Genomic DNA, 144,179 nt, shown 5'->3' with positions numbered 1-144,179 from the left:
ACAACATTCCCTGTTAGTCACATAGGTCAGAGAAACAGGTAGGCTAACTCCAAGTTTTCGTTCTCCTTCTTCTCCTCCAAATTCAATACCCAAGTCTCACTCTCATCTCTGCAGCAGACCGTCTGTTTCAGCATCTCTCTCCTTTCTGCTCTCATCTCCACTAGACCATCTAGATCTTCTCCTCCAACTGTCTTCCATATTCAGCCCTCTGCATCGGAATGCAACAGACATTTCCTGGGAACTCACAAGTCAAGCCTGTTAGAGAAGCAAATAGGTAACAGGTAAGCAAGCTTAAGGTCTTCATTATCTCTCATGTCCTCCAAACACAGCCCCTCAGTCTCACACCCAGCTCGGTAACACACTACCAGTTGGGGCCTCTCCTTCTTCTCTGTCCCCATTTCCAGGGGACTAAGCAGATCCCGGTGGAATACCCTGCCTTCATCCTTCCTGTGGACACTTTTAGCTTCCCTCTTCCAGCACATCCCCATTATAAAGTGTTAGTTCTCAATACCTAGGAACACATTGCATTCAGAATCCCTAGTGGCTACATCTGGCAGGATCCAGAAGCATGTGCTATCAGGAAACACACAGTCACCACACTCTCCTAAGAATCAAAGAGAGCAACAGAAATCAAGGAACCAATCATCCACTCAACAATCAGCACTTAGAAGTGCAATCATCATCCCAAACCCTGGTAACCAAGATGCCAGTGTAAAAACACAATCAATAACAGTCAGGACAATGTGTCTCCACTAGAGCCCAGCAGCCTACCATAGCAGGCTCTGAGAAAGGCAGCATAGCTAAAGCAAAAGAGAAGGGGCTCACAGAAACGTTTATGAATATAATGGGGGGTCCTTAAAGAGAAAATGAACAAATTCCTTAAAGAAATCTCTGCAAGTGCAAACAAACAGTGGAAGAAAATGAATACAATAGATCAAGGCCTAAAAGAGGGAATAATATTAATAAATAAAATCCAAACTGAAAAAAGCTGAAAAATAAAAATAATTAGAAACTTATACAGAAACTGAGAGTCAAGTCTCACCAATAGAATATAAGAAATGGAAGAGAGAATCACAGTCATTGAAGACAAGACAGAATAAATACATACCTTGATAAAAAAATGTTAAATATAAAAACACTCCTGGCACAAAACTTTTGGGAAATCTGGGACACTATAAAAACACCAATAGATAAACAGTAGGAATAGAAGAAGGAGAAGAAACTCAGTCAAAGGCACAGAAAAAAATATTTTCAACAAAATCATAGAAAAAAATTCCTAACCTAAGGAAGAAGATGCCTAAAAAGGTACAAAAATATCCGGAACACTTTCAAATAGACTGGACCAGAAAAGGAAGTCCCCTGATACATAATAATCAAAACCCTAAATATACACAACAAAGAAAAAATATTAATATTAAAAGCTGCAAAGGGAGAAGACCAAGTAACGTAGGCAGACCTATTGGGATAACAACTCACTTCAGACTCTAAAAGCCAAAAGAACTTGAACAGATGTTTTACAAACTCTAAGTGACAACAGATGCCAGCGGAGACTACTGTCCCAGAAAACTTGAAATCACAATATATGAAAAAAGAAAGCCATTCCATGATAAAAACCAATTTAAGCAGTGTATACCTACAAAACCAGCCCTACAGAAGTTTCTTAAAGGAACACTTCAACTTGAAGATGCTAACCACACCAAAGAAAACACAAGGAAAGAGTAATCCTAGACCAACAAATCAAAAGAAGGAAAAAACTCACACCACCATAACAGCAATAAACAAACACTGCTAGCTGATAACTCTCAACATAAATGGTCTCGATTCCACAATAAAAAGACAGAGACTAATAGAATGAATGTGAAATCAAGTTTCATCCTTGGACTGCATCTAAATAACACATTTTAACACCAAGGGGAAAAGGATTGAAATAGATATTCAAAGCGAATGGGACATAAAAAACAAGCCAGTGCACTTAATTTAGTATCTAACAAAGCATATTTTAGATCAAAAATAATAAGAAGGAAAAAAAATTCATCAAAGGAAAATTCAACCATGAGGACATTGCAATTTTCACATCTATGCATCAAACAAAAGACACCCAAGTTCATAAAGAAACACTACTACAATTAAAAACAAAACAAGGATGTCCACATTCCTCCTATCTACTCAATATAGTACTTGAAGTCTTAGCTAGACCAATAAGATAACTGAAGGAGATCAAGAGGATACAAATTTGAAAAGGAAAAAGACAAAATGCCTTTATTTGTTGATGATATGATTGTATACACAAGGGAATTACCACAAACACTTTCAACAAAGTAGCAGACTATAAAATTCATTCACAATATCAATAGTCTTCCTATGTAAAAATGACATATAGACACAGAAAGAAATGGAAACAACACTCTTCACAAGAGGCTCAAAGAATATAACATATCCTGGGGTGACTCTAACCAAGTACGTGAAAGATTTGTATGATAAAACTTTAAGTGATTGAAGAAAGAAGTTAAAGAAGAAGACATCAGAAAATATGAAGATTGTCATGCTCATGGATTCATAGGGTTAATATAGTGAAGATGACCATCCTACCCAAACCAATAAGGGTTAAATACAATCCTCATCAAAATTCTAACATGACTCTTCACAGAACTTGAAAGGACAAATTTTCAGCTTTTCATGGGAAGAAAAACCTCAGGATAACTAAAATAATTCTGAATAATAAAAGACCTGCTAGGGATAATACCATCCCTAGCTTCAAGTTGTGCTACAGAACAATAGTAATAAAAACAGTGTGGAATGGACACAAAAACAAATAACTGGACCAATGGAATCTAATTGAAGACTCAGGCATAAACCCATACACCTATGAACATTTGAGTTTTTTATGGAGAATACCGAAATACACACTGAAAGACAGCATATTCAACAAATGGTTCTGGTCAAATTAGATGGCTGCATGTAGAAAAATCCAAATAGATCTATACTTATAACTGTGTACAAAATTCAAGTCCAAATGGATCAGAAACCTCAACATAAAACCAGATACACTGAACCTTATAGAAGAGAAAATAGGGACCAGTCTTGAACTCATTTGCCTAGGAAAAGACTTTCTGAACAGAATACCTATAGCACAGGCACTGACAACAACAATTAATAAATGGGACCTCATGAAACTGAAATGCTTCTGTCTGTAAAATGACACCCTTATTCTGAAAAAGTGGCATCCCACAGAATGGGAATCGGCTTTTATCAACTACACATTTAATGGCATGCTAATATCCAAAGTATATGGAGAAGAAAAAAAACCTGGATATCAAGAAAACAAATACTTCAGTTTAAAAATGGGGCCCAGTTCTAAACAGAGAATTCTCAAAAGAAAAAACTCAAATTACTGAGAAACTCTTAAAGAAATGTTCAATATCCTTAGTCATCAGGGAAGCGCATATCAAATTGACTCTCAAATTTCATTTTACACCAGCAGAATGGCCAGATCAATAAAACAAATGACAGCCTATGGTGACAAAGATATGGAGTAAGGGAAATACTCATCCATTGCTGGTGGGAATGCACACATGTACAGTTACTATACAAATCAGTGTGGTGGTTCCTCAGGAAGATGGAAATTGGTCACCTCAAGAGTCAGCTATACCATTATTGGACATAAACCCAAATGATGCTTTATCTTACTACAGAGACATTTGATCCATCATGACCATAGCTGCCCTATTCATAATATCGGAAACTGAAAACTATCTAGATGTCTGTCAACAGGTGAATGAATAAAGAAAATGCATACATTGGTACATTTACACAATGGAGTAGTATTCAACTGTTAAAAATTAAATCATGAAACTCACAGGTAAATGGATGGAATGACAAAAAAAAAAACATCCTGAGCGAGGTAATCCAGACCCCAAAAGACAAATATGGTACATATTCGCTTATGCTTCTTAGTTGTTAAGTCAATCATCAGCTAACTAAACACCGCAGAGGTTAGGTATAGGGTAGGGGACTGGGGAGAGCAGATAGACCGTCCTGGGAAGGGGCAGTAGGATACTTCTAGATGGAAGAGAAGGCATGAAACTGAAATGGGAACATCAAGTGGGGGGGAATAAGGGAAGAGTCTGCTAGGTAGTGTGGATACCTAATATAGTAGAAACTTCTTAAAGTAATAAGTTTCCATGCTACAACTCAAATGACCATTAATTTTAGCTGTTTATCATATTATATGAGCCCTAACTGGACTTCTCTTGTTTCCAAATGAAGTTTCCAGTATTCAATTGAATTGTTGGCCAAAGGGGTCTCATGGAAACCCCAAACAACTCAGGCTTGATGTTGGAGGTCCTTCTGTATACGTGTTGCTTTTATTGGTTGATGAATAAAGCTGTTTCAGCCAAGGGCTTAGCAGAGTGAAGCCAGGCAGGAAATATGAACAGAGATACAGAGAGAGTAGGTGAGTCAGAGAGATGCTATGTAGCTGCCAAAGGAAACAGGCACTGGAACCTTATCTGGTAAGCCACAGCCTCATAACAATACACAGAATAATAGAAATGGGTTAATTTAAGATATGAGACCTAACTAGAAAGACGCCTAAGCTATTGGAAAGCAGTGTTGTAATTAGTATCAGGGCTGAGTGGCCGGAAAACAAACGAGCAGTCTCAACTTTTTATTTGGAGATTTTCTCCAAGGTCATATCAGGACCTCCCTCTGTCTTATTTTTCTTTTCTTACTTTATTAAAAATGTATTTTATTCTTATTTATTTTACCCTCCAGATCCTTTGCACATATATTATGTCTTCTGGCTTTATACTTTTATGGGATTTCTATGTGTGCAAATAAGTGGGTCCATGCATCTATATCGTTCCCCTCTGTTTGTTTGGTTCTACTCTAATTTACTTATTTTATTTTATGTCGTATTATACTATGGTCTGGATGAGAGGGGATCTGGGAACCAAGTGGGAGGAGAATGAGGAGGGGGAAAAATTATCAGGACATATTGCATGGGGGGAAATTATTTTCAATAAAAAAGATAAGAATAAGGGTTAGAAAAGATGCATAACAAACTTAGAAAATTATTGATTTTTAAGAAGAAACCCAGATTAAAATCACAGTTAACTAAAGTTGATTTATAAATGATTTTAGAAGAAAAAGAAAAGACAGCTGGAAACCTGTATAGAATCTGCCACATACAACATTGTTTTGCCCCTTTCCTTTCCTTGTCTTTCCCTACATTGCATGCAAAAATCAAATGCTTATAACATTTTAATATTTCAATATTTTTTTCTAGAGAAAAAGCAATGAAATTCTCCCTTCTGTTTCTCAGTTAAGAGATGTATTTTCCTCTTGGTTTACACATATACCCGGTACCCTCAACTATTTGAAGGCATTTTCTTTTTAATGTAGTAAATCATATTTTTCTTTGACAGAGTTTTTCAAATTTCTACCCTGCTGCCTCCTTTAAAATCTTCACTTATGACTTGAAAACATTTTATTTTTTAAATGTTTTTTTTATTTTTTAGTCTTCCTTAATTTATTGATATTTTCCACTTGGCCTGCTGGATTTCTTTTTGCCACTAAACATGGCATTTAAAAATGTTCATTTTATTTTTAACCGCATGAATGTATATGTTGGTGTGTGGATATGCGCATGGGTGTGCAGACGCTTTGGTTCTTCCTGGAGTTGGAGATGCAGGTGGTTTCCAGGCACCCATCAGGTTCTCTGCACTCTTAAAGGTTGGACCATCTCTTCTGCTCCAACAGTGACACTTAATGACAATATTTCCTAATACACTGCTGTCCTGTGACCCTGGCTTCTTACCTTACGAAGGCCTTGCTTGTATCTCATTTCAAGCACTATATTCCAAAGGTAGACTCTAGGTTTTGCTATTATCAATACCTTGCTTGGCTCTCTGTAGGATCTCCCTGGAGAGCAATATAGTGGCGTATGCTTGTAATCCAAGCACTTTGGAAGCTGAGGCAGAAGGATCGGGAGCTCAAGGTTCCTTTACTTTTAGAACAAATTAGAGATCAGCCTGGAGTACATGATGCCCTGTCAGAACAATAGAGAAACAGACGAAACTCTTCTGTCTCAAACTCCCCGCAGGCCCAAGTTTCCCACTTACACATAGGCACCGCACCTACATCCGTGTATCTCATCAGGTTTCTCATATTCTTGGGGACTCAGCATCCTCTTACTCCATCCTTCCTGTGCTCATTGCAAGAATGGCTTAGTTTCGTGCTCTTGTGGATGATCTCAGCTCCCTGCTCCCTTTCTAACTTCATTGCTGCTCTTAGCAAGATTTTGTGTAGTTGCATTACCAGATCTACCTGCTCGAGGTGTGGCTGTGTGGAAATGGGCAGCTCATTATAGCAGAACAAAGCACCGGAAGCATTCCAGTGGGTTCCATTTTAATTAGTGTCTCCACATCTCAAGTAGAACATTAGTAGACATTCATGACACAACTGCATTTCCCTTTGAGTTGATTTTTCAAATTACCTTGTCCCTTCACTTCATAGAAAATGAAACAGAACTGGAATATTGGCCTCTTGTGGGACGAAGCCAGAGGCAAACTTAATGGAATACTTTAAATAATAGTCTGTTTATTAATAACAATTTCTTTTAAAAATTATAAAGATTCCACAAGTAATTTACAGCCAGCGAGGATGGATTCATATAGCGTCGCTGCCATAGCTTCCGCTTTCAACTTCTATTATTGATTATTTCAACAGGGCCTCAAAATTAAAACAAATAGACATTAATTAAAAATGACTCCATGGTTTAAAAATATATGGCTTGCCATTCCAACTATCTAAAATTAACATCTAGGCCATTACACACGGGGAGCAATTATGGATGTTGGCGTGTGGTGTGCACACAGAGGAGTCAGCATGGATTTATTTTTAAATCAACTTAATTGTTGCCAATAAAACAAAGTGAGGGGTGAAGGTATTTATCTTCCACACGCAGTCATTCTGGTGTTTGGTGCCACTCTTGATAAAACAAACAATTACGGCTTCTTATCAATGTGGGAGAAACTATCCCATGCCCCCGCAGAGCCACACAGTCACACAGCAGGAGGAAAATGGATAGTAGGCCCCGATTTACTATCAACACACACACACACACACACACACACACACACACACATATAGTCTGGGCAAATTTTATCTTTAATAATTGAGAGAAAACAGAAAAACTTCAATAACTAGGAGAAATGCAGTCATAAGAAAATGATGCACTTAAAAACACCAACAGGTCTGTGCAGAACTGCCTCTGCCTTAGGAGTCTGGTTTTCCTCTCCCACCACATTAGTGAGGACCATTGTGGGCCCCTGAACACCAGGAAACTAGTAGTTTAGCTTGCTTAACGCAGAGCAATTCCCCCAAAGGATTATTATATGAAATGACTAACAGCATAGCAATTATAAAATAGAAGGTGGAACTGGAAACAGAGAAGAGAAACAAAAGGGTGGCAGAGATGAAGGGAGATGACAGAGGGAGAAAGGAAAAGAGAGGGAAAGAAAAGGCGACGCAAGGAAAAAACACACAATAATGAAAAACTCAGCGTAACTATGAGTCATCACGTGAATTCATGTGAACACAAGATGTTAAGAGTCTCATTAATATTTCCATGGGGCTTGTCTAATGTCCAGCAATGTGTCAGGTCTTTTTGTGGGTCAACTTTCTGAGTGCTGTCTGTGGCGGGCATCAGTAACGGACTTTAGTATTATCATTGAAAGATAATAAAACGGGAGAATACTCCCGACTGGAAGGGGCACCCTGTCTTTGCAATTGATAGTGAGGGGTAGAACAGATATCGTCGGAAGGAGCTTTGGTCGTTGGCAATGAGAAACTTCAGAATGATTGACCCGCTAATTTCCAGTTAAACGAGCTCTCGTAAGGAGCTTTCCAAAGGATGTAATCTTATATATCAGAAAGGTTCCATAATTGGAAAGGGTTTTAAATTAATACAGCAAAACAGTAAGCCAGAGAGTTGAACAGGCTTAAAAGAACAGCACTCACTTAAGAAAATGTGTGCTGTGTGATAATTGAGAAAATGAGAAATATATAATTATGGGAAATGACAGGGTAGAGAGATGGTAGGGTATCTTGTTCTAGATACTGAGATATGGTGAATATTATATAGCTTGCAGAATTTCCAAAATTCCTACAATTCACAGTGAAAAATTAGGTGCGGGGTGTTTATCTCTGTGGTTCAATTAGTCAACCGGGACTCCTTTGCAGTGGCTTCCTGAAGGGAGGATTGAAGACAGGGAGAAGGAAGGGGACTTGGGGACAGAAAAGGCTATTAAGTCCCTGCTCTGCTTTGTATCCCTTGCTGACTGAATGTCAAGAATTTCAGCAGCAGAAGTGATCAAACCACTGCAGACACAGCCTGTGTAGACACTGTGCTACAAGAGTATTTAAGCCTAGTGAACTATACGAAAGGTCAAACACAGGTCTTAAACACACGTGACCTTTGCCTCTCAGTCTTAGCAGCATCTTTCCTTTTATCCTACACCTATGCAATATACTTCCTAATCACATCCGGTCTCACTTTTAAAAAATTATATAACAAAGATAACAGCTACTACAGATTTTCATTTGATTTTAAAACTTTGATTTTTAAATTCAGAATCATCGATTATATTTTTTGAACACTATAACTTCAAAAGTAACAGAATCACATGTATAGGTATTGTTAAGACAAGTAGAGATGTATCTTTCTTAATGCCCACTTGAGAATATATCTCTTTTGCTAAGCATTTATTTTTTATGTTTATTTATATGTGCATGAGTCTTTGCATGCATGTCTGTGTGCTGATGCCTTTGGCCACCAGAGAGGAAGCCAGATACCCTACGACTGGAGTTACAGACAGTTGTGAGCGGCCCTTGAATGCTGGGAACCAAGCTTGGGTTAAGCAGCTACTCTTAACCCTTCTCTAAACCTTGAGGATCTATCTCTTCCAGTGTAGAGCCCATCCTACTCAATAAATTCCATTTTTGTTTCACATTGACTTACCCCAATCTTCTTTTCTGTAAAAAGGTAAGCTCATGCTGTATAGCTGACAATGTCAAGACAAATCTTCTACCAATGGCATTCCCAAACTGATTCTTGCCTCCTGTGACTTTAGACAACGCAAAAGCAGCAAATTGGCTACAAATAACTTTGAAAAGCAAGCAGGTAAGCAAAAAGAATGCATTTTGCCGTACCTTGCTTATGATCCCCACAAGAATATCCTATGATACAGACATGTGGATGACTCATTCATTCAAGTCGCGACCCTTCTAGATTGTTTAGCTTCTAGCCAGCCAAGACACTGCCTTAAATACATGTGCAAAATCATCAGTCAAGCCTGCTATGAACAAACGGCTCCAGTGTCATCTGCTTAATTCTGGAGGTGTTTTTTATACAGCAGGAGCTAACTTATGTAAGAGATAAATTATATCTCAGAGTTTTATTAAGCAGTAAATCCAGATTTAAATCAGTAATCAAAGAAATACATAAGGAATTCTATGAGGAAATTCTCTAATCCGTCTCCCCATATAGTGTATTGTAAAACAACCTGAGTTTCAGTCTCCTATATACTTAACTGTACACTCTCTTTTTCTAAAATTAGGAATTAGACTGTTTCTCGGGATATATCCTTTATAACCTGGGCTAAGCAATTTCTAAGGAGTCCCACACATCTGCATGGCTCCCCAAACCCCTTACAGTTCCTAAGAAGGCCTGAGCTACCTAACCTTTGCCCTCAGGCTGATGCTTACTTTTCCTCTGAGGAGAAATGAGTCTTTAGCTAGAGAGCCTCTGGTTATCCCATCTTTGTTTGATCCCACAGCCTGTGACCCACCTTCACACTCCAGTGCTTGGGAAGCTGAATCTTGAGCCTAAGACTCAACAATCATACTTGACCCTTCCCCCTCCTCTCACCTATCTGTCTGCCTTCCTCAAGCCTCTCTGGTCCTCAGGCTGCCTCCCAGTTCCTGCTCCAAGTTCTAACTCACCTTTACTTTTACCAGACTTCCCTAGTCATGGTTAGCCACCCAGTCTTGGGCTTTTACCATTCATTGGCACATTTCAGGGTAGTCATATGGTAGGTAGTGTTTCACACGCCTGTTATCTGATGATGAATAGTAAGTATTTCCGAATTCAAAACCAACAACATCAAAGGAACTCCTCTGATTTAAACAGAAACACATATATTATCATGGTTTGGGGGAGCAACGTAGCAGCAGTGGTCAAATCAAAGCCTCTCTGATGTTTCTTTGACTCTGTGCACTTTCTTTCCTGTCCCACCCACTGCCTGGTGGGGGGAGTGCTCTGATGCTGGGGACAGAACTAATTACCATGCTGCCTCTTGCTGTGTGCAAAGCTACACATCTGCCAGCCGAAATAGGGTCATTTCCAAATGGTGGCAGCGGCAGGCTTGCGTCATGATACCAAAATTAATTATGGTCCAGTTGCGAGAGGACCTCACCCAGGTGTTCAGGGGGAGGCACAAGGGTGTGTTTTCAGGAGAGGGGAGGGACTGTGGTTGATGCTTCCAGCTCTGTTACGTCTAACCTAACTGCAGTGTGGGGCTGAATCTATGAGCCTTTGAAATTTTATTTGTTAAAATGAAGTGCTCTGCCTGTACTTGGAGAGACTATTATCCTCCTTAGCTATTGTTCCCCAAGCACGCCCTTCAGAGAAAGCCTAAGAGGCATCCTGCATCGAGGGTGATGGAAGCTCGTGGTGACCTTTCCAAAAGTCACATTCATAATTACACAACAGTATTTCTTACTGCTTTAGCAAGTACTGAATCCCCAAGTGATACAGATTGCACCCCCTTGGATTAGTTAGCTCAAGGGTTTGGATATTGGCGTGTGTTGATATGATCCTACAGCAAATTGATGCAGGTTGGCTTTCTCACACAGAAAATTACTCACTTATGGATAGATGACTGTTCTCCTGTGAATCTATGTGCTTTTATTCCCAGCATTTTGGCAAACGTTGGAAAGCTTCTTCCTACTCAGAAGTAGACCTCGTAGTGTTAACATGGTGTCCAGTTCATAGGCAGCAGTCTGGAGGGCAAGCAGGTAGAATGCTCAGTGTTATCTGAAGGTGGTTGAGGAATCTACCTTGGGATGTATTGAGAGACAGTTTGCCCTTTTTAGATCATAATATTATATTATTATAATCTTACATATTAGATTATAAGAATTTTATTTCTCAGTGTAAGAATGTGGATATAAATTTCTGATGGAGCAATAACCATACAATTCCAGGGCTCTGGATGCTTCGAGATGTCTCTCTCTTAGAAAGCATGACAGAATCTCAAAAATTAGTTATGCAATTATACCATACATAATTTTTGAGATTCTGTTGTGCGTTTTAAGAGGGTGAAATTGAGATAACTGAAACAGTCACAAACATGAATGGTGTGGATTTCCAGGGAAGCCCGATAGGTATTCAGAATCTGTTTACGCCATTCCCCCTAGTCCCTGCAGGTCTAGAAGTCTAGAAGTATTATGAACTGTATTTTCATCGACTCTTGTGTGGTCCACATTGAAGATGCTGACTCCTGAAAGCTGAGTGATGAGGACCTGTTCTATTCAACGTGATTGGGAAGTCACATAAGACTAAGGCAAACGTTCCTCCAGTTTCTAAGCAAATGGAGAACTTGCAATTGACTAAAAGTGTATCAGAAATGAAAGACAATGGAGTCTGGTGAGTTGTTTCGGTAGTTAAGAGCCCTGGCTACATCAGAGTTTGTTTCCCAGAAGCCATATGGTGCTTCCCAGCAATCTGTCACTCCAGTTTCAACAGGTTTGTAGACCTCTTCTGGCCTCCGTAAGCTTCTGCAAGCATATGTAACACAGACATACATGCAGGCAAACACTAATACCATAGAATAAAAATTTTAAAAAAGCCAATTGCCCCCATTTTTATGCCTTTCCTTTTGTAAAATGTCTTTAATAGAAATGGAATTATGTCACCTTCCCCACCCTTTCCTCTCTTTAGGTCCTCCTAGTTACCCTCCCTCAAATTCCTCCCATACCAAGTCCCTCAAGTCGATAGTCTCCTTTTCTTTATTATATTCACTACATATGTACATGTGTATATGCATGAGTGCATATGCATTCATGCATGCAAACACACACACACACATGCACACACTTAAATAGAACCTGTTGAGTATGTTTTTATTGTGAAGACCAGAATCCCACATGGCATGGGAAGGCATCTCCCAGGATCCCACCCGTAGACAAAGAGCTAAAGGCAACTGCTGACTACTGGGAGAGCAAGATTTAGCCTCTCCCAGGTATAAGCTCTCTTGTTGGCTGTCCAGTGCAGAGAAGTCAGTCCTGAAACAACAGATTCACAAACAAAACATAAAATAAATATTTAAATTAAAATAAGTTAGCTCCAATTCCCAGACTCCATACCTGTAATGAAATTGTTTGAATATTTGAAGGTTTGAATGTTTTTTACTCCATAGCTTAATACAAGCTAAAAGTAGTTTTCAAAGATACCTTGGGCCAAGTAGAAATATTTGCATTTGGTTTGCCTGAGTTATTAGAAGCGTGACAATGTATTGATCTTATTTGTGAGAAAGGTATTGCAGACGCAAAGGTGTACTAGGACACAGGTTTGAAAGGGCTCTCATAAAAACATTAAAGTGAGAATAAAATACAGACATATCTGCGAGTTTTAAAAATGATTTTGACGAATCATAGAAGCAATCTCTGGAAGGATACAATTGTCTAACATGATACAATAAAGTGTATGCTTCGCCTGGGGATGGAGCTCAATGGTTGACTATTTGCCTATGTGCACAAGGCCCTAGATTTGTTCCAAGGAAAGAAGGAAGAAAGGGAGGGAGGGAGCGAAGGAGTGAAGGAGGGTGGGAGGAAGGCAGAGGGGGGGAAGAAGAAAGCAGAAAAAGGAAGGAAGAATTCACACTGCTTATGGTTTTAATTTAGGGACATACATAAATAAAAAATCTTATTTCACACATATACTACAAATCAAAGTAATAGTTTTACTGCTCTAGAGATAGTTTGAAAGTGCTGAATTAAAATTTAAGAACAATAAATGTGCCAGCAATATTCATATGCTAAGTTCATTCCTACCATCAGCAATCATTAATATTTGCACATTATTCTGAACTTGGTCTAGCCCTCTTTTCTTCTCTAGGGCAACCACACAGAGTATCTGTTGCAGTCCTGTCTTAACACATGGTAATATTGAAATGTGTAGAAATTAAGTAGCTGCTTCAAAACCTTTTGTCCAATAAGGCGACAGCCAGACTCTGCAATACTTTTCTTAACACCAGACATGTCCTCTAAACATCTTCTGCCACTCTTATGATTTGAAGTTTCCAACTGAAACCTGTGGGGAATGTATTTCTCACACCCATCTTGGATCGCTCACCGGAAATCATTTATTAGTAAGTCACAATCAGAAATCATTATGTGTTGACCCCAATGCAATCCTGGGATCAAGAGCCACTGTTTATATTAAAGCATATATACACATACACACAATCACAGTATAGTTTATTGGATATGAAAGTGATATAGGCAAGGGTGATGAAGAAGAAGCTAAAAAAAAAAAAAGCTGATTTTGAACATTTACTCTGAGAGGTTTCTAGATTCCAAAGAGATAGTGTTGCCTAGAATATAAAGGAAATTATCAGTGAGATGCTGTCATCTTTTTGTTTATGAAGACATTAGTATATTTTGTGTTGCTTAACAAAATACCTGAAGGTGGGTACTTTTTAAGGACAGCAGTTTAGAGTTTGTGGTTTTGGAGGTGGGAAATTCTAATTCATAGAGACTGTCTATTTGGATTCCTGGGATTCTGGCTAGGGCCTCAGGTGGCATCTCCTGACTGAAGAAGCAGGATGTGCACACATGTGCACAAGGAGGGACCACACAGGCCAAGGAGGAAGTGAGAGGGGAGAGACAGCCTCGCTTTATAACATCTGCCTTCTGTCCCTCACCTACTCTCCTTGGGATCCACCAGGATCTGACGACCTCTCTCAGCAATAGTGCTTTGAAGATTGAATTTCCACTTGACTTTGAGGAGAGCAAAAACCACATCTCAGTCACAGCAGGTGCATTAGTTCTATGAGGAGCAACCATATACCGGAAATGAAATCGGACTTGACTATGACACCCAAACCCCTGCCATACCTGGCTCCATTTGCCTCCTTGAGATCCTCCCCAAACCTGTCCCTTGTGCCCACTCAGTTCTCAGGCACTGGGGCTGCTAACACACCTCTCTCGGAGCTCTTGCTCTGCCATGTAGAGCCCTTGACTCGTGTCAGGCCACACTCTTCGCAGCTCACTTTGGAATAGAGGTTAAGATATCTGTGCTGCGGTTTCACAGCAACTGTGAATTAGGCTCTTAACCAGGCAGGCCTGGGCTCTAAACTGAACGAAATAACTTGATTTGAAACTTCTCATCACCCTTAGAAGGTTATAAACAGTCAGAAGGTTCCTTCGTTCTAAGGATGGCTCCAAGGCTCCTCAGGAGAAACTCTGGGAAGGTGGCTCTGAATGTTGTTTTCTAAAGGTCTTCCTCCTCCCTTTTATCTCACTGCCACTATTCCTCCTGCCTCTGGTTCTCTCTCCCCATCTGTCTCTTATTCTCACTTTCAGTGACGCCACCTCTCCATGTTTCCGAGGGAATTCTCTTCTTCCCTCTAAGACGGTCATGGTTAGACTTTGTCTTGTTTCTGTTTAGTGCTTCTCTTTCCACACCCTCCAATTTTTGCAAGTCTCTTGACAGGAACCTGTACCCACTTTCTTTGTGAATCAACTCTTGCAGCTCATCTTTTATTGCAATATTCCAATCATTAACAAAATCCTTCCAGTATAGCTCCTGATGAACTCTTTAAACCTGTCTGCCACCTTCCTTCCCATTGCTGTGGTGTCTCTTCCACTCCCGCCCCTCCTTGATCTACCCTTAACACACTGGGTTTGTGTCATTAAATCCTAATAGATCAAACAGGGGAACATTCGCAAAAACATTTTCATTAAGAGGTGACGGTAGATAGGTTTCCAACAAATACACAGTTATTGCCTCTATAATTTTCTATGAAGTGTAGCAGGACATTTTTTTCTGCCAGGGAAGGCAGAATGGGAGATAAAATGAATCATATATTTCTTAATTAGTCAGTAAAAGGAAGCGTGCCATATTATAAATATAGAGACACTTTTTGATGTTAAATTAATGAATGGCATCAATCCTTACATGAAGATTTTTTTTTCAGCTACACAGTAGATCACATTTTGCACAATAGCTAACACAAAGTCACAAAGCATCCTATCTGGCTGTGTCCTTCATCATCCTTTGGCCTCCTATGATTTTGCCTAAGATAGTTAAATTCCAGTGAACACACATGCTTCTAATATATGTTTGGAAAACCACTTAGAAGCACAAGGTAAGCATTCTCTGGGCTAGGGAGGTGGTTCAGTGGGTTAAGATCAGGTGTCTTGCTCATGCAGATCTGAGTTCAGTTCCCAGAACCCACATTAGACACCCATTATGGCCCTGTAGCTCCAGTTTTGGGGAACCCAACCACTTCTTCACCCTCTGTGGCTCCTGTGCACTCACAAGCATGTGTTGCCACATGAACACACATGCATATAATTTAAAAGAAAATATTTTCAAAAGCATTCTCCATGTACACATATTCCTATCAACTCATATTTGCATATAATAACAGTGGTAGATTGGTAGAATTGAAGATGGAAAACACACACACACACAAGCAATATACAAATGCATGTCTACTGAGAACAGTGGTTTTCAGCCTTTCTAATGCTGCGACCCTTTAACACAGTTCCTCATGCTGTGGTGACCCCCAACTTTAAAACTATTTTCCTTATTACTTCATAACTTTCGTTTTGCTATTCTCATGAATCATAATATAAATATCTGTGTTTTCCAATAATCTTAGGTGATCCCTGGGAAAGGGTTATTAAATCCCAAAAGGGTTCACAAACCACGGGTTGAGAACTGTTGACCTCGAACCTCAGAATGTGACCTTATGTGGCAAAAAAATAAAAAATAAAGCTTTCGTTAAGTTTTGGTTGGGCAGTGGTGGTGCACGCCTTTAATCCCAGCACTCAGGAGGCAGAGGCAGACGAATCTCTGTGAGTTCGAAGCCAGCCTGGTCTACAAGAGCTAGTTCTAAGACAGGCTCCAAAGCAATACAGAGAAACCCTGTCTCGAAAAAGTTTTGAAATTATATCTATGTATTTGTTGGGGGAGGGAGGAGACATACATGTTATGTCATGTAGGTGAAGGTAAGGATATAAGTTCGTGGAATCAGCTTCCTGCTTCTACTATGTGAGTCCTTACACTCAAACTCAGGTGGTGGTCAGATGTTGCTGCAAGTTCCCTTACTGATGGGTCCTCTAACTGGTCTGAAACTACAATCACTTACGATGAAATCAAAGTGCTTGAGGATGGCTCCCAAATTCAATGCAATTGATACTCCAAACAAAGAGGAAAATTGAAGTGTGAACAGAAACACACACACAATATTAGGGACAGTATAGGAAGTTGAAAGAAGATTGAAGTAACAGAGACAAGCAAAACAATACCAAGGATTTTAAACAATCAATTAGCAAGAAGCCAAAAGAGAGCATGAAGCAGCCTCCATTAACCCTTCTAAAGTAAATCAATCTTCTAAGGTCTGGATTTTAGCATTTACCCTGCAGAAGCATGTGCTATGTCTGCTGTTTCAAACCTTACCGTTTATGGTAGTTTATTATGGTATTCCAGAGAAACAAAAACAACCATAAAACAGAAACCATAGAAGACTTATAAAAACCAGTAGCCCCTCCCTTCTCCCAGGTCCCCAGTGGACATACTCTTGTGTTTCTGTTTCTGGTTATCCTGATCACCCTACACATGTGTTTCAGCAGACTTGACGCACAGCTTCTGACCGCCTGCATCCACCCCTCTGCTCCTTTTGTTTTTTCCGTTACGCACTCTCCTGACTTTGTTAGCAATATGAAGCCTATTTGCGACCGCGTTCATCATCTGCGGTTTGTCTATTGGCAGATTCTAACCATTACAAATCAATAAATGCCATTTATGCTATTAGGACTATGCAAATGTTGCTCCAGGCAAGCTAATTAAAATGTTTGCATTTAGTTTTCTCCTCAAAGAATCCAATTTACGACCCTGGCACCACTCACAGTACAGAGATCAAGATCAAAGGCATTGTCTTGTCCACTCATCATTAAAAAAAAAAAAAAAATCTGTTTTGTTGGCTCTGTGTCTGAGCAATGTATTCTCTTCCAGAAATTCGGACTGACCTTTTCTTAAGAAATACAAACGCATGGCTTATTTACCAAGGCACAAAGAATTCCAGTCTTTCATCTCTTGTCTCTACTGAAATCATCCGCCCACCCATCCCCCACCCCAAGGCTCCTTGTTAACATGGTCCTCTGGTTCTTCTTGATTCTATCTAGAAGAATATCTTCTTTTTGCCTATCAGTAAGTTCTGAAACAGATTGTCCTTTCTTATAATAACCAGTATGTGTGTGAATGTGTATGTATGAATACGTGTGTGTATATGCATGGGTATGTGTGCATTTGTATATGTGTGCATGTATATGTATGAACATACATGTGTCCATCTACATGCTTGTATTTGTGTAAGTATGGGTATGTGTTGCATGTGTGTACATGTATGTGTGTATGCAGGAATGTATGCATGTGTATTTTTTTGTCCATATGTACATGTATGTTTTTTGAGTGTGTGTGCATGTGTATGTAAGTGTGTGCATGTATGCAAGTGTGTGAGTTTGTATGAAATTTTTGTCTATGTGCATGTGTGTGTGCATGGGTATATCTATGTGAGCACTTCACTTACGTGTCTGTGTATGTGTGTGCCTATCTATGGGCTCCACACTGTTTCTTAGGATGTGCAGACGGAGATCAATGTTCTACATCCCAAAGCAGATGAAAACATCTTTATTTCACCATACTTGCTGCTATTGGTGTAAAACTTTATGCTTTACATAAATAATTGCTTTTCTTGCAATTATTAAGGAAGCATTTTTGTCTCCTAGCAACTAGTGATGATGATGGTAAGCTGATACCTAGGAGACCTTCAGTCTTTGGGGCCACCTTTCTTTAACTTTGACAACTATTTTTGCATCTTCTCATTATCTGAACTGTGACAAGGCTGTATCAATGAATGACTTTCTCCTGCTTAATAGGCCTGTTCAATCTAACTATTCATGACTCATGTCAGTCTTATAAATTTCCCAACCTTCATTTCCTCATTGTCTTTGTTCTTCTTTCTAGAACTCCCATTAGTGGAAGGATGAGCCATTTGAAACAATTGTCTCTTTTCTTGTCATTTCCCCCACGCAGACTCTCCCTCCTTGTGCTGGGGAGAGTGCTCTTTGCTTTGTGTGGAGTTTTGGTGCTTGCTCTTTTCCAGATGAAGTGTTTAATTTGCGAGTCTTTTTTCTACAGTCATGGTTTCGTTTTCAAAGCATCTTTTATGGATTTGCATATGCAATCTCCTTTCAAACATCCCAGGAAGTAGTGTTCACACAGAACACCATTATTCTCTGAATTTAACTTTGTTAATCAGAGGTCATGTGCTTTCCTCATTTATCTTGGGCTTTGTATATCTGCTCGGTCATTTATGCACTCTGCGGGTGCTCGGTTCTTTCTTGTAGGCACGCGTGCAGTCAGGTAAGAGGCCCCATCTCCTGGCCTCTGTTTTCAGAAGTCTGTTTATTCTCTGCTCACTTTTAGGCATCATTCACTCACCTTGCAGAACAGATTCCAAGGAGCTTTGCTTTGTAATAATTGGGGGAGGTTTTTTACATTTTAAAAATTATTTTTTCCTCTGCACAGTAACTCTTGCATGCTGTGGGCAGGAGCATAAGTGGATCCAGTTGCTCTAGGAAATCAGCCTGAGGTTTCTCAAAAAGTCAAAAACTAAAACTAGCATGAGACACAGATATACACTATTCCTGTGTAAACATACAAAAGACTCCACTCAGCACAAAGCGGAGACGCCGGCACACCCATGTTTGTCGAGGCATTGTTCACAGAAGCCATGTTCTGGAGTTATGTTAATGTTACAGACATATGAACAGATGAACAGATGACAAAATATGATATGTACATAATGCAATTTTATTGAATCATGAGGAAGAATGAAATTATGCCATTATCAGGACTTTGATTCCAAGCCCCTCAACTAATTATCCCAGGAAAAGAAAAATATTCTGGGGAATGACTAAATATGATTTAAAATTTAGCCTGTTTCTTCATTTTAATGCTTTTTGAAGAAGCTAAAGTGTCTTGATTTGAAGATGATATGGTTTTATACATAAAGATCCTTTAAAAAATCCATAAGAAAACTTCTAGAGTTGATAAACACTTTCAGTAAAGCAACAGGATACAAAATTAATTCACAAAACTCAGGGGCCTCCTATATACAATTGACAAATTGACTGAGGAAGAAATCAGGGAAGCAATACCTTTCACAATACCCCCCAAAAGATATTGACATAATCATAAACAAACAAGTAAAAGACTTGCATGATATAACCTTCAATCAGTTGAAGAGTTGAGGACATCCAATTGATAAATCTCCCATGCTCACGAATCAGTAGAATTAGGACAGTGAAAATGGTCATCATACAGAAGGCGGTCTACAGACGCAATGCAATCCCAATCAAAATACCAACACAATTCTTCAAAGAAATTGAAAGGACAATTTTCAGTTTCTTGTGGAAACACAAACAACTCAGGATAGCTAAAGCAATCTTGAATAATAAAAGAATTGCTGGGGAGGTATCACCAACCCTGAATTCTAGTTGTGCTACAGAGCTATAGTGACACAAAACAGTCTAGCATTGGCATAAAAACAGAAACTTTTATCAGTGGAATCAAACTGAAGACGCAGACATAAATCCACACACTTATGGACACACGAGTTTTCATAGAGAAGTCAAAAATACACACTGAGGAAAAAAATGTCATCTTCAGCAAATGATGCTGATCAAATTGAATGACTGCATGTAAAAACCAAATAGATCCATACTTACCCCCCTGCACAAAACCCAATTCCAAACAGACCAAACGGAAGATCAGAAGGTGCCCTGAATCTGATAGGAGAGAAAGTCTGGAGTAATCCTAAACTCACTTGCACAGAAAAAGATGTTCTGAGCAGCACGCTGATAGCACAGGTACCAAGAACAGCAATTGACATACGGGACCCTATGAAAGTGAGAAGCCTCTGCATAGCAAAAGGCACTGTCATTTAGACAAAGTCATAACCTACAGAGTAGAGAAAGAGCTTTGCCAACTTTGCAAGTGATATAGTGTTACTATCTAAAATATATAAATAGCTTTTAAAAAGTCTGACCATCAGGAAAAAAAATAATTTAAAGATGGGGTACAGAGCTAAACAGAGCGTTATCACAAGATGAAACACAAGTGACTAGAAATACTTAAGAAAATGTTCATCATCCTTTGCTATCAGGGGAACACAAACAAAATGACTTTGAGATTTCATCTTCACCAGTTGGAATAGCTAAGATCAATAAAACCCATGACATGAGGACTCGTGCTGGGAAAGATGTGGAGTAAGGGGAACACTCATCCATTGTTGATGGGCAGCTACTGTGGAAATCAGTGTGGTGCTTCCTCAGGAAGCTGTACATAGATTTACCTCAAGATCCAGCGACATAGCTCTTGGGCATGAACTCAAAGGTTCTACATCCTACTGTAGGGACACTTGCTCATCCATGCCAATTGCTGTTCTACTTATAATAGCTGGAAATTAGAAATAGCCTAGATATCCATCAACATATGAATGGATGAAGATGATCTGGTGAATTTACACAGTGGAGTATTAGTCAACTGTTAAAAAATTGAAATCATGAAATTTGCAGGCAAATATATGGGACTAGAAAAAAATCACCCTGAGTGAGCTAACCCAGGCCCCAAAGGACAAATATGGTATGTACCAATTTATATGTGGATGTTAGGTTTTAAACCTTCAATAGGCATACTACAATCCATATAGTCACAGAACTTAGGTATAGTAAGACAGGAGGATCTTCCAAGGAAGGCAAAACAGAACACATAGAATATCAGAACCTTTAAATCGCAGTCAGTCAACATGAGTGATGCAGAGCATGTTCCTCATTCTAAAACTGATTTAAATGAAGAACACCTTTCAAGAAAGCTCTACCTAGCAAGTTTAATAAATTCGCAAATGAAGAAAGATGACCAAGCTCAGAAAGAAATATCATATTGCCACTTAATTATAAATTATATTTATTTTATAGATAGAGACACCATTTGTACACACACACACACACAGAGAGAGAGAGAGAGAGAGAGAGAGAGAGGATGAAAATTAGTGGAGGGAAGGGACTGATAGGAGAAGGTAAGGAGAATATAGAGAAGGTAAGGATGGTGGAAGGGTAAAAAAATCAAAGTCTATGATATCCTTGGAAGAAATTGTCTTCATGAAATCCAGCATCATGTGCAGTGTGTATATATGAATATATACACACATATACATATCTATTATTAAGGAATTTTTCTAAAGAGATTTCTACTACACAAATAACAAAACTATCGTAGGCATGGGGTTGGTAATAGTTAGGTATCAGACTTGATTGAGACATAAGATAAGGCCAGAACTAATATCTTTTTTTCTCCCTGAGCAATTACCTAGTCAACAAAAAGCCCAGGGTTTTAATTTTCTAGTGAATTAACTCAAGTAAATGGCCCAACTGCTCTAGTTAATTAAAACAACCTTCCAGGATTATCGCTAATAACCCATTAAATAATCCCAAAGTGTATACTGCAGAAATCTTGTAAAACTTGTTCATAAGTAAACTCTGGAAAGAGATATGTGTGTCCCCTGTCACTCTTCATGACTTGCTGTGACTTTAAAGATTCTGAAAACCACTGTGAGAGAAACTGGTTAAATTTTAAGCCTCTTTTAATAACTCCCCAGAATATTCTGGGAATATCTGTATAGGGACTTGGGATTCAAGTCCACTAACAGAGTCCTGGGTCAGGAGTATTTTCCTAACATGAAATCAAAACCAGAATCTGGTTTTTGGCCCTATATACCTAACGGGAACTGCGCGAGAGCATTTGGATTCTGTATCCTGGGTCACCGGTGCTTGCAGTTTGATAATGAAGGTAATGGCCTGGTTGGAGTGAACACAGCAGATGGTGGGAGGAGAAGAGGGCAACAAACATAGACGACCTGAAGGAGTTTGTTTGGGGAGAAGACGGTGAAACAGGTGGCACCTATTGGTTGATGTGGTTTCAATAGATAGGTTTTTTTCCCCAATGGGAATTATCATAGCATAATGTGCTCCGACGGGCACAAGCAAAAGACGGACAGGCCCGTCATGCTGGCCAAAGCACAAGGATAGAATATTTAATCCACTCCCCGAAAGGAGAAAGCCAAAGTTCAGGGAGGTGAAGTGGTTTAACTAAAAGCACACAACTGATATGTGTGTGGATCACTATCTACTTTAGGAATATCTCTAAAAATTGGCTGACTCAAATGATTGGGTTGCTGTAACATGAGGGCCGGCTTGTTGGGGTTTCTGTCCCTCTTGGTCCCCCAACAGCTGGCAAGCAACAAAGAAAATCACACACAGGACTCCATAAGGTTATAAACTGATTGGCCCATTTGGTCAGGCTACTTATTAGTTCTTATGACTTATCTTAACCCATTATTCTGATCTATGTTAGCCACACGGGCTCCGTACCTTTTTCAGCTGTCAGCTTACATATTGCCTCTTTGGTGGTCTGCGCAGGAATGGCTGAGAGAGCTTCTGCTTCCAGAATATCCCCGGTCTTTTTGCTCCACCCCTACTTCCTGTCTGGCTTTCCCGCCTATATTGCCTGCCTGGCCAATCAGTGTTTTATTAAAATATAATTGACACAATACAGACAATTCTCCCGCATCAGGTTGCTAGGATCTGGGAAGATGCATCCATAGGATATGATTCAAATAATTCCTTCCCAAGTCATCGGCTCAGCCCTTTCTCTGCACACCGTGCACAAGCTGGCATAGGTCGAACTCAGTGACAGGTGCCTAACATCTTGATTTCATCTCTTATTGATTATTGGGAGCCTTAGAAACCAGAGGAGCCGCTGGCTACACCAACATCCTCCAATTCCCTTCTGAGCTGGAGGAAAAGTCACCCACCTCATTGCAAAGCCGAAGAGAGCGGTGAAGTGTCCACGGGCAAGACCTACCTTTAATCACATTTCAGAAACAGTTTATTCATCGTCTGGGGTAAGCATGCTACTTTATTTTTCTTAATATATACTGTGAGGGCTATAAATTTCTACAGGTTTTGCTGTGATTGCTTTCCTTAAGGTTCTAGAAACAATGTTAACTGGTAAATGTTTTGGATTCACCAAACTGTACAAATTGAAATGCTACAATCTGATAATCCTGAGTTATGGGAATACCCATGAAACTCATTCTGTCATCATAGCAAAGATACACCTATAAGTGTCTGTCTGTGTTTCCATACTCACTTAAAAAAAAAACCCAAGTTCCCACCTAAGTTGCTGATACTCAAGTCCTGATGGGATTTTTCTGATAATAAATTTCAGATGGCAGAATTTTATATATGTGGTATCAAGATGTAGTCGTGTGTGTCTGTGTGTAGAAGGAGGTTCTAGCTTCTATACATGGTATGTTTTCATTAGATTTATTTATTTTTATTTATTTTATGCACATGAGTGCTTTGCCTGCATGTGTGTCTGTGTACCACATGAGTGACTGTGCCTGGTGTTCATGGAGACCAGAAAAAAAAGGGTTAGCTCGTTCTCCTGCAAGTGGAGCCACAGGCATCATGTGAGTTGTGAGAACCAAATTTAGATGCTCTGGAAGAGCAACCAGTTTCCTTAACTGCTGGGCCACCTCTCCAGGGCCTCCCATTTTATAGTACTTTATTAACAATTTCGTTCATGTATATGATGTGTTCTGATTGCCACCCGCAACCTACTTCCCTCATTTCCCTTCGTCCCCATCATCATTCACCCCTGTCCTCTCTAACCCCCTTCCCAGACTCATGATTCCAGATTTTGTCATGTGATCCATTTCGTTTAACTTGGACCAGTGAAATTACTCACTGGAACCTGGTGCAGTTGCCCCTGGGTTCACAGCTGAAGGCAAGGGCTCCCTATCTACTTCAATCCATCAGTAGCAAATGCTTGAGCAGTGAAGGGTGGGGCCCACTCAGCCCCCATTCGTGTCTTACTGCGAATGGGTTCATTCTCGTGCAGAGCCAGCGTGGGCAGCTACAGGTGAGACTCATTTGTGGGATATACATTGCTAGTTCATTTCATGTGTTGCCGAGTTACGGTAAGCCATCGCCTCGCTGCATCGGATGTGTGCCTACACCGACCAATTGATCAACACTCCGGTTGTTTTCTATTCTAGGACCATTTTATCTAAAGCCACCACTGTATGAGTGCTCATGCATAAACATTTTATTCAAATAGGCATTCAATTCTCGATAAACACACAAAAGTGGTATGCCCAGCTATATTTAGATACAAATTTCACTTCTGAAAAATGTTTTATTGATTAGCTTTGTTATTTGACAATTTCATATGTGTACATCATATATTTTTGCCTTTCTCTCCCCCACCCTCCTTTATCTCTATCCCATCACTCCCAACCTCCCCTACCCTGTATCCCTACCAGACCTTTTCCAAGGTTCACAAGGTTAAGGTTTGTTTTGTGACATATTAAGTATAACCAGGGCTATCTGTGTGAACTCTGGGCCGGGAGCACCCAGTCTCACTTGGTGGGAACGTCAGTGCACACACAACTGAAGCCAATGGTTTCCCCACTCCCTGACTGGATCACTAACAGTGACAGTGCACGTAACTGTGACATAAATGGCAGTGAAGGGTGGAGGAGAACTGAAGTTGCTTTTACAGATGGTTCCTCTGTTTCGAATCGGCTGCCCAATTCTGCAGTGGAAACGTCTGAGAACCCCAGGTGTATCTCATCCGCACTGATGCTCAAGCTAGCAAGTCTGCAAATCTAAAGATTATGGGGTCTGGGGAGATGACACAGCATTTAATAGCTTGAACTTTCCTTACAGATGACCCTAGTTCAATTCCTAGCGCCCAGGTTGGACAACTCATAACCATGTATAACTCTAGCTCCATGGGATGCAATGGCCTCTGCTGGTCTCCAAAGGCACAGCACACACACACACACACACACACACACACACACACACACACACGTGTGTGTGTGTGTGTGATACCATTTAAAAATATACATATTCTAATGCAGTATCCAGCAGTTTTACTTCACAGTTATCTGTTAATTACATAGCTTAGTTGTATTCCTAATTACATATTTTGACATCATTGTAAGTGATAGTATTTTTAATTTTAATATTGGTTAGCCTCTGTTGTGTGCAAATGCCACTATTTTTTTTTTTTTTGTATACTGATGTTGCAGTTACTTTACTAAATTTACTTAGAGTTTCAGGAGACATTTTTGTAGTATTTTCTATTCAGATATTTTCTCTTGAGAATAAGAAATTATGCCATATTTGGCACATTTTTTAATAGATGCAATTTGAGTGAAGTTCTCTGTGGATGTCTCCTATGTCCTTCCAAATTTCTGTGTACTTTATCAATTGTTAAAAGAGTGTCTAAATGTTTAAGATATATGGACAGCAAGATGGCCCAGCAGGTGAAGACGCTTGCCGCCTGAAAATCTAAGTTCACAGACTGTTCTCAGATCACCATGCATGCCTTATAGCAAACAAAACACATGCGCATGCAGGCACGCATGAATGTACGAGCAAGCATTCATGCTGAGTAAATAAACATTTTAAAATTTTGGCTGTTTAGTGAGTTTATCCACTTCCCTTGCAGTTCTGTGAGTTTTAGCTTCATGCCTCTTGGAGTTTTGTTATTAGCCGGTTAAAGGGTGAAGGCTCATGGCTACTTTGTGCTGTTTTCATTTTGACAGTTTTGTGTTTAATACATGGCCCTTGGTCTTCAGATAAATTCTCTCCTCATAAATCTACCATGTATGTCGATTCCCAAACTTTCTCTTTCTCTCTAATTATGGTGGATATTCTGTTTCCTTGTCCTGTTGTCAGTCTATCTTCAAATTATTATATTTACATTATTTATTTACATTTGATATGAATACTTTGGCTTTGATTCAAACATTTTTTTCTTCTATGGTAATTGCTCATTTTTCTTCTTTGGGTGAATTCTCTTGAATTCATATGCAATTATTTATTCTAGATTACCTCAATTTTAGGTTTATGGGTTGCAAATTTTTGTTTTGTTACACTGGGTCTTGCTTATGGTGGGGTAAATAACATACACATTTAAATATAGTAATCTACTCAAATGATACACTGTATACCCTTTTCCATATGATGCAGGTGCATTCTAGCTTTGTTTCGTGATTAAAAAATACTCAGAGAAATAAAGCAATTTTATTTTGTCCTGGGCAGAAATCTTAATTAGTGATTTAAGAGGAGTTCACTAGATTCCCACAAAATGTGATGTAAGAACAGACATCAATGTATTGTCTCGGTGCAATACAAAGTCACTGACGCTCCATTATCTATGCACAGTCACCCATGAGAGAACAGTTGAGATCTTTTCCTCGTTTAAGTATGAACATCTAATAAACAGTCCCCCAATTACTCTCCAGATCACTTGGATAGGCATCACACATGAGCATCAATCAGGGTAGCAGTCAGAGACGGATCGGCAAGCCAGCATTTGAGCTGAGACCCTGCAGCAGAATTTGGATTCCTTTGGCTCCTCGCATTAGTCACTCCAGGAGAGCAATTCACATCCTATAAATCACGCTCAGACGGTGACTCACAGGGCTGTCTGAAATTTACTCATCTTAGTCTGTGTGCTAGAATTAAAGGAGATCTGATCCTGTCCCAGTGACGGGTATGTCTGTGTAAACATGGCATGAGAGGGGCAGATTTAATTCTTGCCTTTCTGGCATTATAAGTATACAATTAATCTTTTAATATATTCTGTTGGGGCAGATCAGATTCCTTGTTGCCCGAATCTTTTGGCTGAAAGAAATTAAAGTAGGGGTTCTCAGGCTGACAGGAAGTGTGTTCAGATCTCGAATTAATTACTTCATTCTGTTTACTATTTATTTAGATGCTTCTAGTGTGTGTGAGGGAGGAATGCACCTCAAGAGGTCAGAATGGAGGTGTTAGATTCTTTGGAGCTGCACATACAGACATTTGTGGACACCAGATGTGAGTGCTGAAATTCAGCTTTTCTGAGAGAGGAGCAAGTGTTCTTAACCTCTGAGCCATCTTACAGCCGCTGCGACTTGTTCCTCAAGCATATGAACAGAGCCAGATGGTTTAAGTTCATTTCCTCTATTTAGAAAAACATTATATAAGTGAACTGCAAATTCTGATGGTATTTATATAATCAACAGAATTGTCAGACATAATTGTTAAGACATATAATGATGACCAAAGAATTATCGGTTATAGTCGTTAAGGTATTTGACAACGGCCAATCAATTTTGTCAATGTTTACAATCGATTGAGGGAAAGAAAATTATAACTACTGAACACACACTTTATGTGAAATATATGTATAATATATGTTTATGTATATAATTAATACATGGGGGTTTGAATGAGAATGAACCTGATAGGCTCATATATCTGAATACTTGGTCCCCAGTTGTTGGAACTGTGTGAGAAGGATTAGCAGCTATAACCTTGTTTGGAGAAAGTGTATCACTGAGGGTGGTCTCTGAGGTTTTAAAAGCCTTCTGCCCTCCTCATTGTCCTCTCCCTACCTCCTGACTGTGGTTTGAGACGAATGCTCTCAGCTGTCTGCTGGCAAGCTTTCCCTCCACCATCACCTAAACTTTTGGATCCAGAAGCCCAATGCAACGCTTTCTTTTATAAATTGCCTTGGCCATGGTGTTCTACTATGGCAATAGAAAAGTAGCCAACACAATATATATTATACATTATATTAATATATTCATACACATACACACACACATAGGGACAAGTGATTTTCACAACTTGGATCCACTGGAGACAAGGGCAGGAAGAGTTTTGGTGTTGGGCATATAAGGCAGAGCACAAATACCAACTGCAAATGAGAGGCCTAAGAAACCTGTTCCAGCCTCTCTTGCTATGCAGCTCAGCCTACTTGAGTCTCTCAAGCAGTTCCCATACGGTTTAGCAAAGACAAGGAACTCCTCCAGCAAGCAGCTGTCTTTTGAAATAGATGTTTACCTTGCAGCTTGGCAAACTGATTTCATTTAAAGAGACATATGCTTAGTGGCTTTTGCGTTTCAGTTTCGGGAAATTGCTTATTTCACTGTGGCGGCGGTTCCCCATGCTAGGTCTGATGATGACATGCTATTCCCCTGTGCATCCACTGACAGTAAATGTGATGAATACCATCCTGGGGATGGCTTTGATTTTATTCCCTTGATGGTGATTTAGACAGGATGATCATTTAGGTAAACCATAGCACACAGAAACTCCATAAATCTGTGATTAAATGTTTCCTCAGAAAAGTAACAATGTAGAGGGAACCAGGTATGTTAGAGTCCTCCCATAATTTGTGACACTCTAGTATGCTTGTGACACTATTGTATGCTTTCATACAAGCTTAATCGATCCAGCATTCAATGAACATATTAAAAGGAGGAATTTGATTTTTATTTCATACTGCAGTTATAGATGGCAGGGTCGTGATAGTACGGAGAATAATTCAAATTGGTTGGGCTCTTTTGCAGAGAGTGCAGTCATAATCCCTTAAGTTTGCATTTATTTGGGACTTGATAGGGCCATCCCACCTTGAGGAACCCTGGCACTATTCTGCTAAGTAGAAGAAGTGTCAAGAGCAGAAGTCTGGAGATGCGCAAAGGCTAGTCTCTTTAAGAAATGGAAATGGGGCTGGAGAGGTGGCTCAATAGATGAGTGTCTCTTCTTCTTGCAGAGGACCCTCATTTGGTCCACAACCATCCATGTCGGGTAGTTCACAACTCCCTATAACTCCATCCCCAGGGAATCTGCCACCCCTTTCTGGCCTCCACAGTGCTGTGCTCACATGTACAATGCCAAACACATACACAGTTGGGAATAATGTAAACCTCACATAAAAGAAATGGAAATGGATCAGTGTGCTGAGAGTCAGAAATGAAATTGGTAAAGGCACATTTTGGATTATTCGAGTTCTAGTAAATCTTAACTGAATGTTTGGAATCTGTAAAAACAAAAAATAGACATGGAAATTCCATTTTTCTTTTATGTTATTCAATACAAAATATTGAATAACTATAATGCGTTGCATAAAATATATTTACTATTCAATAAAAATTAATTAATATTTGATTTCATACTGAAGATAGTTTATCTCAGAGCAGCCAATAGGAAATAGCACTCATTGCAGTAGGACAGGCATGCCAAAGGCAGTAGTAATGACTTTGAAATGACATAGGCCAAGATTAAAGAATGGAAATAGATTCGTATCTCAATTCATCTTTAATCTTTAACAAGAATTTGTTGAACTTCAATGGCTCCCAAACTAAACCGTGGATTTATTGATGTCTCATGATGTAATGTGACATTATATGCTCTATAATAAAACAGCATGACAAGCAGAATTCAGAAATGGATAATGTAATGGAGATAAAATAGTTTTCCAATTGTATCTCTATATTTTCATAAGAAAATGGAAATGAGTATGAACAGAAAATATTATGAAATGCATAGAGTGGAACTCATATATGTGTCAAAAGTGTTAAAATTGAGTTTTGTATCTTGACATGATTCTGATTATGGGAAGCATCTGTATGTGCTAAAAATCACTGGGAGAGGAGACACTGAGGTAGGTCAGCATTATAGCAAGCAACTAACCTCAAATGTATGCATTTTGGAATGAGAACCAGATGGTAGAGTGTGGGCAACAACAGCAAAAAATATATAACTCAAACTTTGAAATTGTTAGCAGAAAGCAACTGAGAATATTTTATTATCTAGACATAGGCGATGTTCTTTATTTTTTGTTTTTTGTTATTTTTTGGAATGGCACTCCAACCACTCCAAAAACTACTAGAAAGAATTAATAAGCGGGCACAGCAGCTGTGCCACATCTGGAAGACAGTATTGCACAGCACTTCTCCCCATTCTCCAGATTTACACAGATCTTATATTCTTTTCTTTTTCTTTTTTATTTCTTATTTTTTTTCTCTTGAGACAGGGTTTCTCTGTAGCTTTAGAGTCTGTCCTGGAACTAGCTCCTGTAGACCAGGCTGACCCTGATCTCACAGAGATCCACCTGCATCTGCCTCCCGAGTGCTGGGATTAAAACAATGTGCCGCCACCACCTGGCTCAGATCTTACATTCTTCATGCCACATCTTTGTAATTTTTTCTGAGCCTTGGCTTGGGGTGGTTGTATGTGGCCACTTGGACAGTCCCCTGTCCCGGGGGAGATTGCATATTCATACACATATGGGTAGTTTTAATTGAACTCAGAAGGTTTAAAACAATCAGATATATAAATAGATAGTTTCTAAAAGGATGGCATTGAAAAAGGAGATGTGATAAAAGATTCCTGGAGGAGTTGGAGGGGTGTTATCAGTATATGTTGTAAGCATTTCTTCACATTTCAAAGAATAAATAAAAATTTTAAAAAAAGAATTGACAAATGATTGTACATCAAATTAAAAACATCGTTATACCAAGCAAAACAATTACCAGAGTTGAGACAGAATGGGGCCTATAGAGAATAAAGAAGGATTTCCTGGTTATTCTTTTGACAGAAGATTCATATTTCGAATGCTTAAAGGGAACAAAAATTAAACATCGAAATCACAAATAATCTAATCAATGAATGGAAAAAGGAACTGAGAAGCTGTTTTTCCAAATGAAGAAATACATGAAAAAAGAAAAACGTGAAAAAAAATTGTTCAACATCTTTGGACACCAGAGAAATGCAAATCGAAAATATATTAAGATTTCACGTGACTACAATGAGATTGACCATAATTAAGAATACTAAACAAATGAGGTTGGCAAGGATGCCAGGGAATGAAGCCTCTGCACACTCTCCAGCGCTATCAACTGGTGCAGTCTCTATGGAAGTGAGTGTGGAAGTTTCTCAGAAAACCAATGTGAGGACTGTCATAGTCTACTGCTGTAGGGCTCATGGGCATCCACCCAAAGGAATTAAAGGCAGAGTAAAGTAGAGATACCTGTTTGCTCTTAATTACTGGGAAACTACACATAATAACCGAGTCATAGAACCCAGCTCGTTGCTTGTAAGTGAAGGGATAAGGAAAATAACGTGTGTGTGTGTTTGCGCGCGTGCACACACACACACACACAATTATATAATATACATTATATAATTATATATATTTGAATATCATTCAGCCATTTAAAACAGCTAAAGCATTTCATTTTTAGGAAATGTAATATAACCAGAAATTATATTAAACAAAACAAGCCAGACTCAGAAAAGCCAAGTTCACATGTTTTCTCTTCTATGTGGGATCAAATAAGAAATTCATGGACGCAGAAGAGAGACAATGGGGGATACAGGGAATAAGGAGTGTGCCGGTGGGAGGGAGAGTGACAGGCGTGGGTAACAAGAGGGATGAGTGTGATGAAAGCACTTTATGTGCATAAAGACGTCTTAGTGAGACCCATGACTTTGTTCAATTTAATCTAGTGATTGAAGCATACTCCCACTGTTGAGGAGAGTGTCTATACATGATTTGCTTTGACTTGTACTGGAATCATCCAATTGACTGACTAAGATTCTTTATCTAACTAGACCTTAAAAGACTATGGATGTCATCAGAGAGAAATCCACCCAACAAGAAGAAGATGCATATCCCTGCCTGGCTGGTCCACGCCTGTTTCCCCGTGGCTCACAATCTTTTGCTATCTACTCTCACACTGTCCCAAGGCCGATCTCTGAGATTTACCTAATGTAGAAGGAATGCTACTAGTCACCTCCAAAATGAAGATAACAAACTATATTGCTAGCTTGCTAGTTCGGTCTTTGGCCACATCCTTAAGGGAAAGCCACCTGTGACGTCATAGGTCACCCTATGAAGGGCAGATACATGAAGAAACTATGAACCCTACCCTAGTCATGAGTGACCTGGGAAGCAATCCTAAAACCAAAGCAAGCCTTCAGAAGACTATATCCCTGGACTCACGGGAGATACTGAGCAAAACAAACAAACAATTAAAAAACCCAGCTAAATCCATTCTGAATTCTTGATCTTCACTAACTGTTTTATTGTTCACATTAATTTTTTTTTCTGTTAATTTTTAGACGCGGCCTTATATGCCTCTGGTAGTCATGAGTTCATTCTGTACCTGAATATCTCATTCACCTTTCTCTAACTCCCAAGATCTATGATTTTTAGTATATATAACCACACTACTTTATGCTATTCTGTGGAACTCACTGTGCTCTCAGCGAGTACTCACCACCTGAGCTATATTCCCAGCCCGAGAGTCATATTTTTGAAAGCATCAATCAATACTGTAGTCACCAACACCTACAATAATAGCTAACATAGGGAATATACCTTGAAAAGTTTCCAGTGGCATGTTCTCTGTTTATGTTATTCACCAAGAATTACTTTTCTTCTCTAAGAAAGCTTAGTTCTCCTCTATACAGAACCCAGATGAAATTCAAGCATCTATAAGAGTTAATAAAGCCTTATTTTCTTGAATTATTAAATACTTAGGGTACTTACTTTCCAGATAAGTCCCTGCCCTTCAGATATGGGTGTTGGCTGTGGATAAAGATGGTTCCATCTCATATAGAGAGAAATTGGGTCATCACATCACTCTATTACATGCACACATTTTTAAATAAGGAAGTTAGCAAAAGGGTGCTTATAAAAATTTTGCCTCAAATGCAAAATTCCTGAGTATACATGGAAGTACAAACACAGACCACTTTTGTTTTTAATGTTCTTCTCTTTCTCTTCCAGCAGGTTATGTATTTTAAACACCTAAATATCACGAGAGAGGACAGAGCTGTAGCTCAATGATAGAGCACACACTCACATGGGCACTCATACACAAAGTAACCAAGATAAATACAACTAAAATGAGATGGAGACTTTGAATATTATTTTGCATCTGTCTTGATCCACTCTTTAATTAAAAATGCTGAAATAATGCTGTCAGCATATTTTTATAAATTATCTATATAAATGAGTGTGGTAGACAAACCTAAAAGTGATTCCCAATGAGTCCCACTCCAGATGTTCATACTTGTGTGTATTCTCATTTCCTAAAGGCCAGGAAGGCCCTATAAGGTGCTTTTAACCAATAGAGTATAGCCAACATGCGGGATGTCACCCCCATAATGATGCTGCATCCTGAAAAAACTTTCACACCTGACTGGAGTTTAATGGCCATGTTTGAGATGCCTTCACCGTGTTATGGGATTGTAGGAGACTTCTAGGGCTTGAAGGCAGCCTGTAGACAACAGTCAGAAAACGCCAGGACCTCACACAGCTGTAAGGTGATGAGATCTACCAAAATTCTGCAAGAGCTAGAAAGAAAATTATTCCATGGTGCAGCCACTAGATGAGAATATAGCCCAGGACATTTGACTGTTACTTTAAGAGACCATGAATAGAGAACTATCTTGGTCATACCTGTTATGCTGACCCATGAAAAAACAGGAAGCATATACTCCTGTGATCTTCTAAGGTTTTCTCTCCCAGTACTAAGGACTGATGGTGAGACCTCAGACATACTAAGCAAAAGCTCTGTCACTTAGCTATATGTATGTAATATATGTATATATGTATACATACATAGTCTAGCTCTTTTTCCCTTTCAGTCAGACTCTCACTAAACTACCCAGGCTGGCCAGGACAGCCTCTGTCAGGCAGGTTGACTATGAACTGTGAAATTGTGATCTTCTTGCTTCAGCTTCCCAAGTAGCTAGAATTACAGACCTGAGCTACCATCAACTGAGCTTCTAGATTTTTGATAGCTTAGTCTTGGCTACGGGAGAGTAATGCATTTTGAGATTTATATTTACTGTTGTTTGTGTTCCTAACCTTATACATTTGCTTCTATTTTTGATAATAAAATATTATGTCTTTGTTGTTACTATTCAAAATATATTTCAATTCTTTCAAAAGCAGTAACAAATGTAAGCAAAACAATTTCTTTTGAAAGAAAAACTCTCCTTTGCTTATTTTTATAACACTGTACCAGAAGGTGTCCACATGCATTTTTCTCTCCCGATATTAAGTAACAGTACGTGCTACAATGTGTTGGCACATGCTATTTTGGTTTTATCTACAGATAAACCAAAGGGGAGCAGGAAGCAAAGATCATTTGCTGGTGGCTGTCTTTGAGTTCATGCATTTTATTATAAAAAAGATATGACCATAGGTGTCATGGGACACAGATTAATGGGGGAGTTCATAGCACTCATGAGGTCTCAAGTTCAATCTCCAGCTGCAGCACACCAACACCGACACCCCTGAAGTTGTGGCCCCGGGAGAAAAGGGGTCCTGTGCCCAGCTAATTGCGTTAGTTTCCATGGGGTAGAATAATCTGCTTCCATTCATCAGAAAGGGTTGACAACCAGCTAGCTATTCATGAACTATTTTCGTTATCAATCTGTGGATGTATGATGATGAATGCATTTAAAGAAACAAGTGTGTTTGCATGATTAAGTATGGTTCATGCTTTTATGTGAACCTCATACTTTTATTTGAGTCCATGCCATTTTATCTGCTGATTTGTTGTGGCTAAAGTGACTATGAGATAGCATCTGGGAGGTCTAGGGTGGAGCAATATCTTTGAGACGTGCTGCTCTCAATTCACAGTAGCTGTGGTTGCCTGCATATGATTGGCCCAAGGTCAAGTCAGTTAACTCTCTAACATGGGACATGGATGGTATTACAAGCTCCCATCTCTAGCTGAGAGCTATGACTGCTAATGGCTGCTGGGGTTGGGTCGGTTCTCTTTACATGTGTGGCCCTTAGTAGTTTGACCATCTCCAGTGGTTGGCTCCACACCCAAGCATATATGGGTAGCTGTAATTGGACTTGATGGGTTTTGTTTTTCCTCCCTGGGCCCTCCCTACTTTTTCCTTTCCTCATTAATTATTCAGGTATAGTCAAGTGTAAATTATCTCTATTAGTTTTGATTCCCCGATAACTGTGTGTTCGAGGTAGCATGTTCAATGTAGAGGTGGGGAAACTGAGACTTAATATATTCAGCATTTGAGGCAAGTGATGTCGGTGAGTTGAATGGAACAAATGATAAAAAAAAGAGTATAAATGAAAGGGATTAGAAAAATAAAAAGGTGTCAGTGACACGGCAGTGGGTGTCTGAAGAAGAAACATTCTGTAAGCTTACAATTAGGTCTGCAATCTAGACTCTGGCGAGATTACAGATACATCAGATGTGGTATGTTCATGAGAGAAATGTACATTGAAAGCTAACTATGGCAACTTCTGGGCCTCATGGCAAAGAAAGATCATTTTACAGTTGGATGGGGTACATTAAAAATTTTAAAATTACAGTTATTTATTTAGTTGAGGGGGGTGTATACCCCATGGTATGTGCATGGAGATTAGAGGACACCTTGAGGGAGTGGGTTATCTCATGATTCCATAGAGGCCCAGAGGATCAAACTCAGCCATCTGCTTTGGCAGAATTCACCTTTCACCCACTGAGCCATCTTGACAGCATTGTGTCCTGAGCATTGAGACCTTTGTATATAATGTTATATTATGGTTAGAAGAGACAGAAAATATGAAAAACAATTCTAGTGGCCGGGAGAAATGGTTTAGTGGTCAGGAACATTTGCTGCTTTTCCAGAGAACCTGGTTAAATTCCAAGCACCCACATGGTGTTTCAGAGTTTTTGGTAAATTTAGTTCCAGGAAATTTGACACTCTTTTCTGACCTCTGTGGGTACAAATAAATACATGCAGGTAAAACACCCATATGCATAAAATAAATTTAAAAAACACTTAAAAACTGAAAATAATTATAGACCAGGAAAACTGGATAGGCAAAGGTGGAAATATGAGGAAGCTCATGTGGGGAAGCTGGAAGTTTAAGAATACCAGAGGAGATGAATGCAAAGCTAAGGCAAACCTAGATGATCTTCTCTTGGACACCAGACACCACTTTTACATTAAACATGGTAATCAGCTTAACTAGGTGAGATGACCAAAGAACTGAGCAAATTCCATACTTCCTAATTAAATTTGAAGAACTCTGCAAGGCAGTGTTAGTTCATGCAGGCTACTTTACTTAGAGAGGGATCTATAGAGATTATTTGGCTGGGAAATCTCTGCTACTTGAGAACAGAGGCCACCGGTGCCTACACTGGCATGTCTCAAAGTACTTGCCACAGCTGGGCCCGGTGGCATCGGCCTAGTTACTCAGGAAGCTGAGGTAGAAAGATCACAAGCTGGAGTGTAACCTGGGTTGCGTATGAGATCAAGAACAGCCTGGGCAATTAATAAGAATACTTGTCTCAAAATAGCAAGTGGAAAAAGAGCCAGAAATGAAGTTCTGGAGTTAAGCACTTTCCTGGCATAGCAGATGCCCTGAGTTGAATTCCCAACACTGTGAACAAACACAGAAATCAAAACAGTAAGTGGTATACATTGTTCACAATAACTCCACAGGCAAAATCTTACTAAGGGTTTATTTTATTTTAGTTTTAGTTTTTTTTACATAGTCTTCGGGTTGAGTTGGATCAGAAAGTCGTCAATTAGAATTCGCCATCTGATGGAGGAGTAAGGGGAAGTGTAGAAAACCCAAGTGGAGACCAACCACAGGAAGGCAGGGTTGCATGGGCTTTGCTGTGCAGTCATGAGCAGAAACACACACGCTGTTTTGAGCAGGAGGCTGGTCATGTGTAGAACGGCTCTCTTTGTCAGCTTTGAGCAGGGTCTGAAGGCAGATGGTCTAGTTTGCTGTGTGATAGCACTGAAGGCGGAATCAAGGGCCCATGGCAGGGATAGGAATAAGAAGAAAACAACAACATTGAAACCCAAAACACACAGGCAAAGGACCTTAAATTCAAACTCCTTCTTCGAATAGCTCTCAAGTATGAACATAGAGGGCGTTGCTTCTGTCCCGTTTGGGGGAAGCAGTGTAGAGTTACTGAGGTTTCCGGGATGTCACACCTTTTGGTTATTTTTTTTCCATCTCACAGCCAGGTGGACAGAATACAGCATAAAGGAACTGACATGTTCTAGTTATGGTCAGATGACCTACATTCAAACCCAAACCTTCCCACCTGGGCAAGCTAGACATGGCTACTTACTGTGCTCCATGTCAGAAGACTGAAGATGATTAGAATAGACTGTGAATACAGTGCGTCTCTGTGGCAGACGGGAGGACACGCGTGGTGTTCTGGCACCAGGAAGTACTTACTTAGACACCACTGTGCAAGTTACTGTCAAAGCTTCATCTTTCTGAAATTCGGAACTCCACCTTAAACCAACTGCAGTGGACCATATCCTCACATCCTTCACAGCCTCCTTGTGTGTGTCATGTTCTTAGGAATCACAATTAGCTTCACAAAGAGATCTATTCAGCTTATTGTTTTCAGAACAAAACTGGCCCACGCCTCCCATTTTCTGTGAACAAAATGAAAGATTAATTTTGAAGCTTCTCTTGGATTACAAAAAAAAATGTTCCACACAATGGAATTATAAATTTAAGTGAAGGGATACACTCTGGAATCTGCAATAGGTGGCAGCCTGTGTTCCCAGTCTTCCTAAAGGTGTGAAATTGTAGTTAATTGCTTTGTTCTTGATTTGAAAGAGCAAAGAGTTCATAAATAATACGCTTGAGAGGCGCTTTGCAAAGGCTCTAAAATCCCTCAATGTAGTTTTCATTGCCAAAGATGTAATTCTTCTGGGCGTTGATTATTCCCATGAATTTTAAAATATTTAAAAATACTCAACAGAGACCTAGCTGGAGACAAAAGTTTGCTCTGAGTTTTATTTTGGTGCAACTGTGTGTGCCATTAAAACCTTTGACTTTGTGATTCACAGCCCTATAGCCAGTTACAATATTTCCTTCATATAGGAGTCTATGATAAAATAGGAATAGTGAAGTTACCGCTTCCTAATTATAGGATGAGGAAGAAGTCTTAAAAATTATCAGGGTGACTTACAAATGACTTATGTATATAAAAACAGATGATAGTTCTATTTATTGTGTATGTCTGTATATTATCTGCAGCTATTGTATCGATTATCTATCAATAATTTAGCTGTCATCTATTAGTCATTTATCTATTTATCTACTATCTAGCTAACATCTGTCTGTCTTTCAAAGTTTCTTCTTCTCTTTTTCTGATAAAAATACCCTTTGGAAAAGCAGCTTAAGGTTAAAAGGGTTTATTTGTTTCACGTCCAGGACTCCCAGTGGGACGGAGTCTATTATGGAGGTGAAGAAATGGCAGCAGGCAGACAAGTCATGGTGGCAGGAGCAAGAAGCTGGGTGATCACATTTCATTAGCACTCAGAAAGCAAGAAGTGGTGCCAGGCTCTGAAGCCCAAAGCCTGCAATCGGTGAATTTCTTCTTCCAGCAGCCCCTTAGGTTTTATAACCTCCCCAAATGTACCCAACTGCTAGGAAAAAAGACTTCAAACACATGAGCCTATGGAGGTCATATTATATCCAAACTGCAATAACACCTATCTATCAATTGATCTAGAGACATGGAGTCCATTTCCTTCATAACTGGCATGTATTTGTCTGTGGAAAATATAAATCATTAAGTGGTAACATAAAACCTTTTTATTAAAATCTTTTTATTGAACGCATAAACCATAATAAAATTTTCTGTAAGCATGATGCTTGACATATGATATATATGACTGACACACACATATATGTATGTATGTATGTATGTATGTATATACTATATAAATCAGATTAACCATACCTACTCACCATAACCTATTTTTTTCTGTGTAAAAAATGCTCATTACTATTATCTTAGTTTTTAAGATACATAATGTATAATTGTTATCTATTGTCACCTTACTGACTGTCATCAAAAATGGATTTTAGACTTCATCCAGCAATTTAAAACACTTACAGGTATGTTCAGTATTGTGTTATCTTAATATATTGATACCATAAGGATGCATCGTCTTAGCCTGGCCCTCCCAGAAATGAGCACAAATAACTTCATAGAGAGCTGCAAGCATTTGAAGAGCAGATGATAAATAGAACTGGGGATCCTAGCATGGTTAGACTAACGGAAAATTTTAATACAAGGCTCACTCTGGTGGTTCACACTGTACACCTCATCCAGGAGGCTGGGGGAGGAGGGTTATGAGTTTGAGGTCAACCTGAGCTATATAGTAAGTTGCAAGCTGTCATTGGTAGCATACAGAGAACTTGGCTCAATAAAGAAATAATCAAAAATGTCAAGACAGCAGATGTCCTAAGCAATAATGTATTAGTGTTTATAGTTTATTTCAGTTTTGTTATGTAGGGAGGTTTTGTCTATAGTCGATGGCCACATGCAACCATGTGATCAGAGCCAGTTCTTGAATGGTCACATGTTCAACTGACTCATTAAGAGGAGGAGCACAATAAATATTAGAATAAAGTAGCCATACAGGACATAAGAGTGACAGTTATTTTTACAAACTTGACACTTTGCCTTCTGAGTCTGTCATGGGCATTTCTGGGTCTGGGTTACCTCACTCTATATGATGCTTTCTAGATCCATTCATTTGCCTGCAAATTTCAAAATATTATTTTTTCTGCTGTGTAGTACTCCATTGTGTAAATGTATCACATCTTCTTTTTCCATTCTTCAGTCGAGGGGCATGTAAGTAGTTTCCAGGTTCTGACTATGACAAACAATGCTGCTATGAACATAGTTGAGCACATGTCCCTGTGATATGATTGAGCATCCTTTGGATATATACCAAAGGGTGGTATTGTTGGGTACTGAGGTCGGTTGTTTCCTCATTTTCTGAAAAATCACCATACTGACATCCAAAGTGGCTATGCCAGTTTGTATTCCCACCAGCAATGCAGAAGTGTTCCCTTTACCCCACATCCTCTCCAGCAAAAGCTGTCATTAGTGTTTTTTGATCTTGGGCATTCTTACAGGTATAAGATGGAATCTCAGAGTTGTTTTGATTTTTATTTCTCTGATTACTAATTATGTTGACCATTTCCTTAAGTGTCTTTCACCATTTTAGATTCCTCTGTTGAGAGGTCCCTTTAAGGTGCATACTCCATTTTTTTTTGGATTGGATTATTTGTTCTTTTGATGACCAATTTCTTGAGTTCTTTGTACATTTTGGAGATCAGTCCTCTGTCTGATGTGGTGTTGGTAAAGATCTTTTTTCATTCTGTGGGCTGTCGTTTTGTCTTGTTGACCATGTTCTTTGCTTTACAAAAGCATCTCAATTTCAGGTGGTCCCATTTATTGTTTCTCTCAGTATCTATGCTACTGAAACTGTATTTAGGAATGTACTCACTCATAAGTGGCTTTTAGACATAAAGCAAAGAAAATCCAGCCTACAATTCACCATCTCAGAGAACCTAGACAACAAAGAGGATCCTAAGAGAGACATTCATGGATCTAATCTACATAGGAAATAGAAAAAGATAAGATCTCCTGAGTAAATTGGGAGCAAGGGGCTCATGGGAGAGGGTAGAAGGAGAAGGGAAAGGAAGGGAGAGGAGTAGAGAAAAAATATATAACTCAATTAAAAACAATTTTTAAAAAAGAGCCTATCCTATAACCACTACCAACGCCCTTTCTTTTAGTCCTTCAGTCCCCACAGCCCACCCCTGCACAAACAAGCAGAGGTCAGCAAAGGTGAACAAGCAGGGAGTTCATTACTTGACCTGGTTCTTCCTGAGGAGTAACCCAAGAGGGAGATGTTGGTTTTTCAGCAGAACAAAGCAGTGAGTGGGCTGCCTTGTGAAGAATCTGGGGTTTGCCTGGGAAGTTGCCTGGATTTGGGTTCCGTACATGGGACCCAAATTTCAATTTAGCCATTTAGGACCCTTTGTCAGTGGAATGCACTGTCTATTTTAATAGGGATTCCTTGGTGAGTAAACGACAGAGGAAATGTTTTATAATCTAGGATGCCATGTTAAGAATAACCACTACTTATGTCTCTTTCTTTCTAATTTTATTTTCTTCAAGAACAGTCATATAAGGTTAAAGCAAACATGCTCTCTCTGCATTCATGATTGAAAAATTATTAAGAAGCTAGACCTGTGCTCCAATGTGGGTCTCTGTCTCTATCTCCATCCATTGCCAGATGAAGGTTCTATGATGATATGCAAAATATTCATCAGTATGGCTATGGGAGAAGGCCAGTTCAGGCACCCTCTCCTCTGCTGCCCAGGAAACAATCTGGGGACCTCTCCTTGGACCTAGGTCCAAATGAAGAACAAAAGGAGGGAGAAAGTGAGCAAGGAAGTCAGGATCACGAGGGGTGCGTCCTCCCACTGAGACAGTGGGACTGTTCTAATGGGAGCTCACCAAGGCCAGCTGGACTGGGAGTAATGGAGCATGTGATCAAAATGGACACTCTGAATATGGCTGGTAATGAAGGCTGACTGAGAAGCCAAGGACAATGGCACTGGGTTTTGATTCTACTGCATGTACTGACTTTGTTGGAGCCTGGTTTGTTTGGATGGTCACCTTTATAGACCTGTATGGAGGGAGAAGGACCTTGAACTTCCTATGGGACAGGGAACCCTAACTGCTCTTAAGATTAGAGAGGGAGGGAGAGGTGAGGAGGGGGAGGGAAAAGGGGGGCAGGGAAAAGGTGGAAATTTTTAATAAATAAATTAATTAATTAAAAAAAAGAATGGAAAAAAAGAAGCTAGACCTGGTGGTGCACCTAATTGTTCAAGCAGTTGAGGAGGGGGGCAGCAGTGCAGGCACAAGACCCAGAAGTTCAAGGCTAGCTTTGGCTACATAGAAATTTAGAATCCAGCCTGAGTTACATGAGACCTTACTTCCCAAGGGAGAGACTGTGGAGATCATTGTGATTGGCATCCTTGAACTTGCAAACAGAAAGTTAAAACTAGTACTTTTATGGGGAACCTAGGTTTGTCAAGATTCGTGTTGTAAACACCGAGTAAGGTTTGAGGTGGAGATGATACCTCTGGACTAATAATACTCAATTTCTTGGTCTTTATCATTGCATTTCTAGCTCAGTAAAAATGTCACACACAAAAAAAGAGTTGGGCACAGAGTCTGCAGCAATTATCATTTGTGATTTCCGTGAATATATTGTCACCAAAGTTTTACAAACTATTACCTATGGGTCAAATCCAATCTCAGCCTGCTTTGAAAAGTAATGTTTTACGGGACTACATTCCTTTGTGTGTTATCTACACCTGCTTCTGAGACAGAAAAGCAAAGATATATAGTTGCAACCGGGACTGTACGTATGACCAGCAGAGCCTGGAGTATTTACTGCCCGGCCCTCCACAGAGGACCTGGGGCAGTGCTTGTAATTCATCCAGTGCTAAAGCTTTGGCGTTGCCTTGGAGCTCTGAAGTGAGAGGAAAAGAGCGCGGAAAGTGTGGATCCCTGCGGTCAGCCCCAGAGCTTGTTCCGTAAATCAATGGTCTCTGCACTGTCCTTACAAGGTGAGCATTTGCTTTGCTCGTGGAGCTCCCCATCGCCCATTAGTTATTCTTCAGAAGCTCTGTGGCCAGATGCCTTTTCTTCACACAGCTTTACAGACCAGGGCTCTCCGGGCTCTCTCCTCATCCCTCTCTTGATTCCTGCTGATGCCGCATAAACAGTTGCCTTCAGAGCAGTGGTCACTGGTGTGTGAGGATGAATGACAACCTAACTGTGAAGGTTTGGATGAAATAGGCCTCCTTAGACCCACAGGAAGTGACACTATTAGAAGGTGTGGCCTTATTGGAATAGGTGTGGCATTGTTGGAGGAGGCGTGTCAATGGGGATGGACTCTGAGGATTCAGATGCTCCAGTCAGGCCTAGCATCGCTTTCTCTCTTCTAGCCACCTGCCAATTCAGACGTAGAACTCTCACTTACTCCTCCAGCACCATGTCTGCCCACATGCTGCCATGCTTTCCACCATGTTGATAATGGACTAAACCTCTGAACCTGTAAGGCAGCGCCTTTATGTGCTTTCCTTTATAAGAGTTGCTGTGGTCACAGTGTCTCTTCACAGCAATAGAAACTCTATGAAAGACATTAATCCAAATGTCCAATAAAGAAGGTACATATGTGTCTTCAAGGATACTACCACTGTCCCAATCTTCTAATCTCTCTTTTCTGTCAATCACTTAAATCTAGAATTTCGGGGGCAGGTGAGATGGCACAGCAGATAAAGGCACTTGATCCCAAGCCTGATGACCTGAGTTTGATTCTCTGAACCCACATGGTGGAAGGAGAGAGTTGACTCCCCACAGTTGCATTCTGATCTCCACTTGCATGCCTATACAATGCTCATCCACAAGTATGCACGTATACACACTAAATAAAGAAACATAATAGAATATTTAAAAATCCACCTTGTGCATTTAAAACCAATGCATTCAAAACACATTTTTACCAGCGTCTTCTAGACATTTCATTTCCTTTTGGTGTTTTCTGCATCAACAAATGTTCTTAAACATCACACCCTGCAATCTATCCCTCGTGACCTCAGAGAAACTCTGAAGCCCATGCTGCGACTGCACAGAGAAGATCAGGAGGTGAGTGATCATTCACCCAGCTGGGTACTTCACTTTCTAGGCCCTCAGTAGCAGGGCAAATCCCCGGGCCCCTCCCTCACCTGACTCAGCATCTATAGTTCATCAGCAGGTAAGGCTGTTCCAACACCCTACTCCGTCAGTAGGACCCTGTAAGCTACAAGTCCCACTCTGCCACCAAACCCCCCTATCACTCAACCTCAGAGGAACTCTGAAGCATAGGCTGCTACTGCACAGAGCAGGTCAAGAGAGCAGACCAGGGGAGTAGACCAAGAGAGTAGACCAAGAGAGACCTCAGCGGCTCCCTGAGACCCAGACAGCAACACTGTAGAACAGACCAAGAACAACTCCCAAAGACACAGGCAGCAACTACAAAAATTGAATCAGGAGGCAAAGACATTGATGACACCAATTGTGTCAATGCAAAAATTCATTTAACAATCTTGTCTACTTCCAATATCCAGGAGGATAACTATTTGATTTTCTTTGGGTTCACCTTCTTATTTAGCTTCTCTAGGATCACGAATTATAGGCTCAATGTCCTTTATTTATGGCTAGAATCTACTTATGAGTGAGTACATACCACATTCCTCTTTTTGGGTCAGGGTTATCTCACTCAGTAAAGTGTTTTCTATTTCCATCCATTTGCATGGGAACTCTCTGGCCAAGGCCAGCTGGACTGGAACTGATGGAGCATGTGATCAAACCGGACTCTCTGAATGTGACTGTCAATGAGGGCTGACTGAGAAGCCAAGGTCAGTGACACTGGGTTTTGATTCTACTGCATGGATTGGCTTTGTGGGAGCCTGGTTTGTTTGGATGCTCACCTTCCTAGACCTGGATGGAGGCAGGAGTACCTTGGACTTCCCATGGGGCAGGGAACCCTGACTGCTCTTAGGACTGGAGGGGGGGGGGTGAGGGAGGAGTGAGAGGGAAATGGGAGGTGGAGAGGAGGTGGAAATTTTTAGTAAATAAATTAAAAAAACAAAAAACAAAAACAAAAAAATTCATTTAACAACCTAAAAATAACATTGGTGACACCAGAACCCAGTGGTCATACTTGTATTCAACAGGAAGATTTATCTTCTTAACCCAGAACAAAACAATTTTAAATGTAACTTTATAAGCATGATGGAGATCTTTAAAGAGGAAAAAAATCCCTTAAAGAAATGGAGGAAAAGATAAACAAAAAAATGAAAGAAATCAATAAATCTCTTGAAAAAAAATGAAACCCATGGGGGGAAAAACAGTCAAACAGGTGTAGCAAATAGTTCAAGACTCAAAAACTGAAATAGAGGCAAAAAAAAATTTATTTGCAGGAATTTTGGGGGATGGAAAATATGAGGGAATTTGGAAATGGAAAATCTGAATAAATGAACAGGAACTATAGAGGCAAGCATAAGTAACAGAATACAAGAGATAGAAAAGAGAATCTCAGGTGTTGAATATACTATAAAGGAAATCTATTCATTAGTCAAAGAAAATGTTAAATTCAACGGATTCTTAACACAAAACAGCAAGGAAATTTGTGGTACCATGAAAAGACCAAACCTAAGAATAAGAGGGATAGAAGGAGAAGAACTCCAGTTCAAAGGCACAGAAAATATATTCAACAAAACCATAGAAGAAAACTTTCCCAACATAAAGAAGGATATCCCCATACCCCATAAAAGTACAAGAAGTTTACAGAACACTAAATAGACTGGACCAAAAAAAAAGTCCCTTCACCATAAAGTAATCAAAACACAAAACATACAGATTAAAGAGAATATTAAGATATTAAGAGCCGAAAAGGATAAAGGTCAAGTAACATATAAAGATAGACCTACCAGAATTACACACGACTTCTCAGTGGAAACCATACAAGCCAGAAGAAGGTCCTGGACAGACTGTGCTGCAGGCACTAACCAGACCAATGACACATGGAAATGAACACCTGCAAATGAAGATGGCAAGACGAAAGGGTTAATGCTGTAAGTCAATGGGTCACACTATAGCTTCCAGGATGAGATTCCCCAGCCCCTCCGCCACACTTATTTTGTTTTGCCTTGTCTTTGTTTGTTTCACTTTCTTTGGTTTGTTTGGTTTTTAGTTCTTTTAAATTTGGGGGATGAGTTTGCAAAGGTCAGACGGGGGAGGAAGAGTGGGATCTTTATGCATGATGTGAAATCCACAAAGAATCGATAAAAGTAGAAATAAGAAGTTGTTCAGAGATCCTTTCTCTGAGTCATTATCAAGTTCGGGTCTATTTTAACTCTTTCTTATAAGTACCTCCCATTCTGTTCTACAAAGATATTTGCATTCTTACAAGTGACACTCGACGACTAAAATCTTTTTATTTAAATCTGGGATACCATGTTGGGAAAATTCTGCAGTTACAGTGTATGGATACTGAGGCCAGAAGCACTGAAGAGTCTCCTGGAACTGTGTCCCTCTTAGCTGCCTAAGGGTAAGGCCAAACACGGTTTTTTTCCCCAAAACATAAATTAAGAATCACAAGTAAATACACTTTAATTATTTAATACTACCAAGCAATTGTGTTCATTAATTGAATAATTTCATATTTAAGATCACTTTGTGGTATAAGCTATGTTTGGAATTTGGAATGAAAGATGCCAAAGGCACCAAGAGACTCAGACCTTGGCTCTATATGAACAAGGCAATGGGAAAACAGACATCCAAAGCAGAATGTCAACCTGATCAAGCCGTCACTACTATGGACCGATTGCTATGTGGAGAATATGTTAAAAGTGTCTGGTAAACGTGCAGGAAGGAGGCCCCGAAGAGCTGGCTCAGCAATAAAGATCATTTGTTGCTTCTTCAGAGGACCTGAACTTAGTTCCCAGTGCTTATATGGTGGCTCACAACCATCTTTATCTCCTGGAGATCTTATGTCTTCTTGTGACCCTGTGAACACCAGGCATGCATGTGGTAAAATACATGCCTGCAGGCAAAGTACTCATGCACATAAAAACAAAACTAATAAGCTTTTAAGTACAGGAGGAGGAGAAGATTGGTGTTAAGTCTCGGCACACTGGAATATCAAACCATCAGTTGTTCAGACAACATAAATGTTTGAGGTCATCTAGTTTATCCTCCCTGCATCAAATTCACACATTTTTTTAATTAATGTGAAAAAAACTGTGCCAAGGGAGATTATGTGGCTTGCCTAAGATCGCCAAGCAATGTCAGAATCATAATTACAACCTGGACTACCTCTCCCAAAACCTAGCTTTAAATAATAAACAAGAGAAAGTTTCGTGATCTTTAATTTATCTTGGGAGTCATGTCTTTGCAAACTGCCAAGCTTTAAAAATCTTCCATTTGTATTCATGGGGAAAAAAAATCAGGGTGTTTGTACAGTCAAGGACAATTTACTCTCCCTTCTTACAAGTCAGTTAATAGACCAAAGAAACTGGCTTTAAGCACCGTGCGAAAAGAAGAAAATGTTAAGATTTCAACCCAGCATGCCAGAGAGATGTAGAAATCTCCAAAGAAGGATCCAGGTGGCTTTCATACACCTGTCAGGATAATTGAAACCTGTGTAGCTAACCAGAGCTAAAAGGCCTGTTCGAAATTCTATTTCTCTCTTCACTCACTTATATCTAATTATGTATCTATAATTATATATATTATGTTATTATATACAATTATGTGCAATGACATGTTATATAAAATATGTAACTATGTCATTGGTATATAATTAAAATATGTTTTAAAATTATTTTTCCTGATTAAAAATGCAGTTGTTACCCATAATCTTTTTTGTGTTGTTTAGTTATGGGAGAGTCAATGTCTGAAGAAAGCCCACCTACCACAGCCTGCCCAGGTAGAATTGTCTTGCCAGGACGATCATGCTTCTGAAGGAATTACCCCACTGGAGCCCAAGAAGCCACTTTTTGATGGAGTATCCTGCAGAGAAGTTATTTGTGTGACCTCTGTCTGTGGTTTTGAAGTGTTGACTGATTGCACAAAGGACTTCTGAAAAGAAAGGTCATTTATTTTTCTAGTATAGGAATTTTTATACAAACGCAAGAACCAGAGAGCATCCTGAGGATATGACTGTCTTCCATAGCATGTCATGAAAAATCAGACTATTCTGGCAGTCAGTAGGATGTTCAGGAGACTCACAGACTGGCAGTGTGTGGCATGGAATGGATATCAAGTGGGAGCTTGTCTATGGCTTCTTCATCATGCCACGACATTCATTCATTGCTGACATTTCTACCTTGTTTGATGAAAAGTGCAGCCCCCATATTACTTCAAACAATTTCACTGTACCGGGTGGCCCCCATACATGCACACACAAACTATACACACAAAGAAGAACTATAACAACACACACACATAACCACACAAACATACAGTTTGAGACTTCACCAAGGGCATCTAGGCTCTGGGTAAATGTGTCCTTGGGTGAATAAGGGAAAAAAAATCAACTCTGAAATCTCCTTCTGTATAAACTGTTTGTCCACAGGGACAGGGTCACTAACCCAGTCAGTAAAGTACTTACCACTCAAGCAGATAGACTTATGTTCAGTCCCTGGCATCCACATCAAAAGGCAAGTGGTACTAGGGTCTCTTAATCCCAGTATTCAGGAAAGAAAGAAGGATAAATCTCTGGGGCTTACTGGTCTTCTTATCTATCCTAAACAATGAACCCTAGGTCACAGTGAGATACCTTGTTTCAACATCAAAATCACAGTGGTAGTGGCGGGGGCAGTGGTGGTGGTGACAGTGGTGATGGTGGTGGCGGTGGTGGTAATGTTGATGGTGAATAGCTCTTGAGGAATGTCACTCAAGGTTGACCCCTGGCCTCCATACACATGCATACACTTCTGCAAGCCCACACCCCTGTACACATAAATGCATAGTTACATGAACAGACATAAACACAAACGGTGAATAAAATACAACATTTGGTCCACAGGCAAATTCTTCCTCTTTGTCTCCTTTCTCCTAATGGCTTTATCAATCTTTTTTTCTCAGTAAGAGAATCTTATTGAAGCTCATTTAGCATGTCTCATGTGTAAAAGTTATTTTATTTTTTAAAATAGTGTTTCCTAGCGATATCTCCAGTCTTTCAAACCTTCAAACATACCCTTCCCCACCATGTGTGGAATGTTGCTTCTGCGCAATTGAATGCATCATGTGACCATAAAAAATATATGTGCTTATAAAATATCAATGTGGTGTCTGTTTCTGGTAAAAGGGAAAATGCTAACTAAACTTTGGTCCAATAGCATAGGTATCCATATGACCATCCAAAAGAAGGCCCAACTTCTTCTCTCATTCATTTGTTAAATGAAGCCATTCCTATTTTAATACAGCAAGAAATCGGGTTGCCATATGAAGAAAGTGATACAGAAGTAGGAAAATGCACACTGGTGGGGGTATGAGGAGAAAAGACGCCAGCACGTGAGATGAAAAATGCCTGCTAGACACAAACATCATACCCCAGCGAGCGCAGAACACAAACATCAGCAGCGATACCTGAGCATCCAAAGAGAAATATTGATGATCATAACAAATCACAGTGCTCAGAGCAGTCCTTCCGAGTGGATGCAGGTCGTGCTTCAGCATCAGTGTGTAAAGTGTCATGTCATCCATGACAAGCACTCTTACATGGTTTGCGCAGGACTTTCTGCCACCTTGTCATGTTTCAGGAAGAAGGGAGGCTCCTTCAGGAAGATCAAAGATTTCTCGCGTAAGAACAAGAGCTAATGTTGCTGACGTTTCCTGAAAGGAAAGGTTTTTTGATGTACGAGTTTGGGACAGACGTGTCATCTGCTTTCTACTCAAACATAGAAGGAAGAAAAGGAAGTGCTCTCAACTTTTGTCATTCAGACGTGGGTTGTCTTGTTCTTTATCGTGTGTGTGTGTGCGTGTGTGTGTGCATGTGTGTGTGCATGTGTGTGTGTGCATGTGTGTGTATGTATGTACCTTTGTGAGTGTGTGTGTATATCTGTGTATATACATAAACATATGACATATTGTTGTATATACAAATTTAAGTCATATTATTTGGTTTCATGCATATTTTTATATATGTATCATGTATGTAGCGTATGTGATAAGGAGACTTAAGGATACTTTTTTATTTCAATGATTACATTTGTAAAATACAATAAATAGGTTGACAGAATAAAAGTCAAATATCGATGGGGCTGGAAAGGTGACTTGGCTATGAAGAATGCACACTATTCTTGCAGGGGACTTATAATTAGTTCCTAGAACCCACATTGGGTAGTTCACGACTGCCTATTGTTCCATCTCAGGAGATTTAACGGCCTTTTTTGACCTCTGTGGGTACCTACACTTAGGAGCACATATCCATACCTAGACACACACATACACATAACTAATTTTTTTAAAAATCTGGAAAATCTTAATTCCAAAGAAATAAAATAGATGTAGGTGTGTGGTTATTTAAATTTGTTTTACACTTTGGATAAGGCTTCATCTGGAATTTATGAATCAAAATGAAAGAAAAATAGTTTACTATTTTAGGGTGCTCATGTAAGAGCATGTAGTACTTGTGTGTCTGCAAGCTTTATGTGCTATAAGCTCATGGGTGCAGATGTTCATTGGATGTGCTCTCTGACTTCTATGCATGTTCAAGGATGTAAAGCATTCTGAGCCAGATGAAATTCTTCAATGCTCTATTTTCATTTCTGTCACTATGTTAAAATATCCTGACCCACAGTCATTTCAGGTAGGAAGAGTTTTATTTGGCTTATAATCCATGTTCCAGTCCTATATTGTGAGGAAATCAAGGCAGGAACTTATAATACTGCATCCTCTCACAGTCAAAAGCAGAGAATATAGGCAAACGCCCTCACAGGCTTGCTGCTTACAACCTCGCTCGCTTTCTTTACTCGCACAGAGCTCAGGACTCAGCTCATGAAAAGGTGCCATCCTCACTCAGGGTCGGTCTTTACACCTCAGTCAGCAGTCAAGAGAATCTCCTATAGCCATGTCTATAGGCCAACCTGACCTATGTAATTCTGGGTTCCTCTTTTCTGTGATTCTAGGTAGTAGCAAGTTCATATATTAAAATAAGCAGCAGAGTTGGCAAGTGTCATGCCGTAATCCTCACCATGCAGGAACCCATGCAGGACTTAAATTCCCCTTTCCTATAAAGTCTTCAGAAAAACTACAGGACTTTGGGTCTGGTGCAACGTGAAAAGCCTCAAGGATCTGCTTTGAGACCCCGAGCCTGCTTTGTTTCATCCCATTGACTATGTTGCTTGCTTACTGGTTTCTTTACCAGACAATGGAGGGAGGAAAGCATTGCTTTGGCTCATGGTTTCGGAGTCATTTTAATATTTGTAGGGGAGGCATGGTGGTGAGGCTGCTCCATCCACGGCAGTGGGAGCGTCTTAGGGGGCAACTTGCACAACTGCACCAGGGAGCAGGGAGCTTGACCCAAGTCAAGAAGTCAGCATATCCTCCAATGGCCTCTCCATAGTCACCCCATCTCTCCCAGAAAGACCCTACATTCCCCAAAGGCTCTGCAATTTCCCAAAACAATACTACCAGCTGGAGTCCGAATGTCCAAACACGAGCCTGTAGGGGACACCTGTCAAACTGTAAGAAGCTATTTCTTAGAAGGAAGAGCATGGCTGTTGGCAGACTGCTCTGGTCAGGAGGGTAGAGAATTTCAGAGGGCATGTGTTTCCATGGAAGCATGTTTTTGAGTTTCCGGGTCATTTTCCACCAGTGACTAAATTCACAGACAGTGAAAACAAATGGAAGTAGCATTGGCTCTCAGTTGATGTTCCCTGTAGGACGCAAGGCCTCCCTCTTTATTGACAGAGCCATGAACTGTCCTTGATGCGATCTGCCCATTTCAAACCTCTCTACCTGTCACTGACACATCGATTTTTCTTCCCTGTGTTCTAAGACTCAGCTTGCTAACAATCCCACAATTTGCCTCCTAGAGATGGTGACAGCACTCTCTTTTTTCCAAATGCCCCATGCTGTACCCAGAGCATAGGCACCGTAATTTATTGCCTTCCCTACTTTTCAATATTAATGAGAAACTCATGTGTTTATTAGATCTAAAACTCAATCAAGCTGAAAAAATTATAAATCGTGTCATTATTTGTTATCAAAATGATGTGGACTTTGACAAAAAAAGAGATCTACTCTGATGAATTAGATCCCTTAATGAGAAAGATGTTTTCAGCTATATTCACATCAGAGGAGACAGACGGGGGGGGGGGGGGGAAGAGAGAGAGAGACACAGAGAGAGAGAGAGAGACAGAGAGAGAGAAGGAGAGAAGGAGTGAGTGAGTAAGGGAGGGAGGGAGGGAGGGAAGGAGAGAGAAATGATGGAGAGGTGGCTCAGTAGTTAAGGTCACTTGCTGTTTTAAGAAATGGACAAATGTAGATGTACTAGAGAGACAGCTCAGGGGTTAAGTGCTGTGTGCGCTACTCTTGCAAAGTTCAGTTCTCAGCACCCTCATAGGGCAGCTCACAGATATATGTAATTCCAGTTTCAGCGGACCTGATGCTTTCTTCTGGCTTCCCAAGACACTCACAAGCTTCTGTGCATGCTCACACACACACACACACACACACACACACACATACACGTAAAAATTTAAAAAATAAAAAAAATCTATGAGATCCAGCAGTTGGAACATTCATTTCAATTTTACACAATCGTTTTAGAACATACCCATATTAATATTTCATTTTAAATCTATGTACTCATGATAATAATTTATTTATCCTAAAACAGGATGCAATGTGTTCCATATGTTTTAGCTTTATTTCTAGAGCTGTGGTAAAATATCCTGACCAAATAGAATGTACTTTCATGGGATAAAAGGTTTATTTTCAGTCACAAACCCAGGTTATAGGCTACCACAACAGCGAAGTCACAAGGCAGGAGTTTGAGACAACTGGGCACAGCCATGATGGCGGCAGAAAGAGAATGAGTGTGTGTGGTATGGTTCAGCAAATTTCTTTACTCCTGTACAGTCCAGGACCCCCAAACAGGGATGTTAGCACCTGCTTTCAGGCTATGTTATTTCATATTACATAAGGTGATTAGGGCAATCCCCCACAGACATGACCACTGGTCAACCTGATCTAGACAATCTCTCATGAGATTCTTCTCAGGTAATTTCAGATTGAGCCAAATAGAGAAAGCTATCACATTAGACTAACCTCAAGTTCACTAGATGGTCAAAACAAGCTTTGAAGGTCAAATCTTTTATCTAATTCTGGAATTAGAGACATGCACCACAATATATAACTTATTGCCAAGAGTTGGTGATAGAACCAGGACTTCATTCACAGTAGGCAGACACTCTGCCAACTGAAGTATACACGTTTCTAGCTTATGATATAGTTGGAATAGTATGAAGTTACAGTTGTTAGTTTGATAGCCTGTAGCCATTTCTACTTAACACCCAAATATGGTTTAGTCTAAATTGTGTTAAATACACAATGGACTTCTAAAGTGTTGCATGCTTCTCTACATACACATGCACACAGATAAAATTTTTAAAAATTAAAAGTCTGCAAAATATGGCAGTTGGAACATTCATTTTAATTGTACACAGACATTTTAGAATATAACCCTATTAATATTTAATGTTAAAATTAAAATTTCATATTTAAAATGTTTAAAACACTGTGTGTGTGCATCTCAGCACTTTTACATTGATTACACATTCAGACACTAATGCTTGCTTAATATGTATAAAATGCATGGAGAAATCTAAATATTACATGCTTCTTTTTTTCTACCAATGCCATCAAAACCTTAAAAATCTCATAATGGCTAATATTATACTTACCTTGGACCAAAATGATTTAGAAGCATGTAATAAGATTAATAATATAAACATAAAATAATACAACAAAAATTTTCATTTTTATACTTTTCCCTACCACAACCCCAATCACTCTTCTGAGAATTGAAATTTCCTGCAAATTTGAAAATGCACATGGCTACCTATAATCCTAAATTGCATTCATATGAAATAATAAAACATACACGGAGTTTTACATGTTAGGTGAATGAATGGAGTTCTTTCCACAAGCATGATCCTTTTAAGGATTTTTTCCTGCTTTTTTTTTTTCACAAAGTATATGATGTCCATAGCATCCTTCCTGGAGAGCATTTCACAGTCTACTTAGAGCTCTCAGTGTTGCTATAGATCTTCTCTCCTCTCTCTGGTCCCCAGACCCAACCCCTCAGTCTCATTCCTTATGCTGCAACAGAACACCAGCTGCAGTCTGCCTTCTCCCTGACCACATGTGCTGTGGATCCCATAGACCATCTCCTTCTGACCTCCCTACCCCGTTTGCTGGGTTCTTTCCCAGCTACCGACTCTAGTAGGCTAAACCACAGGCCATGCTTGCCATAAAACTAGGTAGGTTGCCTGCAGACCTTCACCACTCTCTCTGATTCCCCAGATACAATCCCCCAGGTTCACCTGCAGATGAGTTCTGCAGGAGAACCTCCATAGCAACCTTCACTGTGGATCTCACAGATCTTCCCCTCCTCACCTTCCTTTCTCTGCTGACTTGTTTCTTTGTCCTAGACTCCAACTCCAGCAGGTACCCCCTTGTAACCCATGGGGAGCTCCTCCCAAGCAACCTTTAGGCTGAAGGCAAACTCACATCTCTCCTACTGCTCTTGAGATCCTCTGCTCCAAGTCTCATTCTCATCCTTGACAACAGGGAAACCAGTTGTTGCCTCTTTTTCCTCTCTGACCACATCCCCAGGAGATCACAAAGACCATTTACTCCATTCTTCCTTCTCCAAAGTCATCCCAGTATCCCAGCCTCCACCACCAGCAGGCTTTCCCTGTGGACACACCAGCTGAGAAGGCAAGGGGAATAGGAAACAATCAGCCATCACACTCTCTGAAAATCAAGTGAAGTAGCATAAACCCAGGAACAAAACCAACCCAACAAAGACAAACCTAGAAATATAAAACAGCACCTAGGCATATAGACCCAGATGCTTGGACTCTGGTTGAAAACACAGTCAATAATAGGACAGCACAGCTATCTTACCACTACAGCATGTTTTGAATATTGCAACATAGCTGAATCACAAGAAAAAGACCTTAAAACAAACTATATGAAGATGGTAGAGGTCTTTAAATACAAAATGAAGAAATGTCTTTTTAAAATCCTGGGAAACACAACAAAATTTGGAGGAAATGAATAAGTCTTTTAAAGGTATTCAAGAAAACACAAACAGTTGAGGCAAATGAACAAAATTGTACAAAACCTCAAAATGTAAATAGAACCAATAAAGAAAACATAAACTGAGAGAAATTTGGAAATGAAAGAATTAGGAATTGGAACAGGAACTGCAGAGGCTCGCTTCACCAACAAGAGATAGAAGATGGAATTTCAAGTGTTGAAGATACAAAAGAAAAAGATGGACACATCAGTCAAAGAAAATGTCAAATACAAAAAATTACTGACACAAAACATCCAGGAAACTTGAGACATTATAAAAAGGTCAAACCTCAGAATAATGGGTATGGAGGAAGGAGAAAAAACCTAGTTCAAAGGCCTTGGTCTTCAACAAAATCATAAAAGAAAATTTCCTGCCCTAAAGAAGAAGATGCCTATAAAGGTAAAAGAAGCAATCAGAACACGAAATAGATTGAATCAGAAAGTAAAGTCCCCCTGCCATATAATATTCAAAATACTAAACCCAGAGAACAAAGAAAGGATATGAAAATGGGAAAAGACCAAGTAACATATAAAGGTAGACCTATTGGAAGAGATACAACAGTTGTACTGTAGACTCTAAGAGAGCAGAGATGCCAGCCCAGACTACAATACCCAGTAAAACTTTCAATCACCATGGCTAGGGACAAGAAGATATTCCATGATAAATTCAAATTTAAGCAATACCTATGTACAAATCCAGTCCTACAGAAGGTGCTAGGAGGAAAACTTCAACCTAAGGAAGTAAACAAAACCACAGGAAATAAATAATCTCACAACAAAAAAAGAAAAGAAAGAAAAAAGTGTATACACACATAACCACCACCACCACCACCACCACCACCAACAACAACAACAATAAAATAACAGGAATCAGCAATCACTGGTAATTGATATCTCCCAATATTAATTGCTTCAATTCCCTAATAAATAAAACAGACTAACAAAATGGATGCAAAAACAGGATCCAACCTTCTGCTGTCATCAGGAAACACACCTCAACATCAAGGATATATATTACCTCAGGGTGAAAGGTTAGAAAAGGATATTCCAAGAAAATGGACCTAAGAACTAAGCTGGTGTAGTCATTTTAATATCTAACAAAACAGAGTTGATTAATTAACCAAAATTAATTAAAAGGTATAGTGAAGGACAACACATACTCATCAAAGGAAAAATCCACCAAGATGACATTTCAGTTCTTACCAACTAAAGTCCAAACACAAGGGCACCCACGTCTGAAAAAAATTACTACAACTTAAGTCACATATTGACCCAAATACACTGATAGTGGAAAACTTCAGTACTCCACAAATTACAGCTCATGCTAATGCAGATGTGATGTGGAGCAAGGGGAGTACTCCATTGCTTGTGGAAGTGAAAACAAATACATTTACTATGGAAAATCAATATTGCAGTTCATCAAAAAGCTGAGAATTAAACTATCACAATAACCAGTACTCCTAATAATGGGGGACATGGAGTCTCAGCTGGCCACGTCTTATAGCCAAGAGAGCTTCTTGGGGCTGTTGGGTTGCATTTAATTGAGGTTTTGGAGAAGGAGGTCCAATGTAAATCCTGAAACAACCAAGATTGATGATAAGACAAACTGACACTGAAGCTGTTGGAGTAAGGCTGCTATTTAGTTCCCGGCTGCTTAGCCCCTAAATAATCACACAGAAACTATATTATTTAAATCACTGCTTGGCCATTAGATCCAAATTCTTACTGACTAACTCTTATTTCTTAATTTAACACATCTCCATTAATCTGTGTATCACCATGAGGTTGTGGCCTACCAGGAAAGTTTCAGTTTTTCTGTCTCCATCAGTGGCTCCATGACTTCTCCCTGACTCCACCTCCTTTCTCCCAGCATTCTGTTTTGTTTTCCCTGCCAAGCTCTATTCCCCTATAGTTCTGCTATAGGCCTCAAAGCCGTTCCTTTATTAACCAATGATATTCACAGCATATAGAGGGGAATCCCACATCATGGAGCCTTGTTGCCGAGGACAACATCCACTCAATCCATTGTACATGAGAAAGTTGAGCAGGTGCCTACATGGAGCCTTCACCTCTACGTCTAGTTTCTCAGGTGTGGGAAGGTACTCTGCAGGCTACTGAAAGAGAAAAGTGAACACCAACCCAGGGACAAAGACTTTGACCTCTAATCTGTCCTGCCTGCCAAATATGCTATGGCAATGGTGGCACAGAACTTGCGAGAGTAGCCATCCAATACCTGATTTGACTCAATGTCCTTTCCACGAGAAAGAACTCATATCTGATACTGCTTGGATAATCAAGATCCAGAAAATAGACACTCCAGAGACCCAGGGTAAAACCAAATATCACATTGGTCCAAAAAACAATAAAATGATTTCTAATGACATTACGCTATCTTTATAGATCAGTGCCTTATCCAGGCATCATCAGAGAAGCTTCTTCTGGCAACAGATGGGAACAGACGCAGAGACCCACAACTAGACATGTGGAAAGGGAGTCTAAATGGGAGCTCTCCATCAAAGATGGAGCTCAGGGAGTTCCGAAGCAGAGGAAGCCTTTAAGAGACGGGCACACAGCAGGAACACTCAGTCTTCTGAATCAATTGCAGCAACATGCACATGACTGATGCAGCAAGAACAGGGGCTACATGTGTTTGCACCAGGTCCTCTGTGTACGTTTATAACTATTAGCTTAGTACTTTTACAGGACTGCTGACTGTGAGACCAAGTGGGTCTCTGACTCTTGTCTGTTCTTGGAATTCTTTTTCTCCTGTTGGGTTGCTGTGTCCAACTGCAGTATGAAAACTTTTGTTTCATCTTATTATATTTTATTTTGCTGTGTTTGTTCTCATCTCTTAGAAGCCTGTTCTTTTCTAATGACGGATAGAAATGGAGTGGATCCAGAGGGGAGGGGAGGTGGGAAGGAACTGGAAGGAGTAGAGGCAGTAGAAGGTATAATCAAGATATATTGTATGAGAAAAGAATCTATTTTCAATAATAATAAAAAAGAACTATGTGTCTCTGGCTCTGGCAAGACTCTTCAGTCTGATTCATGCCATCTTCCTTTACTGCAGTCCCCACAAATCCATTTCCTCCACCACGTCCACTTCTAGAACATCCCTGTCTGGATGCCCCACCCGCTACAGTCCAGATGCCTACATTGTGGAGAAGGACTCAGGTTTCTAGTGTCTGAGAAAAAGCACCTAAACCTCTGTATCTAAATCTCTGCTTCCCAGTGTCCTGGTAACAGTGCTCACATGACCTCATGGTAGATGCCACTGTGATCCCAAACATCCAAGTGTATTCAATTATAGCAGCTAACCATGAAGATGCCTCTTGGTAGAAGGCATTTGTATTCTATTCCTTAAGAGCAGCATTACAGAGAGGTTTTGGGCTCATGTGGAAATGAGGGTGAGGTACAGTGACTCTTACCACAAGTAGCAGGGTTCTTTGAAATCTTCTTAAGCGTGGTGTTGCCATCCTTCTCCACCCCACACACTGATGCAACAGTCAGCCATATCCCGAAAGAAGGAGCTTAAAAGATAGCCCTTTGAGGAATGACATACAGTTTGAACAAATGACCAGAGGTATTCAATACAGCAGATGGTTTCACCGTGAGCCTCACAGGTGAACAGCCCTATGACCGTGATGCTGCACTCGTTAATTTTCTCAAAGATGAATCATCAGAGATGCCCTTGCTGCTCAACTCTGTTTTGAACACGATTGAGTCATTGGCAATTCCAAAGTGATGTTTTAATAGTCTAAGCATCGAGGTTCCCTTAAAGAGATACTGTCTCATGAAAGTCTGGCATGGATGTGGGCTTGTCATCTTCTGGTTTTAGAACACATCATCTTTGGCCTATGGCAGTAGTTGAGACTCAAGCCAATACCTTGTCTCACATTGTCTAATTAAATGCAGGTTTTCTCTTGGATTAAGCTTATTACAGTGTTTGCTTTGGTCCCCAAGGCAAATATTCAAGGACATTAAGTAATAAACCTTAATATAGGAACAATTAAAATATGGAGTATAATTTATGAAATATTAGAAACCAAGTTGAATGTTTATTATCGCAAACGTTAATAAAAAGTTAATTGTGCCCTTTAGCAATTAATTTATGCGCAATTATCTCAAAGTGTTACTGGGCCTTCTGAACTAATTATAATTATATTGAGGTATTAAAAAGGAAACTCCCAAGTGTCTACAAAATAGCTTCATAAAATTATGTGTGCTTACTTTGACATGGATGCTTTAAGGATGTAAGTAATATTCAATGAGTTAAGGCGACACTCCAATTACTCTGTATGAGTTGATCTTTTAAAATGAGAGTTGGTTTCAAGAGCTTTAAGGGCATTACAAAGCATTCAAACAATTACTGCCTACTGTACCCTTTACTTAATCAGACTTGGTCTTGCATACTAGAGTCCTTGCCTTCCAGTTAATGAAATAGTCTAAAAGGCACAGCATTAACACAGCTCTAGTGCTTCTCAGGTGTCTTAAACTTTACAGGGAAATAATGAGGTGGTCTCCCGATTGGCTTAAAATCACTACATTATTACTATTATTATTATTATTATTATTATTATTATTATTGAGTTGGATGTATGGTGAGTGTGCATGTGTGAGTGTGTATGCGTGTGAGTATGTGTGTCTGTATGTGTATGTTTGGTAAGTGATGGGAGATAGATACACACACCTATATTTTTTCATTCATGTATGAACCCTAGTGTATGTGTGGCAATCACAGGTCAATTTTCACAGGTCAGACCTTTCCTTCCACCAGGTGAGTCCTGGGGGTAGAACTCAGGCTTTTCCCAGTGACCTCTTTCAGGAGCTTTCAACTGTATTTTTGTGATAACCATTGTAATATCTCTTATTATTATCTTATAAGATCCCAGGTGGCAGGAATCTTATATATAATATCAGACACCTCTTATAAATCTCAGATTGTACTGATCTTGGTTCCAAATACCACTGAGACTTTTGTAGTGATCTGAGAATGTGTTGATCTACTTCACTTGCTTTATTTCTCATTCCTTTATTCCTCCTTCTCCACTTCTCTCTCCTCTCTGTTCTCTCTCTCCCTCCCTCCCTCCCTCTCCTTCCCCCCTCCTCCCTCACACCACTTAACACACATTTTGTTTTCTCTACATCATTATGTCATTTAGGAGACTGAGTTGGAGACATGGTCCTATTTACTTTCCTAAACTTTCATTTATAGTTCCTAAGTACAAATGTAGTGTATGGAATAAGCAGAGATTGATTACCCACATATATTGCTGTTCAAGCCTCAGTCTATAAAAAAACCTCACCAAACACACCCAAAATATCTCTGGCTACTTTGGTCCTCAGGCTGGAATCTAATTTAGGCTCACATATCCCAGTAAGCTGTCAAGTCTATTTGTCAAGCTTTAGCCTGTAACCATTGCTCAACTGTCTTTTGTTTTGTGTGACTTTGATGTCTTGGAAGGACACAGGCCACTTATTTAACCATGTCTGGTGCTTCTTCACGCTTTAGTTCATGCCCTGTATTCTTGACAAGAGCATCACAGAACTGATGATGCTTTTTCTTTCAGCAAGGTCTAAGAGAAAGGAGTAATGTCATCTCATTCCATCCCTGGTGATATTAGCTCTGGCCACTGGCTAAGGGGATCTTTGCTCCATATCTCTTTGACATGCCTGTTTTCTTCTCTGTCACTTACAAGACACACAGTTTAATGCTGTAACCAGGGAACTGTCCCCTCCATCCTTGAGTTTCTTCAACAGAATTGCAGAGTTTGTTTTTTAATTACTTCCATCTGTTGCAAAGGACACTTTTCTTTGATGAGGAGTGAGATGGATATTTTTCTGTGAGATCATCACAGGAAATCAACTCAAATCCTGATCAAAATGCAGAGAACAAATAACCACACGGTGCCCAGTGCTGACTGGTACATCTACAGTGCACTTTCTGTACTTAAGGCTCAGGGATCATAGAGGAGGACAGAGGAGAAAGATTGTATGAGTCAAAAAAAATAGAGTTTATTGCGAGGTTTTTGACTCCTGAAATGGCAGTGAAGCTATACCCATGAAGTCTCATTAGCATGGATGCCTAAACAAGACCAAAACAAGGATGAAACCAATAGAAATGTTACCATGGAAGGGGAAATCTCATGGAGACTCTTCCCCACAATCAGAATTACAGACAGTGAAAGAATGCTGAGAGCAGGGGAGATAGTCTTCCCCAAAGAGCAACCCCCAAATTGCTTATCCAATATTAAGTTGTCATCGCTAAAATCATATGCATAGAAGTAACTTTACATAGAGTGAGAAGGTTATGTATGTATTCTTGAGTATATGTAATATGTTTATACATGTGTGCATGAACAAAGACATAAAGGCTGTGAATTTGATAGAGATCAAGGAGTGTGCGTGGGAAGGGTTAAAGGAGAAAAGGTAAGAGCGTAAATGATGAAATTATATTTTAATTTCAAGAAATAAAGGGCGGCTTTGAGAGCCTGTCTAATGACAGGCAAGCTCTGTCTCAGCTCAGCCACATTCCTGGCCAGCAAGAGACAGTGAACTTCTAGCAGACATCCATTAGAGGAGGGGTGAGTTTGCTCCTAGCCTGAGGGCTTCGGCTAGGAGGAATTCAGACTTTCCCTGCCCCCCTTGACTTTCTGGTCACCCAGCAGAGGCGGCTCCTCCCTGCTGAGCTCTCCTGAATCCTGTCCCAGCCTTTATCCAGGTACACCTTCCTCTTTTCCCCCTCCCCTCTGGAGCCACAAGATCTCCCCAGAGCTGCTCCCTTGCTCGCTGGGCCTGGGCTGTGGGCTCAGTCTGGAAGGGGCAGTTCCGGTGCATTGAGAGCCTGCCTGAGGACAGGTAAGCCCTGTCTCAGCTCAGCCACATTCCTGGCCAGCAAGAGACAGTGAACTTCTAGCAGACATCCATTAGAGGAGGGGTGAGTTTGCTCCTAGCCTGAGGGCTTCGGCTAGGAGGAATTCAGACTTTCCCTGCCCCCCTTGACTTTCTGGTCACCCAGCAGAGGCGGCTCCTCCCTGCTGAGCTCTCCTGAATCCTGTCCCAGCCTTTATCCAGGTACACCTTCCTCTTTTCCCCCCTCCCCTCTGGAGCCACAAGATCTCCCCAGAGCTGCTCCCTTGCTCGCTGGGCCTGGGCTGTGGGCTCAGTCTGACAGGGGCAGTTCCGGTGCATTGAGAGCCTGCCTGAGGACAGGTAAGCCCTGTCTCAGCTCAGCCACATTCCTGGCCAGCAAGAGACAGTGAACTTCTAGCAGACATCCATTGGAGGAGGGGTGAGTTTGCTCCTGGCCTGAGGACTTCGGCTAGGAGGAATTCAGACTTTCCCCGCCCCCCTCGACTTTCTGGTCACCCGGCAGAGGTGGCTCCTCCCTGCTGAGCTCTCCCGAATCCCTTCCCAGCCTTTATCCAGGTACACCTTCCTCTCTTCCCCCATTCCCTCTGGGGCCACAAGATCTCCCCAGAGCAACTCCCTTGCTCGCTGGGCCTGGGCTGTGAGTGCAACCCGGCAGGAGGGAGTGCCTGTGTTTCAATAGACTGCCTGAGGAAAGGTAGGCCTTCTGTCAGTGAAGTCCCTGTCCAACAAGGGAACCTGACCTGGTACTAGAAGATCCAATAGAGAGCATTTGAAGGAAGAGATGGGCAGACGCCAAGGCTGCCCAGACTCCTCCAACAGTCTAAAAAACAACATGAAAACACCAGATCCCAATGACCCTACAATAGAAGGACTTGAACCTCTTAATTCAGAAGAAGCGGAAAAAAATGCCATTATGAAAGCAATAGAGTCCCTTAAACAGGATATGAATAACTCCCTTAAAGAACTAGATGAGAAGTATAACAAAAAGATTGAAGAAACGAGTAAAGAAATGGATGAGAAATATAACAAAAAGTTCGAAGAAATGAGTAAATCTATGAATGATATACTGGGAAACCAAGAAAAAACAATCAAACAGGTAATGGAAACAGTTCAAGAATTGAAAACTGAAATGGAGGCAATGAAGAAAACACAAATCGAGGGACGGCTGGATATGGAAAATCTAGGTAAACGAACAGAGACTACAGAATCAAGAATAACCAATAGGATACAAGAGATAGAAAAACGAATCTCAGAGTCTGAAGATACCATAGAGAAAATAAATGCTCTGATCAAAGAAAACAGCAAATCCAACAAATTCTCATCACAAAACATTCAAGAAATCTGGGACACAATAAAATAACCAAATCTAAGAATAATAGGGATTGAAGAAGGAGAAGAACTGCAGATCAAAGGACCAGAAAATATATTCAACAAAATTATAGAAGAAAACTTTCCCAACCTAAAGAATGATATTCCTATGAAGGTTCAAGAAGCATACAGAACACCGAATAGGCTTGATCAAAAAAAAAAAGTCCCCTCGCCATATAATAATCAAAACACAAAACATACAGATTAAAGAAAGAATATTAAGAGCTGCAAAGGAAAAAGGGCAAGTAACTTATAAAGGTAAACCTATCAGACTCACACCGGACTTCTCTATGGAAACTATGAAAGCCAGAAGATCCTGGATAGAGGTACTGCAGAAACTAAGAGACCATGGATGCAAACCCAGACTACTATACCCAGCCAAGCTATCATTCACTATCAATGGAGAAAGCAAAATATTCCAGGATAAGAACAAATTTAAACAATTCGTATCCACAAACCCAGCCTTACAGAAAGTAATAGAAGGAAAATCGCAACTCAAGGAATCCAACATTGCCAGCACTGCTTACAATAACTCAGACATCTAGCAACCCTTCACGAGCTTAACTCAAAGAAGGGACACATACAAACTCTATTAAACAAACAAACAAAAAATAATAATAACTGGAGTCAACAACCACTGGTCATTAATATCACTTAATATTAATGGACTCAATTCACCTATAAAAAGGGACAGACTAAGAGACTGGATATGAAAACAGGATCCAACATTCTGCTGTTTACAAGAAACACACCTCAATCACAAAGACAGACATCTATTCAGAGTAAAGGGTTGGGAAAAGGTTTTTCAAGCAAACGGACCTAAGAAACAAGCAGGTGTGGCCATTTTAATTTCCAACAAAATTGACTTCAAACTAAAATCAATCAGAAGAGATGGAGATGGACATTTTATACTCATAACAGGAACAATTCATCAGGAGGAAGTCTCAATCCTGAATATCTACGCCCCTAATATAAAGCCTCCTACTTATGTAAAAGAAACACTTCTAGAACTCAAGGCAGTCATCAAACCACACACACTAATAGTAGGAGACTTCAACACTCCTCTCTCACCAATGTACAGGTCAATCAGACAGAAACCTAAAAGAGAAATAAGAGAATTATTGGAGGTATTGAATCAAATGGACTTAACAGATATCTATAGATCATTCCACCCAAATAGGAAAGAATATACCTTCTTCTCTGCAGCTCATGGAACCTTCTCGAAAATTGACCACATACTGGGTAACAAAGCAAACTTCCACAGATACAAAAAATATTAGCAACCACCTGTGTCTTGTCAGACCACCATGGATTAAAGTTAGAATTCAAGAACAGTGCTACCCCCAGGAAGCCAACAAATTCATGGAAGTTGAACAGTCAACTACTGAATCAACCATGGGTCAAGGAAGAAATAAAGAAAGAAATTAAAGTCTTCCTTGAATTGAATGAAAATAAAGACACAACATACTCAAACCTATGGGACACTATGAAAGCAGTGCTAAGAGGAAAGTTCATAGCACTAAGTGCCCAATTAAAGAAAACGGAGAAAGCACACATTGGAGACTTAACAGCACACTTGAAAGCTCTAGAAAAAAAAGAAGCTGATTCACCCAGGAGGAGTAGAAGACTGGAAATAATTAAACTGAGGGTTGAAATCAACAAAATAGAAACACAGAAAACAATCCAAAGAATCAATGAATCAAAAAGCTGGTTCTTGGAGAAAATCAACAAGATCGAAAAAACCCCAATCCAAATTAATCAAACGGCAGAGAGAGAACATGCAAATTAATAAGATCAGAAATGAAAAGGGGGACATAACCACAGACACAGAGGAAATTCAGAGAATCATTAGATCTTACTATGAAAATATATATGCCACAAAGTTGGAAGATGTAAAAGAAATGGACATTTATTTAGATAAGTACCATATACCAAAGTTGAACCAAGACCAGGTTAACAATCTAAATAGACCTGTCAGTCGTGAAGAATTTGAAGCTGTTATTAAAAATCTCCCTACCAAAAAAACCCAGTACCAGATGGTTTCAATGCAGAATTCTACCGGAACTTCCAGGAAGAGCTAATACCTATACTCCTTAATGTATTTCACAATATAGAAACAGAAGAACCATTGCCAAACTCTTTTTATGAAGCTACAGTTTCCCTGATACCAAAACCACATAAAGACACAACCAAGAAAGAGAATTACAGACCAATCTCACTCATGAACATTGACGCCAAAATACTCAGTAAAATACTGGCAAACCGAATCCAAGAATACATTAGAAAAATTATCCATTATGATCAAGTGGGCTTCATCCCAGAGATGCAGGGCTAGTTCAACATACACAAATCTATCAATGGAATCCATCATATAAATAAATTGAAAGAAAAAAACCATATGATCATTTCATTGGATGCTGAAAAAGCATTTGACAAAATTCAACACCCCTTTATGATAAAGGTGTTGGAGAGATTGGGTATACGAGGATCATACCTAAATATAATAAAAGCAATATATAGTAAGCCGACAGCTAACATCAAATTGAACGGAGAGAAACTCAAAGCCATTCCACTAAAATCAGGAACACGACAAGGCTGTCCACTCTCTCCATACCTCTTCAATATAGTGCTTGAAGTCCTAGCAATAGCAATAAGACAACATAAGGGGATCAAGGGGATTCAAATTGGAAAGGATGAAGTTAAACTTTCGTTATTTGCAGACGATATGATAGTGTACATAAGCGACCCCAAAAACTCTACCAAAGAACTCCTACAGTTGATAAACACCTTTAGTAATGTGGCAGGATACAAGATCAACTCCAAAAAATCGGTAGCCCTCCTATACACAAAGGATAAAGAAGCAGAGAGGGAAATCAGAGAAACATCACCTTTCATGATAGCCACAAATAGCATAAAATATCTTGGGGTAACTCTAACCAAGGAAGTGAAAGACCTATTTGACAAGAACTTTAAGTCTTTGAAGAAAGAAATTGAGGAGGATACCAGAAAATGGAAAGACCTCCCCTGCTCTTGGATTGGGATAATCAACATAGTAAAAATGGCAATTCTACCAAAAGCAATCTATAGATTCAATGCAATTCCCATCAAAATCCCATCAAACTTCTTCACAGACCTTGAGAGAACAATAATCAAGTTTATATGGCAAAACAAAAAACCCAGGATAGCCAAAACAATCTTATACAATAAAGGAACTTCTGGAGGCATTACCATCCTTGACTTCAAACTCTATTACAGAGCAACAGTGTTGAAAACAGCTTGGTATTGGCATAACAACAGAGAAGTCGACCTATGGAATGGAATAGAAGACCCGGGTATTAACCCACAAACTTATGAAAACCTGATTTTTGACAAGGGAGCTAAAGCTATACAATGGAAGAAGGATAGCATCTTTAACAAATGGTGCTGGCATAACTGGATGTCAACCTGTAGAAGAATGAAAATAGATCCATATCTATCACCATGCACAAAACTCAGGTCCAAATGGATTAAAGACATCAACATTAATCTGTCCACTTTGAACCTGATAGAAGAGAAAGTGGGAAGTAGTCTACAAGATATAGGCACAGGAGGCCACTTCCTAAGTAGAACCCCAGGAGCGCAGACAATAAGAGAAACAATAAATAAATGGGACCTACTGAAACTGAGAAGCTTCTATAAAGCAAAGGACACTGTCAGTAAGACAAAAAGGCTACCTTCCGACTGGGAGAAGATCTTCACCAACCCCTCATCAGACAAAGGTCTGATCTCCAAAATATACAAAGAACTCAAGAAACTAGACACTAAAACTCTAATTAACCCAATCAAAAAATGGGGTACTGAACTGAACAGAGAATTCACAACAGATGATCTTCGAATGGCCAAAAGGCACTTAAGGTCATGCTCAACCTCCTTAGTGATCAGGGAAATGCAAATCAAAACAACTTTGAGATATCATCTTACACCTGTCAGAATAGCCAAACTCAAAAACACCAATGATAGCCTATGCTGGAGAGAATGTGGAATGAGGGGAACACTCATCCATTGTTGGTGGGAATGCAAACTTGTGCAGCCACTGTGGAAATCAGTGTGGCGGTTTCTCAGGAAACTGGGAGTCAACCTCTCTCAAGACCCAACAATTCCACTCTTGGGTATATACCCAAGAGATGCCCTAACATACTACAAAAGCATTTGTTCAACTATGTTTATAGCAGCACTATTTGTAATAGCCAGAACCTGGAAACAACCTAGGTGCCCCTCAATAGAAGAATGGTTAAAAAAGGTGTGGAACATATACGCATTAGACTTTTACTCAGCGGTAAAAAACAATGACATCTTGAATTTTGCATGCAAATGGATGGAAATAGAAAACGCTTTACTGAGTGAGGTAAGCCAGACCCAAAAAGAGGAATATGGTATGTATTCACTCATAAGTGGATTCTAACCATAGTTAAAGGTCTTTGAGCCTAGTATTCGAGATCCTAGAGAAGCTAAATAAGAAGATGAACCTGATGAAGATTATTTAGCTATCTGCCAGGAGGTAGGAAATAGACAAGAGTCCCAGGTAACCTCGGGTGCATGGGGGGGGTGGGAGGGTTGTTGAAAGGGGAGACGGTTAGAGAGAAGGGAGTAGGGGAGGATTGGAGAAAGCTCAGTGGACCGGGATGGGGGGGAGGGAGGAAGGATGAATATGGGATCAAGGAAGAATATATTTCAACTAAGGGAGTCATATTGGGGTTTACAGTAGACTTGATTATATATGGGATCCCAGTCCAAGGAGAGATCCCCAGATTGTTCTCTGGACAGAGGAGAGGGTGCCTGAACCGGCCTTGGCCCATAACCAAACTGATGAATATTTTGCTTATCACCCTAGATCCTTCATCTGGCGATGGATGGCGATACAGACGGAGACCCACATTGGAGCACCGGACTGAGCCCCTCAAGGACCAAATGAGGAGCAGAAGGACGAAGAAAATGAAAAAGGAAATAAGGACTGCGAGGGATGCTATCATCCACTGATACAAGGGGACGGATCTAATGAGAGCTTACCAAGGCCATTTGGACTGGGACTGAACGAGGATGTGATCCAACCATTCTCTGAATGTGGCTGGATTCTCTGAATGTGGCTGGCCCGGAGTCTTTCTGAAAAGCCATTGACAATGACACTGGGACTTGTTTCCTCTGCATATACAGGATTTTGTGGATCCAGTCTGTTTGGATACTCACCTTCCTGGACCTGGAGGGAGGGGGGAGGAACTTGAACTTCCCACAGGGCAGGACACCCTTACTGCCCTTAGGGAGGAAGAGGGAGGAGGAGAGGGAGTGGGGGGAGTGGAAGGGTGTTGGGAGGAGGGGCGGAAATGGAAACTTTTAAAATTTAATAAAATTACTTTCAAAAAAAATAAAATAAAAAGGCTGTTACTTATTAAAATTTAAAAAAAAAAGAAAGAAAGGGCATTTTAGAAAAACAGCAGAGAGCTAAGAAATATTGTTTAAGAATACATAGATAATGAATATAGTTTGTAGCCCTACCGGGTCAATTATGGGACTATATCTTATCTGATTACACACTACTAAATGCCACCATATTCAGACAAGCACGCCAAATTCATTTGCAGGTGTTTTCTGCAAATGTAAACCCTCTTCTGACTCACTTTGGAAATTAGGTAAGTCAAACTTTGAAATACCATTACATTTTCCGTTTTCATATAAAACTGAGAATAATGGACAGAGAAAAGCAACCAGCCCACACACATAACCTACCATCTTAAGCTGAAAGTCTGAGAGAAACAAAATCAAAGTCTTTCAGTGTCAAGCCATGAGTATGACAGTCACCGATCAAAATACAGGAATCCAATTTATATAATTAATAGAATAAAAATAGATTTACTTTCTGTTACATACTTTGCTTTGCTTTGTATGTTTAAATTACACTTTATAGCATATAAAACATAGATCTCTGTAGATTCTGCTTACAAAATACTTCTAGCATCTGGATAGATAAAGTTTCCACCCACTTTTAGAACACAGAGGGAAAATGAAAAGTCAATTCCATCCACTTCTGATTTCATAGGTGAAAAGGGGAGTGAATTTTTTTTAAAAAAATCTGTATTAATTCCTTCTGATAAGAGATAATAAGGAGCTAAATTCTATTCTTGCTTCCTTACCTGGTATTTCTGGTGTGACCTTGTTTCCCAAAGTCATCCTGCCTTATTACAATGTGGGATCAAGAAAAATACATGGGCCCGAATTTGTGGTTGTGGCAAAGTCTTTCAAGTACATATTTTAAATGCCTTGTGTCCTTGCCTCTCTGTGGGGGAAAAGGGGACACAGGTGAGACAACTGTGACAAATTTTTAATGCCATTATTAATTATATTGTTTTTGCTTCCCACAGTGTATTGTCTAATGCTGGGGGAAAATAGTCTCTTGACTTTCAGTGGAAGCCTGTATCTCCTGCACCCATCAAATATGATCTTAATGTATGTCCCCAGATAGACAGAGGCCACCACCCCTCCTAATGTTATCTTCACTTCAGGAAAGTCTCCAATGTAATCTTGATTATTTTTAAAATGATCTATGGGCTTATATGCAAGAATCCTCTCAGAGGCCAACATTCTGTAGTCTTCCCAGCCCTCCGCAGTACACACTTTCTCTATGGAATTGAGCCAGGAGGTCCATTTAAAACCAATCTTTTAATAGAAGCAACATGATTACCAATCATCTGCCTCACACCCAATTCGTCGGAAGATTGAAAGGCCAGTAGAAAGAGTCTGGTTGAAGTTTATATGTTCCTGCTTTTCCATCTTGATGAGATGTTTTTAAATGACTGAACACTGTACCAATAACAATTTATCATCTAGTGTCATAACAGTCATACATAATTTTTATTCTGAAGTTGAGCCTCAGATTTACTTATATGTTTTTATTTTCCTTTTAGCATCATTGCCTTAATGTTTTAAGCTCCATAGTTATTCTAATAGATCTTCAAGTACCATTTCTAAATCCATCAATAACAGTGCGATCCTATTCTGCAAAAGAAATTATTAGTCAATGCCTGCACATTAATCATTCAAACACAATAAAAATGAAATTGAGGGTAGAACACCGGTTGCTTCAAAGTATTGAGCCATCAAACACCTCTGAGAGATTTATCATTAGGATTTACAATTATTTTTCTTGACAAAATTGAGCTCTGTCAGAACCACAGAGATCACCTTCTTGAGTCCTACAACCATGAAAACATATTATTAAGAGAAATATTTAGAGATGGGCACAGAAGTGAGCAACTGTAGTCAGTGTTCCTACTGTTAGAGATGAGCAGCTCTGGAAGGCAGTAGGCTCAGTTGCCTTGGCACACAACTACACATGACAAAGCAAATGTCTCAGACAATGTAGAAGATGAATAAGGACACCCGAAGCTTTCCCCTGACTTCTACATATTCAAACTTACACATAATGCATATAATCACACATGCACATGCACACATACATATGCATATGAACATACACACTGAGCTTTTAAAATTAGTGCTTAGAACGTGAACAACATATGCTTAAAATGGCTCCTGTTTGTGTCTTTTCTTTTGTGAGACAGACAGAACATATATCCCTGGTAAATACAATGAACAAAAAAGCCATTAGAACAGGTCATGCCCCTATAAATAAATCAGATACAATTTCACTGAAACATAAACATTTAAAAATATATCTTTAAGAAATATTAAAAACTATTATATTTACCAATGTTTCATGAATAATAATTTATTTGATAGGAAGCCACAGTAACCAAACAACCAGAGGTTTGAAGGTGGGTAGTCATTACTTGAACCATTGGTTTAACTTGGGCAGATTGGCATAGGGGTGTTGAGATTTGGCAGATCAGCTACTATAGCTTCATCTTTCTCAGCCCACTGTGAATGACACTATCCCTAAACCAGTACATTTATAAAAGTAAGGTACCCAAGTATAAGACTGAAAGCAAGTCTACATGCAGAATACTTCTGTGGTTTTTGTTCACGTTTCTGCTTGACTTCATTTAACAATAGACTGTGACCTGGAAGTGTAAGCTAAATAAATCCTTTCCTTCTCTTAAGTGGCTCTTGTTGAGAGCATTTTATACCAGTAACAGAAATGAGACCAGAACAATGAGAAAACATAACATATCAGGCTTAGACGAGATGCCTTGTTTTTGGACTTGGACAGGAAAGGCATTGTGACTTACACTCCCATGTTCACATGGTCTAAAGAATGGGCATTTGAAACAGGGGCAAACAGAAAACTATACCATGCCCATTACAGCACACTTGTGACCTTTGTAACAAAGCTATATAATAATGGCGACTTTGCTTACTTTTGCCACTGCGACTCTGAGCGATTTAGTTAGAGGATCCACTCCCTGCTAGAGTAACTTGGGTGAGGCTCCTCCTTGTAACCGTGGCAGATTATTCTGAACCAGGGCAATGGTGTTCTTCCTTGGAATTTCATTGCCCACTTGGCAGCAGAGGCTCTGTCTTTCCTGGAGCAGTGTTACCCATCTGTAAAGTCTACCTTCTTTCTTCTGAATCCCAGTTTGGGAATACATAAACATGAAAAAGAGGCTTTCCTTATAATCATTGACATACTCCACCATGGATTATTTTAAATCATCCTTTCTAAGAGTGAAAGAGAATAAAAACTTGATAGTCAAACATACAGAAATGGCTGCACAGATACATGTTTTTCATCTCTACTTCCTCAATGTTTATAAATGAGTCTATCAATTTAGCAAGACTAAAATGTAGTCTGTCTGCTTGGCTTATTTCATGCAGCATAGCTAGTCACTCCCCAAGTATATCCATGCCATCAGTAAGAGCGTTTCCCTAAAATTAGAACACAGGGGACAGAATGCACCAGGGGAGAGCTGTGAAGTGCTGTCTCCTGGACAAGATGTGACTATTGCACACACCACCTCACAGCAACTGTGGCTACGTACGCAAGGCCTACATGAGATCAAGGCATTCAAAACTGCAACAACTTTATCATTGGTTAAGGAGTTATTATTGATAATGGATGGTTGCTGAAGGAGGGAGAGTCTCTCTTCTCTGGGGGCATGGCTGCCTGTAGGTTGCCTATGACCAAGTGCATTGCCCCACACACCGAAGTGCATATGGAAACCACTGATTGGACTTAGGGCAGTTTCAGTAAGGAAAAATGAGGATGCATAGTTGGGAGAGAGAAAAGATGAAGGTTCTAGAGATAGTCAGAGAAGGATCATGATGCTGGATACAATCAAAATGCCTCATATAAAATTGTGAACTTTCCCAAAAATAAATTTAAAGTATTATTTAGAGAAAAGAGGATGAAAGTGAAAATAAGGGAGGGAATAGAAGGAGAAAGGATGGCAGGGGAAATAAAGGGAGAGATGGGAATAAATAAAAGAGAGAGTCTTTTCCCACTAGGTACAACTCAGACTGTGCATCCTTTCTGTGTTTATTTGTTGGCAATGTGACTTTCATTAACATATGTGAACCTTATGAATCTTTAATTTCACGTCAGTGAATTTAAGAGTTTAATTTAACCCATAAACATTTCTTGGGCAATAAGTGTATCCTAGGTACCTGATAGAAACGGGATAGAGCAGGGTGTGCTCAGAGAGCATATGTGAATACTTAAATCAACAAGTAAGCAGCAGCATTTCAGTCGTGACTAGTGCAAGAAGGAAAGGAAGCAGAGCGATGGGAAGTGGAGCGAATGCTGAGGGACTGCTAGCGGAGGAAGGTTTAGTTGGGAAGGTGATGAGATAGCACGGAGTCCTCTTTACTAGGACATAAATCTGAGCAGGGACTCCAGTGATAAAACAAGAGCGTCTAGGAAGATTGCATTCTGGGCATAGAGAAACAAACGTGTAAAACCATTAAGGTAGAAGGAAACTGGACTTATGCATAATAAGAAAGCTGATGCGCCCTGCATATGATAAACAGAAGGAAGAGGGAGAAATTTAGATTGCCTGGTAAAGGCTGCAATGATATGAGAGAAATCATGGGCTGCATTTAGACATGAGATGGTAAAATTCCATTTATGCTTTCAAGACTATTTGTTGTGGGGACACCAGAGATGTTTCAGTGGTCTTCTAGAGGACTGGCATTCAGTTTCCAGCACCCAATCAGGGTGACTCATAGCCACCTGTAACTCCAACTCTGGAGGACCTGGATGCCCTCTTCTGGTCTCTATACACACACACACACACACACACACACACACACACACATACACACACACTTAAATTCTGTACACACTAATTAAAAATAAAAAAATAAATACAGCTTACAACTTTATATAGGTATTAGTCTTTCTTTTCTCATTTTCCCCATTCCTTGAGATGGTTCTCATCACCTTGGCCTCAAACTCACAATCCTCCTGTCTCAGCATGCCCATTGCTGTGAGTATAGGCTTATAAAACCATGCCTGGTTTAAGACATCCTTGAGACAGCTTGTCTGGAGAGAAGAAATGGAGATAGTGAGTCCAGTGAACATGGTGTACAATGACATAAAATGTTCTGGGGCCTCAGATTTGGCTATCTGGAACGACAGTAGTGCAGAATAAACTGCTTAGGGTTGCTCTCTGGGTTTTGCATCTGTGCAGCCTAGCTGTGATGTTCATGAGAAATGAAGGGAGTGGGCTAGGCCGCGCCCACTTGGAACTTACCTGTCTAGATACAGAGCTCCTTAACTTTGTAATGGGTTTTTATAACTGGAGGTTTCTCTCCCACCTGCCAGTACCCACATATGCACTCTGAGGCTTAACATTAATTACAAACTGTTTGACCTATTAGTTCAGATTTATTTTCAGCTCTAATATCTTAAATTAACCCATTTATATTCCATACTTTACTATGAAGCTCATGGCTTGTTACCTCACATCTTGCTTCTCTATTGGCTGCTGGTGTCTCCCTGACTTCACTTTCCCTGTCTCTCTGCTTGAGTTTCCCACCTAGCTATATTCTGCCTGAATATTGTCCAAATAAAGTTATTTATTAATCAATGGTAATATGACATATTCACAACCTGCAGAAGACTCAGAGTTAAGTTTTAGGCCTCAATGACAAAATTACATGTATTCTGTCTTCATGTATCCTTCATAAACATGAAACACAACAAATATCTAAAGATCCAGTCACAAACAATATCCAAGAGTATTATATGATCTTTCTGACATTTCTAACATGCTATAACAAATATGTAAATGTCAGATATTCCTTATTTCATTTTATTTTGGTTTACTGCCAGGTTCTGGGTCCTTAAAAATTCCTCTTTAGTAATTTCTTCTGGTCCAAATTTTCAGGCGAACATGAACTTGGCAGTTGCTATAGAAGTGCTATAGTCAATTATAAGGCATAGTGAGCTGCTGGATGACTAGATTTATCTTTGAAATGCATTTTCTCTGCATTCTTTCTTCCCTGTTAATTATAACCTTGAACATTTGAGTAGCAGATAAGTTGACAGAAAGATTTGCCTCCTCTGCCTGAAACAATCATAATATAGTGAGTAGTTTTTCCAGTTGTGTGACCCCAGACCGTGATAAGTAGAACTGTGCTTTTCATAGCAGGAGAATGTAAGGGTCTCAAAATGCCTTGACAGTGTTTGAAACCATAGCAGGTATAAAGACAACTAGTAGCAATAGAAGGCACACTAAAAGATTTTTAAACATAAATTGGGCCTAGGGTAAAGCACTGGTGTGTTGTAAGGAGGCAGCTAGATAGTTCCCAGTCACTTAGCCCTGAAATAATCACACAGAAACTGTATTAATTCAATTACTTCTTGGTCCATTAGCTCTATCTTCTTATTGGCTAACTCTTAAATATTAATGTAACCTATTTCTATTAATCTGTGTATCACCATGTGGCTGTGGCTTACTGGCTAAATTTCCAGCATCTGTCTCTGGCAGGGCTACATGCCTTCTCCTTGACTCCACCGTTTTTCCCAGCATATAGTTTAGGTTTCCCTACCTAGTTCTGTTCTTCCTTGCCATAGGCTCAAAACAATAATGGTAAGCACAGCACAAAGAGGGGAATCCCACATCAGTGGTGTAACTTGGTGGTAAAACACTTGAGTGGCATGTGTGATGACCTGTGTTCAAATCCCCAGCATCAGCATAAAATTCAGAAAAGCAAATAGAAATTTGTGTTCAAAGGTTGTCCATAGTTTCACAGGGCCAATTTCAGTTAAATCCTTCTGACCAGAAAATTCAAGTATGGGGAGGATTTGTGCCTAGAGACTGTACTCAGTGAGCAGTCAAACTTATTAGTGGTGTGTATCTTTGTATGTTTCTCTTCTTGAACATCTCCATCAATATGAGTGTTTTCAAAAGTAACTCATGAACATGAACATTTTGAGATGATTTTCCAAAGCAAAGAATGTTCCTTATCACCCCATCCTCACCCCTCAAAGATGGATTCTGCTGAGTCAGAATAAGGTTTCCAGGTACTGCAAGCAGCATCTTGTCAGTAAGATGAGCTGAAATGATTGCAACAATAATATCAGATTAATCACTGATTATGGTCAAGACAGATCTGAGGTCAGGACTGATCAGTGATATATATTTTAGAGATTACAAGGTGAGAGGTTTGTGACTAAGCATGTTGCTTTCCACAGGACCACACAGCTTAACAGCACTGTGACAAACCACATAGCACACAGCATTCTACAGGCACATGTGCTTGACATTCCGATTAAATACATGCCTCTCACTAGCCAACAGCAGAACACCGAGTGGTGTTTACATCTGTCTCCTGCATTGCCTCTTTTCTCTGATGTGTGTAAACTCACACGTTTACAGAACCAGAACCAGAATGTTCTCGTGATAGTCTATTGCCCAGAGAAAATGTCTAGCGAATTGCTTAATGATCCAAAGTATGACAAGACTCAAAAGAAACCAGCCATTTGCTTACTGCATGCAGCAACACAGTCACTGTTGAGGGTGCATGCTGAAGAGATAAATTATGCACTAAGGCCACTTTTCTTGTTCTGCTCCATACTCAGACAGGGCAGTTGGTGACATCCTATAAAAAGCATATTATGACAGAGAACAAATAATATTCTTACATATCTTCCGTGCAAGGTACAGCAGAGCTGTTTTTTACACAAAATACCAAACTAATGAAATGCAATGAAAATATAGGAGAAAGAAAGATACAAGGACTGATTCCCTGTCCCTCCTAACCACTATAGGTTTCAAGGGTTAGATTTCCAAAGGTAAACTTGACAATATCAAATCCTTCCAGAAATAATTCAGGCTTCTGTGAAGTTTACAAAAGCATCCAAGATGGAGAGTTAGTCTACTTTCCATATTGTGCCCAATTCTCTTCCTTTTGAAAAAAAAATAATTCTCTACTTATAAATGCTTTGAAACTCGATCTCTGAACGCTTTTACTTTAGAGATGGGGCTGGGGAGATGGGCGAGTGAGAAAACATTACACAAAATTTATAACAATGAAAGCACTAATAACTCCCCCCCCCCGAAAAAAAATAGCATGATGTTTGCTAGCTACAGTAGTGCATGCCTGTTATCCCAGTATTTAGGGAGCTGAAGCAGGAGGATTATGAGTTAGAATTATCCTGGGATATATGGTTCTTGAACAACCTGCATTATAAATTAAAAATTTGTCTAAAAGAACTAAAAAAGAAAAATAAATTTGATTTTTTTTTTACATAAACAAGGTAAGAACTAAGCAGTTGCAAAATGAGTAGACTTTCCATTCTGAGAAAGTAAAACTTTGGAGGAACATTATTAATAGTTACAGTAAGAAAGAATATATCTAGGTGGATGTTGCAGTGTGTTGACTTGGCTGAAAATGGCTTTTGGGGACAAGAATCCACAACAAATCAATTAAGCTTTCAACTAGAATTATGTCTCCCTTTGTGGTTGGCTTTTCTAGGGGCAGAAAGATTCTGGGTCCATTGGGGCCTGGTTCAGGACTGATGTGACTGCTGTGAACTTTTGACACAAAATTTGTGAGGTTTCTTAGTGTCCAAATAAAGACAGTGACTCATGGCCTCTATTAACTGAGGCGTCAGGAAGAATGTCTTTTTTGAAGTCTCTAGCCTCAGCCACCATCCCCGTTCTGCTTATCTCCTGGTGTCAAACCCAGCATGTTCACCATCTGTAGGCTCTGTTGAAGCAGAAGTTAGAGAAGTAAAGAGTCTTCTGTAGACCACGGGTTCTGCAAAGTCATAGAGCAGCCATCATCTGTGCTGTGACCCTTTGGAGCTCAACACCTAGTAGGTGATTTTTCTGGTATCATTTCTACTGCGATAACACACCCTGACCAAGGCAATAAAAGGCTAGGGAAGGGTTTACTTTAGATTATTATTTCAGGTGATAATCCATGGTAGCAAGGACATCAAGGCAGAAACTTGAAATAGGTCACTGGCATCTCTAATTCAGAGCGGGAAGAGACCGATGTACCTACGGGAACTATTGGTTTGCTACTGATTATTCTCAGTTTTCTTCATTCTGAGATACCAGTTGACCATGTTGAGAAACAGGTTGTAAATCTCTAAAGAATAATTTCCCTTTCAAACAAATAAATTACCGATGAACTTGGCTGTCTCCATGACTCTCTAGCATTCCTGATCCTGGCCTTTGATTCTCCACATTTAGAAGGAAGGCTTGCGAACAAATCTCTCATTAGTTCCTTCCTAATTCTTAGCAGTACTAATCCTACCAATTACCCCAAAACAGTCCCTGGTGAGAGACTCTTCTCTCTCATTGTTCTAATAGGAAAATGCTGGAGACTGACATCATCGTGGAGTTCCTATTGATTGACAAGGAGGTTCTAGACTTGGATCTGCTAAGAGAAGTCACAAGAAAGACCTGCTTTGTCCATGGAGGCAATTACATTTCTAAAGAATTCTGGATGGGAGGCCATCCCCAGGACTACTGAGAGTTGTGTGTTAAAGATGATAGGCCTACATGATGGAAACATGCTGAGTCACCAAGTTAATGGTAGAGAGAGAGCCTGCAAAATTCTAAGACAATGTTAGCTTTGGTTGATTTTCTTCAAACTCTTTGAGTTGTAGTTCAGGTCAGTAAATTGATGTTTTATTAAAGTTCTTTATGGATCTACAGAGGGCAGGTGAACCTTCAACCTTGTAGCTAAGATCAACCTTCTCAGCTTCAGAAGAAAACATTACATCAGATGATGCTACTTCAGCAAGGGTCAAAGACATGTAGAGTCCTTCATAACAGTGGACTCTATAGTTCCACCCTGTCAGGCTCACATGTGAGGATGGGCAGTGATGCATCATGACTGATGTTTTCTGTGCTGTTTTTTAAAAGCCAAATGAGTAGCAGAGGAGTCCAAAGTGACTATTTTATCTCTTATCCTTATGAACAGGCATTTCCATTTGCCCACTACACTGTACAAACAATATGCTTTTCTCTTTCCTGGTGACCAGGAAAAATGTGGAGAGAACAAGTTTATTGAACTTGACCTTTTACTTTATAACTTTCAACCAAGATTCCCCCTAGACATTGCTGTGGTTTGGAAAGGGCTGCCCTACCGAAATGACATTTTCTGTGGAAAGTTCATATTTAGGGATTCATATACAATTTTCTAGCAAAACTAAGCTATACACTACAGGAAGGGTCATTCTGAAGAGCTATCCCTGCCACAAATCTAATAGAACCAGCTGATGCTTTTCGGGAAAATAGACCTGTGATGGAACTCTTCCTCTAAGAGGAAACATTCCCTTAAGTACCAGGACATAAATAAAACTCACAAGGCTCAGGAAGTCCCTGAAACTAACAAGATTCACAAGTCCCTCTCAGACGTTGTGTAAGCAATGATAATATTAGAAGGGGAGATTCTAGGACTAGTCAATTGCCTTTCAATTATTTTGGGATTTTCAGCGATACCGCTTTCATAAATTATCATTCATCTATCATGGAATGATTTTTTTTTTGCATTTCAGTTCTCTTTGAGCTACCCATGCTTCTTCAAGAAAACTTTCACACATAGTCTTTCAAGTAACCTTGGTGTAGGAAGGTCTTCTTTCTATGTGTTGTTTTTATTGGTTAAGTTAACAGACTGCCTTGGCCTTTTGATAGGGCAGCAGCTTAGATAAGCAGAGTAGACAGAACAGAATTCTGGGAGGAAGAAGGTAGTGTAGCAGATGCAATGTTTCTCCTGCCCAAGTCAGATGCTGGTTAGACTCATGCCAGTGAGCCATGACCCCATGGTGATACACAGATTACTAATATGGGTTAAAGCAAGATGTGATAGTTAGCCAAGAAGAGGCTAGATATAATGGGCCAAACAGTGTTTAAATGAATACACTCTTTGTGTAATTATTTTGGGTGTAAGCTAGCAGGATGGTACAAGGGGCCATCACTCCTTACAATATAACCTCAGTAATCTCACTGGCTTATGAAACTAGACTTGGGAAGACTTGTTTATTTCATCAGCTGTTCATTCTGGAGTGAACAGATATTTGTTCATGTCTCCCCAGGTAAAGTCATGCAACAGCATTATGATCCTTCCCAATTTCTCTGTTTGCTTGCTGTTCTGTCTTTCCCATCCCACAAGTGTCAATCGCAGGAGCACACTCCAGGAGGTTTATTCCAGTAGATGTGCTCCATAGATGTGCACCAATCACAGTAAGAGATTGAAACGCAGAAGCTGAAGGTAGCAGAGTGACAGTTTGATTCAGTGCACATCAGTTTGATTCAGCGCACATCATTAAAGCAGTTGATGAGAGTAGAGGCCCTCTACACAAACTAGCTGGGACCACATCCAAGCTCTGTCAATTACAACTTCCACAATTTTCTTCCATTTTTTTACCCTCTATAAGCCTCTGTTTCCATAACTCCACCACCATAGAAATATTAATAGCACCTAGCTCACTAAGTTATGAGAAGGGTAACATAATAGAACACCTGAAAATAGCATAGAGACTTCCTGGCTCATAGTAAGAATTATAATTACATAATTGAATGTACTAATGAAACAGCAGATGAAATGTTATTATCTTACCCTGCCTTGTACTTTGTTCCTTTTTCCATGAGAATTTGTTTTATATTTCTCTTTATATTAGTCTTTGTTGCTCAGTGAATATGATTCTATTATACTTCTTTTTTTATTCCCATGAATGGCTAAACAATAGAAGGGATAAACTTGTTCCTGAGAAGTCACAGACATAATGGATAATGCAAAATAATGGAATTTAGAATACAATCACTTATATTTCTTGATATTTTTCTTTTCCTTATAAACATGGAGACCACTCCTCTGATATATGAAAGGAAATAGTATTGAAAAGTAGTTCAGTGTGTCACTGCTGTGGTTCAGGTATGTCCCTCATAGGGTTGTGTGCTGGGAGCTTTTTCCTTAGTAGGGTAATATGAGCTATAGCTCATTGGAATATCCTCAGAGATACTACCTTCACATGAGATGAATATGATATATATATATATATATATATATATATATATTGAGTATGAGTTAGTTGCCTTCTCAATGCTGAATTGTGATAAAAGGAGTAAACCTGGCACCTTGATCATGTTCTCAATTCCTGCATCTCCATGGAAAAGCCACTTGCCAGGCCCTGCCACTAAGCTCCCTGACATTATGCGATGCCATTGACTGTTACCACACAAGCTCTGGTGACATGTTGTTTGAACTTGTGGCCTCTAAAACCAAACTGAAATTTTAATAACTTTTTTTCTCCACAAATTATCCAACTCAAATATTTAGTTAGAGTAACAGGAAACTGAATAATAAAATAATATATTCAAACCAATTATGTTGTGGCTAGAGAGATTGTTCATTGGTCAAGGGTGTGTAGTGTGCTGTTTTGGTAGAGGACCTAAGCTTGGTTCTGGGTAACTAGATTGGGTGGCTCATAGCTGCTTATAACTCCAACTCCAGAGGATCCACTGCCCTCTTCTGACTTCCACAGGCACCTACACTCATATATGCACACTCAGATAATTCCTATACACACGTATACATACAATTTTTTTAAAAAAAGAAATCAACCATGTTCATAGCAGTGTTATTCATAATAGCCAGAACCTGGAAACAACCTAGATGCCCCTCAACTGAAGAATGGATAAAGTAAATGTGATACATTTACATATAGGAGTACTACTGACCAGTAAAAAGGCAATGGCATCTTGAAATTTGTAGGCAAATGGATGGAATTAGAAAAAAAAACATATTGAGTGAGGTAACCCAGACCCAGAAATACAAGTATGGTATGTACTCATTTATAAGTGGATATTAGGCATAACGTGAAGGATAGCCAGACTGTAACAAAGAGGACCGTAAGAGAAACATATATGGATCTGCCTAAGAAGGGGAAATAGGTAAGATCTACTGCATAAATTGAGGGAGGGGGTGTGGAAGGAAAGAGGGGAGGAGGGATGGGAAGTGGGGAGGAGAATGTGAGAGATCTGGAAGGTCAAGTTTGTTGTGGGAAGGACAGAGAGGGAGAGCAGGGAGAGACATAATCTTGATAGAGGGAACCATTATGGGATTAGCGAGAAACTTGGCACCAGGGAAATTCCCAAGAATACACAAGGGTGACCCCAGATAAAACTCTAAATAGTAGTGGAGAGGGGGACTGAACTGGCCCTCCCCTGTAATCAGATGAAGGACTATCATAATTGTCAAACCTTCATCAGGTAATTGATGGAAGCAGATGCAGAAATCCACAACTAACCACTGGGCCAAGTTCTCAGAGTCCAGTCAAAGAGAAAGGGGAGTGATAATATGAGCAAAGGGGTCAAGACCATGCTTGGGAAACCCACAGAAACAACTGACCTGATTTGGTGGGAGCTCACCAATTTGGACTGACAGCTGCAGAACCTGCAGAGGACCGAACTAAAGCCCATGAATGCTGCTGATAGTGGGTGGATTAGGCAGTTTATGAAGCCCCTGTCAGTGGGTCCAAGATATATTCCTAGTACATAAACTGGTTTTTTTGGAGCCCATTTCCTGTGGAGAGATACCTTGCTCAGCTTAGACACGGTGGGGTGGAGGGGCTTGGTCAGTCCTCAATGTGGCAATGGGACAGACTTCATTGACTCCCCATGGGAGGTCATACCTTCTCTGAGGGGCAGATGGGGGTGGGGTGAGAGATAAGATGGGGGGAGTGGCATGAGGGGAGGGAAGGAGAACTTGGATTGACATGTAAAATTTAAAAAAATACAATTTTAAAAATCCGTATCTTCTGTTCCTCATGATCAGTACTTTATCAGTGCCAATTTTTCTACCCTAATCTCAAAGGGTTACTTGGCAACATCTGGAGACACTGTGACATGTCATAGGTAGGGAAAAGACCTACTGGCACTCTAGAAGGGAAAAGAAATGAATGCTGTGAAATAGTGCACAGTGCACAGGGCAGTCCCTCACGAGAAAGGATTCCCATGCCCAAAACATCAGTAGGGCCAACACTGAGACAATGACCTATATGTGTACATAGTATATGTTTATTTGCTATAGACTCTGAGCTTGCTGGCTGAGTTTTAATCACTACATTTTAGAACTCAAGGTACGTTAAATATAAGCTAAGCACAAGTACTCTAAGAATTCTTTTGATTATCAGGATGCGAATGAGTTGTATCTGATGGCAGCAATGTCCCTTGCCCAGGGTAAGGGATTTAAATACAGGAACTGAAGGTGTCATGGCAGTTTGATTTGGTGCATACTATCAATGCCCAGTAGGTAAAAACAGAGCTCCTGTAACTAGACTAGCCAGATCTACCTCCAAGCTCTGCCAATGACCATGTCTAAGATTTTGCTCCAAGTTATTTAATGCTATAAGCCTCCATTTCCACAACCCCACCATAGGAATTATTAATAGCACCTAGCTCATGAATTAGAAGCAGGGCGACAAAATGTCACACTTGAAAGCGACATAGCCATTTCCTGGCCTTTCTCCTCTTTCTGAAATGCACATTGACACTGTGATCTCTAGGTTCTTGTCTACTGATGTAGTGTATGGAGAGTCATATCTCTTTGAGTTGCATGAGTGCACATGTTGGAGTAGTCGGAGGGCCTATGCTGTCTTAATAGTGTTGTGTGTGCAGCTTGAAATGTCAACAGATAAGCAGTCTCGAAGGCAAGCAGAAAATATCTTCATATTACCCAGTTTTCTGTCCAATGCTCATCTGAATTGCACAATGCCTGAAATGAAATGATGAGATTAACATCTCACTGCGGTCAGAGGTACTCTCTGAAAATTACACGAATATTTCTCTCCACCACTAGCCTTGACACAGCACCCTGGCTCCACGATATCCCTGGGAATTGTCAGTCTCAAAAAATATCTTTAGATTCGATGAACCACCTCTTCTCTGTGGTCTATAACAAGCTAGGAAGAAAAGAGATGCAAGAACTAAAGATGGTCCAGTGGTAGAAAGACAGGTGGGCTTCGGTGATAAGAACGGACGGTAGGGAATTTATATCCATTACCCTACAATTTTGAGAGTCAACTGAAGTACGTGAGATTCTAGAATTTTTTATAGGAAAATCTGGTCCTATGATCCATTTATTTCTGTCAAAATTTGTTAGCACAGGCTTTATGTGTTCTGAAGATTTCTCTATAAAATCTGAGCAAAAATTATCAAGGACTATTAATGATTTTATTTATTTATTTTTAGTGTGTGTGTGTGTGTGTGTGTGTGTGTGTGTGTGAGTTAACATGCAAGATGTGAGTGCAGTACACTTGGAGGTTAGAAGAGGGCAGAATCGACTGAAGATATAGCATGATATGCGTACCAGGAACTGAATCTTGGTACTCTGCAAGAGCAGCAGGTGTTCTTTTGGGGATGGGAGTGGAGAAAAAAGGTTTATTTGGCTTTTATTTCCACCTCGTAGTCCATCACTGAGGGAAGCCAGGCCAGAAACTCAAACAGGGCAGGAACCTGGAGGCGGGAGCTGATGCAGAGGCCAAGGAAGGGTACTGCTTACTGGCTTGCTCACCATGACTTGTTCAACCCGCAGCAGTTCTGAGTAATCGCTCCAACCTCAAATAAAGACTTTAAAGCAAGAGTAAAATGGTGTAACGTGACTAGATTCTCATTTTCTAAGATGACAGTGAAACCATGAAAGAAAATAGATGAGGAAACGGGCAACACCAGGGAGATCTATTATAGCTTCACTGAGGGGATCCTGGTGAGAAGGGTTGAAGGACCAGACACAAGCAGCTGCTGAGTGAATGGGAAAGAAGAGACAAATTAAGGGCCCCCTGTAGAGTTAGAATGCACAGGTCTTGCCAATCCAACAAATGTAAAGGTGTAGAATAGGTCTGGGCCCAATGATATAGGGAATGTCTCAAGAAACTGAGATTAGCTGACAAGGTAGGCATTAATGCCCCTAACTAAATGAGAAAATCAGGGTCAGTACCCTAAGGAGAAACTGTCACATGGAAGGAAATATTGACATGGAGGTGACTATGGAAACCCTCAATTGAGATAATGAGGAAGTTGCTTCAATAAGCAGGTTTGCTGCTTAGCAGAAATAGCTAGGAGAGAAAAGTTTGAGGTCATTAGAATATAATAATGAATAAATATAAAAAATATAAGGTGAATTGCCAGAGTCTTAAACCATTATAAAAGTAGACTGAGTACTACAATTCTGTATAAGAACTATATCTTCAGGGAGGGGTGAGTTTGCTTCGGGCCCACTGCAGGGACCCTGCGAGGAGGAGCTCGGACTTTCCCCGACCCCATAGACTCCCAGATCACCCTGCAGTGCTGGCTCCACCCTGCAAAGCTCTCCCGCCTGCCATCCCAGCTTCCATCCAGGTACACCTTCCCATATTTCTCCCTTCCCACTGGGGCCATAAAATTTCCCCAGCTCAGCTGCCTTGCACGCTGGGCCTGCTCTGTAGGTGCATCCTGGAAAGAGGGAGTGCCTGTGCTTCAATAGCCTGCCTGAGGAAAGGTAGGCATTCTATCAGTGAATTCCCTGCTCAACAAGGGAACCTGACCCGCAACCAGAAGTTCCAATAGAGAGCATTTGAATGAAGAGATGGTCAACGCCAAGGCAAGACCTCCTCCAACAATCTGAAAAACAACATGAAAATACCAGATCCCAACAACTCTACAATACAAGAACTTGAACACTCTAACCCAGAAGAAGTGGAAAAAAGTGCCATTATGAAAGCAATAGAGTCCCTTAAACAGGATATGAATAATTCCCTTAAAGAATTGGATGAGAAGTATAACAAAAAGTTTGAAGAAATGAGTATAGAAATGGATGAGAAATATAACAAAAAGTTCGAAGAAATAAGTAAATCCGTGAATGATACCCTGAGAAACCAAGAAAAAAACAATCAAACAGGTAAAGGAAACAGTCCAAGAATTAAAAACTGAAACAGAGGCAATGAAGAAAGCACAAACCGAGAACCAGCTGGATATGGAAAACCTAGGTAAACGAACGGAGACTACAGAATCAAGCATAACCAATAGAATACAAGAGATAGAAGAACGAATCTCCGCTTCTGAAGATACCATAGAGAAAATAAATGCTCTGGTCAAAGAAAACGGCAAATCCAACAAATTCTCTTCACAAAACATTCAGGAAATCTGGGACACAATAAAAAAAAACAAATCTAAGAATAACAGGGATTGAAGAAGGAGAAGAACTGCAGATCAAAGGACCAGAAAATATATTCAACAAAATTATAGAAGGAAACTTTCCCAATCTAAAGAACGATATTCCTATGAAGGTTCAAGAAGCATACAGGACACCGAATAGACTGGATCAAAAACAAACGTCCCCTCGCCATATAATAATCAAAACACAAAACATACAGATTAAAGAAAGAATATTAAGAGCTGAAAAGGAAAAAGGTCAAGTGACTTATAAAGGTAAACCTATCAGGCTTACACCAGACTTCTCTATGGAAACCATGAAAGCCTGAAGATCCTGGATAGAAGTACTGCAGAAACTAAGAGACCATGGATGCAAACCCAGACTACTATACCCAGCCAAGCTATCATTCACTATCAATGGAGAAAACAAAATATTCCAGGATAAAAATAAATTTAAACAATTTGTAGCCACAAATCCAGCCTTACAGAAAGTAATAGAAGGAAAATCGCAACCCAAGGAATCCAACATTGCCAACACTGCCTACGATAACTCAGACATCTAGCGACCCTTCACAACCACAACTCAAAGAAGAGAAACACACAAACTCTACTACACACACACACACAAAAATAATAACCGGAGTCAACAACCACTGGTAATTAATATCACTTAATATTAATGGACTCAACTCACCTATAAAAAGGCACAGACTAAGAGACTGGATAAGAAAACAGGATCCAACATTCTGCTGTTTACAAGAAACACACCTCAACCACAAAGACAGACATCTACTCAGAGTAAAGGGTTGGGAAAAGGTTTTCCAAGTAAACGGACCTAAGAAACAAGCTGGTGTGGCCATTCTAATATCTAACAAAATTGACTTCAAACTAAAATCAATCAGAAGAGATGGAGATGGACATTTTATACTCATAACAGGAACAATTAATCAGGAGGAAGTCTCAATCCTGAATATCTATGCCCCTAATAGAAAAGCACCCACTTATGTAAAAGAAAAACTTTTAGAACTCAAGGCAGTCATCAAACCACACACACAAATAGTAGGAGACTTCAACATACCTCTCTCACCAATAGACAGGTCAATCAAACAGAAACTCAACAGAGAAATAAGAGAATTACTGGAGGTAATGAATCAAATGGACTTAACAGATATCTACAGAACATTCCACCCAAAAAGGAAAGAATATACCTTCTTCTCTGCAGCTCATGGAACCTTCTCAAAAATTGACCACATACTCGGTAACAAAGCAAACTTACACAGATACAAAAAATATTAGTAATCACCTGTGTCTTGTCGGATCACCACGAAATAAAGTTAGAATTCAATAACAATTCGAACACCAGAAAGCCTACAAACGCGTGGAAGTTGAACAATCAACTACTGAATCATCCCTGGGTCAAGGAAGAAATAAAGAAAGAAATTAAAGTCTTCCTTGAATTTAATGAAAATAAAGACACAACATACTCAAACCTATGGGACACAATGAAAGCAGTGCTAAGAGGAAAGTTCATAACACTAAGTGCCCAATTAAAAAATAATGGAGAAAGAACATATTGGAGACTTAACAGCACACCTAAAAGCTCTGGAAAAAAAAGAAGCAGACTCTCCCAGGAGGAGTAGAAGATTGGAAATAATCAAACTGAGGGCTGAAATCAAAAAAATAGAAACACAGAAAACAATACAAAAAATCAACGAAACAAAAAGTTGGTTCTTGGAGAAAATCAACAAGATTGACAAACCCCTAGCCAAAGTAATCAAACGGCAGAGAGAGAACACTCAAATTAATAAGATCAGAAATGAAAAGGGGGACATAACAACAGACACAGTGGAAATTCAGAGAATCATTAGATCTTACTACGAGAGTTTATATGCCACAAAGTTGGAAAATGTAAAAGAAATGGGTTGGTTTTTAGATAAATACCATTTACCAAAGTTAAATCAAGACCAGGTGAACAATCTAAATAGACCTGTTAGTCGCGAAGAATTAGAAGCTGTTATCAAAAGCCTCCTGACGAAAAAAAGCCCAGGACCAGACGGTTTCAATGCAGAATTCTACCAGAACTTCCAGGAAGAGCTAATACCTATACTCCTTAATGTATTTCACAATATAGAAACAGAAGAATCATTGCCAAACTCTTTTTATGAAGCTACAGTTACCCTGATACCAAAACCACATAAAGACACAACCAAGAAAGAGAATTACAGACCAATCTCACTCATGAACATCGACGTGAAAATTCTCAATAAAATACTGGCAAACCGAATCCAAGAATACATTAGAAAAATTATCCATTATGATCAAGTGGGCTTCATCCCAGAGATGCAGGGCTGGTTCAACATACGCAAATCTATCAATGTAATCCATCATATAAATAAACTGAAAGAAAAAAACCATATGATCATTTCATTGGATGCTGAAAAAGCATTTGACAAAATTCAACACCCATTTATGATAAAGGTGTTGGAGAGATTGGGTGTACGAGAATCATACCTAAATATAATAAAAGCAATATGTAGTAAGCCTACAGCTAACATCAAACTGAATGGAGAGAAACTCAAAGCCATTCCACTAAAATCAGGAACACGACAAGGCTGTCCACTCTCTCCATACCTCTTCAATATAGTGCTTGAAGTTCTAGCAATAGCAATAAGACAACATAAGGGGATCAAGGGGAATATAAATGGAAAGGATGAAGTTAAACTTTCGTTATTTGCAGTCGATATGATAGTGTACATAAGCGACCCCAAAAACTCTACCAAAGAACTCCTACAGTTGATAAACACCTTTAGTAATGTGGCAGGATACAAGATCAACTCCAAAAAATCGGTTGCCCTCCTATACACAAAGGATAAAGAAGCAGAGAGGGAAATCAGAGAAACATCACCTTTCATGATAGCCACAAATAGCATAAAATATCTTGGGGTAACTCTAACCAAGGAAGTGAAAGACCTATTTGACAAGAACTTTAAGTCCTTGAAGAAAGAAAATGAGGAGGATACCAGAAAATGGAAAGACCTCCCCTGCTCTTGGATTGGGAGAATCAACATAGTAAAAATGGCAATTCTACCAAAAGCAATCTATAGATTCAATGCAATTCCCATCAAAATCCCATCAAACTTCTTCACAGATCTTGAGAGAACAATGATCAAGTTTATATGGAAAAACAAAAAACCCAGGATAGCCAAAACAATCTTATACAATAAAGGAACTTCTGGAGGCATTACCACCCCTGACTTCAAACTCTATTACAGAGCAACAGTATTGAAAACAGCTTGGTATTGGCATAACAACAGAGAATTCGACCTATGGAATGGAATAGAAGACCCGGGTATTAACCCACAAACGTATGAACACCTAATATTTGACAAGAAAGCTAAAAGTATACAATGGAAGAAGGAAAGCATCTTTAACAAATGGTGCTGGCATAACTGGATGTCAACCCGTAGAAAAATGAAAATAGATCCATATCTATCACCATGCACAAAACTCAGGTCCAAATGGATTAAAGACATCAACATTAATCTGACCACTTTGAACCTGATAGAAGAGAAAGTGGGAAGTAGTCTACAAGATATAGGCACAGGAGACCACTTCCTAAGCAGAACCCCAGGAGCACAGACAATAAGAGAAACAATGAATAAATGGGACCTACTGAAACTGAGAAGCTTCTGTAAAGCAAAGGACACTGTCAGTAAGACAAAAAGGCTACCTTCCGACCGGGAGAAGATCTTCACCAACCCCTCATCGGACAAAGGTCTGATCTCCACAATATACAAAGAACTCAAGAAACTAGACACTAAAACTCTAATTAACCCAATCAAAAAATGGGGTACTGAACTGAGCAGAGAATTCACAACAGATGAACTTCGAATGGCCAAAAGGCACTTAAGGTCATGCTCAACCTCCTTAGTGATCAGGGAAATGCAAATCAAAACAACTTTGAGATATCATCTTACACCTGTCAGAATAGCCAAACTCAAAAACACCAATGATAGCCTATGCTGGAGAGGATGTGGAATGAGGGGAACACTCATCCATTGTTGGTGGGAATGCAAACTTGTGCAGCCACTGTGGAAATCAGTGTGGCGGTTTCTCAGGAAACTGGGAGTCAACCTCCCTCAGGACCCAGCAATTCCACTCTTGGGAATATACCCAAGAGATGCCCTAACATACTACAAAAGCATTTGTTCAACTATGTTCATAGCAGCACTATTTGTAATAGCCAGAACCTGGAAACAACCTAGGTGCCCCTCAATAGAAGAATGGTTAAAAAAGGTGTGGAACATATACACATTAGAGTTTTACTCAGCGGTAAAAATCAATGACATCTTGAATTTTGCATGCAAATGGATGGAAATAGAAAACACTTTACTGAGTGAGGCAAGCCAGACCCAAAAAGAGGAATATGGTATGTATTCACTCATATGTGGATTCTAACCATAATTAAAGGTCTTTGAGCCTATTATTCGTGATTCTAGAGAAGCTAAATAAGAAGGTGAACCTGATGAAAATCATGTAGCTATCTGCCTGGAGATTGGAAATAGACAAGAGTCCCAGGTAACCTCGGGTGCATAGGTGTTGGGGGGTTGTTGGAAGGGGAGAGGGTTAGAGAGAAGGGAGTAGGGGAGGAATGAGGAAAGCTCGGTGGACTGGGATGGGGGGGAGGGAGGAAGGATGGATATGGGATCAGGGAAGAATATATTTCAACTAAGGGCGTCATTTTAGGGTTTACAGGAGACTTGATTATAAATGGGATCCCAGGTCCAAGGAGAGATCCCCAGATTGTTCTCTGGACAGAAGAGAGGGTGCCTGAAATGGCCTAGGCCCATAACCATACTGATGAATATTTTGCTTATCATCATAGAACCTTCATCTGACGATGGATGGAGATAGAGACAGAGACCCACATTGGAACACTGGACTTAACTCCCTAGGTCCAAACGAGAAGCAGAAGGAAAGAGAACGTGAGCAAAGAAGGCAAGACCAGAGAGAAACTTCATCCGACGATGGATAGCTATACAGATGGAGACTCACATTGGAGCACCGGACTGAGCCCCCCAATGTCCAAATGAGGAGCAGAAGGATGAAGAAAATGAAAAAGGAAATAAGGACTGCGAGGGATGCGATCACCCACTGATACAAGAGGACGGATCTAATGAGAGTTTACCAAGGCCAGTTGGACTGGGACTGAACGAGGATGCGATCCAACCAGATTCTCTGAATGTGGCTGGCCCGGAATCTTTCTGAAAAGCCATTGACAATGACACTGGGACTTGTTTCCTCTGCATATACTGGATTTTGCGGATCCAGTCTGTTTGAACACTCACCTTCCTGGACCTGGAGGGAGGGGGAAGGAACTTGAACTTCCCACAGGGCAGGAAACCCTGACTGCTCTTAGGGATGGAGAGGGAGGAGGAGAGGGATTGGGGTGAGTGGGAGGGTGGAGGGAGGAGGGGCGGAAATGGAAACTTTTATAATTTTATAAAATTACTTTCAATAAAAAAGAACTGTATCTTCATAAGAAAATTCTCTCTCTTTCTCTCTCTCTCTCCTGTGTGTGTATGTGTATGTGTGTGTGTGTGTGTGCGTGCACACACACGTGCACGCTTATGTAAACCAGAGATTACACTGGGTGTCTTCTGATATGGCCTTTCATATTAGAAGGCCTATCACTGAATCCGGAGCTCACTAATTGGCCAGACAGTCTGGTCAGGAACCAGGACTCAACCTATCTTTGCCTTTTTCATCCTTAAAGTAACAAAAGCCCATATTCATGCTGGCTTTTACATGAGCACAAGTGAGCTGAAGGCAGATCCTGATGGTTGCATAGCCCTTTACAGCCCTTTACAGACTGAACTATCTCTCCAGCAATAAACATGTTGCATTTACTTTCCTTTGTTTCTTACCTTATACTTTCATTATTTGTGTTTAGAGTTGATCATTACTATAATTCATGCTAGCAGCAATGTCATGCTTACCATTTTAAATAAACAAATTGCAAGAGAGATTATGTGTTCTGGTGGTTCTCTCAGGATATTTTTGATGTGATCACGGATATGTAGAGGGTGGGAAGTGAGATTTGGCAGACTCTATCAAATTGGTCTTCAGTCATAGTCTTCAGCCAGACTCTAATCCACTTGGAAGGAAGAACACCCACCCGTGTAAAAGTTAATGCATTTGCATGAATGGAAATCAATTGAATTGATTTTTGAGGTGCTCGTTCATTTACTGCCATTTCAAAACTTAATACCATGGAATGTTCTAGAATGGGGTCATTAGAAAGAGCAGCAGGGAAAGAAAAATAAAAGTTGTTCTTAAAGCATGAAGATCTTGCATTTGCAAAAGCCTTTCATTACACAAGTTTTCAGTGAAATTTGAAGTTTTAATTTAATCATAAATCTATAGCATTCAAGTAATCTTGTCCTTTGCAATGCTAAGAAATCTATGCTTCCACTGGTGTGTGAAAGATGTACGTGGCCAATTGCTCTGAACAATAATAGCTTTGCTTGTTTTCCCTTCATGCATCTGTAGCATACTTTGTGATTGCCCAGAGGACTCTGAGGAGCATTCCTGAGCACATTTAAGAATGAAACGCTAAAACCCTCCTAAATCATGATGCCAACATGATAAACCACCAGCAGTAAACATACCCATCAAATTATGACAAAGGGCTTTCTTTATTCCATAAAAATAAGAAGAATCGATAATTCAAATTTGTATTCAGACATTGTTATTTTTTATTTTGTATTGATTAAATCTGTTCTTTGACAATTTCACACATATGTACAATGAATTCTATTTACTTTAATCCCTTTATCTGTTCTTATCTCCTTCCCCCCCTCTGTAATTCTCATCTCTTCCCAACAGGTCCCTTCCCACATTCATTCCCGTTATTGTTGTTCTGTTTTGTGACCCTCTGGTTTTAACCAGGACCATCTGTATCCTCATCAGGTTGAATCCCGGTGGGTATACAAGTAAAGGAAATGACTGTCCTTTCCTTAGACCTCACCTGTTAACTGCCAGTATTTTAGTGAGGTGGGACAGATGCCCATAAATCCCTCCCTGATCCACGATTAGCTATTGAAAAATCTGGTCTTGTAATTTTAAAGATTCTATTTACAGTGGTCGTAACCAGGAACAACAGCAACAACACTAACATACTTAAACTGTATACTGTATTATTATTTGTAATAATTTTAGGCCTAGTAAATTATTTCAGGAGGCAATGCTTCATGATTTTTAAATTGTACTTAGACCTATAACAAATAAATCGGTGAGTATGTGTGCTCAGCTTACTAAAAGGATCAGAAGAGAGAACTAGGGTTGTAGCTAAGTGGTAGAATCATTGCTTAGCTTGTTTGAGACCCCATATTCAAGACTTGCATGACAAAACAAACAAAAACAAATGACACAAGCAATTTCTAGTTTTCTCTCTTATACAGAGAAAATATTACTGCACTTCTGAAGAAATTCAAGGAGCTAGAAAATTGAGTCTCGCCAGATTATGTGTCATTTGAATCTTGGTAGGGTTTTACTCTCTTCTAGTCTTCTTGGGGTGACAGGTTTTAGTCTTTACAGTCCCTAGACTTCTACTGCCAGGGTTGGACCATGCAGAATTGTGTATATCTGCACCCATGCCCATGCCATTGAAGGAGGCTCTTCCATGTTGGCTAAAGAACTGCTTAAGCGTGTACCTATGAGCCTGTGAGAGTATGGTTCTCTTTGTCACAGAGCAAATGTCCACAAATGCATTAGCATGATGTCCCTGACTCCTTTGGCTCTGGTGAGCCTTATTTGTTTTTTTGTTAATTTGTTTTTCCTTTTCTGGAGTTTAAAATGTACAACTAATACCCATTACTTTTCCCCCAAAGAATGACTAAAGGTGATAGAGGAAAAGGAGACCCTGATGGGAAGCTGCTGCAGTGCAAGGAATTCAAGCACATTTCAAAACTAAGAACACATTTAATCTTCATAAGGATGTAGTGAGACCAGCGTCATTTCCATTTCACACATGACGAAAGCTAAAACGACAGCAATTAAACAGCTTGTTCTGTTTATACAGTTAATGCCGAGGCCAGCAAAATTCAACCCCCTGACTATCTGGCATTAGAAACCATGTTCTTTAAGTTGCGTTCTTTTACAGACAAGTTCCAAATGATTTTTGCTGTAGAATAACCTTTATTATGCATATAAACTTATCAATTGTAATTACTCAAATCTCATAACTGGTTTGTGGGTGTACCATTAAGGATTTCTTTATTATTGTAAGTGGTTTTTTATGTAAAAGGCAATTTGGGAAGAAGAACTTTTGTCATAATGTCTCAAAGTTTATTGCATAAATATGACGAAAACTTGACTCTGCTTTACACAAGTGTGAAGTCATTAGCCCAGCTAATAACTGATGTGCATAGCAGATGGATCCTTATGTTGACAGTGAGCTGCTTAAAATGAACCACTCATTTCCATTTGAGGCCATCCTCCTCTGTGTGTCTGGGATGATTAATTGCATCTCTCCATAAGAACTGCTGTCAGTCTTCACTCATTTACAATAGCTTTGTCTCTTCCATTAGTTTAAATTAACCAATGGCACCTTCCTTGTTCTTAAATAGCCCAGCCAGAGGACAGGCTTCTACACTGTCCCTTCTGTTGGTTAATCTGGGAGCATTTTCCTGTCATTATTTTCAGGAACCTTGCAGATTGTGCTAACTCAGACCATTGGTAAAACTTCCAGACCATCCACTAGTGCATAGGACTTAGGTCTAGCAACGTTTTTCTTCCTGTCCTTCACTAAGATCCCAAATGAAATGCTTCTATTTGTGTTTGCCAACTTGTTCAGAGTTATGATCATGGCTGAAGCTCAAAGTACCATTTTCACTTGATCTAATGCTCAGTTTCTAGGGTTTTGTTTCCTAGTGTATGTCTGAGATGGTTTTATAGATAATTTGTTAAAGTTAGAAAAAAGTAATAACAACCAAAAAACTAGTTGTCTCTTTAAGACATCAATCAAGGTCTGGTTGTAAACATATTCTTAAAAGCAAGAATTTGTGGTTAATTTTTATCAAAATGTCTTGTAAATAAAAGTAAGCATGCAGAAATCATATGAAAAAGTATTGCATTAGCAATAATTCTATTTCACAGATCTCAGATAAACACTGAAGTATTTTTTTTTTCTGAGAAACATAGTCTGGGTTGGCGATGTATCTCACGGGTAGATGACTTCTATATGTGCACAAAGCTCCAGGCTCAAACCAAGTACTGTAAAAAAACATCTAGGTAACAATGACTCATCTCAGGAAAAAAATCAAATGAATTTATCAAATAGTTTTAGCCCACTTGTATTTAGAATTTAATATTCGTATGCCTTAAAAGAATTTAAATAAATTTATAGAAACTATATGCAAACCTCTTTCTGGTTTCCTCACTCAGGAATATATATTATATATTAGTTATATATATTATAATATATAATATATATTATAATTATAATATATAATATATATTATATATATTAGTTCCATCCATTTGTCTTCAAATTTCAAGATGTCATTGTTTTTTTAACCTCTGAGTAATACTTCTTTGGGTAAATGTACCACATTTTCTTATTCATTCTTTATTTGAGGGGCATCTAGGTTCTTTCCAGGTTCTGGCTATTATGAATAATGCTGCTATGAACACAGTTGAAAAAATGTTTTTGTGGTATGAGTGTGCATTTTTTGGCTATATGCCCTAGAGTGGTTTGGGGGTTGGTATGTAAAATGAGAAACGATTAGTTTTTAAAAAATAAAATAAATTAAAAAACTATAATGCAGAAACTATAATCAGGTGTATGTACTAGAAAATCAAAGTGAGAGATGCCATACATGTGAAATCCAGGAAAGTTATGCATGGTGCATTTTTAAGCTAAAACCCAAAGAAATGGTGTCAAATAATTCAGGCAGGGTTTAGAAAATAGAAAAAAAACAAACAAACAAACAAGGAAACCCACACAAGATACACACATATGCATTTCTTAACACCTGTAATGGTAAATCAGATAAATACCATCTATGATGTTTCTAGAATAAAAAGACATTACAAGTAGAATAAGCTCAATGGGTATTTGATTTTAGAGTGTTTGAAAAAACTCTTTGTCTTGACGCTGTGGTCAGTCATGAGTGTACATTGAGCAAAACACTTCAGATTACCTAGTTTGTAAAATGTATACAGTTTGCAAATAAAAACTTTGCCTTGGAAAATTCTGGTAAAGCATTCCCATAATAAATACTTAGATTTAAATGGAACTCTTGTTCAAAAAAGCAGGGTCTGAGTCATATCCAGCAGCCATACTTTTTCCACTTATGATGGTAAATTGCATAACTTCCCATGATTGTAGTATAATAGGCCCCCAAAGAGTTCTGCATTCTAATCCTTACAGTCTCTAAATGTTAATCTAAATGGCAGAAGAGACTTAGAAAATGTGGGTCAGGCTCTCAAAATGGAGAGGTTACCCTGAACTACCAGATGGACACACAGTAAGCAGAATGGTCCTTAGAATGCATGGAAGGAAGTGAGGGGGGTGTCAACAGAACAGAAACTGAAGCCAACTATGAATCAGAAGTCAGAGCTCAAAGTGATGCATTTGCAGGTCTGAAAATGGAAGAGGAGCAAGGGATCAAGCCATGCCCGGGAATTCTAGACACATGAAAAGGGAAGGAAATTGATGCTGTAAAATTCTGCTTGGTCACCAGGACGACAACTGCTTGTGGATGCCAGGCCAGTGAGACTGTATCAGCTTCTTAGAACTCTAAGATCGTCAATTCCTTGTTGCTCGAGTGGCTATGTTTATAATGATGTGACAATAGGAATAAATTAAATACATGACCCTAAAAGTCACGAAATCCATTGTGCCTTACGGCTCATGAAAATGGAACTTTGCTAGACACCTACTAGTTTTGTATGCTTTTGCATCTCCTCAAATCTAGCAGCCCAAATCTAGGCATGATGACCTTACCAAAATAGTTCTTTCTCTACAAACAGAACCACCACTTTCTGGTCTCTGTTACCAGGACAAACAGCGAGGCAGGTGTGGGTCCCTGTCTGCTTGTAGGGAGAATGGTCCTGTTGGGGGCTGAAAACAGGGAGAAGAGCAATGAATGGAGCCGTATGCTTGTCAGCATTATGTATGGTAAGAGGAAAGGCAGAATAATTTCTTAATAACTCTTCGCGTCGTAACTTCATTGGGGCACACATCTCTGTCCCTCTATAAATGATTTCGAGAGGTAGCCTTGTTCCACATATGCAAATAATATGGATATCTGGAAATTGTCTCGTGATTTGCATTGCTCGAGTCACAGGCATTATTTTACAGAACGTTTCCATGATTATGCCATAATTTTATTGCCTAGATTATGTGAGCAAAATAAATTTGTATCTCCCCAAAGGATTTCAGAGATAGATTCTGCGTACTAAAGGATTTTTCCTTTCTTCTCTTCAGTAACGTTTTAAAATAAATCATTCAAATGAGTCCTGCTGCATAATGTGTTTTTTATTTAGCTTTTCACTTTTTTCTTTTCCCACCAGCCATGCTTGGGTAGATACTTTTAGAAGACTTTAGTAGTTGAAAATTATATGGAGCAAAACTAAAAAGATGCATTCACCACCCTCTTCCATTAATTTGCCAGCTTAATGCCTGGGTACCAGGGAGTATTGTTACAGAAAATAGAAACCTCTGAAGATGTTAATTAGACAACTGATTCCTTTGTTCCTTGACTGTTTCTTTTTTGAAAAATTCAAGGTTATGTTTGAGATCTTAACCTAATAGTTGCGAATTTTTAGTCTTGAGTGCATGCTACCAAGGTTATCATTGATAAAGACTTATCACTAATACTCACGATGTTGGATTGCCTGCCAGAAAGTCAATTTATATTGTTTACTCAATAGCTGAGGAGCATAAGAGAAACCTTTTTCTTTCAAGTTCAATGTTCTCAGCACATTGTTCTCTGCTCTCTGTGCCTTTATTTCATTCTTAGGTAATAGGCAACTGAAACTATTTTAAATAATTTTATTTTTTTTCAAAATAAGGCAAAGCTAGAGCTCTCACTGAACATAATGTAATAATTTGCTGAAATTATCCTATTTTCAACAATACTTTCAATTTAATTTGTAGCTAGTTATTTTCTGAAATTAGACAGCACTAAACTATTTTAATGGGAGGTAGATAATTTTGGGGGAAAATTATCAGAAGAGCTGTGAAAAATATTAGAATGTCTATTTCATAATTTATGATAAATAATAGCATAATTGAATCTAGTCCTAAGTATATTTTTCAGGGCTTTAATTAGGTTTAATAATTTTCTTCTTACCGAAAATCTGCATACTATGTAAAACATCAATTACGTGGAAAACCTAATTTCATAGTAACACAACATGCAAAAGAAGCAAAGTTTAGAACTGCTGCCCTCACAGCTCACTATTCAGATGGAATCTGAGCCCTAGGGTCTGGTAATGAATGGCCTGGCTGACTCTTTCCTGAGCGGGGTGGTCCATGGATGCAGTGGCCCACATGGCAGAAGAGGGCGGGGAGCCTGACCACCCACCTCCCACGCTGGGTGAACAACCTCCAGTCCACACTCACGAGTCACCTTTACACAGTTGTCACTTCTAACAGGACAACAACTAATAATCTCTCATTATGAACCTGATGTTTTCATCTTCGCCTAAAACTCAAAAATGTTGAAGCTTTAAGTCTTCATGACAAATGTATTTTGGGATTGGGCCGTTGGTAGGTGTGAAGGATTAGATCAGGACAGTAACATAGGGTCCTTGCTGTGAGACTAAAAGTTCCCATGTGCAAATAGAGAGAGAGCAGAGGCTCACACTCCATTCCTCTTATCCACCCCCAAGGGCACAGGCAGCATGCAACCGTCTTCTGGGCATGAAGGGAGTCCTCATCAAAATACAGCCATATTAGCTTCCTGTCTAAGATGCCAGGCTCTGGAACTGCGAGAGAATAAATTTCTGTTGTGTAAATTCCATAGGCTTTCATATTTTGCCGTGGAAGCCAGAGCTGACTATTATACTAGACAAGCAAATTTCTCCAGAACTGCCAAGAGAGTAAACACTGAGCTGAGTTCCCAAAGCAGCCACTCTGTGTCTGCTGGGCCAACCTGTTCCATGGGGCTTGGAAGTCATGCGCCTGTGAGGTTATTTAGCATTTGTATTAATGGCACGCCATTTCTTCAACTATTGGCATACACTGTAAAGTAATAGTAATACTACGAGCTAGCATTTAAGGGGAATTATAATTGTTAGGTGCTGTGCTTAACATTTTACAAAAGCGGACTTATTTGAGCCAGTTTCATGTTAACGCTCCCCGTTTCCTTTGTTTTGAAAGGCGACACCTATTCCTACTCCTTGTTAATGTTTTCTCACATCTGTTTGGGGCTGGGCGTGAGGAATTACTCTACCCAAAAGAAACCCAATTTTTTCAAAGTCTATTTCAGATAATGGTCTTCAGGATCCCTTATAAAAGTGCTTTGTGAAGGACTAGGTGAAAAGGTGCTTGTTGCCAAGCTTGATAACCCAAGATGGATCCCTGGGACGCTCAGGGTAGATAAAGAAAACTAATTCCCCAAAGCAGGCCTTTGACTGCCACAAGACTGCCATGTCATGCCCACAGATGCACACACAAGCACACATACACACATGCATGCACACACGTGTACACACACACACACAGAGAGAGAGAGAAAGACAGAGAGAGAATAAATGACGTCAAGTGTTTAAAATGCTCTGTGCAAGTAGTGTTACTTCCTGAACCGATGTTTAAAGAAGAAGCTTCACTATGCAGTACTATTTAGTATTGGCCATGAGCCTGAAGCTAGGAGAAATTGAGCAGGTTATCACTATTACCATGTTATCATTCTTTCAATGGGCGATCTTCAGTAAATAATTTCATTTCTTGATCTCTCTGCCAATCCTGCCATCTGTTCATGACCGGTCCTTGTGAGAGATTACAGGAAAGTACAAAATAGTGCATACAAATGTTTACCCTGTATCTTCAAGCTGGTGGGGCAGAATAGCCTCTGGGGGACAACAGGAGAAGGTAGGGTTTCCCTACAAAGGAGCAGGGAGCCTATGCCTGGCTGCCTCTCTTATCTCGCTTTCAGCCTGTGCTCAAGCTTAGCAGAAGATATCTCAGGGCATGACTACACAGCCCAGGAAATGTGAGGAACTAGCCAGGCAAAGCAGCCTTTGCTCACATCCCTAATGAGAGTCTATGGAGATAGAATACTGATTAAGATGAAAATGAGGAGATAGACGAGACCTAACTGGGGTCCTGAAGCAAAGGAACTATAATCCATGGAAGAGATGGGAGATGGTGGGTTCATATACTCCACAAACACACACTGGTGCTTTTTCAGGGGAGACTGAGCAGTGAGAAAGCCTAGTCCTTAAAGCCTGGGATCTGTTTCACTGAAATTGATGGAATCACATATATATATATATATATATATATATATATATATATATATGTATTTCATGAAAAAGCTTATTTGACTCAGCAATGCTACAGCCTATACACTGTGACAGTTACTTTCTGTATTGTTAGGCTAAGCAGGGCTTTACCAACTGACAAGCTGGCAGTCTGTCTCTGGAGTCATCCACCTTGCGTAGGTGTGGGAAGTGGGCAGGGTGTGTATGTGTTCTTGTGCACATGCATATAGAGGCAACAAGATTATGTCAGATGTCCTCTGTCACTCTGCCTTATTCCCGTGAGACAGTGTCTCTCAGTGAACCTAAAGCTAGACTGTCAGCCGGAAATCCACCTGTCTCCACCTCCCATAGTGTTATAAGCATACAAGCATCTGTATCTGGCTTTTGCATAGGTACTGGGGTCCACATACTTGCTTATCTAGTGATCTTATACAATGAGCCACCTACCTAGCCCCTACCTTGATTTTTGAGACAGGATCTTTCTGAGCCAAGGGACTCATGAAGGATTAGGATGAGCTGACTAGCCGTCAAACCCCAGGAATCCTGCTGTCTCTGCCTTTCCAGAACCGAGACTTCTGAAGTGTGGTAGCATTCTTGGCTCTTTAATGACTTCTGGTGGTAGAACTCATGGCTTCACAATTGCATGGAGGGCACTTTACTTGCTAAGCCACCTTCCCAGCCTCTAGGTTCCACTTCATATTGATTACCTCAGTACCTCTGTGAGAGAGCAACGAACAATAACAATTAAAGAGAACAAGGACTTCTCTGGGTTCCTGATTTCTGTCCATGGCCATTGTTTATATTTATTCTGGGTTCATGGTAAGATATAACATAATGGTAGTATGGCGGTGGGAACATGAAGAAGGAATGTGTTCGCATAACTAGGAGAGAAGCGTAATGCAGGAAGTGCGGGCCAGGTGGAACTTCAGAAACGTGTAGTCGGAGGCTGCTTGTTCATTTCCCACTTCCCAGACCTGAAATAATCACACAGAAATTATATTAATTACGACATTGCTTGCCCTATTAGCTCAGGCTTCTTATTAGCTAACTCTTACATCTGAAATTAACCCATTTCTATTATTTTGAATTTTACCATGATGCTTGTGGTTTACCGGTAAAGTTCCAGGGCATCTTTCTCCTTCAGTGGCTACATGGCATCTCTCGACTCTGCCTACTCTCTCTCTACATCTCTGTTTGGTTATTCTGTCTGGATTTACTCTGTTAAGCCATTGGCTGAAAGCAGCTTCTTTATTAACCAATGGCAATGAAACATGTTCACAGTATACAGAGGGGAATCTCATATCAGAGACCCATCCCTGATGGCCTTTTTATACAACTAGGCCTCCCATTCTAACGTTTCTAGAACCTCCTAAAACAGTGCCAACATCCAGGGTCCAAGCATTCAACACCTGAGCATATAGGGTACCTTTCTTATTCAAACTATAATATTCTTATGCCCCAAAGCTCTAGGAAGCCTGGAGTTGATAGTTGCAGTCGGTGAACTATAGGTGTGCTGAGCCCTGCTGCCTATGCACACGCCACCCTGCATAGGACTGAAGGTTGCCAACATGCAAAACCCTGATCGTCACGTGATTATTATATTACGTGGGGGGGGAAGGACCTCTGATTACTGACATTAAACAGGGATTATCTGGGTGAACTATATCTGATTATCTTAACATTTGGAAGCATATAGCTGTCTGCAGCTGGTTATCTAAGAACTGGGACAGAAAATACTGAGTTAAAGCTTGGGAATGTCTTAGCACACCTTGTGTATGTGGGAAGCAGCGGGACAGGCAGGAATAATGCAACTTACCCATACAGAGCATGGAACTAAATGGAGTCAACATATGCAACCTCCACCCCACATCACCACACACAGAAAAGAACAAATTCCAACACGATATTTTTTTTTTGTCAGTGGACAAACCATTCTGAATATTCCTGATCTTGTCTAACATAATATATAGGCAAAGGTCATAACATATAGGCAAAGGACAGACAATGTGGTCCTTTGGGTCGTCCTTATTAATTGACAAAACACTAATTCAACTTGAAGAAAGAGGAAAACCTACAGGCCATGGACTGTTTCACAAAGAAAAGTTAAGACTAGTAGTGCGGTATTTTGACATATACTTTTTAATTTTTTTGTCATGATCTGTGACTCATACCTCCTATAGTTCCTATTATTTAAGTGACTAGAATAATGTCAGAGTGCTTTAGGACTCAGAAAGCAAAATCTCTCTCTCTGCCCTCCTGCCCTCCTTTTGCCTCCTTCTTTCTCTCCCCAAGGCAGGTCATAAAATCCAGACGTTCTTTTTCTTAAGCTGGCTCACAGGAACTAAAAATACACGCTAGCCTTCCTCTCTTCCTATCTCAGAGACAGTAAGAAAGAATGGCTCGGATTGTCTCATCTCATAAGAAACCACAAGGCCCACCATTTTGGGAGGGGCCCTGGCCCGTGCCCAGAAGGAGGGAATGGTGCACAAAGAGGCCACGGAAAACCTGGACAGGCCTTGCTGGCTTTCCCCACTCAGCCCATTAGCATCGAATCATAACATTTCTGTCCTATCATGTCTCTGCATGGTTACGTGGGCTTTTGTTTGTGACAATGCAATGAGCTCTCCAGAGAAACCAAAGAGGGCAGAGAGCACCTAGAGACCCAAGCCTATTAAGGCAAGACATTGCTCACTTTCTGGGAGGGCATACTTCACCTGCATAGAGATGGGGCTCAGCGCCCAGGATCCTTCCAAACCTCACTCTTGTGTTTTTTTTTCATCTGCTTTCCAATCTGTATGATTAAAACTATCTTTTATAGTGATGTGGTAACTGGAAGCATAGCATTATACCTGAGCGGTCCGAGTCCCTTAGGAATTGATTTTACCTCTAGAAGGGGATTTGTGGGAACCCTAATGTCTAGCTAGTTGTTCAGAATCTCAAACAGACCTGCCACTAGCAGGTGTAATGGGGTCGTAGGTCCTAGGATAGAGTCCCCCACTTGAGGAGCTAGGTATCACCTATGGTGAGGTACTGTCAGAATTAAATTGAATGAGAGGGGATCCACACTGTGACCATGGCAGAAATGGATGCTTATTTTATGGAACTGAAAAATCATACACACACACATACACACACACACCACACCACACACACACACACACACACACACACACACACACAGTGGAATGTTCTGTACTATGTGCATACAGCAAAAGGCAGTGAGTTAAAATGTCCTTATTATTTTTCCCTCCATATCCTCAGAGCAGGTGTCCAGAATTTACATAAATGTATACTTTCTTCAAGGTGTGTGGCCAGGAGACAGTCATTGAGATGTCAAAACTCACACGGAAGTGGAGCGAATTGATTCCAAGATGTTTTCATAAAGGAGCCTGGGGTATGATACATTAAGAACCACCTCCGAGACTCCTGTCTGACAGATATTTCTGGAATAGATTCATTCCAGATGCTCTTTGAGGCAGAAAATAATAGTGGATGCACTTGTACCCATTCCAATTTATCTCTACAAATGTTTGTCCTCTATTTGTGATCACTCGAAGACGTTTTTATCATACGCCATCAGTAACCAGAGCAATGCCGACCCAAACCCCACCTTTCTTGGGGTGACTGCTGAGTAGCATTTTGTTCCCACTCTGAACATTCCTTTTTTGATCATTCATGCTCGAAAGTAGAGTGGACTAAAGCTATAGAACCTCTTCTCCGATTGTAATAATACTGTACTCAGGGTACCACTGAGACCCATTAAAAACTATCCCTGGAATGTCTGACGTTCCAGCAAACCGAGAAATAGTGCCATAACAAGCATGGCAATTATCCAAATGGGTGAGGGGCAAGAAAACTCTGAACAAGATAATAAGATTTTCTGCTATAACCCCCCCGCCACTGAAACTCAAGATGGTCTTTGCTCCCCACTTCATCCACAGCATAAATAAAATAGATAGATAGATAGACAGACAGATAAACTGAAAACTAAAACCATAACCCCTACAATGCTCTTTATAATACCATCAAAAACACATCTTTTCTCTTGCCCCCAGACGGCGCTGAACATTTTCATGGCCATTGTGTAACCTGTCACAAAGCCAAGCCGCCTGTTTCATGGTGTGTCTGAGGGTTTCTTCCAGCCGTGCATATGGTTGACTCTCCTCTTACTTCGGGAATACACTAAAGAAAATGTTAGTGATTTCTTTTTTTTTTTTTTTTTATCTGAGGTATCCCTGTGGTTTCATACTGGGCCAGAAACTTTTTCTGACACTAAAGAATTCGCTCTTTATCCATCCTCACTCTCTGATGTATCCTTATTTACCAGCTCGTTGGCTCACTTGGTTCTTACTCCCCCTCACGGGAAACGTCTCGAATGGAGCGATATCAACTCAGCAGGAAGTAAAAAGAATCAAACGAGGACAAAACATCAAACTGCAGAAACACCACCAAGTTCTTGGCTAATTTTATCCCAGGAGAATAAAAGGAAAACAAAAACTACCCTTAAAGTGAAATTAAATGCAATGGCCGAACGCTAAACTGTAGCTTGTTTAAGGAGTCGGTTGTTTATCCACAATCTTTGCCTTCCACATATGTGAAGGGAGTTTAGTAAAAACATCTTCTCCTAAAAGAAAAGTCCCTCTCTTGTTTGTATGCCTCCTTTAGTAGCATGTGGTCAGGGCTATTTCCAAACAATAGAGACTGTGCATCAAGCTATATAGCAAATGATTCTGACTGAGCTCTTTCCTCCTTCATTTTTTTATGTTATTATGAACAGATATACCTGAGAATTGGGATTATGTTATTCACAATTGTATATTTTTAAAGAATTGTTTTATTTTCATTTATATGTATTTTTGCGTGTGGAAGGAATATTCCCGTGTGTGTGTGTGTGTGTGTGTGTGTGTGTGTGTGTGTGTGTAAGAGACCATTAAGGCCAGGCAAGGGCATTAGATCCCCTTCCTCTGGACTTACCCCATAAGGGTGCTGGAAACTGAACTCTGGTCCTCTGCGAAGAAAGAGGGGAGCAATTTCCTGTTTATGTGGAGCCATCCCTCCAGCCCCTACAATTGTATCTTCGTTACCAGAAAACTTCTGAGGCCTTTAAGATAATACACATAGAGAACTCTAAGTTCTCTCAGAAACTGAACCCAACTGCCAACACAAGCAAGCTCCTTGGCAAGTTGTGATACTATGCAAATTAAGAAGGAAACTTCATCACTGGGCCACTTAGTGATGGTTTTTTCCCCCCAATAGTTTTTCTGTGAAAATGGTTACCATTTATTAGCAGGCAATGGAGTTTAGCTGAGAACAACTTGAGTTTTACCTATGTTCTGTCACTCATCTTGCGACTGGCACCAAACATGTGCCAGTTTGTCACATGTTTGTGCTTGTCTCTAAATATGCAACCCATGGATGCAAAATGAGGGACTTGCACTGTAAGCCTCTGATTGCAAAGGCATGATTAGTTCATATTTGTCTTTTCTGTGTTCTCTCTCTCTCTTCCTCCCTACCCCACCCCTCTCCCTCTCTCTCTCTCTCCTCCTCTCTCTCTCTGTGTATGATTGCATTCTTTATCATCCAAATTCCTTAAGAGATAAGAAGACATTCCTTAATTGGTAGGAGAAAAGTCTATAGCAAAGCTCTCTGGCTACATATTTTCTTTTGTTAGTTATGTTTAGGTACTTGAGACTGAACCTATTTACCGACTGGTATCCTGTTTTACACACAGCATTGCACACGGGGTAAGAAATGGGGAAAGAGAAGATTGTATACTGCAACTGAGTGATGACTCTTCCATCAACCCTGGGTTTAAGAACTTGAGTCTCCCAGGCCAGCTGGATGGCTCAGTCGGTGAAGATGCTAGCCACCAAGCCTGATGACCCAAGTCCGAGTTCCAGGACCCACGTGGCAGAAGGTGAGATGAGACTCTTGCATGTTGTCCTTCTGACATCCACCCATGTGCGTGTCATGTGTGTGTATGCACACGCTTATGCGCACACATGCACATATGCACACCGTTCACACAATTAATAAGTAATATATAAGATTTTCAGAACAGCTCAAGTCTCTTCCCCTTCACGCACTGCCCTCCCACCCTCTGATGCAGTGGAGCTCAGTCTTCCTGATGCTGTGACCCTTTAAGTCAGTTCCTCATGTTGTGCTGACCTCAACCGTAAAATTATTTTGTTATTATTTCATAGCTGTAATTTTGGTGCTGTTATGAATCCTAATGTAAAGATCTGATATGCAGGATATCTGATATCTGGTCGTACCCCCAGAGGTCATGACCCCTAGGTTAAAAAGCACTGCTCAAGTATGACACCTATAAGATAACACATTACAGTGAGTTCTTATCAACGATCACCCTAAAATTCAGTACGAGGAAATATCTCTGGAAAAACAGACAAATTTCCTGTAATCAAACAACAAGTAGCAAAGATTCTACTTGAAAGAAACTTCTTTAGAATTGCCAGACTCAGTGTAGTATATGAAGACTTTTAGATTTATTCTTTTCTAAACATACAGTATTTTTATCTATGCCCAGTTTTGTGTTTCTCTGGTGTGACTATAATATTTTTATAGATGCCCTTCTAGAAAATAATTACGTACACATGCATCTATTCTTGTCGCCCTTTGGAAGGTAACCTCAAGATTTTGAGCTATTAGACGTCAAGAATGATCCTTCACAAGCCCTGGTGTCCTGAGCAATGAACTGAAAGTCAAACACCAGCACCACAGGGAGAAATCCTTGTTGGAGAAGTGACAGCCTAGCCCTGAGCCTGCTGCTTTGGAAAGTACGATTATAGAAGACAACCATTGCTGTTACCGTAGGCCTGGCCTAAAACTTGAGCCAACTTGACACTACCTCATCTTGCTGTTTTCTTTGTGAGTAGATTGACAAAAGAAGAAGAAGAAGAAGGAGAAGGAGAAGGAGAAGGAGGAGAAGGAGGAGAAGGAGAAGGAGAAGGGGGAGAAGGGGGAGAAGGAGAAGGAGAAGGAGAAGGAGAAGGAGAAGGAGAAGGAGAAGGAGAAGAAGAAGAAGAAGAAGAAGAAGAAGAAGAAGAAGAAGAAGAAGAAGAAGAAGAAGAAGAAGAAGAAGAAGAAGAAGAAGAAAAACAAAGCTTTGAGAAGGATGCTGTTCTGTCATTCAGAGAAGGAAAATAGCTAAAAGAGAGGCAGGGAGACCAGAGCAAGACACACACAGAGAGATAGACAGACAGACAGACAGACAGACAGACACACACACACACAGAGAGAGAGAGAGAGAGAGAGAGAGAGAGAGAGAGAGAGCGAGAGAGAGAGAAAGACAGACAGAGAGAGAGAGAGAGAGAGAGAGAGAGAGAGAGAGAGAGAGATAGAAAGAATTCAAATCTACCACGTAGTTTACAGTCCCTGTGAAATCTGGAATCTTCATGTCCTACTTGACTTTTTCCCCAATTAAATGTCATATTTGGTAGTTACTGGCTAGCACACAGAGTAAGTAAAATATGGGTGAAGGTGAAATGTATGAGAGATGAGATTTTGCCTCTGACAGCCAATGAAGATCTTCTTTGGTGTTCATAAGTGAGCATTGCTTATGTCACAGAAGGGATGAGAACATGCTCATCATGTTTGCCTCGGTCCTCGCCATGATTTTCAGTTCTGTGTCTCCTATGCTCAGTGTACGGGAGTAAGATCTCTTGGGCCATCTCTTGCCAGTTCTTCTCCTTATAACAGTTCCCTTTTATTGTGGTGCCCAGAGCTGTGTTGCCCACTTAGTAGCTCTTCATGTAGAGCTGAGTATCTTCATGGGTTGGGTTTCTGAACCAAAGGACAAGAACCGAAAGTGAATTTGTATGCTGTAGAGAAAGCACATTCCTTGTAGACCACTGTATAATTGAAGACATGTGTGGCTAACATGATGTGGCTTTGAATAGTGTTAGGTCTAATTCATTATGCACACTCTGGATGTCCTAGGTTTTAATATTCTCATATTCATTGTAACCACTTCTTTTTGCATATAGTGAGCTGCAAGTTAATATTCAAAGCACTGCTTTGTCTTTTTTATTCTTAATCCCACCAGGTTGGTTTAGGAGATCACTGTGGGATTGTTATAGGAATGCTCTATGCTTCCTAAGGCAAAAAGGCCTGCAGAGATATTATTGAACTTTTCAATATTTGACAATTGATTTACATATTCGGTGTTAAAATTGTTGAGCATCAGTTGTTCAATATTTTAGTACACACTAGATTATACTAGAACCCTGTCTTCATGGAAAATTAGCAAGCCAATGGCTTATAATATATTTTCGGAAGAAATATGGGTTTTATAATGTATTTAACATTGAGTTTATGTTCTGGGGAGTTATACATACGTGTGGGAAGGTCGATTGTTGCAAGGTAGAATGGAACTGACTGGAAGTTCAGATACAAGGCACCACACTGTCAAGAAATTGGAGTGTAGCTCAGGACAATGAGTGACTAAGAATGAGCCTGCAGTTTAGACATGGCATACTGCAAAAGAGGAAAACCATCAACACATATGATCATAAACTCTCACATAGTCCTCTGCTTATTCCTCCATTCCCACTGGACAGCTCTACTCTTTTAGCTTGGAAATCCAGGAGGATGCTAAACTATGCTGACTTAAGCACCCCATCCCTCCGCAGCAGCGTTTTGGAGTCTCTCAGGTCTCCCTGTATCTTCTGCAGTGATGCCAACTGTGACATTGATAATTGCTGCTGACAAGGATTCTGGAGCAGTCACCAGGGTAATGAAGCCGTCTGAAGCCATTAGAGAGGCTCACCCTTATGTCTCCTCGCTGTGGGGATGTACTTAAAACAAGTGAGACATTAGCTTTCTGGCAGATGAAGTAGTTTATCAAAAGCAATCCCGTCAGGATTACACAGAACTGTCAAATCCAGTTGATCCATGCTGGTTCATGGCCCCCTCAACATGGTCCATTTATAAAATTAGATAGAATAGGACCAGATCGCAGCTTTATGAAAAAAAATCTACTTTCAGGGCTTTGTAAGACTCTGAAAAGTTTGCCAGGGCTCGGGAGACTGTGTCATGCATATGGTGTCTCTTTATCACTCCCTGAACCGCCACTTAGATTTCCATTTTAAATTATCTGGGGTGCAGAGATCCCGTTATTTCTGCACTATCACTTCTCAGAGATGTGAAATAGCTCTCATCACAGCACCAAAAATAGAACACCCCAGACAGAACTAATGAAATGGGGGCCCTTTTGAAATTAAGGTGGAAAGATGAAATGGCTTGTTTGGTTCTTAAAATAAAGGGGGATTTTTTTTTCAAATGTTTCCCAAGAGCTTGGAGTATCTTAGTTTTTAAAACATGAAGGCTTATTTCACTACTTAAAACAAAAGTATGTGCCCAGGCAGCGGTGGCTCACCCCTTTAATTCCAGCACTTAGAAGGCAGAGACAAGATGATATCCGTGACTTCCAGTCTAGCCTGATCTATGTAGAGAGTTCCAGGACAGCCAGGGCTACATAGAGAAACCATGTTTCAAAAAATATGTGTGACTTATAAATCAATACAAGATTTCTGCTTTTCTTCTGTATTTTATCAAGTGCTCATTGTCCTATATGTATTCAGGGCGCAGTTGAAAACAAGTTCTATTTTTTTTTAAGGATTTCATTTTTAGTTATGCATATGTGGGTGTAGAGGGAAGGAGTGTGTGTACATGAGTGCAGGTACCTGGGAAGATCAGATTCCACTTGAACCGGATTTACAGATAGTTGTGAGTTGCCATGAGGGTGCTGGGAACTGAACCTGGGTCCTTTGCAAGAACAGCACCTGCTCTTCACTGCTGAACCATCTCTCCAACCCTGACAACTTCTGTCACATCCTTTCCAGAAAAGAAGTCATCTTCCTTTTAATAATGTGTGAAGTGGTAAAGGACAGAGACAATAAATGGATACTCACATCTCAAATTGTGATGCCTTTAATCTGTATCCTAGAAGTAATTTTAAAAGTAAATTTTTTTTTAAAACAAACAACTCTCTCTACATTATATATATATATATATTCATATCCATAAACATATCCATATCTATATCTATATCTATAAGTATATATATCTATATCATCTATATATATGTGTGTGTTTTCTGGAAGTGGTTTTGAGAGTTACTGATTAGCTCTTACCTCTCTCCTTACTCTGATTAGCCTCTACAGACCCAAAAAGAAAGAAGAGGAGGAGGAGGAGGAGGAGGAGGAGGAGGAGGAGGAGGAGAAAGTTACAATGAGGAGAAATATCAGAGAAACAGAGAAATAGACATGTGTGCTCATTGCTTGTGAGCTGTGATGTTTGGGTATTAGGGATCAAACAGACAAAAGCATTCAAATAAAAGGAAACCTTTGGCTTGTCCCACCTCACTTCAGATGCTGAGCAGAACTTAGTTCATAAAATGTGAAGGGCAGATTTGCTTGCCATGTGGACCCCTACAGATGCTGGATTCTTTGGCAGTGAAGTGACACTGGAATTATTGCATAAGCGTCCTCCAACTGCATAGAAACTCAATATCTGGTTTTCACATAAGCACCAGTAGAACTCATTCTAGATGACAAGGCATAGGGTTTAGAAAGGAGAAATGTTTGGATCTTTATGTGAAATCTTCCTTTTACATTTTGTAACAGGTACTTTAAAAAACTTGGAACAAGGGAGTTAGCATGTTAGTCCAACATAGTTTGACTTAAAATAAGTCAAGAGTAAGAAAGCAGCATAGTTTTTATAACATTCCCCGACTGCACCCAGAATTCATATCCAACTACTATCAAGAAAATTGGGAAGCTGTGTGGTGGTGGTGCACACCTTTAATCCCAGCACTCAGAAGGCAGAGACAGGTGGATCTCTGTGAGTTTGAGACCAGCCTGATCTACAGAGTGAGTTCCAGGACAGCCAAGGCTACACAGAGTAATCCTGTCTCAAAAAAAAAAAAAAAGAAAAGAAAAAAAAACCAACCAAAAAGAAAGAGTATTGAAGAAAGCTAACTTTTGACATTGATACTTTACAACAACCAGACTAGATGTGCCGTTACTTTATTTATTATAACTAGCTTAAAGCAGCACGACTCCACGCCCATCATCTGCCCTTTTCTCTGTTTGGTTCTTAATCAATAGTCATGTGTGCACCCTTATATTTAATGAACACTGCTCACTTTTTGTGAGAGAGTACTAGCTGCCTGACGGTGAAGTAAATAGCAAGATACACAAGGGCTCATTTTTGTAAGAAAGATGGACGTTCACAGTAGGTGTATCACGTTGGTAAAGAGCCACACTTCCATCTTACTATATTGAACTGGCAACTCTCACTGAACCTCGAGCGGTGTTCACAGCCAGAAAATTCCAGTGCCTCTCCTGTCTCTGCCTCCTGCAGTGCTGGAATTACAGTCCAGCCCCAGTGTCGTCATTCCCAACACTCTACATGGTGCTGAAATTCAAACTCAGCTTGTCATATTAGAACAGCAGGTGCTCTTACCAATCAAGCCATCTCTCCAGCCACTATAGCTCCTACTTATGATTCTTTGTTTATTATTGCTGTGTACATGTTTTGTGTGTATACAGTGTATTTGTGTGTACTCACACCCATGACACCTGCACATGGGGGTGAGAGAACAACTTTTGGGAGTCACTTCTCACCTTCTGTCATGTGAGTGCTAGGTTTCAAACTCCTACTGGCAGGTTTGTATGGCAAACTGTCCACCTGCCCCCGACCCCTCTGCTGAGCCATCTCTCAGGTCCTAGAATGGATCTTTAATCATTGTCCTTCACTTAATCCATCCACCACAACAAAGGAAGCCTCTGTGAATGTTGACGGCACATTTAGAGAGTTTGATCTAAAGAAAACAAGCCACAGGGAACACCTATCTCCCACAACACATTTATATAAAACTAAAAGACAGTGGGGTTTATACTCTTCATTGTCTCTTACAATGAATGGACATTATATATAGACTCCTCAATAGACCCACATAACCAGATGCCAATGTCCCATATCAATGTATCTCTCCATCTCTTTACCTTCTCCTTAAGCCATAATTTCTTGGAAACATCTCAGTTCTGTGAAAAAATATTCACATGCAAATTAGAGGCCCTAATTGTGTCATGCTTTGAAAGCAGCTCAAATATTTTTTGACCTAATTGGTTTGGGGCGTATGATAACGGCAACTGGAGAGCTTTGAATAACGGTGCCCAGAGCTCACTTCCATTGCTTTTCCTGGGAAAGCAGACATTTTTCTTGGTACTTTGCAAATCGGCTTCATGAGTAAAGTGTTTGTAAGATAACAGTACTCCGGAGTCTATGGTGAGATATACATCTCTGAGTCGTTTCAAAGTGGGCCGATGGCTTTGGCTGTCAGAGCTCTCTCTACAATCTCAGGCAAACTTGGGTCTCAAAGATTTATGGGGATTTTCTGGAAAGAAATCATGTGATGAACATGTACCTATCCCTAGTTCTTTTTCTATTTTTGGTGTGTTTGTGCACATACTTGTTGTGTATATGTACACACATACATATATGTTACACATACGTGTGTGTGTGTATGGTTTTCATGTGTGTGGGCACACATGTATGAGTTCTAGTATGTGTGTGTATGCATATGCATATATATACAAGTTTTGCATGTGGGTGACACACATTTATAAGTTCTAATACATATGTAGGGGCCTAAGGAAGTCTGGAGTCAAGGTCAGGAACCATAGGTTTCTGAGAATCAAGGTCTGGCCTTTACACTTACATGGAAGAGTTTAACTCCTGAGCCATATCTTGAGACTTCTTTTTAGTTTTTGTTTTTTTAATCACATTTTTCATTAAAAATAGGCAAATATCACTGGTATCTATTTCAAAAATGTCAACAAAAATAATCTAACCATGCTCCCATAGTTCTGGCATTATTAATAGGTTTCATTCATGTGTGCTTCATAATTTTCTGTTCTGGTCTATATGTTTTCACTTTAGAAATCACAAATCACTGTGTCTGGCAACTGCACCGACTTGGAATAACAGGAAGCCCAATGACAGACTACCCTCTGCTGTTTCAGGGAAGGAGGGGCTTGTCACTGCTGAGGCACAGCCTCAGGTCACAGAGGGTGAGGGTGACTCCAGATGTCCCAGCAAGAGCCTTCCTTGTTGACTGACTGCTTACTTCTTTGTTCTCAACAATGGGAGTTAGGATGTGAAGCTGGGGCTGAAAGAGGGGGACACATTCCTGCCTCTGAAATCTGGTTACGAGAACGGTAACAGCCTAGATTATGGAAGGACAGAAGGACCAATCTCTAAATGCACCGCAAGTGCAACTCCTGAGTCAAACTATTCCGTGGTTTTTGTTTTCGTTGTTTCATTCTAGTGAGCATGGTTTTATCAGTTCTCTGATGCAGGAAAGGGTCCTGAAAACGGGTTGCCCTGGACATCTTGGATGTGCTTCAGAGGAGGCAAAGGATGGAAAGTTGCTGTCTCCTCTCAACATGGCAATTTTTTGGATCAAAAAATCCCCCAATTCCAGGTGGTGGTGGCACACACCTTTAATCCCAGGACTCAGGAGGCAGAGGCAATCAGATCTCTGTGAATCCCAGGCCAGCTTGGTCTATGAGAGCTAGTTCCAGGGCAGGTTCCAAAGCTACAAAGAAACCCTGTCTCGGAAAAAAAAATCACTCCAAATCAAACAAATTAATCCTAAATGGTGTTGCTATATAGTATTATGCTAGACTCTATAACCCTAACATCTTTTATTTTAATAAAGATTTATAGGATTTTCCCCCTCTCTTTCTTTCCTCATATCCCTCAGGAAGATGCTGGCAAAACAGAAAGATGCATACAAAGTTGATCACCTGCATGATCCCCTGGTAACCACATGTAGCATGTCCATAAATGAAGCTTAGCCAGCCATCTCTCATCTAGACACCAGTAACATCATTTCAAGGAAGAGAACCACGCGGCAGTAACATCTGTTTCTTACTGCTGGGAATGAGTTGGGAATTGGTGTTCCACTTGGATGTACAGACATCAGTCAGTCTCAGGGTATCTTCTGTTGCAAATACCTTGGTCAATATTGAAGATTCCTACAGAAGTCCTCCTCAGGAAATGTGTGGGCTTACAGGAAGTAGGCTAGATGAAATGTTTACAGATAGATTCCAGTCCCTGAGTGATGGAAGTGTAACCAGGAGATTGAAGTACATTTGACCCTTATTTATCTCTACGTGTGAATTTCTGGAGCTTAGCCATTTTAGTATTTCACAGCGCCAGTCAAGTTCCTATTGCTTCAATTATTTTTAAAAATCAAAAATTAAATGTAACCATTTATAATGTGGTAGGAAGGATTAAATCAGTGTAAAATGCTTAACCCGGTACCCGAGAACATAGTATGCACTCATTAAAGAGGATTAGAAACCACAGTTACAAAAGACACCATTTGGGTTCTTGGAAATATCACATTGTCATTCAGTGGACATGGAGCTATCTGCATACTGTAACAATTTCTTGAATAATTATAATTATTTTCTATGGGACATTAGAGACATGATTAATGAGTGTGTCGGTTGATTCTAGTAACAAAAATCTATGAATATATTATTGGCATTTGCTTTTTATAATGTGGAAGCCCTCAGAAACGTTACATTGATATTCTACAATACAAGTGTGTGTTAGGTAGGCAAGATGAGACACTGTGCAGGGAGAGAAACACACAGGAAATGATGTAAAAAGGACGGGGCCTGCATTTTGTTGTCTTGTCAACATGAAGGTGAAAGGAGATACTATTAATCTCTTTAATTAACCTCTGCCAAATCTGATGCATTAAGCTGTATTCACATACCCCACTTTTCAACTTTGTGTGGACACAGCATTACACACAGGAGATGGACTTCCACTTTCTCTCAGCCTCTCCACCTGCAATGTGAAATTTAACGTTTCGGTTAATATGCAGTGCACATATCGTATCTACTGTTAACTCTGAAGAATCTTTGGGTTTTTATTGTCGGCTGAAAAATGAAGACCTCCAGAACCCCTGGACAGGCTTGGCACCTGCTCAGCATCTTAATTTTTCATCAGATATATATCTGAGTTTCAAATGTTGGGATAAAAATTAATTAGGGACTTATTAATTCTTCCAGGATACAAACTGACCCCGATTCAAATCCAAGCTAATGATTAACTCAAACTATAACATGCATCAATTAGTTCATTAGCTGGTAACTAGTGACTGTCCGCTTAGACAATTTAGGAAGGTAATTTGCACTTACAATGACAGGAGGTCAGGAATGTTTTGAAAGTGCCAAGCATAGGGATTACAATTAATTTTATTATGATGATTTCTTATAATGTTTTAATAACAATTTTGAAATTTTATCCCGACTCTATGTTAATGACTTACTATTTCATTTTAATACTTTTCTTACTGATTTCATAAATATTCCGAGTTCTATCCCTTTGGGGACTGTATTTTTTCATGGCTGATTGTGTTAATTTTAGTGGTTTATTTTGTGTTGCTGGCTTCACATATTTAATCTCTTTAAAAAGAGGGATTCATTTTTATTTTATATGTATGAGGGCTTTAACCTGTGTGCAAGTGTGTACTATGTATGTGAGGTGCCCATGGTGTGCAGAAGAGGGTGCTGGATTGGCTGGAACAGAACTTACAGACTGTTGTGAGCCACCATTCAGGTGATGGGAACTTGGACTGATCCTGGGTCCTCTGAAAGAGACACTGGTGCTTTAACTTCTGTCCCGTCTCTTTAGCCCTGACATATTTAGTCTTATACCTACCTCCTCTGTGAAATGGTAATTCTATACTTACTTATGATGTAACAGAGTGAGGAGATACCAGGTGATGTCAGGTCCCGTGACTCTTCACTTGCTTGCAACAGTGAGATGGGTGAATTTCACTTTATTCCACCAGTGAAAGCTCTCGGGATGAGAGAGATTTAATTATCCTGCAATGCTGGGAAGTGGTTGTTTTTCTTTATAGTCTAGTGAGTTGTAATTTCCCTTTATCTCTTTATGTCATGACCTTTTCTCCTCTCCGTCATTGACTCTGTAGAAGGAAATCACTACATGGCTTTCACATTCACTTGGTGTGTAAACGCACGGCTTTCACTAGAATGGTGCTGATCTGGAATGTATGATACAAATTGCCTGGGATCGGGTGAAAAATAAGTGTTGGCAAAGACTAAGAAAAAAATGGAAAACCTCCTACAATGTGAGGATGTAAAACAGTTTAGTCACTTCGGAAAAAGATTTGGATGCTCCTTTATAAAAGGTTTAAGTGGGGCTGAGAAACACCTGTAGCTAACGTGCCTGACTTGCAAGGATGGAGACCTGAATTTAATACCCAGAAGCCATATTTTAAAAGTTGGGTGCAGTAGTAAACGTTTATAAGTTCATTGCTGAGGAAATGGAAACACAAAGATTCCTAGGGCTCCCTAGTAAGCCGGCCCAGTCCACTAAGTGAGATCTAGGATCGTAAGAGACTCTATTTAAAAAAAAAAAAAAGAGTACTATGGCTGAGGACCAACACTGGAGGCTGTCCTCTGACAGCGTCATGTATAAATATAGTCATATGCACATGCATCTGCATGTGCACACATACCTGTATACACATAAAATTAAAGTTGTCTTTATTATGCAATTTAGGAATGCTACTCATAAGAATATACTCTGGTAAAATAAAAAGTTATTTCTATACAATGACTTTGAGGCAAATGTTTATGGTCACATCACTGCTAAAAGCCCCCAAATGTAAGAGTCTAAATGCTACGCTTATCCACTGAATGAACAAGCACCCGGTATCTACTTATTCCATGAAATACTTTTCAGCAACCCAAAGCAAGCAATTGCTGGTGCATGCAGCCGTATGAGTTGATCCCAAAAGCACTGTACAATGTTGAAAGAAATCAGATGCCAAAGGCCAAAGACAAATACAAAATCATATAAATAGGTTATAGGCAAAGAACTGCAGATAACGTCTAAAGTTTGATGAAGGTTGCCGATTTCATGGCCTAAGAAGATGATGGTAAGGCTGGCGCAGAAACTTGAGATGCCCTGTGCTATAGACTCAGGGGAGAAGGTGCATATGAAGTTGACAGTAAGGACATCCCATTGCAGGAAGATGGAAAATACGAAGATGACATTTAAAGTCATGACTGAATAAATTCTCCAGCGGAATATATGGAAGAAGAGGAACACTGATCTCAGAACCTTAGACAAACCATAATGAAAGGTCATGAGAATGGAAGAAATTAACAAAGGACACAGGCAATAAGTAGGCAGAGAGCCAAGAGCAGGGACTCACAGAGAATAAAACAAGGGGTTGATGTGTTCGTGGAAGAGAAGAGAATGGAGTCAACGCTGAAAGGAGTAGGATACTGCGGAATTTATTTTAATTGATTAATGAATATTTAATTATTTCTTACTAGTAAATATATTCTGCTAATTAAGCTTTGCATTTTGACGTATTTTAATTTAACAGAAGCATTTTCACCGCATCCATAATGATAACACCATAAAGTTTCGTCTTCGGGAAATTAATTAAATTGGGAGGCATGCTGGAGATGAGTCCATCTCCAGATAAATAGTGCCTGGTTCGGAAATAAATCACCGTATGTGTGTGATGATCATGTCAAGCATTTGAGGCTTTCAAATGGCTATATTCAAAAAATGCTCTCTAGTCTAAAGATTCTCAACAAATTATCAGTTCCCTCATTTACATAATGTATTCCAAAGTGTGTTCCTGTGACAATGAAATAATACCTGCAAGAGGACAAAGAACAGGTGGGAGAGTCTTAAACTGTGGGGTTTTTTTTATTGGAAAAGTTTATCTTTAATATTCATTAATTTTTACATTAGAATTTGTATAAAGACAAAGCCATTGAAATTATGACTTCCTAATGCATAACTTTTCAATTAGCAACTCTCTAAATGTACAATCAAATTATTCTCATGAATCCAAACCTATAAACAAATTTGTTCCAGCCTTCTCTGTGCATGGAAGAACCCTCACAATGACAATGTGAAGGACACCAAGTGTCAGGGAAGGCACTCCTAAAGGTCAATCCCTCCCATCCTCCTCTCAGTTCTTAAGGACTCAAGCAACTGTTTCCCACCGAACGAACCTTATAAGATGGACACATCCTTCCCAGTTTGAATTGCTCAGCTACTGATTACAAGGAACAAGAAATGACCACTAGTACCAATAAAACAAGATTCACATCATGAAGGACTGGACAGATGGATCAGCGGTTCAGACTACAGAGTTTGCTTACAGAGGTCCCACATTCCGTTTCCAGCTCTGTATTGGGTGGCTCACAATTACCTGTAACTTCCAACTCCCCGGGGATCCCGACATCCTCTTCTCGCCTCCACGGGCACTGCATACAGACACAAGCTCCAACACAGAGACATAATTAAAAATAAGACAACATTTAAAGATGACTCATTTTTGTAGATTTCCACAGTGTGTGTGGTTACTGTTGAGCAGCATCAGCACTCATGATAACCGTATGTGTTAAGGAGTTAGAAAAAAAAAAAATCACTGAGAACCAGGAAAGCAAAGGAGATCCCAGAAAGCAAAGTATATGTCAGAATGTGATATTTGCCTGGGCCATAACTATTTTCGCAGAAACACAGTCTAAAATAAGCTCAATTCTGTGAAATAGGACCTCGTGTTTGGCACATTCTATTTTCTTGAACACATTTCAAACTAGGCCTTATGGCTCCTTGGAGAGATGTAAGATGCTGGGGCTAAGACGGGAAACATAAGAGAAGCCCAGAGCGTCTCGTAGGAAGGGATTGCTGAAGAAAATGAAACAAGTCATGTCAAAAGGACAGAGAAGCCAACTTGAACAGGCTCCCAGAGGCCAAAGAGCGAAAATAATTCCAAGTGACAAAGTAAATCGTGACAGTATTTTATTATAATTCCAAGAACAAAACATTGGAATCAATAAGAACTAATGAATGCATAAGAAGAGACAAATCCTCTTCAAAGGAGAATTGCAACTATTATGTGTCCCTGTATCCTTCTCATATGGTATAATTCAATTCTCCAGATACTGACTATAGATGGGTGGAATTATTAGTTTCCTAAGAACAGAATATGAAAGAGGAAGAATAGGAAAAAGCACAGAGTAGAAACCCAGCAGTGAAGAGGATTAACCCTGGCATTAAAAAGTCTCCTTGGTGGCATGTGATCCCTTGAGACAACACAGCAAAGGCCACCTCCAAACTCATAAGCCAAGTCCAGTCATGAGACTGCAGTAGAAAACCTGAAGGAAACAATCTAGAAATTTCTAATCAACACTCTTCAAAACTGCCAATATCAGGACAAACAAGAAGAGTCTGTGAACTAAGAGGATCCAAAGGAGGCATTACCAACCACAGGTGATGGGCCATGACAGAATCACAGAAGAAACAGAGGGTACTCACCTACAACTTGGTGAAATCCAGATGATACCATGGTTACTAAGAGAGTCCACGTCAATGTTGCTTCTTAGATTTGACAGGTGTGGCAGGTTCAGTATTACTATTGAAGAAAGTTAGGCAAGGGAAACTTCCTATATTCCATTTGCACCTTCTAAGTAAATCTGAAATGATCCCTAAAGCTTTCTAATATAGTGAGTATGCAGAAGAAAGTCTTGTGTAACTCAACCACAGTTGCATTCTTGTGGTTTGAACCACCATGCCATAGCTGTTCACTCTAGTGGCAAGGGACCTGACCTTTTATATACCTGTGTCAGATACATCTTAGCTACTTTTCCTGTTGCCATGACAGAACATCCTGACAGAATCTACAACTTAAGAGAAAGAGTTTACGCTGGCTCACAGACAAGGATATGGTCCATCATGACAGGGATTTTTGCATAGTGCATTGCAGGAGCAGAGAATAATGAATGGATGCGTTCAACTTTGTGTTCTTTATGTATTCATCTCACGGTCCAAGCCCAGAGAGAGGTTGCTATCTTTTAGTGTGGGTCTTCCCACCTCAATCCAATCAGTGATAATCCTCAGAGATGTCCCCAGAGGCTAACTTCATCTGGATAGTCCTTCACAGGGATGCCTAGAGACTTAACTCGCAGGCAGTTCCAGAGCCTGTAAGCTGGTAATCAATACTAGCCATCATATGGTAGGTTATTTATGACGTCACAATGTTCTTGCGAAAGGACATTCACCAAGAGAAAACTCTAAAGATAACTTCTCAAGCTTTGAGAAGCCAGCGCTTTTAACAAGGAGTGCAAGTTTCTCAACGTCATGTCTGGAGAAAATATGCTCTTGTAATGTTCTCTGCTGAGTTCTTATTCCTCACATGATGTTAGCTCCATCTAGGCATGGCTTTTCCTAAACCTTACATGGCCACAATGCTTGCTGAGAGCTCAGAGTAGGAAAATGTGGCAAACAATAACTTCTGCTACAGTTGATCCCAAGGATATAACTTATCTTCATTGTTATCTTCATCTGTCCCCCACTTCAGCACTCTTTCCAAAAAGCAAGCACTTAATTTCTAAACTTTGAGCAAACTTAACCTTTGGTTACCAACCTTTAGAAATTGTTAGTGACCATGATGCCATTTAGAGTTAAAGTCAAGAACCGGAAATGCAGCCTGAATATTTGATCAACAGATTAATATGTTGTAAATATAATTGGCCCCAATTATGTTCTGCAAACTGTCTGTTTGTGAACACACAGTAAAGTCATATTGTAATGAACACAAGGAAAATTAGCATCATGTAAGAGGCAACTCCGTGTACCCAAGGCAATGCCAGAGAGAAGGGAGCCATAGACAGGACATGAGTGGTTAAAATCCAGTGTGGATCCATCAATGCACCAACGACATGGAAGAGTACCACTTTACTCACAGTGAATATTGTGAGCAACACGCTGCCAATATTCAGGGGGGAAATCACCCTTGAATTAAAATACAGAATCTATTTGAGGAAAATGACTGACAATTAATTTGTTGTAACACCAAAAAAGAAAGGCCATTTACTTGCGGTTCAATGAGCCATGATAAACTTCATGAGGTTTCATTTATATTTACACTTGTAGAACGTGGATAGCATGTGCCATCCCTTTAATCCTGATAACTGGAATAAAAAAAATCAGAGATGAGGGAGCAAAAATATAATCCTTGAAAAGAGTTCCATTTTGTGACTGTGGATAGTTAATGATGTGGAAACATTCTGGCAAAGATAAATCCACACTGAGCCACATTGGTAAAGTTGCCAGTAACCTTTTATTTTAGAGTTAGACCAAATACAACATGGGGAAACTTCTTTATAACTTACGCTGTTTGGGTGAATACATCCATACAAGAATCCCTGATTAAGGAAAAAGGCTCAATTCTCTGGACACCCTATATATTCAAGACATCAGGAAAGATAAGGAAGCAACAAAGGAGCCCTTGGAGCATGCATGCCTAGCCTATAGGATGAGCATCTGCATGCTCAAGTCATTTTCGGGCAAAGATAAAGGTTGGTTTGTTTTAGATTCGTGCTTCACAGTGGTTTCCAGGCCATTTCATTGAACTTCATTAGGTAAGATGGGCAAGCTGGATTGTAACAGCTGGGATTCTGAGAATGAGGGCAGGCAACAGACACTCAAGACTTGGTGTAACAGCTGGGCCGAGGTGCTTGCATTGATCTATGATGCGTAGACAGAAGGGGACTGTGCAGATTCAAGTGCAGACTGTAAGAGGCTTTGTGTATTTCCACATGTCTTCTTCTGGGTCTTGCTTTCACTATGAGAAGAAGATGTCATAGTGGTCACCATCCAAGAAGGATGGAAGGTAGGTGAAGCAGAGATTCCCCATCTGCTATGGCTGGGAGGAAAGCTGTTCCACCAAACCCTGCCTTGATCAACCAAACCTCAGGTGACCTGCAGTTTGCTAAAATTGATAGTTCTTTTCCATGCCTCTGATATTGGGTGGAATCTTTAAAGTAGCAAACATTAATCAAACTAGATGGCGTTTGCTCAAATCAGTGCTCCATACTGATTCCTTCCTGGGGATGATCTGGATGGCCTCTATACTTTTCTTTTTCAACCCTTTCTCTGTTTAAGTCACTATGGTATCACCAGACATAGAACCATCTTAGGCAGCTTTTCAAACTACTTAGGACTTACACTAGAAGCTGGAAAAAGACATCTATACTTCCCCATGGAAGGCTATGACAGAATGAGAAAACATCCAATTCAATCAATATTATTCTTACCAATGATTAGCCTGTCCTCTTCCTGTGTGGGAGCTGGGAAGTGGCTGATGTTTCAGAAGTACTATGTACATGTAGCATGTTCTGCTGTGAGTTGTAATAGTAAGGATGGAGTTTAACCTTTGTAATACACTGTCAAAACTCAGACGGTATGGTATATTCACCCATTTGATACACCAGCTCACTCTTTCTCCACTTCCCCAGTATGAGGGTTCGTTTTCATTGACAACTTGACTGAACGCAGAATCACCTAGAGAACACATCTCTGCATGTGTCTGTGAGGATATTTCCTGAGAGGTCTGACTGAAGAAGAAAGGCACACAGCAAATGTGGATGCCACTCTGCCATGGACTGGCACCCCAGAGTGAATAAAACAGAGAAGGCGAGCTCACTAATGTTCCTCTCCTTCCACGTCCTAACTGCAGATGTGGCATGGCCAGTCGCCTGAGCCTCCTGCCACCGTGCCTTCCCCACCATGGTGGACTAACACTAGGAGGCAAGGTTAACCCTTCTTTAAGGAATTTTACAAGGTATTTGTGGAAACACCAAGAAAAGTCACTAATATGCATGGTGCTAGATGTTCACACTGATACAACGAGTCCTATTTAATATCACCTCTAAAACACTGACTTACCAAAAAAATCTCATAATAGATGAGATAATAGATGAGAGGTAGAAGCAGTTTATCCCTGTTTATCTCTAAAATGGTGTTGTCAAATACTCTGAGTCACCATGCAATGGTGCTTTGATTCACAGTGAACAACAACATAGATAATCTTTGTCCCATCAGACTTCATCTCCTGGTGACGTCATAGCTATCTTAGTTTGTGTCCATGCGTACAATGGTTGTTCAATGATAAAGTCATTTATAATGCATTTCTCAGAATATACCCATGTGGTTAAGGAAGGCATGAACATAATTTATCCCAACACCTGGATCCTCTAATGATGGCTAACCTGAGGGTGGTATCTCCTCGGCTTTAGCACAAATATTGTTAGCACGAATGGCAATCAAATATGTGGGGAGAAAATAGCTTTCCTAATCCATTTCCCAAGCCATTTATTTTGACTAGACCAGATGAGGATCTTTAACAGCATGATAAATATATTGTCTCCTGCGATGAGAATTTGTCTTTGAATTCTGTTTTTGTTGATAGAATGTTTAATGTATTCTCAAAGACAGAAGAAGAAAACTTAGGGGTCTGGCCATCAACAGAATTCTCGTCATGCAAGGAGAAGGGAGTACATGAGACCAAAGGAAAACATGATGAACCTTGTTTGTTGATACTAGCATAGCTTTGGCCATGTGTCAGGAAATGAGCTGAGTGTTTCCTGTATCCTAGTAATTCATGCAACCCTCAGATAATTGACATATAAGGTGCTGTCTTACTAGCATACCTTTCCAAACTAGAAAAACAGCCGCAGAGGAATCAATTAACTTTCCCAATGGAATTCAGCTTTAGCAGTAGAATTCTAACTCAGGGTCAGGTTACCCCAGCCTCAGGGACTGTTACTTCAGTAACCGATCTTGGATTTCTAGCTCTTCAATGGGACTTTTTTGAGTCTACATAATGATAATAAGCGGAGAACAGAGAAAGAAAATGAAAGGAATTGAGATGGAAATTGAATGTCTATAGGAAAAAATATTGGAAAGCGAAGGCCAATGAAAACTCACTAAAAAGTACATTAAATCATGAGTCAGTGCATTAAAGTAGGAAATGTAAAACAGAAATCAATGACTAATATAACACTGGCTGCTTTTTTCCCCTTTTCGGTACACGGATGTATTATTCTACACACACCACGGTCTCATCTTTCTACGAGAGGTAAGAAGGCAACCGGAACGACGTTGAATTTCTTCATAGTGTGTGTCACACATGCAAATTGTTATCCTCTCGGTGCCATAAAGCACCTAAACACTAATATGAAACTAATACAATGTGTGGCAACATTCAGAAAAATAAATAGGCTTGAGGCATTTTGAATGAGAACCGGATAAAACAAGGGAAACACATCAGTATCATCTTTTATCTCCCTGCTTGTAGATCATTAGTTGGAATAATTTTCTCACACGAGACGCAAGCAGGCTTTCGGAAATGGCTACGATCTATCCTCGGTGAGTTAGAGGAGGAGGATGCTTGGGGAGCGGGGAAGACACCAGGATGCGGGGAGGATGGATCAAAGGCACAGCTGTGCCAAGCTCCTAAGAGATCCTGTGCAAGCATCCTCGGCAGCCGAATGAGACAGGCACAGCAAAGCTCCTTCCCAGAAATGAGTCTGACATTGCCCTCCAAGCAGCTTCCACGTCGCAAGGCAAGGTTTCTGTTAATAAGGAATTTCGAAATAGTTCCTGCTTACACAAGGCCCTGCGGAGGCCAAGACCATCCATTATTCTGTCCTGACTGTTAAGGAAGGGCCAGTATGATTCTGGACACCGTGGTGAAACATTGCTTTCCCCCAGGGTGCCTCTAGGGCCAGAGGGAGTAGAACATCAATCTCCTCCCCCTGGCAATGCCCAGAAGGCTTTGTGGCAAGTGAAGAACACATTCACACACAGGTTATTCTTTTCTAAGTTCAAGGTTCCCAAAGCAAAAGCTACCTGTCTAGAGCTTCACATTCGGCATTTCTTTTGTGATCTGTTTGTGTTATTATTGAGACAAGGTCTCTGCACATAGCTCAGGTGGCCCTTACAATTGTGGTCCTCTTGTCTCCACCTCCCAAGTGCTGGGATGATAAGCAGATGCTCATATACCCATGCAGATACCTACAAACATGCAAGCATGTCCACTCCCACTAACTAGATAGCAGACAGACAGACAGAAGATAATAGATAAAATATTTTTAAAAATCTGCATGATAACAAGTGTAGATGACTTGGTGAAGTATAAGACCTTTCACCCCGTAAATTGTGTTTATTTCCTAGTATTAGCCAGAAGAGGGAGCTGGTATCCTTGCCCGATGATTTTCTAAGATTTAAGAGGAGGCTCTTCCATTCCAAACCCTGGAATAAGTCTTCTAGAAATGGCTCAAAGAGCAGCCACAAGAAGAAAGCCAGGAGGGAAGGAATCAGACTGTAGTGTCCAAACACAGGAGCCATAGTGTCTTTGGAACCCAAGTCCTGCTCTTCTGGACTTAGTGCACTGAGGTGTGGTGGCTGTCAATCTCCTGCCCTCTCTACAATCATATAATTATGGTCACAGATTAATTTCAAAATGAATCTTATGGCTGTTTTAACTTGTTGTTTTGATAACACAATGAGCCTTGACCCTGATCCCTGCTCATGAACTGAAAGCAATGAACTCTAGCATTGAAAGCTGGGCTATTTCAGGGGACCCAACACCTTTATATTTTTTACTTAGGAAACTGAGCATGGTGGAGATGAGCAATCATCTCACACATACTGTCCTGAACAGCACCACCAGGGTTCAAATCCATGGCTATAATGTGAATAACCTAGAAGCCACCTCTGAGGATTCACCAGGAACCAAATTTCTTGGTCCTTGTGACTAACGGAGTGGTTTTTAGTTAGGAGATGTGTGTGCGTGATGTGTGTGGAGGGGATGCCTGTGCTACAGCACACATGTGGAGGCCAGAGGATGACTTTGTGGGCTCAGTTCTTGTCTTCCACTTTAGGAGGGTCTAAGGATCCATCTCAGGTTCCCAGGCTTGCACAGCAAGTGCCTTAATCCACATGCCATCTCATTAGCCCTTATTTACTCTTTTACTTTATCTCCTGTCTCCTTTATTGGAAGCTTCCTGGGGACAAAGACATTTGTCCCTTTTGTTGATTGTAGATCGATAGACCTTCCAAAGAGGCCTAGAAGATATGAGCTTTCACAAAAATGAGCTGAGTGAATAAATCAATGAATTTGATACTTTACTTATTTTATTATCAGTTTCATTTAATGAAAATAGAACTCATCAATGAAATATTTTGAAGCTTTTAAATTTGGTTTGAGAAATATAAGCCAAGGGAATGGTGCCTCGGAATGTTACCTTGGAAGAGGAAAACTCATTTGTGTTTTGTTCCATTTGGCAATGAGCAGATTAAAAGTTACAAATTAATCCTCATCTTGGGGTTACAAAGAGATTGTCACCCCAGTGACTGAGGAACACAGACACTTTAATAAAGAAAACGCATTCATGCAGAGTAGAGTATTTGACTGAGAGATTGCAATGACTTGAGTCGTCACAGCAAAGAACCTCTCTGCTTTCTAGGGGTCACTGTAATGAACTTGCCTTGTTGGAGACCTTGACCACACCCCTTCAGCTAGCTGACCATGCCAGGTGATCTCCTGGTGCTTCAGTTCCTCTGCAGAGCATTTTTAACGTTTGACACACACCTCTGAAACTTGACTGATTCCTCTCTTCGCATTGTTCCCTATTCTGTAAGGATCTTAATGCAGAGAGGAACTTAAGATGGTAAATGTTGCCAAAACAAGTAACGATCTAATCTCATCCTTCCTTTTTATTTTCTCAAGGCTAGCTTTGACTGGGGTAACAGCTCCCTTCAAACACTCCTTCACACAGAATGGCCAATCAAGGGCTGGCGGGGGGTCTGTGTTTATAACTGGATTCCTTAAAGTCTCCATTTTCTCTCAACAGGATTTGGTTCATTTCTTGCTCTTTCATTCAGCTTGCCCCCATGCTGAATCGCCAGTTTGAAACTGCACACAGACAATATGTCTTTATTGGAGCTTCTAAGCTAAATAAAGATGGCTCCTATGAAACATATTTTTAAACTGCAAACCATCATCTTCGAGGAGAAAAAAAAAACCTCAAACAAATAAACAGAAACCAAGAAAAATAACCAACTAAGTATCTTCCCTGCTGATTTCAGAAAATGTCTTCATCGACCTTCATTGAAGAAAACCAAACAGAGCAGCCTAGATGTGTGTATTTAAGAGACATGAAAACAGATAAGCTTTGCCTTTCAGGAAAATGTAATGTTCCCAATATACACCCCACTTTCCAGAAGTGGATTTTTACAAAGTTAAAGACACAGCACATCACTTGCTGATGATGAGATTGAAGGCCAGTATCCTTAGACGCAGCATCTAGACTTTGAGGTCCTGCTGCCCTTTGCTGCTACGGCTGATGTTACTGTCGTTTATGGTGCAAAGAATCAACAACTGCAGGATACACACAGAGTGCTTATTATACCAATGATCTACATCTTCATAATAAAATTTAAAAGTCTCCTTATTGGAATTATAAGCAGTTGTAGTCCATCCAACATGGGTGCTGGACCTGAACTCTGATCCTCTGGGAAAGCAGCAGGTCTCTTAACCTCTCCAGCCTAGACACTAATTAAATTTAGAGAGGTATATCTAAGTGGACTGTGAATTGGGTATCCCTCAAAACTAAAACAGGTTCTAAGAGCCCAAATCCTAAAACAATCAAACAGCATTTAGAGAGAAACAGAAGTGTGATAGAAAATAAGTTAATGAGCTACAGCTTAGCCCATGAGCTGGTCAATTGATTACAATTTAGAGAGCTTACAGATTAATTAGTTAATGGGCTATGCGACCTTCTAAAAACAGGCAAAGATTAGTTACTGGGGTTAACCTATATGTTGGTCTGTTGAACATGGTAAAGGCACTCAATCCAAATCATGATTTCACATAAGGTTTAATAAGGGCAACTAAAGTCATGCAAAACATATGACATGTAAGTTACTAGTGGTAGCTTATATAACAATTTAGTTGTACTCATCAGACAATTTTGCAAAGCACCGTGACATAGTGAAGTATCTAAAATATGTACATATTTGAATTATTCAGATTATTATAATACTTGGAGTATTTAAAATATGCATAGATTTTTGCATATAGTCAATCACCATTCTATTTGCATATGTATGTTCAAATATAAGGTCAACTGCTCAAAACTGGAAATAGAAACATATTGCCTCTCTGGTTGAGTTAAATAAGGCATCGTCTTTTACGAGTTGCCACATATAGATGCAGAAACAGAAAGATGTGTTTCTAAGCATGGAGATCCGGACACGGAATTCTCAGTCACTCCATGTTTCTTCCCTCTTCTTACCAGGATACAGAATTGTTTCAAGGCAAGCACTCATAGAAAATCTTGTGTCAATCAAATCGATACCAAGATCTAGAAAGGATTTTTACAGGGACGATTAGGAAGTCAGTTGTATTGAGCACAAATCCTCGGGTCAAATTTCCCATGTAATTGGCATCAGATCCAATAGCTGTTTGTTACTCATATTTTAAAGACTTGTCAAAATTATACCAGGCATGATGCTGTACACCTTTAATGTCAGCAGCTGAGAAATAGGGGTGAAAAGAATAGTGGTTTGCAGTTCTTGGCTATAGAGCAAATTCCAGGCTAGCCAGGATTATGGCAGGGCTTAAGGCGGACCTTCTCTGTGGTCCAGTATGTTGTCAGAAATGTGTGAAATCAAGGCAGGGATGGAAGTCAAGATTGTGACAGAAAAACCCACAGAGACAGCTGACCTGAGCTTGTGGGGGCTCACAGACTCTGAAGAGACAGCTAGGGAGTCAGCATGGGACCCACCTAGGCCCTCTGAATTTTGTGGCAGTTGTATAGCTTGGTCTTTTGTGGGGGCCCTAGCACTGTCCCTAAAGTGTGAGCTGGCTTTTTGGAATCTATTTTCTATGGTGGGATGCCTTGTTCAGCCTTGATGTAGGGGTGGTGTGGGGAGCTTGGTTCTACCTCAACTTAATATGCCACGCTTTGTTGATTCTCAAGGGAGACCTTACCCCTTCTGAAAGGAGATAGGATGGGAGGGAATACAAGGGAGGTGGAGGGGGAGAGGAAGAGAGGAGGGAGGGGAAACTGTGGTTGGTATGTGAAATAAAATGAAGAAAAATAAATAAATCAACAGATTCAAAAAGGAAAGCATTCTCTCTCATGTGTGAAATCTCTCTCATGGCAAAAACAAGTGAGCCATCCAAAACAAAACACTTGTCTGGGAACTCCTTGATCAACATCACTCCCTGCCTAAAGCTCAGATACCATCACAAAGGAGAGGGCAAAAGGCTGTAAGAACTGGAAGAGGAATTTTAAAGAAATATTAGGGCCTATCCCATGTGGGCTATTAGACTATTGAAAGAATGGGCCTCAAATAATTAAAATTTCCCCAGGAATTCTATGGGAGGGGAAGGGAAGGACTGAACCTATGCTGTCACCCAAAGGAGGAACTTGCCTCCAAAGGAGATAGTTCACACAATTTTAATGACATATTGAACTACCTTGTAGGATAGATGAGCTCCAACAGTGATGAACCAATGATGTGAAAGACCAGAATTTGACTAGGACAGCTTAGTTATGTGACCCCCTAGTCTTCTGCTGACCTCTATTTTGTTGAGGGGTCCCTGTAGGTATTGCTACCGGCAAGAAATCTGGCCCCAGGGAGATAAGAACAAAAATTAGGGACAGTGCCATTTTTGTAGGCACTGGGTCAATATCCTCAGAGACTGAACCCAATAGTTTGTTTTTCCTATACATTTAGATATAGTAGAACTTGTAGCCTGTAACTTTTACAGTAGGAATGAGTTATATTGGCTGAGAAACAGAGCTCAGGGCAGAGCCTGGAGGAAGACCTGTGATAAAGCATAAAGATAGACTCTATTGGTGGGAAATGCAAAGTCCACGTGGCCTCTGCCATAGGGATGCATTCTACTCACTTGAGAGACAAAGCTGAGCTTCAGGGCCTAAACAATGCTCTGGATATTGGGGGATGCAGGAAGGCTGGCTCACAGAATATCAAAAAGATCACCAGGTTGATTACCCACTTTTCACTCTGGTATTCGAGGTAACTAGACATCATTCATTTCCTTCCATTGAGGAAAAGAGACCCTCAAGATTGAAGACAGTTCTGGTTTCTCCAATACTAAGTCTAAGTTGTACTTCCTCTACTAACCCTCAGGACTGGAGAAATGGTTCCATTGCTGAGAATTCCACTCACAGAGGACCCACACAGTGGAAGGGCAGTTAAGGCACCCTCTTTGGAACTCATTCCCTATGGATACCTTGCTCAACCTAAACACACGGGGAAGAATCTTGGTCCTGCCTCAAATGATGTGACAGACTTTGTTGACTCCCCATGGGAGGCCTCACACTCTCTGAGGAGTAGATGGGGGTAGTATGGGGAAAACTTGAGGGGAATGGAAAGACAGGAAGGGGAGGGAAATGGGATTGATATGCAAAAGAAGATTTTTTTAAAAAAAGAAAAAAGGATCAGGTGATAGTTTGCTCCCAGGAAGGACCTGTATATGCTTATTCTCACAATAACATGTATTGATAACCAAAAGAAGAAAATGCCTTTCCAATGGAGGATTGTGGTGGAACACTGTAACCAAATAAACAAAGAACTGCCCTTCATTTGTAGGATAAGACTATAGCAGGTGTTTGCTGATAGGAGCCCCTAAAAAAGATAAAATGCCACTTGAGGAGCATTCTGCCCAAACTGCATAAATTGGATGAAAATATGAGAAAAGATCTAGCCAACCTCAAAAGACCGAAGTGCAGCCAGCACACCTCCTTCACAGCAGTCCCTGTTCTGAAAGACAAGGTCTGAGTTCCTGCCAAATTAGAGCATAGGAGAAAGACAGCGCAACTGGAGATGCCGTGTGACTTAGACTGGGCCCTTGAGATGGAACTGAAAACGTTGATAAATAGATGATGGGCAAAATTGGACTATGGAAGCATATTGATACATGGTTGAATTAATATCCGATTTTTGAAATGATAGTTTCACTGTGATTATGCATGAAGAAGCTGTCCTTGTTGTTTGGCAAAACACACTGAATTACTTAGTGGAAAGGGTCGTTATCTTTGCAATTTGCCTTGGGACGTTCAGTTAGACATAAAGATGAAGTTGAGTTGGTAGAGAAAGCAGGCATGCTCCAGTTTCAAACGTTCATGATCTAGAAGAAGGGGAAGTTGGGAGTGCCAAGCCATATTCATTAATGTTTGAAAGAATTCATTTAATTATTCTTACATAAAAACATTCATTAAAATAATAAAAAGAAATGAGAAAAAAATGGAGACAAAATATATCGGGTCACTATTTCAAATAAGTAAACATCACATTGTAAAATACATCAGAGGGAAAACCCAGAAGGGATGAAATTCTTGTACTTTCAAACCTCTAACAACCTTTCCTGGTTCTTCTGAAGCAGGTCACTGATCCCCAGCCTCCATTTTACTCTCTGTCTAGTTAATGAGGCTGAAAACAAACAAAAAACTGAAACATAGTAAGAAGCTACTTCTCAGAGTCTCTCACACAGTGATAGGGACAGACTGGTAGGCCTATGGGAACCCAGGGCTTCTCTTGGGGGCAGCTTCACGGGGTCCATCACACAACTTCCTGAATTCGCAGGTGGCTGCTGCAGCAGAACCTCTGCATCTGTGGGTTGCTGCACCCCTGCCTACTCTCCGCTTGCTTGCCTGGGAGGGGGCAGGGCATTCGTAATGATGGGAACATCTGGCTTTCAACCCAAGCCTAATGGAGCCACAGAGGTACTGGTAATAGCTCAGGAGTACAAGGCCAGCCTGGGCTACATGGCTCCCAAAACTCCTGGAGCGATCAATCTCCAAGTGTTTTATCTGCACTAAGCCCAGCAGCAGCACCCAAGAGCTTGTTAAAAACACTGACTCTCAGTCTCAGCTCAGAAGTAACAAATAAGAAACTGGTGGCAATCTGTGCTGTAACAAGACCCCCAGGTGATTCTGATGGGAACTCAGGATTGAGTTATAGAGTCATTAGGTACCGTTCTAGAATGTGTTCAAAGGAGCCTACACTAAATGCGGTAACTAAAATTCCTCCGCTGAATTTGTCAGCTCCATCCCTCTTTATATTAAATTCTATTTTGTTTAAAAAATCTATTGACCAGTGTAACCAGAATTTGGTCACTATCCTTAGTTTAATTGTGTAAAGTAGACGTTATTAACCATTTTCATCATGAAAACAGAGAACGTTAGCTTCAATTACTCAGCAAACCTAAGCTTAGTTGTGTGGCCTGACCATCAATAAAGTCTGAAGAGCGATTGGAATGTATGGAGTTTCCCACTGGGAGGCAAATCCAGAGACGAGTGATAACAGGTGCAGACGGGCAGTTAAGACCCAAGCTGCATCACAGAGAAGAGGAGCCCGCGGTTCATGTGGGCCACCATTTAGTTTGAGTTAACTAACTCTTAAGACTATACTGGGGGATTGCAAAATAATCAGATTCCCAGATATCAAAATGACTAGACCATTTTTACAACTGTACTTTGATAAGCAAAACAAAGTGTCAGCACTCAAATACAGAATGAGGTATTCTTTCCATTTAGAGTTCAAAAGTTTATCTTAGTTCTAGAAATTATTAATAGATATCCTCGAAGCAGACTGGTATGATTCCGAGAGGGGACATTGGCTAGCTTTAACGATTGATTTTAATTGCTTTCAGTAAATCATTTTCTCAATACTCTGGAAATTTTGTTGCCAACATAAAGAAATTGAATCTTAATAGGTGTAGGACGTGAAGTGAAAATATAATTTTAAAACCTCCTGAAGGTTTTTGTTTTTTGGGTTTTTTTGTTTGTTTGCTTGTTTTTGTTGTTGTTGTTGTTTTTGCCCTTAAAAGAAACAAATGAAGAAGAAACCCATTGCTTCAGATCAGGAACGAATACAGCAAGGGCCAAGCACAGCATCCATTTTTACCAGAGCCTGTGTTCTTGGAACTGGTGTTGCGTGTGTTCTCAAATCTGTATATACTCTCAATCTTTCCGCTTGTTCAGAAAAGCTGAACTCTCATTTCAGAAAGGATTTCTGTTATCTACCTATCACAAAGAGGGTGGACTACATATTTTGACAGTTAACACACTGAAGACTAAAATCACCGTACATTGTGAAGATGGACCCCTAACTTTCCTGCATTGTATGAGGAGCAGTTTCCAGAGACACCTCAGGACAGAAACAACCAGGCATGTCCCGACAGCAGCCCACCAACCTTGGGTACCCTGGGAGAGCTATGAAGACAGCCCCAAACATCAGTAGATGTCCAAAGGTGATACATCTCCGCATACTCTTCAGTGGGTAGCACTAGGAGTCTAAGCATGGTTTTCCACACTCACGGAAGATGGTTTTCTACTCTTATCTGTTTCTAGTGACCAGGATGGAGGCCAACATGGCACAACTCAACACCTGGGTTCTGACTTTGAACCCTGCGGCTGGCAGACTGATGGCAAGCCGAAAGCTTCCTTCTGGATACCCCCACCTGTGCCTCCCCACATGTTCGTGTGTTTGGATTCTTACATTGATTAGGTCTGATGACAGTGTGATTCCCTTCCTGCAGACAAGTCATTTGTATTGCAAATTGTTAATAGTATCCTAAAGTCCAATAATATCATCATCACGGGGCCCCCACAGCCTTCACAGCTCCTTCCGCATTACTGAACTAACGAACAGGGATGTGGGAACAGCTGCAGCTCCTACTGAAGCCTGCGTGCTGCCTTTCCCAGTGGGGATCTCAAACTATTAAAAGGTTGGGGCCGATCAGGGAAATTTGATGAGCAGAGGTGAAAACATTGGATCCTTTTGTCCTTTGTTGGTGTTGGTACAAACATTATCAGAAATGATAATTTTCAGTAGGTAGGCACCGGCCTACATGCATTCTATTTATATTTATGTATATTGTAATCAACATTTCCTCTCCAAATCAAACAAGTTGCAAGGCTGTTGAAGAACGTAAGCAACAGATAGACCAACAGGCTTTGCAATAAAATGTACTCGAGTTGGAATTTTGGTTTCTCCGGTGCCTTTAATCAGGATCCTTTTGTCCTTTTTCTTGTTTCTTCATCTCAAATATATAAATAGCAGTAATCCTTTTGCATACTTAATGAGTTATATCTAATGAGACTGTGGATTAAAGCACTCATGTACCATAAATACCAGCTACAACAAAAGCTAATTATGTAAAATACTTTCTGAAACAAGAACATGTTATTTCGTGGATTTTAAAAGAGATTTGTTTTTTTATTTGTGCTTGTTTGTGTACGTGTGTGTCTGTGTTCATGTCTCATGATGGTAGGTATACTTGGAGGCCAGAAGAGGGCATCAAATCCACTGAAACTGAAGTTATAGGTGGCTGTGAGCTGTCCCATTTCACTGCTGGGCACCAAACTCTAGTCTGGAAGAGAAGCAAGGACTCTTTCCCACAGAGCCGTCTCTCCAGTCCCTATATCTTAGATTTTTTTAAGGGAACTAAATATGTTATACATTGAATCGTGTTCAACAAATATAAATACTTTCAAAACTGCATCCTGAATGTTGGACTCAAGGAACAAAATGAAAGTCTCACTTTGAGCTTCCCATAAGTAAATAAATTATAATTGGTGATATAGGAATGCATTTACTTAAAAAATTCTAGATCAGAGATAATTTCACTGTATTGACCGCATTCATTTGTAGGGCTTTACTTTTCAGCTCAAAAAAATACAATAACTGAAGATTTCTACGTCCAGCTATGGTGGGTTAGCATACAACTACAAAAGGTAAATACAAGAATAAAATCAAAACAACCAAAAGAAAGTAATTTGTGAAGGTATCAGAGAGCAATCAAGACAGTTAGTCACTAGATATGGAGCCAAGAACCTGGAGAGAAAGAGAACACGCTGGAGATGCGCCCACCACCCTGCATCTTCGGTGGATGCATTTGCAGATTGTTAAACAGCATGGGGGCAGCTGCAGAAAATCTGGCACAAAGCAGCTGAGCTGTGCTTTTCACAGGCTCAGAGGTGGAACAGCCAAAGACTGGGGATAAGGTATTTTAAAGGAGCTAAGACGTAGGGACTCAAATCCTGAAGGGAAGGAAAATGAGCCATATGCTGTTATGCATTCCTTGAGTCCTTTATGCTTCATCTTTAAGTGGCTTGGCCATGGAAAGGGGTCACAAGGTGAGGAGCAAAGAATTTATTGGCTTCTACACGTCCAAGACCATGAGCAGAGACGTTTCTGGAGCTAAATAACAGAAAATTGAAAAACTAACTTCCAGTTCTCCAAGGGAAAAGGACACTCTAGTAACGTACAAGGAAAGCCGTCGGGAAGTAGTCAGGACTCTCACTCTGTGTCTGCTCTTGACTCCCTTCATCCATCCCCAGCTTGTGCAAGCTGACTCATAAGTGAACAGCACCCAGGCTGCGGTGTAGCTCCAGAGGTAGAGCACTTGACTAGAGTTCAGTTTGAGACCTAGAGCTCTCAAAATGAAAGCGGTGCTGCACAACCCCAATCTCAGTACTCGGTAGGTGGAGGCAGAAGGGTCAGAAGTGCAAGGTCATCCTTGGCTGCACAGTGAAATCAAGGCTAGACTGGAATACGAAAGACCGTGTAGCAAAAAAAGCAAGTTTTGGGCACTGATTTAAAACTAACTTTCTCCAGGAATACAGGTTTTATCCAGAAGGTTTTATTCAAACCTTTGGGCATTGGAACAGATCTGTCATCGCAAAGATGACTACTGATAATTTGGCAATCAAATTACAAGAAATTGCAATATTAAGTTATTGCATTATTAAAAATAAAATTCTCCAATGTGTTAAGTAGGTTTATTATTTTGCTTTAGGCTGCATTTCTAGAGTCATCTGATAGATCTTTTGACATTTTTAGGTAAAATGGACAACATTTCATTAGAAAAAAGAGAAAAAAAATTCTGTCAGATTATCAGGTTCTAATGTCTGGTCAGGCCACAATGGTTTCAGCTTCTACTCCTCTTCAAAAGAAACTGACAGGCATCACACTGACGCACAGTCTACAAGTTCCTACCTAACAGATTTCCCTGTGTCAGGATATGGTACCTGGGAAGTAAGTTTATATCCAAGCCACTTTGCTCACATTCCACTCTCTTCTCTGTCACCCAGCAGAAAAGCCATACCCAGAAAGTCTCACCAACATGGCTGTTTAAACATGTGCTGAGCAGGGACAACAGTAATAGGCATGCTAACATGGACAGAGGAAAGCCCACTGAACCTCAGCCCTATGCAAACAACTGCAGGCAACTAAGGGATGCTGTGAGCAGGAGAAATAGTTTTCCATAGAAGAACACACACTAATTATCCAACGCTAAATGATCAGCCCTAAAAACATACACACAAGTAACATTATACAGATTGTGCAGGCTATATTCAGAAATATCTGTATAGGCATGTATTCATGTAGGAACAGTCAATGGGGAAAAGGGCCATGAATTGGAAAGGTAGCAGGGACGGGTATGGGAGGTCTTGGAGGGAGGAAAGGAAAAGGGAAATGGTGCAATTATATTATAAGCTCAAAAAATAAAAGAAGAAAGTTTCAACTGAGGGTATGAAGTTGGAAGGAAGGGAGGAAAGTGGGACGGCTCTGAGAGGAATTATCGGAGGAATAATGGGTAAACATGACACAATAGAGTCTATGGAATTCTCCAAGAATTAATAAAAAATATTCTTTAAAAAGAGAGCTTAGCTGCAGGCTCTTGCAGCGAGCCTCCTCCATCCTCAGAAAGCTGTATCGATAGGCGCCACGTGGACTCTGATTTCTCTCTCTGGAGACCCTGTCATGCTGCCTCTCTGGCATGCATGGTCTTACTAAGTCCTCTAACAAGCCCCTTCTTCTCCAGTCATCTGACTCAGAGTCATCTTGAATCCCCAGGCAATCCCAAATCTGATGGACCATCACCCCTACAACTGGGTAACGTGAGAAGCAGAACCAGGGGTCATCTGGTTCTCAGAGCAGCATGAAAAGTTTAAACCGGTGATTGATATTAAAATGGCACATTGGATAGATTATGAGAAACAGATTTATAGAGGACTAGATCCCACTAAACATTTTCCATGATCTTGGAACGGGCAAATGTTATTAAAGCAGTTGTTAAAAAATAGTAATCCCATAGGAATCGGTAGATAAATGGATTTCATGAAAATTAAGAATATTTGAATGGGGGGAACTGTGATCAAAATATATGCATGTATGAATGAAATAATAAGTAATGCTATAAAACAATGTTCAAGCTAGACTTGGTAACACATACTTGGAATTCCAAACCTTTGGAAGCTGAGGCAGAAGGATCAATAGTTTGAGGCCAGTTTAGAACACACACGGGCTAGGGATGGACAAGGTAGAGACAGAGACAGACAGACAGAGAAGCAGGTAAAGACCCAAAATGTATTTGTTCATTCAAAGACTTCAAGGAGAGAGTAGAGAGAAAAACATAAATAGGAAATGGGAGACACTATTTGCAATATAAAGCAAATGACTTGTTTTCAGAGTAGATCAGCTGCAGGGGCACATCACTCTCCACAAGGATAAGTCAATTAACCAGTAAGAAAACACTCTATATTGCTTATCATCCCAAAGGGAAAATTGTTGACAACCAGAGCAGACAGCATTGAAAGGATGACCATTATATTCGAGAGGACATAACTTGGAAAAGTATACTGGGGATTCTGGGGCTACAGCGGGCAAGGGTACTCCCACTATGGGCAGTCTGTTGGCTCATATTCTGGATGTGAGACTATGAACATTCCACAGCACATTAATTCAACCACTGTGTGGAAATTCAGCAGAACTGTGTAGGATATGGGTACTCAAATACAGATAATATTTGGCAGTGGGATTGCTCTGCAGGTAACAGAGACCACTGCCAAGACTGGAAAAACTCAGTTTGATTTTTGGAACCCATATGGTGAAAGGAGAAAACTGAGTTTTGAGAGTTGACCTCTGACCTCCACACTTATGCTATAACATGTGTGCATCTCCATAGCAAATAAAGGTAAAAAAATGCCCACAATGACTTTTATTTACACTCACCACACTCACCAAGTATGTAGTGAACAAATATTTGGTGGTATGTTCATATAATCAAATATTAATATAAACAAAATAGAAATAATTTAACTTACATTTCAAAAAATACAAAGACAAACTCCAAGCTTAATGTTGAGCTGTTGAAATTAGATCCAGCGATGAGGCAGCTGGATTAATAGATTTATAAACATTTTATAAGAACTGTGCCTGAAAAACAACTTTTGAAATATGACAAACGGTTATTATGTTAGCCCAGAAGTTCTGCCCACAGAGCTGAACAGGGACATCCACAATGGTGACAAGGGCCTATTTTCTCAGCAAAGATAATGGCCTCACGAATGTCTTAATTTCAAAGATATAAACCTGAACACAGGAATGTTCTCTAAAGGTACCAAGTAAGTGCACTGCTCTAAACATGGAACAAAAAATTGGCTCCATCCCTGACAGACCTTCAGGTTTCTTTTTCTAGCTATTATTAACATTTTATATTATCAACAATATTATTACTGATATTATCAATTATCAATTGCTATTATTAATCTAACTTGGCCACCAAGTTTCAAAGCTTGTCTTAACGTCAATGAGTATCTGCCTTGTGTCTCTCTGCCTTTACTATTTCTCCATACCTGCAAAGTGAAGATTGCTCATAACTTAACTTTCTTGGTAGGCAGGGACACTTTGGAAGTTGCTGGGCCATCATTTCTCAAAGATTAGAATCAACTTTTTATTGTAATATGAAAGAATTAGTACATGATTTGGGCTTCTGGATATGATAGCAGATGGATTTTGACATCAACTCTCCTGCTTGAATTATACCATTCTGCTTTCAACTTGCACCAAGTCTTTGGTTCTTTGCAAGTGCATGAAAAAAATCTAGAAGAGCTTTGTCCATGGGCAAGCCTCCCCATCACCACAGCTTCAACAAGGACAATAATTTCTTCAACTTCAATTTATTTGAAGGATCCAAAATCCACCATCATTTTTCAGTAGAGTCAACTTAAGCTCCTTTGCATCCATATCCACCCAGGGGGAGGGTGGTTGCTTCATTTTATATTTGTTTATTTGTTTTCTTATTTATTGTCAGCATGCTCTTAGTTCTGTGAAATAACTCTTTCCATAGAGAAGTTAATATACCGCACGAAAAGAAAATATTGCTGTTTTTATAATTACTCATCTGTGTAGATCTTCCTACAATCTCATAATGCGATATCTGTTCTCTTGCCTTGAAGCTTTGATGATTCTTATTATAAATGTTTTTTATCTTCACCATCCACATTTGGAAGCAAAATGTTTTGCCTCTAAACAAATAATACTTTAATTGCCAGCAAACAAAATGAAAGATATCATCACCTTACTGCTCTGTGAGTCAATATCCAGTAGGCATCTAAGCCAGAACACACAGTTCAGGCAGATTCTGCCTGGGGAAGAGGGTGAGAGTTAGGGATACTTCTATCCTTATAAATCCAAGAGTGGAAGTTCAGCTTACGGTACTAATAAACTAGTATATCAGACCAACTTCTATCTGGAGCATTACTAATGTAAACTATTACATTTGAATGCATGCCACATACAAACCCACAAATACTGCACATATGCACCACACACACACACATATGCACACACACGTGTAATACACACAAGCACACATTCACATGAACATACAAAGTCACATGTATGCACATACATACACATATACTCACACATCACATGCACACACACACGTGCACACAATTTCACACATGTGCATGCACATGTGCACACACACACATCTTTCTCTCTCTCTTTCTCTCTCTCTCTCTCTCTCTCACACACACACACACACATACACACACAACTGGAAAGTTGCCTTTACAGCATTGGGTATTGGTGGACCTAACATCTAGGAAAGGGGAAAAGCCAAGTGACAATTGGTCCTGGCAATGGTTCCATTCTTCAGACAAGGATGTGACAACCCTAAGAGTTGCTAAGAGACCAGAAAGTGCAGGGATTTCCACAACTGCATGGGATCAGAAGGGAGGAAACAAAACTTAGATATATATTCACCCAGAAGTGTCCTGGTAAGTTAATCAGTGTTTTCTTTGGGTTCCTAATAGCTCCACACAAGTTCATACCAGAAGGGTGTTCTAATCATCACTGAAATGCCTAATTTAAAATCAACTCAATTCCCCATTAGAGCCAGAAGTTCTGCTTGTAACTAGTTACCTGCTTAAAATAGAAATCCTTATGTTATAACTCTGGTGGAACATTTAAAATTGAATAAATCATAAATTGACATAAAAGAATTAAGAATAATAGAAAAACCATATATTAAACAGATGCAAACGAGAATCAATGCAAATATGAAATACATACCTTGAAATAATGACACTTTTGGAAGCATTAAATGATGGGACAGAATTTGGCAGAAGCAAAAGCCTTCAATAAAGTGTCAAATGAAACGTCTAGAAATACAGCCACAGAACTGAAACCAGCTGTTACCTGGAAGGGGATAAGGATAGTGCAGACCCAGGTGGAAAAATAATTTAACAGAACAGATGAGAATAAGACATTAAGCATGGAGCACAGAATGAAACAAGCATTTAAAATTCTGAAAGAATGTGAAAAGGAGAGGTCATAGGCACAAGGATACATGGGTAAGTGTTACTACCGTCCCAGAAGAGAGGAGGAAGATAATGGGACAGAAACAATATGTGGAAAACTAATGGCAGATAAATGGCCAAAGTTAATAAAATACACTAAGCCACAAGCTCAGGAAGTGCTACAAATGCTACACTGAATAATTAATGGAAGCGCATAGATAAAGACTAATGAAAATAAAAAAATAATGTCAAAAATCTGTCAGAAAAAATATATATTAATATTACCATTATAATGAAAATGATAGGACTGGTGACTAGCTTATAAAATGAAGCACTGAGGGCGAGGACTTGAATTAATTATTAGGAGAAATTGCTGCTTTGTCAAGGGACACAGTTTGGCTCTCAGCACCCACATGTAGTCAATTCCTGCCCTCTTGTATTTTAGGGAACAGACATAAATGTAATATATATACTATTAATGCAGGTAAACACACACACACACACACACACACACACTAAATAAAAATAAATAAATAAATCTTTTGATGTTAAAAATGTTACAATGAAGGCATACTGCAGCTGCTTAAAAATTGCTTATCATTTAAAAGTTGAAGAAAAAATATAGTCAATATAGAATTCAGTATCCAAAAAATATTCTTCAGCAAAAAAAAAAAATGGAGGCAAAGCAAAATTTGACGCTCACCTCAACACTTCATGCTCTTTTTAGCAGGCAGGTCACACCAATGGTGTGAGCAAAACTTCATGGAGAGAGGAGAAACAAAGGAAGCTTATTTGTCCATGACAAAATTTCCCAAAGTCTTAGGAAATCTGAAAGTCATGCAATCTAATCAGCATCAACTATCCTTGAGTCAGAGAGCAAATAGCTAAGACCCAAGCATAAAGCTATCTGAAGCAGGAGGTGCATTTAAATTAGGCTTTAAATTAATATAGTGTGCACTACAATCCATGGAGTAATTTCATATATTTCTGTGGGTTATTTTCAATTTAATGTGTGTGTGCGTGTGTGTGTGTGTGTGTGTGTGTGTGTGTGTGTGTGTGTGTGTGTGTGTATGATGTGCATTTGGAAGCCCATAGAGGCAGAAAGGGCACCACATTTCCTGGAACTGAGTTACAGAGGTGGTAAACTAGCATGTGGGTGCTGTGACCCACACTCAAGTCCCATGCAACCAGAGGAAGCTCTCTTAACTCCAAAGCCATCTCTCTCTCTCCAGCCCCTAGAGATGTGTTTTAAAACAAAACAGGGAGTCCATTAGGAATAATAATAATAATATATAATAAATCAAACTTTACTACCTTAACCCTCTCGAAAAGCGAAGTTTCTTGAGTTGGTAGTTTAGGAAGGATGTGGTCCCAGTAGGGAGACATAGAGGTTGGAAGTAGAAAGGAATGAATGTTAAAAGAGAGATGAGTTTGCTACTTAAGCATCAGTATGGGCTACTAGGAAATACCCATCTAGTACTACTGGACGGGGTGGTGGTGGGGAGCAGGGTTGATGAAGTAGATGAGTTTCTGAGAAACGGAAAGGAGAACATGGGCCTATCCTTGACCCATTGCTCAAATGTAGCTCCATGGGAATGAATTGTCCTGCACCCTTGAGCCTTTAAATGTACCAAGGTGAGTCAGGCGGTGGTGGCAAAACACCTTTAATCCCAGCACTGCGGAGGCAGAGTAGGCGGATCTCTGTGAGTTCGAGGCCAGTCTAATATACAAGAGCTAGTTCCAGGACAGGCTCTAAAGCTACAGAGAAACCTTGTCAAGAAAAAAAAAAAGTACCAATATGAATCCCTTTTAGGCAACCAATCTCTGATAGCACCTGTGAAAAGCGTTCAAACTCTCCTTGGAACTGTCATTGAAAGCCATAGTTAGAGGAATAAGTTTGGATGCTCAAATTTTTCAGCTGGTGTGTAAGAGACCTTGTTGTAAGATCTGAAGTATTGGTCCTGCCGAGGATATGGTCCAGTTCTTCAGACCACAGATTCTTTGAGTTACTCAATTGTCTTACAGTAAAGTCTGATTTTTCCATAATTGACCTAGTGTATAAGTCTCTTGTAAGCAACTGAGAATGTGTCTGGAAGAAAATAGAACACTGAAATATTTGGGCAAAGTCTTTGACTTCAAGTTATGCAGATATAACTCCAAGAAATCAAGATCTCTGAGAAGAGACAACACGACAGGATGTCATTTTATAATGAGACATGAATTTCACATGCAGTATCTCAGTGGTTCTCAACCTATGGGCTTCAACCTTTGGGGCCGAATGACCTTTTCTCAGGAGTCACATATCAGATACCCTACATATTAGATATTTAGATGATTCATAACAGTAGCAAAACCATGGTTATGAAGTAACAATGAAAAAATTTTATGATTGGGGGATTACCACAACATGAGGGACTGTATTAAGGGTCACAACATTAGGTAAGTTGAGGACCACTGCAATATTTGGATAATCAGAGATATTGTGAGAGCTCTACCAAAGAGAAAGAGGCACCAAGGAAGCCAAAGCCACTGAGGAGAGTTGTATGACTGGAGGAGGTCAAAGACTGATCTAGCTATGAAACAGTTGGAGGAAGTAGACAAAAGCTAACAAAGGAGGATGCTCAAAACTCTGGGAATAGAATCATGGAGACTCTACTGGAATACATCCCAGAGTCAATGTTCTATCTAAATCCAAGTAAAACACGTAAAAGTTGTCTATACAAAATAAGTCATAAGAAAAATAAATACTTGACCCAGGGTGGAAATAGTTATTAAAAATTGGATTAAAACTATAAAGTTACACACTCACCTTTACTTGTCTTTTTTCCACCAATTATTATTAACCTGTGATATAGAAAGATAAAATGCTTAAGTGTACATGGAAACATTGGGATATGATAAAAAGTACTTTGGTATTTAAGAATAATTTATTCTTGATAAGTTCATAAAACTACAATCCTAGGTGTCGGCCTAAAAATAAAAGAATCAAAGGAGCTTGAGAGCTGACTCAGCAGTTAAGAAGGAATTGCTGTGCAATCGTGAGGACCTGACTTCAGGTTCCAATACCTGGGTACCTAGCTAAGTATCCTGCAGATGCCTGTAATCTCCAGCTCTGAGAGATTCACCACCCCCTTCTGACTTCAACACATACACACACATACATGCATGCACACAGGCACACACAGACACACACACACAGGCACATGCATATACACCTGCACACACAATGTGTGCATTCACTTACTTAGATACACGCACAC

Source organism: Myodes glareolus, chromosome 22 (assembly GCF_982192425.1).
Source record: "Myodes glareolus chromosome 22, mMyoGla1.1, whole genome shotgun sequence".
Classification (NCBI taxonomy): domain Eukaryota; kingdom Metazoa; phylum Chordata; class Mammalia; order Rodentia; family Cricetidae; genus Myodes; species Myodes glareolus.
Note: the sequence above shows the minus strand (reverse complement) of the source record.